We start from the raw sequence: 121,896 nt of genomic DNA on the forward strand, positions 1-121,896 counted from the left end.
TTTCACAAAATCTCAGATTTCTTTTTTTTTCTCATTGTGGCCCTGATGCTCCGTCGTACCATAGACCTACAACTATGATAAATAAAAATGAAACTAAAAACAGTTATTCATCCCCAGTTATTTTCCCAACTAGGCTAAGATTGAATTTACGAAGAGCTACAGTAATAGGCAGCGACCGGAGAAGATGGTTGTGTTCTGCAGCAAAGATACTGTAGCAGCCATTCTGCACTATAATAATTTGGGATTCAGTACGGATGGGCACTACTAAATATATATCCCTGGTCAGGTGCATACGCAGATGATCCATGACCGACGGTATCCACAGAAATGAGCACTTTTCATGGCTTGAGCAACTTTTCTGTTTGCATTTAAAGAAAATAATCACTAAGATCAAATAAAGGCTGTTGCCTCAGGGCACCAGCCACAACAGCACAAAGGAAAATACTGTACATTAGTTGAAGTAATAACACCTACGGCTTCACTGCATGTCAAATAGACCCAATAACAACAGTGCTGACTCTGTTAGAGACAGACATCTGCACTTCTCCACCTACATAACGGTATGTACAAGTTGCCTTAGAGAATTGTCTCTGTATAATCTTTAAATGCAGTATCGCAGCATACAGATGGAGTCACTGCAGATAATTCTCTGCTGCATGAAATGACTGGACTACTGCAGTGTTTCTGCTTCATCTCAGTTAGATACCATCAGGAAAATATCAGATTCACCAGAAGGTTCAGTGCAGCACACTGGATTTTGTGTTAAAATCAACTAACTTTGGCAATACTACTAGTCCCTGCTTGAAGGAATAAGTCTGTTAATGGTTACAACCCTATGCTGTACCATTTAGTTGGAATGAGGTCGACATACGAAATGTAGGAGATCTGTACATTGACGATTTGCCACTTAAGCACAACTGAAATTAAAAATATAACCTCTCAAATAACAGCTTTTTTCAGATATCTTCAAATAAGAGATTATGTACAAACCATTTCAAAACCTTTGAGACTGAAACAAGATCAGGTCAGATTTCTGTCTTAAAACAACGGCTACAACACATGTATCCAACCTGTATCTGTTGTTGCTACCAGATCATTCTCAGACTAGAAAGGGGAGAAGAACTGAGAGCCCCCATTCCTCATCACAAATATGAGGGTTTATGCTACGCAATACCACCTTTACTGCTAAAGCTACATCGTATCCTCATACAATGGTTCATATGATATGTTACAAAAAGTTATTCCCCATTTTTCGTGCCTTTTCCTACAAATGTCCAGCAACAAGTGATGCACATGTCAATTTACTATTGGTACATACATACAGTCTTTTCAAAATAAACTTCCATTTTCACAGGAAACAACTTGGTTAGGTTTAGGCAACAAAACTACTTAGTTAAGTTTAGGATCATGGTTTGGGTTAATACAACTCCGGAAGTGGTGTAACTTAAGTATGGAAGATACGTGATGGCAACAAAACTATTTAGTTGGCATTAGGAAAAGATCTGGTTTGGGTTTAAAATAACTCTGGAAGTAGCGTAACGTAAGTATGTAAATTACGTGATAGCAACAAAACTATTTCATTAGCATTAGGAAAAGATTGTGGTTTGGGTAAAAAATAACTCCCAGACGTGGCATAATGTAAGTATGGAAGTTATGTAACGGCATCAAAACTATTAAGTTAGCATTAGGAAAAGATTGTGGTTTGGATTAAAATAACTCTGGAATTAGCGTAACTTAAGTTCGGAAGTTAAGTGACAGCAACAAAACTATTTAGTTAGCATTAGGAAAAGATTGTGGTTTGGATTAAAATAACTCCCAGAAGTGGCGTAACGTAAATATGGAAGTTACGTGACGGCAACCAAACTATTTCATTAGCATTAGGAAAACATTGTGGTTTGGGTAAAAAAAACTCCTAGAAGTGGCGTAACGTAAGTACGGAAGTTACGTGCTGGCAACCAAACTATTTCATTAGCATTAGGAAAAGATCGTGGTTTGGGTTAAATAACTCCGGAATTAGTGTAACAAATAAATCAACGTTGACTTCTGGTACGAAGACCGGTCTCCTGGGCGAAAGTCCAGTGTTTTTTTGACCAATCATCCATCCCGACTTCCTCCCTATACATATATACATCAGGTTATGTATGTAGTTAGTTCAACTGTAGGTGGACACATTTTACTGAAATAGCGACCGTCCTTGCATCAACCCCAGGAACAGGTACAAAACATTCTACATGTTCTCTGCAATATTCTGGGAAAACACTGGCATGCAGAGGAGGGAGAGGGAGAAATGAATGAGAAGGACGCATGAAGAGATAGTGTGTGTGTGTGTGTGTGTGTGTGTGTGTGTGTGTGTGTGTGTGTGTGTGTGTGTGTGTGTGTGTGTGTGTGTGTGTGTGTGTGTGCATGTGCGTGTGTGTGTGTGAGATAGTAAGACAAAAACACATGATGGGGTATAATAGAAGAAAAGGAGTGTTGTGGGATACGTTGCAGAAAACAAGGGGCTATGATGAGATGATGGAGGGAGGAAGGTCCGGGGTGACATGGCGATAAGAGGAGAGGAAGGAAACACATGCAGATGGGAGAGGGAGGAGGGAGAGATGAAGGTCGTAGGGAGAGTGGTGTAATAAGAGGGTGAGGGAGCATTAGAGGGAGTGAGGGATGGATAAAAAGCGAGAGAAATCTGAGAAGTGGAAGAGATGAAGCAGTGAGAGACAGGAGACGGTAGATGGAAAAAAGGTGAACAATATAGAAACAAAGAGGGAATGATTGAAGAGAAAGGAAGACATAAGTGGAGTAAATGAGGGAGAGACGGACGAGGAGAGACACTGTGTTTGTGTGTGTTGCAGTGGAAAGAGAGAGGGAAGCAGAGAGCGTGAGGGGGGAAGCCCGGCAGATCTTGTCTGGAGGGGAAATTGCATTGCTAAGGATTTATTGCTTCAAGTGTAATTGGGTTCAACCAGCGCCAGGAGAGAAAATCCATTGAAGTCTCCTCTCCGGTGCAGTGGAGAACAGGTTGTTGATCTGCTCCCACATGTACTACTGCTGCTGCTGCAGAGCGAGGTATTACCACGCAATCATCTCCCCTGAAATGATCACACCTAAATAGCATAATAGCAGGGGGGGGAGGGGGCAGGCTAATAAAGGAGCTCCATAATTTTAGATACTTAGCAGCTCAGTTTGCCTTCTACTCATCATACTCAGCTTTGTCTCTGATGGAGGTTTGATTCCACTCATACTAATACTTTCTGGTATTATGGGCTGTAATATGAGCTCCATTGTTGAAGCATATTGTTTCAAAATTCGTATTCAATTTCTCAGTAGGGTTGTATGGAAGAAGACGAGCCGCCATAAATCCTCATTTGTAAAACTGCATGTGGTGCTTTTACCAAGAAATGTGTCCAGCAGACCAAGTAGAACTGGTTATATGTTGAAATATAGTTATCTACTATTACTCTCTTAATCTATAATTCAACAAAATTTTGTCTAGTTTGGAGGGATCAGACTGCATGAAAAAAAAAAAATGGAAATCTCTGTGACGTCATCCGTAGGTTTCTGAAGAGTCGTTGTGAAGCTCAAAGTGGGTGGCTTCGGCTGTTGCCATCTTGGCAGTGACGACACAGCCTAACAGTCCGGTACACACCAGGACCGTCAGCAGCGCGTGGCGGCTGCGTGACCTGTTGTTTTTATTTCGCCGTCCGTGTTAACAGGTTAGAGCAGCCACACTGCCCGCGTGAGACACGCGTCACACACGCGATGTCTATCTGTAGAATATGTTACGGAGCATAAAAAGTAAAGACCTATTTTTAAATAAACACTTCCTGCTTTCATTTCAAAACAAAAGCCCTCAAGTGTTTTTTCTGTGGACAGAATTCCTTCATTTGTTAACACAAGGCTTTTATTCTGAAATATGTGCCGAACAGTGCTCTAGAACATGCAGTGACCTGGAGAGCACCATGAATGAATATAGTACGGAGTTTTAATTGTTGATTATTACTATTATTTACAAATTACCAGCAGCTGCAGCAGCAGAAACACAGCTGAAATGCAGCTAGTGTGAATCATGCAGCCACCACGCCACACAGCCGCCACACGCTCCTGATGTTCCTGGTGTGTCGAAGGCTTTACTCCCAACTAATCCAAATATGGGAAAAGAGGTGGATCGTCGGTGGAGCTGAATTGGGCCGATGGACTGTATATAAGAAGTGGATGTAGTCACCGTGACCTCAGCTATTGGTTTGAAGCCTTGAGTTTGGCATCTTGGCCGTCGCCATCTTGGTTTGTGGCCGTTGCCATCTTGATTATTTGCAACCAGAAGTATCATGAGAGGGTGGAGTTATGAACAACTGAACGCTGAATAATGAACTGAGAACACAGTGTGAAAGGGTTAAAGTTCTAAGACGAAAACACGGACAACTCTCAGGTCCCAACGCCGTGGTAACAACCTGTCAATCACAAGGTAGCCCCGCCCTAAAGCATCCCCTGCTTTATGGTCTATCTGACTCTAAATGGGACCATAATTTACTAAATGAACATCATGCTGTATTGAAGAAGACTTGAAACTAGTGATTGAGACCCTAAACTCATGTTTACAATGTTTACTGAGGTAATAAATCAAGAGAGAAGTAGGCTCATTTTCTCATAGACTTCTATACAATCAGACTTCTTTTAGCAACCAGAGGAGTCGCCCCCTGCTGGCTGTTAGAAAGAATGCAAGTTTAAGGCACTTCAGCATTGCAGCGTCGGCGTTAGGGGCGGGCCATAGGGTTCCAGGCCCGTCCAAAAAGGTCACTGTGCCCCCTCAGACGTTTTGTCTGAACTTCTATCGGATACACGGTTCCTATTTTTTCCTGTCACTCATATTGAGAAGAACGGCTGATTAGTTTAGATAAAATGAGCCGAGAAAACCGGGTCAGTTGTCCTGGATGTAAATGATATTAACTTGATTACTGACACAGGCATTGACGCTCGCAGTTATATGCGTAGCGTTCACTAGTGAAACTTTATTACGATCTACCTGTCAAAAAATATAACAGCCACCTCACTAATGGTTCAAATAAAACACGAACACACAGCGCAAAGAGACAACTTTGGAAACTCTGGGAAATATGATCCGTCACTACAATATTTCAGTAAGAAGCCTCGTTTTGATCCGTTCCGTTTGCGTGTTTGCTTTTTGGGGGTTTTTTTTTTAATCTAGCTCAATAGAAAAAAATGAGAGAAAGTAGACCTACAAACCTGGTGCATTAAAGCACAATTAGGACCAAGAGAGTAAAAAGCATCCTGTGCTCCTCTCACATCTTATTTTTTTCTACCTGTTTGGATTATTCTGTTCAGTATCATGGAATAAAACAATGGACTAATGTTACACTACAGCAGGCTGAGCAGGGACAACCACTGGTGAGACAAACATCCACATTTAGTCTTTATTAACTTAAATTATAGTTATGAAGAAATCAGTCAGACTGTTAGATTAATGTGTTGTTTAACTCCCTGTTTACTGGATCTCAGCACCCGTGTGTGCACATTTTGACCCTGGCACTAGCAAGACGCAGGGCATGCCTGAGGAGTTATCTGTAGCCTACAGTACCTCCTCATTTCACTACAAAAAACAAAATAAGGTGGCAGCTGGCTGGAGAAGATCGCTAGATAACAACCTACTTGCTCTTGGCTATATCGTATGTTATTTCCAGTAAATATCACAAATAAAACGTGTGTTTTCTGATAAAAAAAAAAAGTACGAACGTAGAAAGATAACAAGTACTACTAACCCATCTTTTAAGTGGTTACGTCTTCAGCTCCAGTCTGATCTGGAGCTCACAGCTGATATGTTCCTGTTTTTTTTACATGATGTAACAGAAGTGCAGATTTAACGGATTCAGTGGACAGAGAGCGTCAGATGCGCGATGCAGCGCGATAGTCAGACGCTCGTATCCAGTTAGGACACGGTGTTAGTTTATAACCTGTTTTTGTGGACATAACAGCATGTGTATACGTGCATGCGCACCTGTGCGCATAAGTGGCAGTATGTATACACCTCTCTGTCAGTTTATTTCTTTCATGAAACATGATCATGTTAAAGATACACTTAATAAAGACTATATGAGGTGAAAAAAAATGCCCCCCCTGTCAAAGCTGATTGCCATTCCGCCCCTAACACTCTGGCGCCGACCCTGCAGCATTGGCTTCACTTTTCAGACACAGGAGTTGCCCACTGGGCGGGCTCAGGTGACGCAGCGGAGCAGACAGCTAGCAGCTTGGGCATTTTAACACAGGGTTCTATGGGGATTGGTTGCCGCTTGGTATGAGGACCCCAGGTCTGTATGAGCCAATGAGAAGGGAATCTAGTCCCCAGAAGTGAGAGTTAAAGTTAGCTTCTCCAACGTGCATCATCAGCCATTTTGTATGTTTTGGTAATTTAGCATAGTATTTCTTTCACACTTAACACACTACAGAGTGAATATTTAGCTAGTTTTCTCTACCTTACTGTAATGCTACTTACAGTCTTGAGCAGAGAAACAGAAGCTTTTTCAAGTCTGACTCAAGAATGGAGGGAAAAAAATTAGAGAGTTAATGGAAGTGGTGCGTCTCACTTCTAAGGGCCGTACAGGAAATGACGCACCTCATGCCTTCCCAGACAAGTCCACAGCTGGACCCTCTTGGTTCAGCCGCCAGATTCATTTATACTGCAATATATCAACAGCCCAAGCTATTCCAGCATGTACCTCTCCACATCACCCTAACAATAGCTTTCTCTACCAACCCGGTCTCACTCCCAACTCGTTAAAAACCGCCTATTGGACAGTGCCCCTCGTCATCGGAAACCGACGCACGGACGCACCCTTTAGCAACAGTATGTGATGAACCGGGCTTTCAACTAACTCCAATGTAAACCCACCCGCTGCGTTATTCAATGGTCGGGTGACGTATTATTAATAGCGTGAGAGGTAAGGTTGATGGGTCAAACAAACACAGGACTTTCAACAAGGAGACCGCTGTTCCTGTCAGGTGTGAAACTAAAAGTAACGTTGACTTACTTTGTCACGTCAGTTTTGACTGTTTTAGTCACGTGACGGTATCGTCAGTCCCGTGAGTCTCATGACTTGCTAGTCACAAGTCGTTAGTCAGTGAAGTTAACAGCAACCACGACCGTTTCCTAACCCTAACTAAGTGGTTGTGTTGCCTAAACCTAACTTCCTGTGAAAACTGAAGTTTGGTTTCAAATAACACTGTGACGAACGTATATTGACACGCTGTCCCATCCGTCCAAAAGTAACGCAAGAGGAGTACCTTGTGCGTCAGTCTCCGATGCCGAATGGCACTGTCCAAGTGGCCACATTTTTTTTTTTTTGCTTAAAGTCTTTTTATTGGTATTCTGTACAAAATCCAATAAATCACAAAAATAATTGTATAAACAAATTATATCCCCCCCCCATCCCTATAACAATATTACTGCACCGTTAAATAAGCAGAGTTAATTTCATAAACAATTACAATTATACATATAAATTAATTAAATCCGATAGCAACATAAATGAAACACATAAAAAAAGAAGGAAAAAGAAAAAAGGAAAGGACCAAAAAAACTAAAAGATAAGTAAATTAAAAATTATAATAATAAATTAAAAAAATTAAAAATAAAAACAAAAATAAGCATAAGTTGTGAAACTTCAATGTCAGTGGTATCCATTTTTTCTATATAAATTAAAAAAGGTCTCCATATAGCATACAATTTCTGAGCACACCCTCCTGTAGTATAGCGAATCTTCTCCAATACCAAATGATGTATGAGATCTTTAATCCACATCCTAAAGGCTGGAGGATACTTCTCCTTCTATTTAAGAAGTAGAAGTCGTCTAGCTAAGAGAGATGCAAAAGCTTTCATATTCTTTGCCTGGCGACTTAGATATATATCTTATGGTAGTACTCCAAATACTGCAGTAATAGCAGAAGGTTCTATGGGTACTTCCAAAACATCTGAAAAGGTTTTAAATATTGACTGCCAGAAACTATTTAGTTTTGGACAAAACCAGAACAGATGTGAAAGGGTGGCTGGAGCTCGCCTGCATCGGTCACACATTGGGTCGATACTGGGCGTGAACTAACTTCACTTTAGACCAGTGAAGGCGATGTAAAACCTTGAACTGAATAATTGTATGTCGTAAACAAATTGAAGAGGAGTGTATCCTATCTAAAGCTTTCGTCCAAACCTCATCAGAAAACTCTGTGGCGGTATTTGACAAGTTGGGATAGAGAATGTGTTGCCACTACATAGTATGCAGTTGAATGTGAAAGATTTCTCCTTCTCGTGACATTCTACACTACTGCATTGGAAAATAAACCGCATACTATAGCAGAAGATTTACCATCAAAATACAGTAATCGATACAAACAGAGGCTCCATTTCAGTATGGGCAGAAAGAGATATGCAGATCTCTCATTTGAATGACAACAGAAGCGTGACACAGTCAGTCCGAGAAGGGTTTCCTGGTGCAGCACAGGAGGGGTTTGATGTGTGTGTGTGTGCGTGTGTGTGTGTGCGTGTGTGGGTGTGTGTGGGTGTGTGTGTGCGCTCACCCCACCCGCCACTGCAGTGCGATTCCCCTCTCTCCCAGCAGCGTTCATAAACCCACACTGCAGAACAGAGCGGGCCTGGCTCTGCATACCAATCAAAGAGGGCGAGAGACAGACAGATAGAGGAACAGAGAGAGAGAGAGAGAGAGAGAGAGAGAGAGAGAGAGCTGCTACAACACTGAGAGACGAAGAGCAAGAGATGAAAGGGAAGAAGCACCTCTCCCCACTGCTCTCTCTCCGTCTCTCCTCGTTTTCACCTCCGCAGTCAGCTTGTCATCCCGCCTGGCCAAGCAGGTTACGGCTCTGAAGCTTCATACAAAGGGATTCTCCTTCCCAGGCTTTCCCCCTGCTGAGGGAGGAGGAGGAGGAGGAGGAGGAGGAGGAGGAGGGCAGGTGGAGGCAGGTAGCTGCAGACGCCTGGTCAGGTGGTGCAACACGGCTCAGCTTTGTCTTGATAACGATATTGATTGCTTCTAAAAATGGACGCATTGATTGGAGCTCAGGGAGAGTGTCTGGTGTAAAGGGGGGGGGGGACTGGGCCTCGGGCACAAAGCATATTCAGAGAGGCTCTGGAATAATGACTTGCTTAATTTGTTTTATTTGGCCATGTGAGAACAATGTTGTTTAAATCTGGGTGGTATCAGACACCTGAGAAATGCAGGTTTAAAGAGGACCTGTTGTGCTCATTTTCAGGTTCATACTGTATTTTGCGTTTCTACAAGAACATGTTTACAAGCTTTAATGTTTAAAAAACATATATTTTTCTCATACCGACTGTGCTGCGGCACCTCTTTTCACCCTCTGTCTGAAACGCTCTGTTTGAGCTCCTGCCCCGCCCCTCCCGAAAAGCCCAGCCTGCTCTGATTGGTCAGCTGGCCCACTCTGTTGTGATTGGTCGACCGAACCAAACTCTTCGGACTCTGCTCCAGCTCCACTCTAACTAGCTTTGTTTGAGGGCGTGTCAAACTAGTCGCTATAGGCAGGTATTATGCAAATATGTTACTTGGTGACATCACCACGATATGGAAGAAAAGGCGAGAGTTGAATCAAGGCGTTTCAGGCAGTTCAGGAGCAGTGTTTCTGTGGGGGAGAGGAACTCCCTTTGGTGTGGACTTTGTAACTTTACAGACCGTTTACATTCACAAAAAACGATATAACATACTAAAGAAAAGGGAGAAAGCACAAAAGCATAATAGGTCCCCTTTAATATTCTTTTACTAGAGCTGCAGTGAAAACGTAACGCGAACCAACACAAGGTTTTATGGGCAGAAGGAGATGGATGTTGACATTTGATAGCCGGCAGTTTTTCATGCTTGGGAAGCCTAGAACAATAATCAGTCAAGGGTAAACTTCAGTCTGGACTGCAGCAGACATTTCTTCATCTGTTTCTGGTATGAAAACCAGAGAAGGTGGATACACGTCCATCATGCTTGGCTGAAGGACTGTTTTGACCACTGCCGTCAAAATCTTTAACCTGACGGGTTCAAGTCCCACAGGGTTAGAAAAAAATTGTTTTCAATGAATTTGCAACTTGAGAGTTCATGTAACTTTAGTTTACAAGCCTCAGTCGGCTCGTGCTCTAAGCAAGCCAAGTACAAAAATTAGTGCCACAGTGTCCTCCCTCTACTGTGTCCATTGTTTTCTTATATTGGCGCACGTTGGAGTGCATTATTGCATTTATGACATAGAAGTGTTGTCCGAGTTTGTTTGTCGGTTTAAACTATTTTCATGCATCCTTAGCTGTGGCCGGAGGCATAAAAGTGAGAGCCGTGTTCGCGTGATTGCAATATCTCAGGAACACCTGGAAGGATATTTCTTCAAATTTGGCACCACTTGAACTCAAGGATGAATTGATTAGATTTTGGTGGTCAAGGCTCACTGTGACCTCACAAATGGTGTTTCCCAGACCAAATAGGCTCTGTGGAAACAGTTTCAAGAACCAAACTCTAACCAGTAGAACACAGCTTAAGTCAGACCAAAGTTGCTCAGTTATACCTGTGTTTGAACCAGGCTGCAACCTCCAGGTCTGAAAAGTGAAGCCAATACTGAAGTGCTTTAAACTTGCATTCTTTCTAACAGCCAGCAGGGGGCGACTCCTCTGGTTGCTAAAAGAAGTCTGATTGTATAGAAGTCTATGAGAAAATGAACCTACTTCTCACTTGATTTATTACCTCAGTAAACATTGTAAACATGAGTTTATGGTCTCAATCTCTAGTTTCAAATCTTCTTCAATACAGCATGATGTTCATTTAGTGAATTATGGTCCCATTTAGAGTCAGATAGACCATAAAGCAGGGGATGCTTTAGGGCTTGGCTACCCTGTGATTGACAGGTCATTACCACGCCGTTGTCTGGTCCGGGAGTTGTCCGTGTTTTTGTCTTAGAACTTGAATCCTTTCACAGTGTGTTTCAGTTCACGAAAGTTAATTGTAATATTTTGATCGCCTAAAAATTCCTTATTCATCGTTGGGTTGTACTTGGCTCCATCCTCTTGTGTCATTTCTGGTTCCAAAAAACAAAGATGGCGACGGCCAAAATGCCAAACTCGAGGCTTCAAAACGGCAGTCCACAAACCACTGGGTGATGTCACGGTGACTACGTCCACTTCTTATATATATATAATCTATGGTTTAGGCACTTTCTATAGGCCAAGACCTAGCTGCATGTCAGATTCACCAGCTTCCTTATAGTAGTACAGATGTAAATGAAGGAAATTGAGAGAAAGGTATTCGATACATACTTCGGGGAAGCTCCAAGGCACTGGTTCAGATACACAGGACAATTGGGTGCTAATCAAAGTCTCTGATTTTGATTCTTACCACGATAAATTGCTTTTATTTCCTGATTCTCACTTGACCTCAGACTCATCCCTATTCATGCTTTGGTGCTGCGCAGCCCAGCAAAGCCAGTCTTTCAGATTTAACCTTGAGAACCAGCACAGAGACATTTCCATGTGGAGACACTTCCCATTAAAACTTTATATCAGGCACCAAAGTATCTCATAAAGAGGCATGAAAAGGAGAGCGTTGCACTGTGCATTAGCATTGTGTCCAAATGCTCTGACACGTTTCAGCAAAGAGAGGAAAGAGAGTGCTTCTGTTGGGGTTTGGTGTCGAGAGGCATTAGCTGAAGGTGCTCTTTAGTTTGTGGGTTTCAGTTAATGAAATGGAGGGCTTGAGGGCATTCTCAAATTAAGAAGCTTTTATTTCAAAAGAAGGTCAAATTCATTCAAAAGAATATATATTATATTAGTTTTGGCATCAGACAAAAATTGTATGAAAACTTAAGATGAACAGCTCTCAAAAATTTAATCACTATTCCCTGACATAAAGATGTAATACAAATAGAAATGATACAATAAATTCATGACAATAAAAGGCACATCTGTATTGGAGTGTGTCATCCAACGTGAGGTGAGAACTTATAAAGATGTATCCTTGAACCTGCCTTCAAAACAAAAGTACAGTTTGCTCTCTACAGGATGCACTTTCGTCATCAGGTGAGATTGAGATGGCCGAATTGGGCAATCACACTTTACCCAGTCGGTGGGAGAAGTGAGTGGAGTTCAGCAGTAGAATGACCCGTCTCCTAAGTCGGACTTGAAAGGATGTGATTGTGACTGGTCGGTGCCAACCGGAGAGTCCACGTTACAACAACGATCATCTGATCAAGGTAGAAAAAGGTGAAAACGTTTTCTCCTCAGCACAGGAAGAATGCCATCCCAAAATAAGTGGCAGACATTTGCTTCACTGGCAAATACATTCACTCTTTTTTATTTTCTGATTAAACCTACAATATAAATTGCGAAACAGAGCAATAGCAAAAATGTTCAGCTATCTAAAATTTCAAAAGTAAACTAAAGAAAAACAACCCTGACTTAATCCCAACAGGTGAAAGTCCAAGACACTCCTGCTGTTTTAAATTACATTTCAACCCACAGCTGATTCAACTCATTATCACCCATTTTCTCTAGGTTGTTGAGAGGCATTTAGGGATATGCAGGAGATCATCGAATAAATGAAAAGTAGGCCATGATGGTTTAGAGAAAGGGGAACAACAACACAAAGATTTTGTCTCTATTTGCGTACTTCTGTACTTAAACTTGCTAGTTTGCTAGTGCGTTCACACCGACAAGTATGGAAAAATGCAGTGCAATATGAGTAGCCGAATGGTATTCAACGGCCGCCATCTTTGCTACGTAGTGGAAGGGGAGGTTCCAGCAGCGGTTGCGGTTGCAGTTACAGTTACAGTTCGCCGATGTTCGCACTATACAAATGTAAGTTAAGTACCACTATACTATTGTCGGATAGAAGCCATCGGTACTGTTTATTGGGTTAATTTAGTCAGTCTGAAATGATTTGGTACTGCAAACGATAACGTTGCTAGTTAGTTAGCTTGCTAACAGCGGCGATCATCATTTCACATCATCATTTCACGGCTGGTGCACACCAGCCGTGTTCAATTTGAGACAGCATTACCCTCTCTCAAAATTCATGAACTAACCAAGTACACATAATGTACACAGTGTACTACATGAAAATGTACTAACGTAAGTGTCTGAATTGAGACACACTTTCAAAGCCCTGACACACCAAGCTGACGGTCGGCCGTTGGACAGTTTGGGGCCGTCCCACACTCCGTCGGCTCTACTCTGCCCATGTCGGAGTTTTTTTGGCCGATTCAGCATGTTGAATAGGCCATAATAACGTATCATAACCACAGCTTACATATCCGCAATCCTCTGTCTTCTGGTTTCACTTTTTGAATGACGAATACAGACTACCGCTACCTGCTGTTGCGGAGAGTTATTTCATCTCATGCAGGCACAGAACATACATGCTAACTGGCCGTCGGTTGTAGTCTTTGCTGTGTGTTGAAGAACAACTTGTCGGCCAAGACAAAGGCACAACAGTCGGCCTTCTTCGCCGCTAGTTCTTTGATGTTGACTTGGTGTGTCTGGGCCATAAGGTGGCTCTGTGAGGCAGTGCTTTGAGCTAAATGATAACGTCATCATGCTAACATATTCACAATGACAATGCTAACATAGTGATGTTTAGCAGGTATAATGTTTACCATGTTCACTGTCTTAGTATGTTAGCATGCTAACATTTGCTAATTAGCACTGAACACAAAGTGCAGCTGATGGGAATATCATTAGTTTTGCAGATATTTGGTCATAAACCAAAGTATTTGACAAATTAATAATCTCGACAATTCATCCTGAAGAGGACATGAATGTCTGTACCAAATTTAATGGCTATCCAATAGTTGTTCCGATATTTTAGTGGTGGACCAACTGACATATCAACTTTGCGAAAAATCATATCTATGTACACAAGATGCTTGGCGTTCAAGTGGTTAAGTTGTGAGAGCACCACTGGTAAACAACGGCAATATTAATGTTAATGTAGGCGTCTAGAAGCCACAGATTTAGCAAGCTAGCAAACGGGAAACATAATGCAGGAAATGCAAAGGCATAATGACAGAAGAAAAAGATGAGGCCATTGAGAATATGAACATTTTTCTCAGACATATTAAATAATTATGAAGAAAAATATAATATGCGACTAAAATTACAATATATTAATTTATAATGTACCGAAAAATGAACTTCCAAGGCCTCCACCATTTCTGACAATGTCAACAAACACGTCACAGCTTGTGAACTCAGAGCTTTCATACATTTTCCACTTACTAGGTTGTGAATACCACAAGAGGGGTACATATGGACTCTTCTCGTGAACAAGGTAAACGCGACCCAATTTGAAGGCACCATTTGCCACTGTGGTTAAGATAATGTGACTGCCTATCTGAACACATACTCATCACTGACAGTCAATACAGACATGTTTTCTGCAGTGCTGCTGCTGCAGTCTCTCTCCACTCTCAGGAAGATTTCTTTGTAAAATGGCGGCCATGAATATTGGTTGCATGCCGAGTGGGGACACATCTGCCGTGGTTTCCATTGCATGTGCTGCAAACAGAAACAGGGGTGTAACTAAAGCATTATCTCCATGCTTGCGTGTCTCCTTTCCCTTGGAGATGGACACTGGGTGTGGCTCAGCACTAACCAACCATGGGTGTTGTATCATCCTTTGCCAATCAAGCGTCTGCCCTTGGAACAAGGCGATAAATCTGTGGGGATCCTCTCTGTTAGTAGATAACACTGTCATGTCAGACGGCGAAGGAGAAAATGAGGTGAGATAAAAACGCTGCTTTCCAATTCATTTGGCCTGTAGCAAAGCTACTCAAATTGTTGGGGGGGGCGAATGATTTAAACTCCCTCGGCACTGAGATCATTCTGTCGTTTTAGCTGTAGAAATGGTCATCCTCACTTGGCATCTAAGGGGTGAATCATTATCACAGCAAAGACTCGGGGGAAGCCACCGTCTGAGCAGATGAAATGGGTTCTGTTACTGCTATTAGTGCGTTTCAAACTGCCTTTGAGTTACTCGGGAGAAAAAGGTTAATTTATCCTATTGATTGACTCGCCAACAACAGTAATTCTAATCATTACTTGTGAGTGAGCTCCATCATCAATTATCCACGGCAATTCTGCAATCTACTGTGTGCGGTGAATTTTTATTAGGGCTGTCAATCGATTAAAATATTTAATCACGATTAATCGTATGATTGTACATAGTTAATCGGGATTAATCGCAAATTATTCGCACATTTTTTTAATCTATCCAAAATGTACCTTAAAGGGAGATTTGTCAAGTATTTAATACTCTTATCAACATGGGAGTGGGCAAATATGCTGCTTTGTGCAAATGTATGTATACGTATATTATTATATATTAGTATTAGGGCTGTCAAAGTTAACACTATAACAACGTGTTAGCGCAAATTCGTTTAAACGCCACTAATTTCTTTAAACGCATTAACGCAACTCTCAATTTTTAGCTTGAAGCGGGCTCAGTTTAAAGCTAGAGTGAAGATACTGGCAATATAATGAAACTAGAAAAACCTAAAGAATCATGGAATCATACTAGCTTGTCAGGAAGGAGGCTAAATAACGCTCCGAACTTACGCTCAATTTATGCGAGGAAAAGCTGTCATGGCCATTTAAAGGGGTCCATTGACCTCTGACCTCCAGATATCTGAATGTAAATGGGTTGTATGGGTACCCACAAGTCTCCCCTTATCAGACATTGAGCATATTGTTTTATGCTAAATGCAGTACCTGTGAGGGTTTCTGGACAATATCTGTCATTGTTTTGTGTTGATAATTGATTTCCAATAATAAATATATACATACATTTGCATAAAGCAGCATATTTGTCCACTCCCATGTTGATAAGAGTATTAAATACTTGACAAATCTTCCTTTAAGGTGCATTTTGAACAGATAAAAAATTTATTTGCGATTAACTATGGACAATCATGCAATTAATCGTGATTAAATATTTCAATTGATTGACAGCCCTAATTAGTATATATTATTAGAAATCAATTAACAACACAAAACAATGATAGATATTGTCCATAAACCCTCACAGGTACTGCATTTAGCATAAAACAATATGCTCCAATCATAACATGGCAAACTGCAGCCCAACAGGCAACAACAGCTGTCAGTGTGTCAGCGTGCTGACTTGACTATGACTTGCCCCAAACTGCATGTGATTATCATAAAGTGGGCATGTCTGTAAAGGGGAGACTCGTGGGTACCCATAGAACCCATTTACTTTCACTGATCTGGAGGTCAGAGGTCAAGGGACCCCTTTGAAAATGGCCATGCCAGATTTTCCTCACCAAAATGTAGCGTAAGTTTGGAACGTTATTTAACCTCCTTGGCGACAAGCTAGTCTGACGTGGTTGGTACCGATGGATTCATCAGGTTTTCATAGTTTCATATGATACCAGTATCTTCACTCTAGCTTTAAAACTGAGCCGCTGCAACCGAAAAATCACAAGTTGCTTTAATGCGTTAAAGAAATTAGTGGTGTTAAAACTATTATATTTGCTTTAACGTGTTATTATCATGTTAACAGCCCTAATTTTTACGTTTTGTTCTTTAATTTGAAATCAAAAAATGCAAAAAAACACTGCAAATATAGTAGCGTGATGGAAAAGCAGGTCTGATTTATCTTCCACTCCGTATATTCAGGATGCTGGAAGACGTCAATGCACAAGCGGCGAAATTACTCGGAAACAGAAAAATCAAAACATCTACTTCAATATGTCTTTGTGTTGATGCAAATGTGCCTCGACGTCCCATCAGCGCAGGCAGCAAACAGAATCCAACGCTTCCAACCGCTGATTGCATGTCAGTCCCCGTCAAGCAAAACTCAAGGCAATCAGCGGTGGCTGTCTCACTTTGCTGTGTGCATGAGTGCATGTGGGGGTGTGCAAAATAGAAAAGAACAGCGAACGGAGACAGAGAATTGCAATTATCTGTTTTTATATAATGTGGTAACAGCTGCTGCTGTTTAGAGCAGGGGAATGCCGTTTGTTTTAAGTAGAAATAATGATGATGCCCCAAGGTCTCTGACTTCCATCTTGAGTGTTACGCAACCCTGACTGAGATTGGACGTTTGATTCACGGAGCCCCGGATTACATAATTCAAATGCAGAATGGAAACTTTCATGTATATTTCATAAAATATCCATTATTTACTAAAGGAAGTTGGCTCTCTCTGTCTCTCATGCTGCTTTTTTGGAGTTAATGAGGGGAACATTGTCTCGGAGAAAGTGAGAAGAGTTTCCCGTAGCGTTACAGGAATCATACTCTCAGAACATTATTTGTCTTCAAAGACTATCGTGTGTGTAGACAAATAAGAGCTGTTGTCAGAGCTCCTGTCAGAAGATCATACTTTCTCCCTCTGCAAACAGCTAATCAACAGTGCATACACACTCCGATGAAAAAGACTGGCGAGGTCACCGCTACAAAGCAGCAGCATCCGCACATGCATACAAGAGAAATCCATTTTTGCGACTGCTTTCTTTTTTCTTTTTGCAGTTTCACGCTTGAGTTCAAACACACAGAGTGAGCGGCTGGGCTCCCGAGGGGCCGACACCACTGAATTAAATTCAGAGGCATGAAAGAGCGAAGGGGACAAGAGACTGCAAAACGTCTGTGAGGGAGGAAGTTGCTTACCACTTATGAGGCTAAAGTCAGAGATTACAGTGAGGAAACGCATCTGTGAACTGTAACAAACTGGTACGCGTAACACACTGCGTGTTGAGGTAATATCCAAGAAATATGTTCCAGGATGTAAAGACTTGTAGCTGTTTGTGTCGTCCTTTAAATGCAAATGTGACCCAGCGATAGAAGTCACAGAAACACACTTCACCTCCACAAAGGGATAATGCAAAGAAGGCAGGACTAGAAACAAGAACCATAGGAGAAGCATTGTGGAAATGTGTCTTTAAATCAGAGAGCCAATAGGTTCAATTCCAGATCCATAAAGTAGATTTCAAGAGAGTCTCAAGATGCACTAAAAAAAATTGTTTAAAGGAAATGACTCGTTCGTAGTGACTGAGGAATTTCGCCTCGGGCACCAAAAGTGCTAGAGCCGGCCCGGTCCGATCCCCTCACTCACCTCTTGCTGCCGCTGTCTCTAGTGTGTGTGGATGAATGGATGAGGAGAGTATTTGTTGAGATATAGTCTGAAAAAAGTCCCATTATCCCAAACAGAAGCACATGGCTAATTATTATGCAAAATGATGTCATCACGGTCGTAATTGTTTTTCCTACCATGGCTAAGGCATGACCCTGATATTCTAACCCTAAACCAACTGATCTTCAACCTCACCAACCAATCCAACCAAGGAAGGCATTCAAGGCAAGGAGAGAGGAAGGTCCGATGATGTCATGCTTCATAATTAGCCGTGTGCCGTTTCATAACAGATGGGCCGACAGAACAACGGGCAGTCCCCCTGGAGGTGTGCCTTTTCGTCGTTTCGTCCTTTCAGCTAATTGTTTTGGTTTTAAGGTCTGCAACTTTAGTCTTACCACTCCTGTACAACTTGTTTCTAGTCAAAGTGAGCAGATGTTAAAGCTCTAATAAACCCACTGTATTCTACCTGCCCAGCACCAAATGAGACAGGCAATGAACATAGTGGAGCATTTTAGCAGCTGAAAAGCCAAATATTCTTCTCAGGGGCTGGTGGATACCAAAACAGAGTTTGCAGAGTTTCTGAATACGGGCTGTGTGTATTTTCCTGTGGATTGAGCATTTCGATACTTTCACAGTATTTATATAGGACTTAAGCCAGCTTTATAATAAAAAAACATGAAATTTGATATGCTTTCTTCTTTCAAAAGTGTCATAGTCTTGCTTTAAAGGAGAGGGAACATTAGACTTAATTCACCTGGTTGGCAACAACACAATTGGCAACTGTTAGCCACATTATTGTGAGGGCTGTTGGTTAGGACCCAGATGCAGACACAGACACAGCTGGATGGTGGTTGAAAAGCAGGTGGATTTATTATAATAAAGGTGGTGAGGGCGCTGGAGAAGGCAGGGGACAGGCAGGCTGCTGAGCAGGGTGGAGTGGCTGGAGGAATGAGCTGAGGCGGCGTGAGGTTGGCTCGATGGGAGGCTGGCACTGGAATCCAGAACACAGGAGAACACAACGTTAATACTAGAAGCACAAGGAAACACAAGAATAACTCTGGTAATTATAATACAGAGCGGCCGAGAGAATACCAACTGGTAGGCAGAACAATCTGGCGAGGACTGGCAGGAAAGCTGGTGTTCTTGTACTGTGGGTTGATAAGGTGATTGTTGACAGGTGCAGAGTGCAGAGTGGAGAGTGAGACCAGGTGCCTGATGAGGAAGCCGCGCCCCTGCCACACCCACACAGACAGGCAGGGGAGGGGGAGACCCAGGGGAAGCAGAACACCGGAAAACTACTGGAGTCAAGGCCAGAGCCGTGACAATTACCTGATACCCGATACTGGTATCGGTATCAGTGCATCCCTAATAATAAAGATTGTGTCAATTGCATAACCCTGACTGTTAGCTACTGTAACATCATGATAGAAGCAGATCATTTTGTTGATGTTGTTGCAGAGTTTTCACAAAATGTAATTTACATATTATTTTTGAAGTCTTACATTGAGTATGTGGTAACTGCAGCCTCTCAAGGTTTCTCTTCTTTCACACATCCTGAGCCTCCCATCAGCCTCTCTCTCTCTCTCTCTCTCTCTCTCTCTCTCTCTCCCTCCGTCTCCATCTGCCTCCCTATTTAAGTTTTCTTACTTCATTTACCTCATCACTGGCTGTGTTTGAATCGCATTCTAATGTACTGCATACTACATAATCAGTGTGTACTGCATACTGCCTACTAGATTAATGATTAAGTATGTCATTACAGACTGTTCACACTGAAGTAAACTTCAATATGTCTTCTCTGCATCACATGACTGTATCGATCACAACGTTACCGGTCCAAGCTGCAGCTGAATGAAAATCATTGTTAATTACAAATGTAAATCAACATTACCTCTTCTAATCAATTTATTATTATTTTTCAGTATTATTTCAAGGCAAATTCAAATTATTAAATATTTTAATGTTAAATTATATGTTTTCTATACTATATTATATATATGTGAGCATAAGGGTTCATTATTTACAGTAAAGGGACTCAATCTAAGAATCAAAAATGGCTTGTTAACAGTGACTCCTGTGGCCGTTAAGTCAACAACAGTCAACAACAGTCAACGTCCTGTTGCTCGCGATGGATGGATGGATGGATGGATGGATGGATGGATGGATGGATGGATGGATGGATAGATAGATAGATAGATAGATAGATAGATAGATAGATAGATAGATAGACACTTGTGCTTCAGTGGAGTTAGTGTTGGAGTCTGAGTTGTGGTGGAGCTGGTCGTTTGTTGGGGTTAGCGGATTCCATTTCTAACTGAACGTTAGCTGTGGTTAAACAATGTTAGCCCCGTAGCGGAGCTGAAAATAAAGGCACCCGTTAGCAGGAAAAATGGGCCCGTATTCTTCACATTAAAAGCAGTCTACAGGCTGATAGAGGAAACCCAGAAAGTCGCGGAAGGTCAAATTTTTTAGGTTACGTTACAATCCGTTCCCCTTTGGCAATAAGAAATGATTAAAACACGTTTATATGTGTAAAAACGTACATACCCTTTAAAGCCTCGCACTCCACCATTAGACAGCCTGAAGTGCCCCAAAGCCTTTTGGGGCCGGTTGAGTATGTCCAGTAAGCTCAGGTCTCATACTCTTGCAATTCTTGGTTATCTGGTATACATTTGGGCATTTCACACACACACACAAAATCCACATACTATGCAGTCGGAACGCAGTATACATTCTCAATTTCACTTAGAAAGACCACGGCAATAACAGTATGGGTTTGGAATAGTTTATTAAGTATTGAAGATGGAGGGAAGCCATGATGTAGGAGGGGTGGATTAAAGGTCCAGAAGGAGGATGAGGGATGAAGGGATGATGAGAGGAATCAGCGCCGTGGACGGATGGATAGAGGAGAGCGATGTTGGACCGATGTCAGCTGGAGGCAGAAGGGAACCGGGGGAGTGGAGACTCTGAGAGGGGGAAGCCATCTCTTCGTGAGCTCTGGTTCTGACAGAGCCCCCCTCCCCACCCCCCGCGAAGATCCTGTATTCAATGAGAGAGACAGAGAGGGGAGAGAGAAAAGAAAAAGGGGTTTGGAGGGGAGGGATGTGAAAACTGAGTCAAAAGGGGGAGTGAGTGGATCAGGTGTGCTTAAATATGTTTATGCGGAAATGGGATGTTTTTAAGGCGTGGTCTTTGTTCCCAAAAGTATGCAGTTTTGGAACAGAGCCACTGAACAGACCCTCGGCTCTTCTCTGTTCTGTCTCTCCATCTCTCTCTATACTTTCAAAGCATACATAGGAGGCTATATATAGATTCACAGCATCATTACCAGCAGCAGCCAGTAAACCGAGCGGCACCACCACCGAGATGATAAAACGGGAGGAGCCCTATGGCGGCACGCGGTGGAGCTGTCTGTGATGGATGGCATTAAAGAAGAGGGTTATTAGCGTTAGCCATGCTAGTTCAGGGCTGCAGCACTGACGGAGCATTTTAGAACAAAAAAATAAACCAAGTTCAGTTCTTGCTTTGTTTTAAAGTGCAGACTTTTCTGTCCTCTTTACAGGTTTTTTGAATGTTAGTTCTTGATAAGGACTGCTAAAATTAGCATTAAACCCCCATACACATCAGGGGGGCTTCTGTAATCTGACAACTTCATTATAATCCCCAAAGCGGGGGCAGCAGTCGAGTGAGTAAGGAGGCTGCCAGGGTTCACCATCCTCTGATAATGAGCAGTGGAAAGAGAGAGTTTTAAGGCAGGGTGGTAAATTCATTTTAATGACACGTATAAACACCTGACTGGATATTTTATTGGACTGATGAATCTTTTGGAACTCCTTACGCTGCCAGACGAAGTGAGCAAAGTCCGTTTTTGTGGATATCATTCATCATTGGCTTCTTGAATACTGAGGTTTCTACAGGCACAATAGAACTGGAAAGGGCAAAATCTTCTGAAGAAAACTTATGTGTGCTTGATCCTGAAAATTTGGACTTGGATTAAGGCTGAAATACTGAAAGAAGTTGAAGTGGCAGTAAACACGGAAGGACTAAAATAAGTTGAAGTTTCAGTTTAAGTGGAAGCCCTGAATGAGGTTGAAGTGTCAATTTAAGCATACAGTAAGTCCTGAGTGATGTTGAAATGTTAAGTTGAAGTGTAAGTGATAAGCTGGAAATGTCAGTTGAAGTGTAAGTGATAAATTAAGATGGAAGTGTCAGTTGAAGTGGAGGTCCTGAAAGAAATTAGTGCCAGTTCAAGTGTATAAATGGAAAAGAAGATGTCAGTGTCAGCTGAAGTGTAAGCTGTAAAGCTGTAGTGGGAGTTGGATTTTTTTTTTTTTCGAAGGTAAGACCTGTGACCTGAAGCAATTTGAAGTGTCAGTTGAAGTATACGCATTGAGATGGGATAGTCAGTGTAATGACTGAAAGTAGATGAATTCTCAGTTAAAGGACAAGTGATGAAAGTAGTGGAACTGACAGCTCGTACGTATAAGCACTGAAAGCAGTAGAGAATAAGAGAGGTAAGCACATGGAATGTAAGTTGAAGAGAAAGACATGAACGCAGTTCAAAAATACTTGAAGAGTAAAAGATAAAACGAGTTGAAGTCTAAAGGAAGACGCTATTGGGTTGCATTATGGGAAATGTAGGATACAGCATTTCTGGAGCTTTGATCCATACTTGAGACTAAGAAGTCAAAAGTCAAACACAAACACAAAAGTCCATCACTGAGTGAGCGACTGAGTGAGCACTGAAGTTACACGAATGGTTGACTGAGTGTTGGAGTTTCCTCATTGGCCGTTGCTCTTTCAAAATGAAAAGGCGGGAACAGTCCTTTGTTTACTTTTTCAGGAGGGCGTGTCAGCGGTTCCAATCACCTGTGGAGTTCACCTCTATCGGCGCATTTCCACCAGATCAGGTGACGCAGGGCGTCTCAACGCTTTCCATTCATTTCCTACGGAAAGGAGGAGAAGCATTCGCCCAGTGCATGGTGGGAGTGTGGAGGGGAGTTGAAGGGGGTCTGTATTTGCATAAAATTGAAAAATCTCAACTTTATGCAAATGAGCCCGTCCAGCACGATGTGTCCGGCTCATGAAACTTGGACCAAGCTGTCAAACTAGGCGATGTAGTTCTAAAATGAAACCAGATTTAGCAGGCATGGCCTATTTCTCATTTAAAGGGACTGTTTGTAACTTCTTCCATGTATAAATCATTGTGGGTCGGTGTACCATGCGCGCTCGCGTGTGGCTACGCTGTTCAGATTCAGACTCCAACACAAACTACACGGAAGCACCAAAACCTCTTGGTTGTATCTAGTGAAGCCCGTTAAACAGTGTTGGCCGCGGTCGGAGGACGCGGGGGAGACCGTAGCTTTGGTCTCCAGGACCGGAGTCTCTACTGTACTCTGCTCCTCTGCCTGTCTTTACTCAAACACTGCGCTCGTTCTCGCTCTTTAGCTCCACTCTCACGTGAATGCTGCACACTCCACACTGCAGAAGAGTTAGTTTAGCTCTGAGAATATCTAGTGAATGTACAGTGGACGTTTGTGCAGAAATAACTGCTGCAGCTCCTCCAGACCAACAGAGGTTTCCCGTGTCTTGTGAAGTGACGGGGCTCCGCAGAGAGAAACGTTATCGTCTCTGACCAAAACTCCGGTGTCTCCCCTGTTCCCTCCAGCTGCGGTCGGGAGGCTGAGGCGGGAAAAGCCAACACTAGGATCAGCATTGATTCATGGAGGGACCTTCGTCTGGTCAGCTAACATTACTGCCAAGCAGCTGAAATATAGATTGATATTGTGCTTTTAGCTGACGTGTGTCTCCTTACTGTTTTGAGCGATGCTCCTTCATGTCTATATAGCGCAAGTACAAGCGCCAGCAACAGGACGCTGACTTTTGTTGACTTAACGGCCACAGGTGTCGCTGTTAACAAGACATTTCTGATTCTTACAAACAGTCCCTTTAAAATGTTTTCAGAAGTAGATTTTATTGGATTGTTTAGACGGAATAACAGAAAGTTTATGAGCAGGCCGCCATGTTGTTTCCTGTTTGAAACGGCGAGCACAAAACCAGGGACCAATCAGGTGCATTCAACGATAGGGTACATCACCTCTTGAACGGCCAGTTGAGTGGAGCACCGCGTCCCCTAGTGTCCTCGCCGGACCTGGTGGACATGTACCGCTGGATTTAACATTTTCTTTTGACCTCTGACTATTTATATAAAAATTCAGCCACAAATTCACAGACTGACTATACACAATCCAGCCATGTACTCTGTTTTGACCGAGTCGGAGAAGGTCTACCCATTTAAATACTGAGGTTTCTACTGGCTACAGAATGAAAATGCAAATGCAAATTGTTGATTATTAAAATTTCAAAATTTTGAACGATTTTGACCATGGACACTGGATGCACTGCATGCCAAAATGAGAAAAGCACCTCCCACTGACATTTCTTTCTTTCTTTCTTTCTTTCTTTCTTTCTCTCTTTCTCTCTTTCTCTCTTTCTTTCTTTCTTTCTTTCTCTCTTTCTTTCTTTCTTTCTTTCTTTCTCTCTTTCTTTTGGCTCCATGTATCTGTGTTGTTTCTATTGAATAGACTATAACTGCAGAACATCTAATAGTGCTGATATGCAGGACCAATTCACATAGGGGATACATGATATGGAGACATTTCTGCCTGCAGAATGAAAACTTGCAAAAGTGAGGATGTAATGCAATTCAATAGTGTATATTGAAGATTTATCTATTCTTACAACTACAATTTCCTCCTGCCCTCACATTTTTCATGGTCAAGTTTCATTAGCAAGTAGATACTGTAAGTCTGATTCAGACACTCTCATTATCTACAATTTGTCATTCACATAGATAGATGGGAGTAGAAAAAAACAGAGGGTCAGTTCTTTCTTTGGTGTAAATGTCACACAGAACTTCTGAATCATCAGAGCACCGCTCTGTTTGCATCTCTACAACGTTCTGTTGCTACTTGTGGGTTTATATCATAGACTGTATATAAGAAGTGGACGTAGTCTCCTTGACGTCACCCATTGGTTTGTGGACTGCCGTTCTGAAGCCTCGAGATCAGCATTTTGGCCGTCATCATCTTGGTGTTTTGACTGTCGCCATCTTGGTTTTTGGCCGTCTCCATCTTGGTTTTTGACTGTCACCAGCTTGGTTTTTGGCTGTCATCATCTAGGTTTTTTGCCGTCGCCATCTTGGTTTTTGGCTGCCACCATCTTGGTTTTTGGCTGCCACCATCTTGGTTTTTGGCTGTCGCTATATTGGTTTTTGACTGTCACCATCTTGGTGTTTGGACGTCGCCATCTTGGTTTTTGGCCTTCGCCATCTTGGTTTTTGGCCGTCGCCATCTTGGTTTTTGACTGTCGCCATCTTGGTTTTTGACTGTCACCAGCTTGGTTTTTGGCTGTCATCATCTTGGTTTTTTGCAGTCGCCATCTTGGTTTTTGGCTGCCACCATCTTGGTATTTGTCCGTCGCTATATTGGTTTTTGACTGTCACCATCTTGGTGTTTGGACGTTGCCATCTTGGTTTTTGGCTGTCATCATCTTAGTTTTTTGGCTGTCACCATCTTGTTTTTTTGCAACCAGAAGTGACACAAGAGGGTGGAGCTAAGTACTACCGAACTCTGAATAAGACATTTTTAAGCGACCACAAATGTTATAGTTAACTTTCATTAACTGAAAACACACTGTGAAAGGGTTAAAGAAAACACGGACAACTCCCAGACCAGACAACGCCGTGGTAGTGACCTGCCAATTACAAGGTAGCCCCGCCCTAAAGCAACCCTTGCTTTATGGTCTATCTGACTCTAAATGGGACCATCATTTACTAAATGAACATCATGCTGTATTGAAGAAGACTTGAAACTAGAGATTGAGACCATAAACTCATGTTTGCAATGTTTACTGAGGTAATAAATCAAGAGAGAAGTAGGCTCATTTTCTCATAGACTTCTATACAATCAGATTTCTTTTAGCAACCAGAGGAGTCGCCCCCTGCTGGCTGTTAGAAAGAATGCAAGTTTAAGGCACTTCAGCATTGGCTTCACTTTTCAGACCCCGGAGTTGCCCTCTGGTTTATATCCATTGTAACATGGTGTGTGGTGAGGAGATAAATTCCCCATTCAGATGAAGTTAAGGACCTGGGTTTTTACCATCATTACAGGCTTCTAATTACGGCATAAATCAAAGTGCACTGCGTTGCTGGACAGAGCGAGGAGGATGAAGGTGGGAGTGAGTGCCGCAGTGTGTTAGTCCCGACTCTGTGAGACGCTCTTGCCCTTCTGCAATGAGCTGTGCAGACAGCAGGCTCCCTCACTGGCTCTGTCTCGTCCCTCTGTTTCTGATATCATGGGTCCTTCTCTGTCATTTATCACATTTATTTGATTATTATGTGTTATATCTATATTCCCCATCTTATTCTTTGTCTTCCTCTCTGTCTCCTATCATTTTTTCATAATCTTCTTCTCTTCCTTCAACTCCTTGTCTTTGCTACCTCCGTCCATATACCCTCTCATCACTTGCCATCGACAGGAATCTTTCTGACTTGTTTACCATATCAACTGACGCCTCCCTCTCTATCTCTCCCTCCCAACATTCACAAGCAGCACTCAGCCACTCTGCTGGCACCCAGTAGTCCGTCGCTCGCCCCTCCTCAATAGTCACGCTTTGGTGCCTCAGCTGATTGCATAAGAACAGGGTGTCAAACGGACACTCAGCCATCGCCAGTGGAGAGGGGTGGGGGAAACACTGACACCACTGCCCACAACAAAACAGTGTGTTGGGTGGGGGTGGTTTCCAGTGCTGATTCAACTGTTGATACAGGTTCTGCAATGGTTTACATGTACAAATAAAGAACAATAAGGAATTATTATGAATGATTGTTTTCTGTGTGATAGTTACCTTCTGTTCAATAATCATCTTGAAAATAGGTCAAGTAAAACCTGTTCTAAGTTTGTTTTTTCATTAGAACTTAATACTTTTAAATCTGCATGAATTGATTTTTGGCCACTTGGGGGCAGCAAAACAAGCTGAAATCACAACACTGGCATATTATCGCTTGTTATTGGTAGAAAACCATAGACGGTAAATAAGAAGTGGACGTTGTCACCATGACGTCACCCATTGGTTTGAGGACTGACGTTTTGAGCTTCGAGTTCGGCATTTTGGCCATCGCCATCTTGGTTTTTGGCCATCACCATCTTGGTTTTTGGCCGTCACCATCTTGTTTTTTTGCTGTAGCCATCTTGGTTTTTGTCCGTCGCCATCTTGGTTTTTAGCCGTCACCATCTTGTTTTTTTTGCTGTAGCCATCTTGGTTTTTGGTCGTCACCACCTTGTTTTTTTGCAAAGAGAAGTGACACGAGAGGGTGGAGCTAAGTACAACCGAACGCTGAATAAGACATTTTTATGCAACTAAAAAGGTTATAATTAACATTAAAGGTCACATATTATACTCCATTTAAACTAGTTATTATAGGTCTCAGACACCTCCAAACCATGTCTCTGAAGTTTTTTTTTCAAAAAAACAATCAGATCATGCATTCCAGCATGTCTCTATAACCTCTGTTTCAGCCCATTTCCAAAAGTGCTGATTTCTGTGTCTGTAGCCTCTGTCTCCTCCCACTCTGCTCTGATTGGTCAGCGTTTTCTGTCAATCAAACGTCCTCAACAACAGCATCACCCTCCCCCTCCCTCCCGGAGAAGCGCTCTCTCCACTCGTCTCTCTAGAGAGAGAGACGAGTGGAGAGATAGCAGCTAGAATAAAGTTTATAAACCACTTTAAAGTTTATAAACCAGAAACTTCACCCAGCGCACGTTACCGGAGGAATCTGATCAGAAATCGGCGACACATGATGAACATCTGCGGTCCAGATTCCAGGTTTTCCTGACGGTTTCTCTCAGGTAAATAATGCTGTTTATATCTCTGTTAGTTAGCTCAGTGTTTACCTCATGCATCAACTCTGTAAACCGTAAACATACACTCTGTTTTACGTCTGTCTTTACAGATCCATCTGTGAGAAATGACCGACAGAATCATCCCAGAGGAGAGCAGACAGCTGAGAGCAGATGGCTCTGTTTACATGGAGATACAAAGCTAACCCGTTAGCATGTAGCTAACCCGTTAGCATGTAGCTACATGCTAACGGGTTAGCTACATGCTACCGCTATGACACGGTGTGTAAACACAGCGACCATCAGGGTGGAAAATAGAAGATGTGAAACAGTAGTCAGTTCATTATTTCTGCTAAAAGATGAATGTATGGAAGATCAGAGTAATGGTATATTATTTACAGTAGTAGCTGTCTCTGTGTTACCATGACTACAGACCACCGGAGCTTAGCTTACCATAGTTTACCAGAGCTGAAGACTTTCTCCTGTACCATGTTAACATAACTGCAGGTGAGATGATTACAAATGCTGTGAATAATTAATATTGTCATCTGTCTACTCAAATAAAGTTTGACTGTGAAACAGAAATGTGTTGTGTTGCTTACAAGTCACTATTTACTACCTGTAATCTGCTACATGCATGACATCAAATATATATAATATATAAATATCATCTGTTTAAACAGTGTAATTACATAAAGCCTTTGTGAAAGAACATGTTATATTTAGATGATGGGAGTACATGAAGCCTGTTCTGCTGGTTCTTGCAGACTAACTGTAGGAGCTACTTTGCTCAAGTTCGGTTGAGGAGGAGAGACAGTGACGCGCTGTGGGCCGGGGTCAGCTACTGAAGGTTCTCTCTGGTTCGACCAGGAAACCCTCACGTGACTTGCATTCTCTAATGACGTCAGAATACAAGGAAAAAAGCGAATTTTTTTTCTGCACCCATTTCCGGACAAACGGAGGAGGAGAAAAAGAGAGAGGATGGTCTTTTATGATACTATGGTGGCCTGTAGACACACTGGGGACAGATATTGATGTTTAAAAGACATGGAAAAGTGCATTTTGCATAATAGGTGACCTTTAACGTAAGTTTGGAGCGCTATTTAGCCTCCTTCATAACAAGCTAGTATGACATGCTTGGTACCAATCCTTAGTTTTCTAGTTTCATGTGATATCTTCACTTTAGCTACAACCTAAAAATTGCAATTTGCGTTAATGCGTTCAAGAAAAAAGTGGTGTTAAAACGAATTTGAATTAACACATTATTATTGTGTTAACTTGTGTTAACAGCCATAATTTGAACATGTGTATGTGTTAACCATGAGGGATTTGTCTAATCATTTCAGGCTTTAGTTGTTGTCTCCTGCTTATCTCTTTGTACTTTTCCTATTTCATTGCTTCTAAGTTCATTGATGCTGACTAAATGTGCCCCGTCTGAAGTGAGAAATGGGAAGTGATGGGGAAGAAATAGGCCACAATACCCCTCTGGTAAAAAGAAAACATCAGCATTTTAGAATTGGAGTTTACACCCAAACCTTATGGGATCCGACCGAGCCTAAAGGATTCAAGTTCATCCACGCAAAATTCCTCCTGTATTCTTTTGCATTCATTTTTGTAGTTTAAGATTAAAATCATTATATCATCAGAGAATTATGCATTATTTTTGTTGAAGCCAGAACATAAGCTGATCTTCATTGCAGGTGCACTCAGACAAGACTTGAATATTCAAGCACAGCGTTGAGCTCCAGGGCGAAACACAGACTCGTTTTCAATTTAAGAGCGAGCAACAAATGCTCGTCTACCTACACTGCCTGAGTGCACGCCGCCCCCGTTAATGTCTGACACTAATCTGATGACAAAGCCCGGCGGTGTCGGTGCACAATAGCATGAGAATGCTGTGGGTTTAGGTGTTTACTCTGCTATTCTCTTGTGAATGATTTCTATAATTCTTTCTGTCTCACAAATGCACTCACACACTAATCAGTCAGTGTCCCCATGGCTGCTGCTGCTGCTGCTGCTGCTGCTCTTTTCTGACATGTCTCCGCGCCAATAATTCCACTGTGGACCTCCGGCCATCGATCGTGACACAAAGGGAGACGTTGTTGTCATCAATAACCCTGGAATCCTTTGCAGGGAGCCACCCAGTGCTACTGACTGAGATGCAGTTCTCACAGGCAGAAAGGGTGGAGAAGAGAGGGAAAAAGAAGAAAGATGGACATGCACGATTAACGGCGAGCAGCATCCAACCGCCATCAATGCAGCCAAGGTCTGGAGGCAGCGGCTTTGATAATGATTGAGTGAGCTGCACAGAAACAGGCAGAAAGGAGGAGACAGAGAGACAGAGGAGAGAGTACGGGGGTTATGACCAAGTTAATTAGATCCAAATGCTCAGAAATATCCAACAAGTGCTCCAACGTCTGGCAGATCTGAGAAAGGCTGTTTACTGTTTGCTGTCAAGATGGGTTTGTGTGTGTGTGCGTGACTGCACAGCTCACTCGCAGAACAGAAGCCAATTAGCATGACAACACTGAGAGGCACATGGGTGCTGCAGAGCGGCGGGTGCACTTGGGCACCACATGCTTTCGAGGCCCTGAAACATGAAGCCGACGGTCGGCTGTTGGACAGTTTGGGGCAGTCGGTGAGAGTCGGTCGGCCTAGTTTTTGCGGTGTGTCCCGCATCTTTGGCTCTAGTCTGCTTGTGTCTCAGTTTTTTTAATCCGCAAGTAATTGGAGAAGCTTGTCGGTGAGAGAAGTCACTGATTCAGCTCAAGGGCCCAGACACACCAATCCAACATCAAAGAACTAGCAGCGACGAAGGCCACACGTCGCCTTTGTCTTGGTCAAAACGTTGCACTCAAACACACTGCAAAGACTACAGCGGATGGCCAACTACCACGTACGTTCTGAGCCTGTGTGAGATGAAATAACTCTCCACACCAGCAGGTAGCGGTATTTAAGCTGAACAGCCAATCAGAGTGATTTCTATCTCCGCCGCTGATTCAACATGCTGAATCGGCCGAAAAACCTCCAACACGGGTAGATGGTGCGGGACACACCGCAAAAACTAGACCGACAGACGCGCCTTTAAGCGAATCAGTGCACGAGAAGAGAAACAGAAGTAGGAAAACAAGCCAGCGAGTAAAGTCAAGATGAAAAACACAGAAGGCTCTCCTCACGTTTCATCTTCATCTCATCTGATCGTTCCAACTCCACGGATATTTTCACAACAACATGAACATCTGGAATGAAGCTAAGTGGTGAGTGAGAGCGGTGAGAAAATGGTCGATAAACGACGCTTTATTTCATGTACGCATCATAACAACAGCTTGTATATCCACAGCCCTCAGCCCTATTTTTCTTCTTACACAGGCGCAGAAAGTACGTGGTAACTGGCCGGCGGCTATAGTCTTTGCAGTTTGTTCAAATTAGGACTGTCAAGTGATAAAATATTGAATCGCGAGTGATCGCATGATTGTCCATAGTTAATTTTTATCTGTTCAAAATGGACACGGTTGGTACCGATGGATTCATTAGGATTTGTATTTCATATGATGCCAGTATTTTCACTCTGTGACTGACACTCAAACCTGAGTCCGCTACAACATCCAAAATATCGATTGCGTTAATGTATTAAAGAAATTAGTGGCGTTAAAACGTTTTTTGCGTTATCGCGTTATTACCGTGTTAAAGTTGACAGCCCTATTTCAAATGCAACTTGTTGCAAAGGTGACAAAGGCGACCTGAGGCGACGCAACAGTTGGCCTTCATCGCTGCTAATTCTTTGATGTCAGCTTGGTGTGTCTGGGCCTTAAAGGGACTGTTTGTAACTTCTTACACGTATAAATCGTTGCGGGTCGGTGTCCCATGCGCGCTTGCGTGTGGCTACGCTGTTCAGACTCAGACTCCAACACAAACTACAGTGAAGCACCAAAACCTCTTGGTTGTATCTAGTGAAGCCCGTCTGTTAAACAGTGTTGGCCGCGGTCGAAGGACGCGGGGAGACCGTAGCTTTGGTCTCCAGGACCGGAGTCTCTGCTGTACTCTGCTCCTCTGCCTGCCTTCACTCACACACCGCACTCGTTCTCGCAATTTAGCTCCACCTGTAACGTGCATGCTGCTCACTCCACACTGCAGAAGAGTTAGTTTAGCTCTGAGAATATCTAGTGAATGTTCAGTGGACGTTTGTGCAGAAATAACTGCTGCAGCTCCTCCAGACCAACAGAGGTTTCCCGTGTCTTGTGAAGTGACGGGGCTCCGCAGAGAGAAACGTTATCGTCTCCGACCAAAACTCCGGCGTCTCCCCTGTTCCCTCCGGCCACGGTCGGGAGGCTGAAGCAGGAAAAGCCAACACTAGGATCAGCATTGATTCATGGAGAGACCTTCGTCTGGTCAGCTAACATTGCTGCCAAGGAGCTGAAATATAGAGTGATATTGTGCATTTAGCTGACGTGTGTCGCCTCACTGTTTTGAGCGATGCTCGTTCATGTCTATGTAGAGCGAGCACAAGAGAGAGCGTGAGCAACAGAACGCTGACTTTCATTGACTTGGCGGCCACAGGTGTCGCTGTTAACGAGACATTTCTGATTCTTACAAACAGTCCCTTTAAGGGCAGGTGAGCATTTTCTTTCAAGGTCTCTCAAACAGCCGTGAGCTTGATGATACACTGTAAAGCTTATTTTTGGTGTTTTTCCTAAAACATTTAGGCAGACCGGCTGCAGACGGGGTCAGACCAGCAGCTGTGTGCAGCCTGGACCAAGCAAAGGGGCCTCCGGCAAGGCCTGCAGCTTCCCCTGGGCTCAGCTTCAGTGAGGCTTCACTTGCTTTTTAAGCTGAGACATCCCTCCCTGTGATAGGTTTTTTACAAATTGAAAGCACAAACAAGGGGGAGCAGTTTAGTCGAGTGTCACCAGACCAGAGAAAAATGGAAGAAAGGGACCTCCCTTTCTTCATTTTGTCCTCTCTGCTCAACCTGCAGCGCACCACGTAGAACCCGGTGTTTCCCAGATGCGGGGCTGACATTTGGACTCTTCGCGGCAAAAATAGGAAAGCGGCGATGACACTTCAAGGCACCTGTTCCACTGGGCAACAAAAAGCCTTGTCATCAAACAGCAGCGGTGACATTTAGAATCCGTGCGTGCCCACATCTGTTCTGGCAACATTTGTACTCTGACCCGCAAAAAATGTAAATGTTGACATATCACTTAACATTTTCTCTGCTTCTGTTTGAAACCAAAGCATTTGAAAGGATCTGAAATCAAACCAATTACCAAGCTTGAACACAGTATTTTAGTCTGAGAGCATCTATATATCAGAAATATTTTCTCATGTCCTTGTGTGTGTGTGTTGAACAGCCAGAATAACAAACAAGTCCGTGCAGCCGCTAGCAACAGAGCGCCGGCATCCGGCCAAGTATGGACATCGGGAGATGAAAGAGTGGAAACTGTTGTTCTGCTCTGCCCAACACCAAGGGCAAGCAGAGAAGGGAGCACTAACATGGCATTTGTGTTTGTGTTTGTTTCCACCTCCGGGGCCTGAATGTTAATATCGCTGCATGTATTATTTTGCTCTCAGTATGCGTCTGAAGTCACCTCTCAGAAGCAGCAGCCAATTGCGTTATGTCACCGTATTAAGCTCATTTTCAATCCCCTGTCCTGGGAGTAGATAAACAAGGTTTGGGCGTCCTTGCTCGGGGCCACCGCTAGCCCTCAACCGTGGCCACCGTTGGCCCCGACAATCCTTTAACCTCTAGACTTCCCTTCCTAGTTCTACCTACCAGTATCCCATGCATTACAGTCACAGGCATTCAAATCACTATAGTATAGTATTTTGCTGTATCATGTCCCAAACTGCCTCAAGAGACAGCATCAAAATCTACAATGACCTAGTTGTACATGCCCCCACCTCTCAGCGTCATTAACATGGTCTTCAGGGGATTATGGGATTGGTCATGTCACAATAAAGCAGACATCATACTGCTCAGGATAACATGTAACATGTATTTGCAGTCAGTGTCTTCCTGTGGCTTATGTGAAGGATAGATTCAGTGTTTTACTCTACAGCTAACATGAGGCGGCATAAAGCACCTGTAATCCTGTAACACAGGAGGTGACTCCACCCACAGGTGATGCGCTGTTCATAAATTCATCAAGCATAAAGTGGAATATAGAGAGAAGGTAGGACATGGATGAGAAAGTGAAACAGCTTTTAATGCAATAAAATAACACTTCTAAAGAATGCATAGATCATACTTCTAGACAGTTTGATAAACTGTTGTGGATTATCCACTAAAGTATAGATTATGCACATTGTAATAAATGCAGTTGATATACAGTAGGTGCAGATGCAACTAGAGCCAGCTGAGTCAGCAGTGTGGTGAGCTACTGCCACCCAGAGGATGATGGGTAATTCAGCAGCAAGGAGAGAACAGTTGATATTAATAAGCCATACTTGAAACCAGGTCATCACTGTGACATTTGCATGAATAAATGACCTTAAACATGACTTCTGTGTTTGAAGTCAATTCTCTTTGGTTACTTTGGTTTTGTTACTTAATTTGTTCTTTTTTTGTAGTTTTGTTGTGGCTCTAAGAGCAGTTCTCCTTCAATACCATTAACAACATGGGATTGTGGATTTAGATATTTTACTTAACAAAAACTTTATATAGCTTCAGTTAAGTGGTTGGAAAACAGATACAGAATATTGTATATACTATATATATGTAATGTTGCCAAATCATTTAACTTTAAAGGTCCCATTTCATGCTCATCTTCAGGTTCATACTTGTATTTTGTATTTCTAATAGAACATGTTTACATGCTGTAATGTTCAAAAAACACTTTATTTTCCTCGTACTGTCTGTCTGAATATACCTGTATTCACCCTCTGTCTGAAACGCTCCGTTTTAGTGCATTTCAATGGAATTGTAACAGAATTGCATTGCTAGGCAACAGTTTGGGTCCATGTTTACTTCCTGTCAGCTGATGTTATTTACATACACTGCAACAGGAAACAAAGTGGGACACATTTAGAATGTTTACGTTTAAAACCGTGTAATGGTCTAAATATTGTATATTTGTGACATCACAAATGGACAGAAATCCTGACGGCTTGTTTAAAACGCACAGTTTCTGAATACGGGCTGTGTGTGTTTCTCCGTATATTGAGCGTTTTGATAGTTTAACAGTATTTATATAGCGCTTAAACCTGCTTTATAATGTAAAAGACATGAAAATCTCACTTTTTACAATATGGGACCTTTAAAGAACCAATATGTAATATATGTACTGTAATAAATCATAATCATAAAAGATATGGTGGTCTTCCTTATAGATGGCTAATTAGACCCCTTCCAATTTGCTTACCAAACTGGCGAGGGTGTTGATGACATGGAGCTTCTTATTGTGGATCGAGTGTAGAAGCACCTGGAGAAACAAAAGTCCCATGCAAGGGTTTTATTTGCTGATTTCTCTTCTGCTTTTAATAAGATGCAGACTCACATTTTATAATTGACCTATTTTAAATGACCTGATCAGTTTTTAATGTTGCTTTTAGACTTTTTTACCAATAGAATCCAGCAGGTGTTGGTGAATGGACACATGTCCAGCACCAGGTTTTCAGGTACAGGCTCACCCCAGGGTGGTGTCCTGTCACCTTTACTCTTTATATTGTACAAAGACAGCTGCAGAATGTCACAGGAAGGCAGTTATATCGTAAAGTTCTCTAATGACAGTGCCCTCCTGAGCTTTCTTCAGGGCCAAGACTCAGACCTCGGTCAGGCCTTACCTGCTTTTGTAGAATGGTGCGATGATAATTTCTTGGATCTTAACGTATCAAAAACGAGGAGGTAATCATTGATTTTAGGCAGAATAATGACACACCAAAAGCAAGTATCATTCATAAAAGGAATGTTGAAATTGTTGACTCCTACAAATATCTTGGTACTCTGTTTGACTCACAGCTTAAATGTGATATAAACACCGAACTGATTGTCAAACAGGCTCAACAAAGGATTCATTTAATGCGGGGGCTTAATTCTTTTAATGTCTGTGATCAGTCTTTTACCGTTCTTTTATTGAAAGCCTTTTAACCTTTTCTTTTACCTGCTGGTTTAACGGGTTGTCTGTGAAGGACAAGAACAGTCTAAATATTATAGTCAAAGTGTGCTTTAAGATTAGTGGAGTTCAGCAGAAGGACTTGGGCACAATTTGGGAGAAACAGGTGGCTGAGAACGAACAAAAAGATCAGCCAACCAGATCACATTCTTTGGGCTGAATTCTCTCTGATGCCTTCAGGCCGACGTTATAATGTGCCCTTAAGGAGAACAAATCCTTACTCCAAGTCCTTTCTCCCTTCTGCTATTAAGCTGCTGAACACAGAACATACCCATTTAAAATGACTGCTTTTTAGAGGAATTTTGAAGATATGTTGTTCTTATTTATTGTTTTTATTTTGGGGCTTTTATTGTTATCATCTCACTCATCTTCAACCTCTTATCCGGGGTCGGGTCGTGGGGGCAACAGCTCCAGCAGGGGACACCAAACTTCCCTTTCCCGGGCCACATTAACCAGCTCTGACTGGGGGATCCCGAGGCGTTCCCAGGCCAGTGTGGAGATATAATCTCTCCACCTAGTTCTGGGTCTTCCCCGTGGCCTCCTCCCATCCTTACTAGATGCCCGAACCACCTCAGCTGGTTCCTTTCAACGCAAAGGAGCAGCGGCTCTACTAAGGAAATATGCTGAAATGAAATACTGGCTCCTCTGACAACAATGCTACAGCCAGTATGTTCTCCTTTGAAATTTCCATTCCGGTCCGGAACGTCAAACGTCTATTTCTGTTTTGAATCGGTGTGATTCAAAACTGCTCATTTCGACACCCCATCGCCACATATGAAACAAATCGGCATGCAAACACAGCCTTCTGCAGCCATGAAAGCAAGCTAACCAACCGGATCAACAGAGATAACAAAAAGCCTCGGCACATCTCTCTGTGGTCCGTGTGCAGCTGGTTATCAAGGCAGCGACTGTTTGAGACACACAGCCGCTGAAGGGATTCCAACTACTGCTGGTCAGAGGCTAACGCTGTGATGCTAACACACGCTAACTGCTATCAGTCCCACCGGAGGAGCGGTCCGGCCACAACTACAAAGTAGCATGTAGTAGCCATTTAAACGCCAGCTGTCAGTACTAGATATTGTGCCTTTAACTGTAACTTTAATACTTGGAATATGGCATATATACAGTATATATATATATATATATTGTGAACATATTTTATTGGCATTTAAGAATACCAGCTCCTTATCCTAGGTTGAGGAATCATGATGACAATAATAACAAAAACACATACTGTAAGCTGACAATAATGAGTAAGGCATACTAGTGTACAACAGACGGAAAATGAATGAATGAATAAATAAATAAATAAGATAAAAATAAAACTATATAAACAAAATAATAATAATAATAATAATATATATTTTTTAAATCTAAAAGAGAGGAAAGTGCCTATATATGTATGGGTCTTTGCAGTACACAACAAGCTGTTGGGAGGTTTACAATGTTCTGCCAAAATGTAAGATTCAGCTGCTACATCATAAATTAAATTGACTTTTTATGGTTTATTGAGGTATTATTTGTACTTCACTGCCTTTGACTTCACATTCAACTCATTCGTATTGCCTTATAGCTCCACAACTAATGTAACCAGATGTCCTGTGATGTTCCATCTTAACTGATTCAACTTGAAATGGGGCTTCAGTGAGGAGATTTGTCCCTGTGTCCTGTAGCACTCCAGCTCAACAGTTTTAGTGTTATTTTATACATCCTGTACTGCAAATGGGTCATTTAGTGAAATCTCTTCACAGTCTGAACAAAGTGAGAGGGTGAGTTTTAGATGGTAACAACAATCTTTCTTGTGATTTTATGATGAATACTTCAGTAATGCAACTGTTATGGAAACACTACAAACAATCGCCAGCAGGTGTCACTTTTGGACAATTTCATACAGTTGGACTGTATGGCTATTTAGACATAATGCGTGACAAACTAATAATTCCAAAAGGAAATATTAAATTTTTAGCTCTTTTCAGCATGGCAGCAGGCAGATCAGGAGGTTTTCCAAAGCGCTCACACAATCATAAACAAGTGGACCAAAACCTTCAGTAAAGTATATGCATTTAGGTGTCTTATGTCCTCGTAAGTTGACCTTTTGGATAGACTGGATAGGGAAAATGTCGGCTTTATCACATAACGTTCTGTCATTCAGCTTTTTAATTGCTGTCTTTATGTATATTTTCTATGGTATCATGGTTGACTCTGTAACTATCCCTCCCCCTTGGGAACTACAGTAGTGAAACACCAGTGACACTTTCAATGTTCACTTTCACTGACCTATTTCCAGCATTAGATCTAATGTGTCATTACTCACATGATACAACACATCAGTGGATAATTATAACGTGTAATGTAAACACTGAACAGTAATAAGCACACACACACTGACTGTCTTAAAACTGCGGAATATTTTTGGCATCATTGGGCAAAAATTCTATAATAACCTTTTAGCATATTGTAATTCAAGTGTTCTGAGAGAAAACATTGTTTAATGCTAAATGCCGTACCTGTGAGGGTTTCTGGACAATATCTGTCATTGTTTTGTGTTGTTAATTGATTTGCAATAATAAATATATACATATGTTTGCATAAAGCAGCATATTTGCCCACTCACATGTTGATTGGAGTATTAAATACTTGACAAATCTCCCTTTAAGGTACATTTTGAACAGATTAAAAAAATTGCTATTTTGTGGGCTCCCTTCTAGACACAACACATGGCGGCCAAACTTTCTCATTTTACAGCTAAACAGTACACCAAAATATGTAACTGACAATATTTGAGGTATATTGATTCATATTTGATCAGCGCTGCCTAGTTTGATCGTTTGATCGGAGTTCGCGAGTGATTGACAGCTGCTCACAGACAGCAAGGCTCCAGCTCAGCTCTGATTGGTTGTTTTCCTCCGGTCTGTGAAATCTTGCAGATGCCATTAGGAGAGCCGGAGGACGCCTGAGGACCGGAGGACTGGAGGACGCAGAGGCACATTTTTTTCAGATTACCTGTCTCATACACTACTGTCAGGATATAGTTATACCGTTTCATAAAGATAACGTTTTTTTAATCATATTTACTCCAATCTGCCTACTGCAGCTTTAATGCATGTGGGTGTGTGTAAAGTTACTGTAAAGGAAACCTAACTCCATGACAACCAGTGGTTGTGGTAGTGGAACACGTGGGCGTGCTCTGACCCCCATCATCTAACCTAGCTGGCCCTTATAGTCCTGTGGAGGTGTGTTTACCCTGTACATACCTCCGACCACACTGCTGACAACAACGAGCTCCGGACCTTTTCTCACAGTCACAGACCCGAGGCTTCGATGTGCGTCGTGGCAACCTGGTATGGCAACACACACAGAAATAGCATCAGCGAGCTCCATGAGGCCTTGCACTGAAGAGACTGTATGTTTTGATTGTAGAGCCTTGACATTTTTAAAGGCTGTGTGTGTGTTCCTGTTGCATTGCCTTGCAGCCCTCAGGGGCCTCGTATGAAAGCCCCCCATTCTATAGACCCACTAATGTTCAAACATGCCTTTGACTTGATCCATCAATCTTAATGCTGGCTGAGGCCGGCCGTTGCAAGCACAAAGTTCACTATGATGTGCTCGGATTTGCTATCTGAACCATGACCCGGTTCTGAGTGTTAGGAGGCCAAAAGAAAAGCATTTTGGTTGGATACCATAAACGTCTCAACTGCACAAGTTATGATAAGTTCTTCAACTCCTAATTCAAGGTTGCTTAGTTTGGGCTGCAACTAACAATTACTTTCTTTTTTAAAATCTTATTTTTATTGTCATTCATTCATTCATTATCTGTATCCTGTTCAGGGTCACGGGGGGGGGGGCTGTAGCCGATCCCAGCTGACATTGGGTGAAGGAGGGGTTCACCTTGGACAGGTCTCCACACTATCACAGGACTGACACATAGAGACAGACAACCATTCACTCTCACATTCACATCTACGGCCCTTTATTTTTATTTGGAAAAACAATATAACACCCTTTTCCAGTTTTCCTCATCCAGTGGGGAAAGAAGTATTCAGATGTTTTACTTGAGTAAGAGTAGCCGATCCCAGCTGACATTGGGTGAAGGAGGGGTTCAGCTTGGACAGGTCTCCACACTATCACAGGACTGACACATAGAGACAGACAACCATTCACTCTCACATTCACATCTACGGCCCTTTATTTTTATTTGGAAAAACAATATAACACCCTTTTCCAGTTTTCCTCATCCAGTGGGGAAAGAAGTATTCAGATGTTTTACTTGAGTAAGAGTAGCAATACAGTGTACAAATACAGTGTAAAAATACTGCATTCAAAATCTTACTTATGTAAAAGTACAAAAGTATTGGCATGAAAATATACTTGAAGTACCAAAAGTCAACTCATTATGCAGAATGGCCCATTTCAGAATAAAGTTATATAACTCAATTATAATTATTGATGTATTCATGTGTCCATCACTCTAATGTTGGAGCTGGTAAAGGTGGGGCTAATTGTAATAACCTAATATACTGCTGGGTAGCTTCATTTATAATAACCATCATTTATTAGTTGATTTATATTTCTGTTAATAATCTGAATCTGCAAAGTAGGGAGAGAGAGAGAGAGAGAGAGAGGGGGAAGGAGAGGGAGAGAGAGAGAGAGAGAGAGGGAGGGGGGGGGAGGAGAGAGAGAGAGAGGGGGGGTGGGAGAGAGAGAGAGAGAGAGGGAGAGGGGGGGGAGGAGAGAGAGAGAGAGAGGGAGGGGGGGGGAGGAGAGAGAGAGAGAGAGGGGGGGGGGGGAGGGGAGAGGGAGAGAGAGAGAGGGGGGGGGGAGAGAGGGGAGAGGGAGAGAGAGAGAGAGAGAGGGAGAGAGAGAGAGGGAGGGCTCTGTGCTCGTGTGCTGAGTTCAGTGTGTTGTCTCCGTGTGTTGTTGTGTGTCTCTGCAGGAGACAGAGAGAGCTACCAGGTTGGTGAAAGTTGTGCTGAGAGCAACATTACTTCTTCTAAAGTAGAACCTCTACACACATCCGGGTGAGTTTATGTCTTGAACTAACTTTTATTGGTGTTTAGCGGCGCTCAGTGTGGTTTACTTCAGCCGGTGTCGAGCCAAATAGTGTGTCCTCGTCAAATCAGAGCCTGTCAGAGAGTTGACGTTCTGTTAATACATCATGGTTCTCTCGTTCTCATGGGAGAGATGCCGGGAGGACGAAGCTAACCTGCTAGCTACCATTAGCCGCTGCTGAGCGCTGAACTTAGTTCCGTGGTGGCGGTAAACGTTGTGCTTTGATTCAGCACCGTGCCGTGCCGTGCCGTGCCTTATTTAGTCTCTCTGGCTATTTAGTAGAGGAAATAGCCTCTGCTGGACTTGCTTGACAACAGTGCCCCCCTGGCTAGCCGGCTAACAGGCTAACAGGCGGACTGGCTAGCACTAGCCTGCCAGTAGCAGCCTAGTCGGAGCCACATCACTTCATTGTAGTGTTCTGGTTGTTAGTGCACCCAATCATTCGGTTATTGCTTTATTTCGACCCAGAATCGCTTGAATGAATGAGTGAATGAGTGAGTGGGTGAAGTGAAATGCTTTGGGTCCGAGTTATAGCAAGTTTTAACAGTTGAACAACTCTTTCCATCTGCGATCACTGCGTTCAAACTACTGTGTAGAGTCTATGTGCTGCTGTAGGCTACATCTATGTGCTGGAGGCTACATCTATGTGCTGGAGGCTACACACTCTGGCAGGTGGTTGGAACAAAATCTGACATGTTTCCTTTCTGCTGTTCTACTGTGTGATCTTCTCAGCCCGTCTAACCGGTAGAAGAGCCCTATTCTCCTACTTTAATGAACTGGTTTATGGTCTCAGGCTATGGTTGTAAATACCCGACGACAGCAGCTGTTTCTTTCTCTCCTCCTGACATGAGCTGCCAATGACTGACTCGATTTCACCCCATGGGATGTTATTGGAGCACATACTTCATTACATCCAACAGCAGCAATACTGTACATCATTGTCCATGGTTGATTCAGTCCAGTATTATGAGTCATTGCAGTGTTGAGGTATAGGTGGTGGTACCCAGTCCCATCCAGTATATATGGTAGGGGGCTATACTTCCATGGTTGGTATTGATTGTTTAAGAAATTAGTTATGGCTAAGGATTTTCCAAGATTTGAGTCCACATTGGTTTGCTGTCTGCAACACAGTAACACTGAATTGTCTTGTCTGGTCTTAAAAAGTGTCAGGACTCCAAATGAGTTCTATATTTGTCGCCAGCTTTACATTAAAACCAGCCTGAGAGACCAAATCTTGGTGGTTCTGAGAGGAATGTGCTTTATGGTGGCTCTCAATGCACCGAAATGGCGCTCTTTTGTTGGAGAGGACATACAGCAACAGCTGCACTCCTCAACAACAGTGTGTGTGTATGTGTGTGCGTGCACGTGTGTGCATATGTGTTTTGAGTCGGTTGGTATGCCAGCCTGTAATTGCAGCATTTCTGGAATGCTGGTTGAATTCAGTGACTTAAACATTGTGGACAATGGCTGTTGTGGATGAACCTGATCTCTTCATGGTAGAAGTTGCTTTGCATGTTCTTTGCATGGCCTTGTCTAGCTGTGTGTGCCTCAGTATTCACTTTAACACCTTGGGGACGAGTTAGGGCACGCAGAGCTTCATATAGCCCCGAAAGGAAAAGATGCAAAGTCATTTCTATAATCAGCAAGATATAAAAAGAATCACATATGATGTGGCGATAAAACCAAGTGTAAACCAAGGCTGATATATGATGCCGATTTTTTTGCCAATTTGTTTGGCTGGTTTTCTTTTTTCCTCCATCTGATAAAATATAACCGCTTAATAATAACAAATGATACTCAAAATTTCTTAATTTAAGTAAACATTTATTGAACAACACTTATGGTCTGTCTCTCCAATCCGCATTTTGTGTCTGCACTTCAGTGCATCTCTATTTTATTTAGTGCATGATGGTTAATAGTAGTAATAGTACAGGGCTCAAAACCTTTTAAGCACCTTTCCAAAACTTTCCTAAAGCATGTTTTTTATTTGTTTGTTGACAGACACCGTTACAAGCTATATGGCCATAATCTAAGTGATCACAAAAAAATAATAATGACTTTGTTCACTCGTATTACACAGCCTGCTGCTCATATCTGCATGATTGAGCTGCACCCGCCACACATCACAGCATCACAGCAAAGCCGGCGTGGCGTGGCGCAAGCCATTGGAAATAATGTGTTTCAGAGTGCAGTGGTGCCGTTGTCACATTGTGTCTGAAAGGACCTTCAGTGAGTGAGAGAAGGAGAAGGACATGGAGGGTACTAAGAGAAAGAAATACTCAAGCAGGGCACAAATGAATGAATGAATGAAAACTGATGAGAATTTGCCTAGGTTATACCAGAGATTCACACAAGTTCATGCCAGAGGAGCAAATTATTCAATTTTCTTTCCTGAGAATTAAAAGTAAAATTAAAAGTAGACCTATTTAACATAAAATGCTGTTGCAGTGTACTAATTATTTTGTTATTTCCATTCTTTAAAAGTCACCAGAATGCAGGAAACAAAGTCTCTAAAACTAAATTTTTTTCTCCTTGCTTTGTAGGGATACACGTTCCGACTTTTTCAGTCATGATATCGATACTGATACTTGGACTTAGGGTATCGGCCGAGTACCGATCCGATATACCAGTGTTTGATTAATAAGCTGTATGTCTCACTGTGTGGAAGTGATTGGGATCATTATTTTATGTGTAAGACAACATCAGGCTTGACTTAAACATTGCTTTCTTAACTTTTAAAACAAAATGTAACAAATAAATAGATACATCTAGTACGGATGCCCCCCCGGGCGCCTCCCTAGGGAGGTGTTCCAGGCACGACCAGCTGGGAGGAGGCCACGGGGAAGACCCAGGACTAGGTGGAGAGATTATATCTCCACACTGGCCTGGGAATGCCTCGGGATCCCCCAGTCAGAGCTGGTTAATGTGGCTCGGGAAAGGGAAGTTTGGGGTCCCCTGCTGGAGCTGTTGCGGCCCGACCCCGGATAAGATGTTGAAGATGAGTGAGATGATAACAATAAAAGCCAATAAATAAGAACAACATATCTTAAAAAATCCTCTAAAAAGCAGTCATAAGACACACTGCACTGTTTTCGGTGATGATAGACTGTCGCTTAGGCCATATGTTATCATCATTATGTTATGCCCCCCCCCCTTCCCAGAATGTTTATATGGATGTTTAAAACTAAAGAATATTGCTTGAGTGACCAGTCGATGCATTTCTTTGGAACATCCCAGTGATGGGCCCTATGTCCCAGCAGACTGGGTTTAGCAATGCTATATATACTATACTCATCACCTGAGAATCTTCTCCTTTATTACAAGTGTAAGGCTCATGTAAACTGACTAACCAGTTCATGTTGGGTTTTGTGTGGTGCTTGTGAACCACGTAAAGGGTTCAGATGGTGCGCTGAAGCGATGTGGTGCAGCAAATGTTCAAACACTGAAAAGAGCAAAAAGACATGTCAGACTTTACAAATGTGTCTTGGCAGAGCCTGAATGCAGTGTGTGTGCGTGCGTGTGCATGTGTCTGCGCGTGCATGCATGTGTGTGTGTGTGCGCGTGCTCTGGCAGAGCAGTAACTGTCGGATTGCAGTTTAAAGTCTTGTAGTTTTGTTCTCTCACGGCTCAGTGTTTGCGTCTATGACAGAATAACAGGATATGGCATCTCACACCCTCTCAAACACTGCCATTTTCCACGTTGTGGTTTTTAACCTGTCGTTGCATTACAGTTTGCCTGAGGCGAGCACGGGGGAAAGCCTTTGTGTTGCATCGCGGTGTTTCTTTTGTACTTATTTAGCACTGCTAGACTGCCACAAAAAGAGCGTTCCCACAACTTCTGAAGAAAATACAATAAGAAAAGAATGCATAAATACAAGGGGTGGAAAAAAATCTATGTATTGCGATCCTTTTTTTTAATTATATATTTTTTAATGCCAGAATTGATAATATATTTGCTTAATTTGAGTCTATGTGGAGGTAGAAGGAAGTTATGCTTTTATTGTTGTAGTCTGAGTAACGTGACAGCATATCTGTTTCAATAACCCAAACAAAGTGGTAGTGAGCCAAAACCATGGATGTATTATTAGAACGAGAAAGTATAAAACGCTGGAGGGTCCGTGTGGATACGACCTGCACCCTCCCATGCTAAATCCAGCGTGGTAAACACCAAACATCCAGTTAAGGATGGAAACACTTTGGGTTTCACACATTGACAGGAAAAGCAGAGCTAGACATCATGGCTAAAGCTGCATGCTAACTCTTTCATGGACAGGAAACGTTGTCGTATGGCGGTAACGTGCTGTCCAGCTTGCCAGCACTCAAATCTCTGTGGTCAAATGGGCCGACGGTTCAACTGTAGAGCACCCATATACTGACTTTTATGTTAAATGCATTCAAACGGCCCCGATGGAGCTGACCATGGATGGATAAAGAGAACGGAGCTGACGGGAGAGCTAGAGATGGACTTGGCGGAGTTACCGGAAGTATACACGTGTGACTACATCTGGTTTTCAAAATAAGGTGTTAACTAAGGGAACTGTGTATACAACATACATATATGGAAACAAGATTGATTGAATTATATTCACCAGAAGTATAAAACATTACATGTCCCTTATAGATTAAAAAGAAAATACCTCTAATTTGAGGGAAATGTATTTATTCTTTGATTTTTGGGTTGCTTGAAAAAAATGTATTAACAATTCCTGGCAATAACTGATATATTTGACATCTCTCACTTCATACATGCTGAAAATCAAACATTTTTACCGTATTAATTTAGATACTGTATTTTCCAAAGTAAAAGCCTCTAGAAGTGTATGATTCAACTTTTCCCCATGGTCTAGTGTTAAAATAGTTAACAAAAATCGCAACAAATTGTAATATCGAATCGCAATGTAAAATATGCATTGATGTCAAAGCTAAAGCAAAACTACACAGCAGTGCATACAATCCATCACTTTTGGGTTGAATACGTGTTGACATGATCAAAGAAACACAGCTTCCACCTGAAACACGGTTAGAAAGCTGGCATTGCTGCCTTCTGATGTGTGAAATATGATGACTACAGCCATTACAGTCATATTACAGAGAGGCATCCAGCTGCTGAAATGTGCTGCTTTAAAGTCTCACCAGGCTGGATAATGGTAATGTGATATTTGCAGTTAAGCTGCTCTCAAACTCCAAATGCTTGCTGCAGCATTTTTTGTTTGTTAGAGTCCAACTATGAATCACAATTTGCTTTGTGACACTATATGATACATTCTGAAGGATTTCCTTCCAGCACTGTGCCAAGTCTAATATCTGATTTGAGGTTTTAGCTGAACAAGCAGTGTGAATCCTTCTTATATCATTATCGCACTTTTGATGCCAACTGAGGTTAGCCTGCAGCACTGCTAGACTGTCTCTGGTGATCACACATTTGTTTATGTGTGTCAAATTAGAGTTCCTCTTCCTCCTGTGTTCAACTGAAGAATGAGAACGTCACCGTTGCACCAAAAGGAAATAAATAGAAAGTAACAGCCGTTATTTTTAAGCTAAAGCAAATTTAGCAACTGTTTTCAGGTATGGCCTGGACAAAGTAATTGTTAGTTCATGGCTACATTGTGCACATCCTTTCAGGAGAAGCTGAACACTCTCAATACACTTATTGAAATCATTATTTAATTTGGACTGAACAAACTGGCTAAGAAGTCCCTCAGCTCCTCAGCTCCTGGCTCTTAGTGCTCAGCTCTTCTCCTGTTGTCAACGACTAATCATCCAGTTTACTGCGGACCACCAGCCACCGCTGACTCAGCCAATGCTGCCATCTGGGCTGGAACAGAAAACACAACAGACTTCTCACTGGCTCTCCAGCCTCAGATGCTCAGCTAACAGATTGGATGTGTGTGCGAGTGTGCGAGTGTGCGAGTGTGTGTGTGTGCGAGTGTGTGTGTGTGTGTGTGTGTGTGTGTGTGTGTGTGTGTGTGTGTGTGTGTGTGTGTGTGTGTGTGTGTGTGTGTGTGTGTGTGTGTGTGTGTGTGTGTGTGTGTGTGTGTGTGTGTGTGTGTGTGTGTGTGTGTGTGTGTGTGTGTGTGTGTGTGTGTGAGAGACACAGTAAATAGTGAAAGAGAAATAAACTGTATACAGTAACATGAAGATGGAGAGGAAAAAGTTTTAAAAATTAAAATAATAAAATGATATATCCTCCTTTTTAGTTTTCATAAGATATCATTGCAACAACCATATGAAGGCGTTTGATTTGACATCCAAACAGGCGTGTTCACTCATTCTGACTAGACATCTGTTCAGGTTAAAGTTGGTTGGATGTATTGTTATGACACGCTCTTTATTTTTTTATTGTGTATTTCTAATATGTACTAGCTCTGGGCGATATGGAGAAAATCAAATATCACAATATTTTTTACCAAATCAATATCGATATTGTAGAGTTGACCATTGCTGCTTTCACAAAATATTTACACAATGAGATTTTTTTATAAATAATCATCACTAATGTGGATATAATGACTATGTGGTTAAAGGCAAATAATAGAACACCTATAACAGACTGGTAAGTTCAGAATATCACATCACTTTATTGTAATGTAGCCTTTAAACCCAGGAAAAGCCAACACTTATTCCATATTACAATATTACGATATCCGGAATCTAAGACGATATCTAGTCTCATATCACATATCGATATAATATGGATATATTGCCCAGCCCTACTAGACGTCTGTTCAGGTTGAAGTTGGTTGAACATATGCTGGGGTGTACTAATAACAATGGATGTGCTTGTTATGACACACGCTCTATATTTTTTTTATTGTTTATTGCCAATACTGTATTTACCCAGGACTCTCTGGAAAGCAGTATTAATACTGAGTGGATTCTCCTGGTGAAAGTGATTGGGCTCGATGGAGGCAGTGTAGGTGTAGTTTAGTAAAGCGCTAAAGTAAAGTGCATATAAATGCAGCATCCCTACTCTGCTTGTTTCTGTGTCTTTACCACATGCATATGACATGTTGGTGTGTGACTGCAACTTCAGAAAATAAATGAAAACACCTGTGGGTGGACCAAGGGTGCATAGGGACTTTACGGGGCGGCTGTGGCTTAGAGGTAGAGCGGGTCGTCCACCAGTCGGAAGGTCAGCAGTTCGATCCCCAGCCCCTCCACATGACAAAGGTCGCGTCCCGAAGGCTGAGCCATCGGTGTGTGAATGAGTATTTAGATTAGATCCTGATGGGCAGGTTGGCTCCTTGCATGGCAGCCTCTGCCATCAGTGTATGAATGTGTGTGTGAATGGGTGAATGCTGACATGTAGTATAAAGCACTTTGAGCGGTCGGAAGACTAGAAAGGAGCTATATACTGTAAATTCTAGGCCATTTACCATTTATGATTAGTAATTACTATCAATAATAGGACAATTTAAAGACATTTTGACATGCCAAAGCAAGAAAATAAATGATGGCTGAATTCCATTTAGCTGTTTCAGTTTCAGGGTCCTGACATTTTGCATGCAGGGTCCTGCAGGTTCAGGGTCCTGACATTTTGCATGCAGGGTCCTGCAGGTTCAGGGTCCTGACATTTTGCATGCAGGGTCCTGCAGGTTCAGGGTCCTGACATTTTGCATGCAGGGTCCTGCAGGTTCAGGGTCCTGACATTTTGCATGCAGGGTCCTGCAAGTTCAGGATCCTGACATTTTGCATGCAGGGTCCTGCAGGTTCAGGGTCCTGACATTTTGCATGCAGGGTCCTGCAGGTTCAGGGTCCTGACATTTTGCATTTTGCATTGCCCCACTGCCGTGGCTCAAAGGTGCTCTATACGATATCCAGAGCATTAATACAGCAGCAGATAACTATTGTCTATGTAAAGTAGGAATGTTAATAATGAACCGTTTTATCGTTAACCCACATTAAGCATTTTAACCGATTAACGCTATCGGTTAAAACAGTTAAAAGAAAAGTTAATAATTAATTAAAATGATGAGCGGCTCAGAGGAGCGGCTGGTAGCCGGCAGCAATAGGCAATAGAAATACTCCTAATCTTGCATTTAGCACCTTTAATGGGACATTTGAATACAACAATGCCAGCATTAACAGTATTAGTAACCCCTGTGCTTTTTCTTACAATGACGAGTCAAAATGAAAAAGGCCTGTGACTACTCAGGGTTATCATTTTAGCCATAATTGTGTACCCATTTACACAAGGAGCCTTTTCAGTCCCACAATTTGGCAAAGCAGGATTAATGAATCTCAGCTGTTAGAACAGCTTATCTCTTAAAAGCTTAAAGTGTATTAAGCCACCAGCCTTCAATGTTCACCAGGAATAATGTCCTCCAGTCAAATTTCTCCAATATTTGTATTCATTGTTGGACGGCCTCGATCTCCTCCTGTTTTTTATTACTTTCAGTAAATTAGTTATTTATGTCTAGTCAACCATGGTCGGTGTCGCCATGCAAATCTGTCTGCTCCAAGTTCCTGTTTTACCCCAAACCACCCGTCTCTTTATCTGTCCGTCTGTGATAATAAGTGTGTGTTGAACTGCGCTGCTTTATGACCCCGCACACTTCCCGCTCACGTTTCACTTTTCATACTCACATCCTGTCAGCGGGACAACAGCTCTCTGTGAGTCTGTTTGCTGTGTGCAGTCTCAGTATGCTCTCGCTGGCTAATACTGTACTGTGCAGGGGCCGTGCTTGTAATTGTCAGTCCTGTTGAGTTTATTACCCCTCAAGTGCTCCAGTATTACTGTTGCTATGCTTTTCTTTTGGTTTGTCATAATGTTACTTTCTGATGAAACAACATAGACTCTCCACAGAAATCATTCAAGCTTGTTTTATAATAGGAAATGGATTTTTTTAGGGGGTTAACTAAGAGGGTTTCAAACCCTCCAGCTTCCAAAACACATAGCTCACATGTGCTAATGCACAGCAATGTTTAAGGATGTTCTTTTTTTCAAGATTTATTTGAACTCTCACCTGCTTTGATTCAATACTATCACAATACTTGGGTGCCGATATGTATTGCGATTTTTAAGTATTGCAATTCTACAAGTATTGCAATTCGATATTATGACTTTTTTAACACTAGACCATGGGAAAAAGTTGAGTCATACACTTCTAGGGACTTTTACTTTGAGAAATATCTAAATTGATACAGTAAAAATGTTAGATTTTCTGCATGTATGTAGTCAGAGATGTCCTGAAGACAAATATATCAGTCATTGTCAGGCATCAAAGAATAAAGACATTTCTCTCACAAATTAGCAGTATTTTCTCCATTGGGGCCGTTTGAATGCATTTAACATAAATGTCAGTATCTGGGTGCTGTACAGTTGAGCTGATTTGACCACGGAGATGAGAATGGCGGCTGGCTTGACTGCACGTTACTGCAATACGATAACGTTTCCTGTCCGTGACAGAGTTAGCATGCAGCTTTAGTCGTGATGTCGAGCTCTGCTTTTCCTGTCAATGTGTGAAACCCAAAGTGTTTCCATCCTTTACTGGATGTGTAGTGTTTACCACGTTGGATTTAAAATGTGAGGGTACAGGTCGTATCCACACTGACCCTCCGCCATTTTTTACTTTCTTGTTTCGGCTCGCTGTGGTTTGTTTTGGTTGACGGATACGGGACGGATATGATGTCACATTACTCAGACTACAACAATAAAAGCGGTAACTTCCTTCTACCTCTGCATAGACTTAAATGAAGCACTTACGGTATATTGATTCTGGCATTCAAAAATCTATTTCAAAATCGGAAAAAAAAAAAAAAAAAAATCGTGATACATAGATGAATTAAATTTTTTCCCCACCCCTATTATTTAGCTTTGTAAGGTGTCATGCTGCCTCTTTCAGATAAGTAACCTGTTGTTTTTTAAACAAACCTGAGTGGTGGTACGACTGGGTCATTTAAAATGCACACCATCTGTCCTATCGATTTTATATAAACTACTTTGAACCACCGGCTTCTTTGCTTTGCCAGTTTATTAATGCACAAATGCCCAAAGCATCTTGCTTTCTAGGCCATTGGAAAATTGGAAAGATTTGGAGAATATGATACAGAACAAATAGGTTGAAAGTTATGAAACTACAAGACAAAGAGTCTCATTCTTTGTCACCTGTCCTACTTGTGTCATGCTACACAGGTGCTATAAATCAGCAATTTTGATCACGCATCTCTTTACAGAGTTGATTGCCATTTAACAAACGGCAAACGTTGTCACACTTCTGCTCTGTGAATCCCGCTTTCTGGTTTATGAAGTGAAATTACCTGTAAGCCACTTCTCCTTTTGCTGTTTCAGTATGATGCTTCTGCCACATCTGTGAGTTTGAATGCATTTACAGTTGTTGAGTTTAAAAACAGTTTGTGATACAAATATGCATCACAGAGTGCACCACTAGCTGAATGTATAAAAAGTATAGTATTTAACCTTGACAGAGATTAGAGAGCTGACTGCGTGCTGCCAAGCCACCTGTTTTTTCTGCATTTCCACAGCTGGCAGAGTGATCTTGGCCTCCGCCTCTGACCGGCTTTTTGCAATTCAGCAGCACTCTCACTGATCTCAGCAGGTGCAGGAATCCAGAGATTTACAGCTGTTTATTGTTCATGACAAGCTAACAGTCTGAGAGAGCAGGAATATTAAGAGGACAGCCGTCACGCTTTAGTAAGGGTTAGGGTGTATCAGCGAGGAAAACCAGTGGAGTGAACAAAACAACAGCAGTTCGGTCAGGGCAGGGCACCGACTGTGTCAAAACTGATTTACTGTGTTTGTGTGTGGGTGCCCGTGTGTGTGCGTGTGTGTGTGTGTGTCCGTGTGTGCGTGAGCTGCAAAGTAATGGCTTGAACTCTGATCCTGAAGACTGTGTGTTGGGATTGTGATGATTAATGCTGGTTATTAGTCTTGATAATTTGATTACATCATTATTTGGAGGTCCAGAGGGTGTTGCAAGAAAAATGGATATTTTCTTTGTGTTGCATACAAGCTGCAGTCCTACCAAAACTTCAGTATACATACAGCTATGCATGGGTAATTGTGCAGTCTGTGTGTGTAAAAATATAGATATGTTCAGTTGAAATTAGTCTCAAAGGTTAACATGGCACTCTTATCACTTGCAGTAGTCAGAGTTCCTATTCTCTGACATCGTGCTTTGTACAGGCTCCTCTATTTGTAACTGAGTGTGTGTGTGTGTGTGTTGAGCTAGACTTTCACTTACCAGGCAGGGATACCAGATCTACAGCATGCAGACTCGGAGGTATCAAAGTGAAAGCAGCGTAAGGAGGAAACAAAAACAATTGACCTAGATATGTTGTATGACTAACTGAGCAAGTGCACCTGATCTTGGCCTCGGTCGAGCCAACAGACTTGTCTGATGACAGAAACCAAAGTCATGGTCTGTAAAGGTCAATTGTCGTCTGCTAGACCGATCTGAAGTGATTAGCACTGATCCTTCACAGTAGAGCCAGCGTCCATGGAAAGCCATGAAACAGGTTTGTTTTCTCAAGGAGCACCTCTGTGCCCCACTCCCTGCGTTGGTATAGCCTGTTTTTGCAGAAATTGCCTAGAGACTATTACTCTGAGCTGTGAACAATAATCTCAGCATCTTGTGTCCTCTAGCTCAGTGTTGAAGGATGAACAGTAAGTGGTTCAATATTAGCAAAATCAAATATCCCAATATTGGTAATATGAAGCTACCTTTATTTTAGGGTTGATTATTTGGGTTTTGTAAGATATTTAGATAAGAAAAAAATGAGAGGATCATTATCAATCATGCAGATAATGATAATGATAATGCAGGTATATTAATTTGTGATAATTAATCTTAACTTGAGTAGGCTATTAAAGGAATAGTTCAACATTTTGGCAAATGCTTCTTAGTTTTCTTGATTTCTTAGTTTGATAAACTGAGGTGTAAAAATGTCAATTGATGCTTTTACAGACTATCTCTTGGCCAGACACAGTGGTGCCAGTTTTGTGTGGATTAACAAGTATGAATTAAAGCTGCAGTAGTCAGTATATTTTTGGCATCATATGGCAAAAATTCCATAATAACCTTTCAGCATATTGTAATTCAAGTGTTCTGAGTGAAAAATTGACTTCTGCACCTCCTCATGGCTCTGTTTTCAGGCTTTAGATAATCTAGCCCGTGACGGGAGAGAGAGCGTTCCTATTGGCTGTTCACTCAACGGAGGCAGCTGTCAATCACTCGCAAACTCTGATCAAACGGTCAAACTAGGCAGCTCTGATCAAATACTAATCAATATTCTGTTACTGAAATGCCTATTTCTCACTTCAAATGTTTTCAGAGTCATCTTGTAGTGCACGGTTTAACTGTAAAATGAGAAAAGTTTGCTCCGGTTGGTGGGCGGTGGTTGGTATTTCCTCAACTGATCTTAACATGGCTGCCGGGTCACAAACTACAAGCTGCTAGCTTGACAGCTGTGAGTACCAACAATAGCCATGTTCGTTGTTTACGTTCATTATGATATGTTTATGTTCATAATGATAATTGTGGGGAAGAGGTTTTGGTGGGAGGCCTGAAGGGACAGACTAGATTTGGGGGCTTTTGGAGCTAGTGCTGCTAGCTGCTACTTTCATTGGAAAAAGAGTTGTTTAGTGAGTTTACTCTTGCTAGTTTCTTATCAACCCTACCTTTTAACCGTGTTAATTAGTGAGCTTCAGAGGGGCTGGTAGGTGGATTTTGTTACCTTCGGACAGGGCCAGACTCGCTGTTTCCAGTCTTTTTGCTAAGCTAAGCTAACCAGCTGCTAACTGCAGCTTCATATTTAACTGATTAATCCTCTCATCTAACTCTCTGCAATAAAGCCAATAAGCTAATCCCCAAATAATGACAAACTGTTCCTTAAGGTTCAGAACATCTTTTACTTACTGCTTAGAGGTACCAAAGATTACAAATGGACTCAATTTAAGTAGTAATAAGTAGTATAGTATAATAACATAAATCCTCGACATTATCCAGTCACAATATCACAATACGATAACTAGCAATAATGAGCAGCTCTAGTTCACTTCCCTCCGATGCAAAACATGTATCCACCTTCAGTATGGCAAGTTGTTTTGGATAAATACATTAGTTTTATTGTTTTTAGGTAATATCTATGGCAGCAGTAGCACATCTGTTTGAGTATATTGATTAGGATTACCTTGCTTCCGGGGTCAAGGTAGCTTCTGTTAGCCTAGCTCGGGTGCCTCCACCCAGCTAGTGGTGGAGATTGCTTGATGCTCTCACGTACACACTCGGTGACACTAGTTTCACACAAGACTCAGTCACACACAGACATGGTTCCCTTTGTATCTGCAGTGCTGTTGACATGCAGGGTTCGGCAGAACAGAAGTGGCATTGAGCAGAGACGTAGGAGGAATTTCTACGCCTGGAGTCCCACTCTACGCTGCAATGGCTGCTAGTAGCCAGACAGCCACTCTGCCTCCTCCTCCTCTCCAAATACCAAAACGCCCTCCTTAACTTTCCTACATGCATTTTGCCTTTTCTTTTCCCTCCTTGTATTGTTCTCTTCATGCACTCTTATGTGCTTAGGCAGTCTGTCTCTCTCTATCCCACTTTCTCTTTCTCAGCATTGACAGAAGCCTCTCTGAGTTGTTTACTACGTCCAATGACCCCCCCCCCCCTCTCTCCTCAGCTCTGTGAACAGAAAAAATGACCACTGTGAGTCTCTGTTGGCATTATCAGTGTCCCTCTCCCTCTCTCTCTACAGCACAGGCCAGATGTGGAGGAGGGATAGTGGTGAGTTTGTAATGAGCAAGTGTAAAATTAGGCAGCAGTCCCAGCTGAGTGAACCAGAGGGCACGCAGAGCCAGCACTGAACAGATCGGAGTACTGCTGCTGCATACAGTGCTTCAGTGTCACGGACTCAAGTGTGTGTGAACGTGTGGCTGTGTGATATGCTATGGTTTCTGAGTTGAGAGCATTTCAGAGAGCAACATGAGCTGTGCTTGACGTACGAGTCCTAACTGCTAAAGAGTTCTTCAGTGTGTGTAGAGTGTTTAGAGCACGGTTAGTAGACCAAAACAGTTGAATCCTGTGCTGCTATGTGAAGTAGACTGTAAGAGGGACGGATAAAGAGAGTCAATGATACAGCAGAGAGAAGCAACGCTGCCATTGTGGTGGTGACCCCCCCCCCCCCCCAGCCCGTGTCCATATTAGGGCAAAACTCAGCCAACCTCCCCTGGAGCTGGGCTCAACCCCCCAACACGCCCTGCTGTCACATTTGCTCCAGCAAAGGGAGCCTGAGGGAGACGCAGCTCCCCTAACCCAATTTGAAGGCCTGTTTTCCCGGCCAGTCACAACGGCACAAGGATTTTAAAAATGGAGGCAGAAGGCTAAGGCCAATCGTGTGTTGTTTTTTTAAGTAGCTGGCATGTTTTAATGTTTGTTTTTGAGGATGTGTAAGTAAAGGGAAACTTTGCAGATTTTAATCGGCTTTTTATCGTACACAGACAAGTTGGTAAAAAAAATCTTCAAAATTGACAGGAATTACAATTCAGGTGTAAAACTTTTTAATGCAGCAACAAATTGGTCAAAACCCAAACAGGAATTGAAATGCCAGTATATAATGTATATGGTATATAAACATAGAATTGAATTGAATATATCGGCCCAATTGTCACCGATACCCGATCCAGCTATTTGAGTCAGTATCGGCCCGATATCCGATCCAGTATCGATGCATCCCTAATTAATGTTATCAATTTTTATCACAGTTATGCTACTGACTAGGGCTGTCAACAAATATTCAAATTTTTTATATATATTTGAATGGTAAAAGAAACAGATATTTGAATAATGATGGCAGAGAACTCAGAGAGAGTGACACTGTGTCCTAACAGCAAGCTTTACGTTACGTCACGTAAACAAACCACGTACCCATCAGCTGTCACTCGAGATCAAACTTAAGACGTAACCACTTAAAAGGTGGGTGAGTAGCACTTGCTATCTTCTGACGTTTGTACTTTGTAATTGTAGAGAATAGATATACGCATATTTCCAACCTATGTGTTCTTTTAGAACGAATACTCAAACATCATTACTACCCAACTCTACTTAGTTCTTAGGTTGTATAATAGTTTGGCATACTTGTCACTTGGTACCTCTTTCAGGATTGTTTTAGGATACAAAACTTTGTAGAGTAGAACAGTAAGAACACTCAGCAGCAGGCAATGAGGTAACGAGTATGCTCAGATTATACCAGACCAAAGGTCAACGCCACATAAGTAGATCTACACTCATTTGTTTAGAGATTCATTGCCAATTCTATTAGGGTGTTTTAAGGTGTAAATGCTCACCAATTAGACCAAGTAATTTAGGAAAAACAGAAGCAGTCTGTACAGAGAGGTACTTTGGATAACACTGGCAGTGAGACACACACCAGTTAAACAATTGGTTTGTGCTTGCCAGTCATTTTCCAAGAGATTCCCAAACAGAAGTTATTTTGGGTCACTGGTGTTGATTTTGGTTTCCTTTGGTTTATACCAGGGGTGTCAAACTCAAATACACAGTGGGCCAAATTAAAAAAATTGGTACAAGTCGAGGGCCGAACTGGTTCAATGTTTATTGCAAAACTTATTGAAATTAACTTATTGCACCTGGAACTAACCTGGAACTAACAAAGCTTAAGTTATTGCCTATAAAAACAACATTAAACATTAAATAAATGAACAATCTGTTGCATTCATTTCTTATGGCTCTATCTGCAGCTTTTCCAGAGTAATTTCTAATGAAGACATTTTTCCACAGGCCAACAACAGCCAAAAAATAATTTCCTCCAAAGAAAAACCAAACATGCCCTCTGGAAATACTGAACCCCTTTAATCTATTTTTTTTTCTTAACATTTCTTGCCTAAAAAGATTCACATTTAAAAGATATTTAACCTAAAAATATTAGAATTCCCAGAAACAATACCCTACAATGTAAACCCACATTTTAAATATTTATTTTATGTGCAAGTTACTTTATGTTGAATATTTTTGTACAAGAAAAAAAGTGCAAAAAGGAAACATACATTAAAGCTCAGTTTGCTGCTCTGTGATGCACACTAGTCTAAGCCAGATACTTGGCATCTCATCTTGGATGCAAGTTCATCAATGTTTGGGGTCAGGCTCTGAGCTGAGGAAATCCTCAGGATTGAGTGACGGTGTTCATCAGTAAGACGACTCCTGTGTGATGTTTTGTTTATCTTCATCAAGGAGAACAGTTGTTCACACAGGTATGTGCTGCCAAACATGGAGAGCATTTGAGCAGCTTGGGTACGCAGCTGGGGCATTGTGTCTGGGATGAAACGTGGAAACTGTGCAGCACCCACAGAGTCATACTTTGTCTTGAGTGTGTCACTACATTGAAGTTCAATCAGCTCCATTTGGAGGTTGGTTGGTGCGCTTTCCACGTCAGCTGCAAATGGATTGCTGAGCAATTCAAACCTGCTTTTTTGGGCTTCAAAGTCGGCAAATCGCCGTGTGAAGTCGGCACCGAGTATGCTGAGTTTTTCAGCAAACTGTGCACTTGGGAACACGGCGGTAGAGACCTGCTCTTTCATAGTTTGGCAGCACGGAAAATGGCTCAAGTTTTCTTGCAGCATCTGCGTCTCCCACAGGCGCAGCTTGGTTTTAAAAGCTCTCACTGTAGCGTACATCTCTGATCACATGGCCGCGCCCCTGAAGCTGCAGGTTGAGCGCATTGAGATGGCTCGTGATGTCACACAGAAACGCCACTTCACACCGCAACTTTTTATCCCGGAGCTCTGTTGTGTCTCTCCCTTTGCTTTCCATGAACTGACAGATCTCCTCATGCAACTCGAAACATCTTTTCAGCACTTTTCCTTGGTTTAGCCATCGCACCTCTGTGTGATAGGGCAAGTCACCATATTCTGAACCCAACTCCTCCAGAAAAGACTTGAACTGGCGGTGATTTAAACCTCTGGCTCTTATGAAGTTAACTGCTCGTGTTATGGTGCTCATTACATGTTCCATTTTCAAGGCTTTGCCACACAACGATTCCTGGTGTATGATGCAGTGATAAGCTGTCAGCTCACCTGCGCCGTTTTCCTCCCGCATCTTCTCCCGGACCCTGCCCACCAATCCATTCTTTTGACCGCACATCGCGGGCGCTCCATCTGTCGTCAGTCCCACAAGTTTATCCCAAGGCAGCCCCATTTCATTTACACATCTGGATACCTCTTCAAAGAGATCTTTTCCCGTAGTTGTGCCATGCATTGATCTTAATCCCAGAAGTTCCTCTGTTACGCACAGACTTGAGTCCACTCCACGGATGAAAATTGACAGCTGGGCAGTATCAGAAGTGTCGCTGCTCTCATCCACAGCAAGGGAGTATGCGATGAAATCTTTTCCCTTTCCCACCAGCTGTTGTTGTAGATTGGTGGCAAGCTCACGTACACGATCAGCAACGGTGTTTCTGCTCAGGCTCACATTTGAAAATGCTTGCCTTTTATCTGGGCACACGACGTCGCAAACTTTCATCATGCAGTTTTTGACAAATTCTCCCTCAGTAAAGGGCCGGGCTGATTTAGCGACCTCTGTTGCCACAATAAAACTAGCCTTTACAGCAGCCTCACTTTGTGATTTGGCGTTTGTGAACATAGCCTGCTGTGACACCAGACTTCTTTTCAACTCTTCTACCTTCTGGAGCCTCTGTTTCATGTCCAGATGCTTGTACCTGTCGTGGTGTTTCGCTTCATAGTGTCTTCTTACGTTGTATTCTTTAATTACAGCCGCACCGTCTCCGCACACAAGACAAACAGCTTTGCCCTTTATATCCGCGAACATATACTCTGCCTCCCACCTGCCTTGAAAACCTCTGTTTTCAAAGTCCACCTTTCGTTTAGCCATTTTTTGGGGAGTGGGATAGTTGAAAGTTAGCCACAGTTGACTAGCTCCATAAAGCTGCTGATGAGCGAGTAGTGCAAGGGCTCGCGCTTGAAGGCTCGCGCTTGCAGGCCCTCACTAGGCAACGCACTGGCAGTGCATTGTGGGATTTGTAGTATTAGTGGTGCGTGCAATATACCGGCGGGCCAGCTCTAATAGTAATTAGATATTATCCTGCGGGCCAAAGATAATACCACTGCGGGCCGGGTTTGGCCCGCAGGCCTTGAGTTTGACATATGTGGTTTATACAAAGTCCCTCTCAGAGGAAATGGGGTGACAGACTTAAAGAGCTACTTGGTTAGTACGCAGACATATTAGACATAGGTCAGTTACACTTGTTTAATCTCACACGTGATCACATAAATTGACAGGTTTGGATGAGTACACACTGGCCAAAGAGCTTGTTGGGAGTGTTCAAACTGTGTATTGAAAAGTTCAGGCATCCATTATTTTTTGAATCGGACATCCAGTCAAGCAAAAATGTGAAAACAAAACATTTAGAGATTAATGGCGTATTAGTACTTAACGGTCATGGTTCAATACAGCACAGTTGGAAAAACGAAAGATAATATTTTTAAAACGTCAACTCTAAATGGAAGGTAATACGCCATGATTCCTGCTGTAAAAGTAAAGGCAGTAGGCACTCAAACATTGCATTACGGTCAATAGATAAATCGACTACATTGCACCGACGTACTGACTACATTGTCAGTACGTCATTGTAAGCGCACTGTGCTCTCTAAAGTATGGTTGTGCACCTGCAATAGTAGAAAACATTCATTATTGCTTTGACCTGACCTGAATTTGCACTACTGAATATGCTAGCCGTACAGGCAGGGCTAAACTGAGTGGCATGTTTTTAGATAATAGTCAACAACTGACACACTGCTAAAGGTCCTTGTGAGGACCAACCACTTAGCAGGGGGAATCACCAGAGGCCCCACAATACATTATATTATCACGATACTTTAGTTACCATCTTGTTGCAATTTGAAACATTTTGCAATATGCTGAGTATTGTGTGAGATACGTTGCGATTTATTACCTTTTTTCAACTGCAAATTATGCTTTCTGATTTATTTAATAAGATACAGTTCTCACTCTGTTCATTTTTGAGTTTTCATTCACATATCTTGAGGTCAGAGGTCAAGGGACCCCTTTGAAAATGGCCATGCCGGTTTTTCCTCACCAAATGTTTGTACAACTTTGGGGCGTTATTTAGCACTCTTCCCGACAGGCTACCATGACATGGTTGGTACCAATGGATTCCTTAGTTTCATATGATACCAGTATCTTCTCTCTAACATTAAGAATTTAAGAAGAGCCAACTACAACCTCTTACAGACAGAATAGCAGCCGGGCCCACCCGTCGGTAAGGCTGCACAATCAATCGAATATTAATCGCGATCACGATTACCTAATTATTTTAGAACGTAACCGCCGGGAAACAATCAGAAAATAACATTTTATTTCTCTGATTTGCTGCTTTGTTTTCACTGCGGTCGCTCTCTGTTCACTCTACAGCTCGTTTCGACCATCGCTGCTCTCTCCCTCCCTTGCTAGTAGAGCCAACGAGGAGTAGCTAACTTTGAATGCCTTGTGTTTCCAAACAGCAACCGACAACGGTTGCATATTATACGTTTAAGAACAACTAATTTAATCAGACTCTTTTTATATTGTAATTCATTCCCATGATGCTGCCCTGAGTAATCACAGTGACCGGCTCGTCTGTCAAACGGAGCTACACAGCTCTGTTGTGGTGCTTATGGTGCGTTCATATCAATGGTAGATTATAACGTTATCATGATGCGTTCATATGTAATCTTGTAAAATGTAGTTTTTGGCGAGAAACTTGAATAAATCCAGTTTGAAGAAGATGTTTTAACAGCAATATAAAATAGATATTAGAGAGGGAATTATGACCTGTTTAACTTCCTAACACTAGCTCTGAGCAGCTTAACATATATACAAATTACAAGATTAATAATTTATTTCCTAATCATTTGAATTGTGTGTTTTTATGCTAACGACTATGGATGACAATGACAAAGCATAAGGATAACATTTAGAATGTTTGATGGCTGGAATGTAGCACAACATTGAAATGAAAGCAGCGCTCTGTTTATTTAAATGTGAATTTGCAATAAAAATATTTTGGCCCTAAAATCTAGGAATAATAGTGATAAATAACCGTGGTCTCAATATTGTTCAAAATAATCGTGATTAGCATCTTGGCCATAATCGTGCATGCCTACCCGTCGGATTGTTAAAATAAAAGATGGATACTTGACGTCCGTGTATCAATACAATATTGCCACACAAAGTATCAATATACTACTTTCTTCTTTTTTTCCCCCACCCCTACAACCACTTCTGTATTCATGTTTTGCACGTCCCATGACGTAGACTCTAATTAGATTATATTAGGCTATTCATTTGTAATGACTTGGTTTAATAAGGCATACCACACAGGAAGTAGAGGAGTACGAAGAAAATGTTTGATTTAATACACAGAAAGTTCTGAGGCATGTTTGCTTGATTGACAGATGGCTTAGCATAACTTCTTTAGTGAACTGGATACTGTAGCTTCATTCCATAATTACTGTGATTTTTCACTAGATACTAAGCTACATTGTCATCACAAGATCCCCAGATCTGATTTCTTGCCAAAATGGCTGGTAGATAAACTCCCAGGCTCAGGCAGCATGTAGGAGCATTTGGCTGGTGGTCATATTCCTCCGTCTGGGATTTACTGTGTTCGACCAGATCTACAAGCCTTTTTAAAAATGAATTTGTTTTTGTATTGGCAGCTCTTTGTTCCTCAACATGTACAACACAGTGGGCTCCAACTCTGCCTGGGATTGTGCTTTTCAGAATCAAAACTGAGAAGACTGTCTTTTCTGTTTCATTATGTTCCAGGTTCAGTGTTTCATATGCATGGCTGTTTGAAATATGTTTACCAAGATACAGGAGAGGAACTTTGGTTCGCCTTATTACATTTGACCTTTCACGAGGCTTGTTTGACAGTGCTGTAGGTTGTAGATTCATTAACAGTCACCTGAGTGAGAGGAAGCAAACTGGAACCAGATTCCTTAAACTGCAGGTCCGGTTCAGCCGGCTTGGAGTAGAGCGGAAAAGCAACAGCCTTCCTGTTACATGTAATAATTATTTCTGTGTTTCTGTATCAGGTATATAGAGACAATTATTGTGTGTTTCTTACCCTAGGTTATGAGCGTATAGGAGATGAACAGTGGTGATTATGTTGCTAGATATTGGGTTTGTAATTATTAATCAGGATTGTTTTGATTTGAGGGGACAAAACACCTCAACTTTAATTATTTTATACCAACTTGACTTGACTACAGCAGACATTCTGGAAATATTTAGAGATGCACCAATTGAAACCGGATGGGTTTCAGTTGATCGGTTTCATATTTAATATTTTTTTTTTTTTGTCACATTTCCACTCATGTGCCGCATGATAGTTTTACGTTGCATACAAAGCGGCATAGACATTAATGTCACAGCCAAACACACACAACATTTCATCGGTGTGGAAGTTCTCCAGTGTGAGTGAAGAAGACATAAAGCCTGCAATTTGACCCAGATAAGCTGTGAAGGATCAACCTTAAAAACATGTGGAGACAACTCACTTTTCAGACGCTTACTATAACGGAGCTAACAGCTAACGTTAACGGAGGTTGCACTGGCATTATGATGCGTTCATCTAGGGCTGTAAGTCGATTAAAATATTGAATTGTGATTAATTGCATGATTGTCCATAGTTAATCATGATTAATTGCAAATTAATCAAATTTTTTGACTATGACTTGCCCCAAACTGCATGTGATTATCATAAAGTGGGCATGTCTGTAAAGTTGAGACTCGTGGGTACCCATAGAACCCATTTTCATTCACACATCTGGAGGTCAGAGGTCAATGGGCCCTTTGAAAATGGCCATGACAGTTTTTCCTTGCCAAAATTTTAGCGTAAGTTGGGGGCGTGATTTAGCGCTCTTCCCAACAAGCTAACATGACATGGTTGGTACCAATGGATTCCTTAGGTTTTTCTAGTTTCATATGATGCCAGTATCTTCACTTCAGAACTGAGCCTGCTACAAGCTAAACATGACGTTAATGCGTTAAAGAAATTAGTGTTGTTAAAACAAATTTGTGCTAACATGATATTTTTTGTATTATTGCGTTAACTTTGACAGCCCTGATTTAAATGAAAATACAATACAATGTGTGTTTTTAGGCAAATAACCACTATAGATGACAACAACAAAGTAAAAGGATTTAGAATTATTGATGGTTCACACTGACTTTGGGACAGTTGAAATAATTTTTCGGGATAGTGGTGAAATAAGTTAGTCTGCAGCCTTGCTGTCAATCATAGTTCTTAGGAAGAAAAACAGCAAAAATCTGAGTTTGGCAAAGAAAATTGCAATCGCTACATCTCTAGAAATATTTGGTGAAGAGCAACTGTAATTTTTACAAGCACAGTAATACTGTAGTCCTGTTGCACACATGAAGCTCTGCAGCTCTAACTACATGAGAAAAAAAACAACTTAACACAGTCCTCACACTTTTCAGCACCTGTTTAACCTGCCTGGGTTTCTTTTTCTTTTTTTGGTGTACAGCGGTTAAGTAGACCGACACATTTCCTGTTCAACTGAGTATCAGTTGATGAATGAGGTTTTACTCGCTGTAGTGTGAACTCTTAACATTTTCCTGTTTTCCATTTGTAGTATTGAAGGCTTGAGTGCTCTGCAAACAAACACATTCGATGTTATAAAATGAATACAAAGTGAATGTCGGCACTTGCTCTCATACAACACTGTCAAAAGAATGAACCTTAATGGTTAGTGATGTCCCCGTTTCCCCTTCACCCCCCCCTAAAATCCCCACCCAGAGCTCACTGGGCTGTTATGAATCCATCATCCATTCATCAGCTGTTGCCATGCAGAATGGAAGAAAGATGCTCCAGAGTTGACACACACACACACACACACACACACACACACACACACACACACACACACACACACATTAATTTACTCATGGGAGGGTTGCAGTCTTCCAGCCCAGTGAGCCTCCATTGAGGGTTAACCCTTGTTTGAACCCTTAGAGGGCATCTGCAGAAGGCAGATAGTCCTGAGCCAGATGTGTCACCCCCTTCCTCAGTCACTCCCTGACTCCATCCTTTTCACACTGCAGTAGGGGACAGACTTTGCCATCCAAGACACGTGCAGTCACCACAATGAAACACACACATATACACATATACCCACAGACACACTTTTATCTGCTTTATTTAGGCCTTAAAATGAGAGCTAAAGGTGGTCCCACCTGGGAATTCTGCTTACTCTTTACTCACTCACAAATTTGCACACCAACTCCCCTCGCGTGACCTTGAGCCATGTTGGAAATCTGCATTTTCCAGTGGTGGAGATAATGCTCATCCATGTAAATAATTGATTTACAGGTTCAATCCTGGATGTCTGTGAGCATCAACAGCTGTCACGCTATCCAGGGTTTGTGCCGAGGTCTCCCGTCGCCAGTTTTATGGAGTATGTAATGGAGCAGTAACGGCTGATTTGACTCAGAATGGTCATAAAGAGTCATTTTACACAAACCACACGAAATAACAATTTCCCAAAATGTGTGAAAATGTATGTGTTTCTTTGGCTTATAATACAAGTTACTTGAGTGATTTAAATGCCCTCAAACTAGGGATGTTAATAATTAACCGTTTAACCGAAAACCGACGAGGTCAAGGTCACTGTGACCTCACGTCCGTCCCATTCTCGCTTTAGATTTTGGATATCATAATATGGCATAAGTGTGGTTTTAAAGGTTGCATTACAGTAAAGTGATGTAATTTTCTGAACTCACCAGACTGTTGTAGCTGTTCTATTATTTGTTTTTACCCACTTTGTCAGTATATCCACATTACTGATGATTATTTATTCAAAATTTCACTGTGTAAATATTTTGTAAAAGCACCAATAATCAACCCTACAATATCATTGCAATATCGATTGTGAGGTATTTGGAAAAAAAAGATTATATTTGACAATTTCACACAAATGTCTAACAGGATAAAATGATGAAGTGATGATATTTTGGACAGACATGGATGTAAAGTGCAACTTGACTGGTTGGTGGAGGCATACAACCACAAGGTGGTAATTCTAGTTTCTCTCTAACCCTCTGCACTAAATGATGCTTATCATATTTGTATCCCAGGCTAAATTGGAGTCATGGCTAATTTGGAATGCGGAAACTTAAATGCAGCATTAAGAAAACAATGGGTCTTGATCCAAAGTGGGTCACGGCTTGTTCCTCCCCTCAGGGCAAGAACATGTTTTGACTGACTGCAAACGAGACACTACAGTTCAGCAGTATGCATCTCTCTGTAAAGTCAAGAACCATTGTTGTTTAGTTTGGTTGATTTTTCAAGGAAGCGTAGTATGTCCAATCTGGTGTGACGGCCTCGACTGGAGTCTTTTCTTGGAGCTAGTTTTCTGAGTAGAGTCGTGTGGACAAAGTCACTTCTGCTGTCGACCTTGACAAATGCTCTCTGACTGACTTTGTCTCTTTGTATCTCCGTGCTCATCACTCTCTCATCACTGCAAGTAAAAATACACTGGATGTTACTTCACTGAATCAGCCCTTTTACATGCCTGATTATAACTGTAGTGAAAATATGAAAGAGTACCATACAATTCAATAGCCCTGCAGTAAAATCACAAATGTTGTAGTGTTGTCACGATACTGGAATTTCCAACTTTGATAGAATACCTTGAAAAATATGGATATACAATGCCACTTTCAATACCTCTGGGAGAAATTGACACAACATTGAGGGCATACCATTTTAGATTTTTGTTATAATAATTTATAATTAATTTAATTTATTATAAGATAAATAGCTGTGTGTGCGTGCGCATGCGTGTGTGTCAACGGCTGTTGAAGAGAAGAGAGAGTCTGTGTATTGATACTTTGATAAATAAGTATTGAAACTGTATCAAATATTCAATATTGATAGGCGTTGATATTTCAATATTTTTGTCCACACTAATTTGTTGAAGTCTGTTTTTGTTTTGTTGAGGTCATTTCCAAGGCCAGTATGTAGTTTTAAGCACATATCCTGTTAGGTGTTTTCACTCAGTGTTAGTACGGCCTAGTAGTAATCACTTTCTCATGTTTCTGCACCCAGTTTCCTGTGCTGGGTGTCCAACGGCATGACTTTTGAGACTTTTCCGGTTATGACATTGCTTTGTGTTTATGAGTCATTCACCAGTAATTCCGGTTGCTACTGTAAATCACAGCTACAAAGGCATCTACATGGGTGAGTCATTTCAGGTTGAATGGCAATAATCATTAAATGTGCCTGGCAGTCAGCATATTTCTGAGTAACATTTTCAAGGTAGCGTCAGCAGCTTACAGGATACACATCAGAAGAACTCTCCAAACATAACGAAAGCATATAGTATGTTGTGTTTACACACAAGGGATGTTAATAATTAATCACTGATCAACGAATTGGTCGTTGCATCTGAAATTTAATCGATCTGTCAAATAAAGATCTGAAATACAAACAACATGTAGTTACATTCTAGATATCAGTAGAATGGAGTATTTTCAAAGCATGTTTCAATGACTCGCATTCGCATCCAGAGAGCAGAGGAAGAGGTGGTGGAGGTGGCCACGCCGAACCCACATGCTGAAGGTGATGCGCCCGACAGAGACGCTCAGTCAGCAGCAGTCATACATCAGGCCTTTGCCATGGCTCTAGCTGGCAGCGTGGACAAGGAGATTAAGACATTTTTACGGGACATTCCCCATCCCTGGATACAAACCTGACAGACTGGTGGAAAGTCAGTGCGGGGGATTCACCTGACCGGCAAAGCTGTCACGCCAGTACATGTGCATACCTGCAAGATCTCCATCCGAGCAGGAGTTTTCAATAGTTTTTTCAAGAGTTTTCCTCTTCGATTCAGCAAGTTGAATCGACGGCGGCTGTCGGTGAGTGAAAACACTCCGATTGGCTGTTCAGCTTAAACGAATCAGTGCACGAGAAGAGAAACGGAAGTGAGGAAAACAAAACAACGAGTAAAATCATGAGGAAAAACACAGAAGGCTCGGCAAACGCTGCTTTGTTTCATTGAAGTATCATAACAACGGCTTGTATATCTGCTGTCCTCGGTCTTCCGGTTTCCCTTTTTGAATGACCAATACAGACTACCGCCACCTGCTGGTGTGGAGAGTTATTTCCTCTCACGCAGGCGCAGAACGTACGTGCTAACTGGTCGTCAGCTCTAGTCTTTGCGGTGTGTTCGAGCGCAGCTTTTTGGCCGAGACAAAGCCAACGTGAAGCGACGCAAAAGGTGGACTTCGTCGCGGCTAGTTCTTTGATGTCGGGTTGGTGTGTTCCGGGCCCTTAGGTTCTATTTTCTTGTTGCAGCGTTACATTAAGTTGCTTTTGAGTTTCTTTCTTATAAAACTAGGCAGAGATGTATAGCGGAGGTTATTTTTATGAGCGCGCTCCACATGTAATCTGATATTCATTTATATTCAATGTGTTTAATATATCTAGGCCTCTATCTTCATATGTTTCATTGGCTAGGCAATGCTGCCAGAGAATAAGCAATATGTTGCTGTGGAAATAAAGCTTTGATTGAGGGAAATAAAACTCATTTGGTATTGTTTGGTATACGCACAATTTGTATGTTTTTTTTAAGCGATTAATTGATCGTGTTACCAATGATCGATTAAGGAAAGTGCTTACAATTTGCATCCCTATTACATACCATAGTGTTGGTTTTATTACAAAACCACACTTCAAACTGTGTTGGGCAAATTTGCATTAGATTGTGATGTGTTCTTACTGATATGTTGAGTACTCAGTGGTTTGAGGCTAATGTTGGGCATGCAAACACTGAAAGCCCAGCTGATATGAGAGGCAGATAAAAGGCACTGGTGAATGTTCACTATAATGGTCCATTGAACTCAGTCAGTGGTGGGATATGGAGTCTTTGGTCCGCTTGTGTAAACTCTGGCTACAGACCATTGGAGTAGGACATTCACTGGGCACTGTCACAGTCAGGCAGTGTGTGTCTTCCCAGGTTACACACATGTATACACCTCAAATAGATCTACAACTGAAAAGCTTTTCATTCACAGAGGTGGAAGTAAGACGTTGTTTCCTGTTCTGAAAACACTGCTCATGCCTTAAAGTCTTTTTGAGTGCTGTTTAGTTTTGCTCTACTTTAGTCGTTCTACTTTTTTTAGTCACAGCTCGTTCCCTTAAGCAACTTTAGATTTTTAGATTATGTTTGGATGCACACTCCTTTTCTCATGGATTTTATTTTTTCCCCTGCGATTTCCCTCAGGATCATTTGTGGCATTCTCTCCTCGTCTTCATCACACGTCTGCAGTCTGTCACTCTCCCTACCCAGTTAGGTTTGGCGTCCTCACTGCCAGGCGTTCAACCAGAAGTGACAGCAGCTTTCATCACACACACCTTCCCTTTTTCTAAATGGTAAACCGCTGCAGAACAAAGTGTGTATGTGTGCGTCCCCTGCAGGTTTCCACCCTGTCATATTCATGTGCTTCCCTTGTTTTTATGGACGTCTCTGCTGTCACCATGGAAACGTATAACTTTAGGCACAGCCCTGCAGGCGGATCGTGTGGTTGGGCATGAAATAGGCTGTTAATATTTTCATGCATCAAGCCCCAGGTTAAGTCAGGTCATCGGCCAAGGTGCTAAAAGACTGATTGCTGTTGCTAGAAAATAAATGTGATTTTATTTTTGAGTGCAAGGTCAAGATCAGGTTGTCAATACTTTTAAGATTAGGTAAACCCTTCAGACCCTGGCTGCCAAATGGATGAATAGACTGAAATGTAATAGAAATGAAACCTTCGCACACAGAAATCATTCTCAATTACAGCAACAGCTAAATATCTAAAGGAGTCATGTAATGAAAACACTGATGCTTTTTTTTATCCACATTTTCCTAGAGGGCAAAGAATGATTCAGGCTGAGAGTAGGTGAGAACAGACTTGATATGTGAGGTGATGAAAGCTTCCCTACTTTCGTCAGAACAAATGAAGAGTTTGATTCCAACATGATATCATCCACTGAGAGGAAAAAGTGGCACAAGCTGCCTGAGATACATCTATTATTCTTTTTAAGTTTTAGCTAATAGATAACTAGGTTTAAGTCTGGCTGGCAAAACAGACAAAGAGATGCGCCCTCTCGGGTTAGGGTTAGGGTTAGTAGTGCTATGATGCTGTATGTTACAGGGATTGTGATGAATGCAAATACAGAGCCCAAGTTACTCAGATGTTATGCATATGGTGGTGTGTTCTACGACGGTTTTCCTAAAATTAGATTTAAAAAATGGCAATATATCACCTTGCTTAGAGTGTCACAATATATCGCAATATATTGAATGGTAACTCCTGTATCATGATACGTATCGTATCACCAGATTCTTGCCAATACAGAGCCCTAATAAATACGCCTATCAAAGTTAACGCAAATTCATTTTGACACTCTCTTTAACACATTAATGCAACTTGCTATTTTTAGGTTGTAGCAGGCTCAGTTGTAAAGCTAGAGTGAATATACTGGTATCCATCGGTACCAACCATGTCATACTAGCTTGTCGTGAAGGAGGCTAAATAACGCTCCAAACTTGCACCAAATTTTTGGCGAGGAAAAACTGGCATGTCCATTTTCAAAGGGGTCCCTTGACCTCTGACCTCCAGATCAGTGAATGTAAATGGGTTCTATGGGTACCCACGAGTCTCCCGTTTACAGACATGCCTACTTTATGATAATCACATGCAGTTTGGGGCAAGTCATAGTCAAGTCAGCACACTGACACACTGACAGCTGTTGTTGCCTGTTGGGCTGCAGTTTGCCATGTTATGATTTGAGCATATTGTTTTATGCTAAATGCAGTACCTGTGAGGGTTTCTGGATCAATATCTGTCATTGTTTTGTGTTGATAATTGATTTACAATAAGAAATACAGTATATACATACATTTGCATAAAGAAAGCATATTTGTCCACTCCCATGTTGATAAGAGTATTAAATACTTGACAAATGTCTCTTTAAGTTACATTTTGAACAGATAAAAAATGTTTGATTAATCTCGATTAACTATTTTAATTGATTGACAGCCTTAATTATAAACCTTTTTTTCCCCAAGAATGGTGAAATGAACTCTACCAATAGATTGTTAGAGAAAAATCAACCTTACTCCAATCCTATTGTTTAATAACTCACAATGGGACATATTGGGCCTGTGTTATCATGTGTGTTATTTCTGTGGGGTCACTGGAACATTCCACTCAGGCTCTCCATCGATGTTTCCTGAAAAACATGTTTATTTTGTAGGAGTCTGCAGGCATCTCCCTACTCTCTGTCTGGCTCCACCACCTGCTGGGATTAGTGACACATTTACTGACTACTAAACTGCCTGGCCAAATGTGTGGCTAGTTTACTGAAAGGCTGGCTCACTGGGATAACTAGCTGACTAGATGAAGGGCTGGATGGATGACTGTCTGTCTGTCCGGCTAGCTAGCTAGCTAGCTGATGGCTATTTCTTTCATCTTTAATCTGGAAATTCCGTGTAATTGAGTTGACTTCCTGGTGGTGGTGACACCTGTTCTTTCTTGCTGTCAGAGGAGATCCAGCTATGTGTCTCTGAAAGAGGAAGCAGAGAAATGAAATGGAGAAAGAAGGGAAGAATGAGGAAGGAGGGAAAGGTAGTATGTGGATAAAGAAGTTGACGTGCAGAGAAAGAGAGAAGTTGCATGTATAACGAGTGAAGTGGGTGTGATGGTGACGTGTCTGCTCTCATCAGCGCTCAGTCTGTGCCGTCCACATGGTGTTTTGGCAAGTGTGTGGTCCAGAAGGGACACATGAAGTGTGCTGTGTGTGTCTGTAGACCTAGCATAATGTTGAGGTGAAGTCCTCTCATGTGTCAGACCACGGGGAGTCACCACACACTACCATTCCCTTATAAGGACAGTGTCTAGTGTCCCTACGGGGCCTTCATCCCTCCATCCATCCATCCACAGCATCCCACCTCCTTTTCCCTCGTTCTGTTGCTGTGCAGGTTCTCCGGAGGAGGGATGGGGGGGTCAACACAGACGGGTGAGGACTATTTACTGTGACAGATGGGACTGTCTCAGTCTTCAGGCTCTCACGTGATAGTTTGTACTTCTGTATTTTTGCATCTGAAGATGGAAGAATACACAGTATTAGTTAGTTAGTTAGTATTTCTTTGCACTGTTTGTGGAGAATGTACTCACAGTGAGATGTATGAATAATGCTTCCTGTTGCCTGGTATGGTCAGTACTTGTATTTCTGTGTGTGAGCTTCTGTAAGTGTGCCCGTATGCTATCAGTGGTGTAGTGGTCGTTGATAAGGTGTACTAGATAGAGATGGGTAGGTTACCGAGGAGGAAGTGAGTATACCCTCCTATATACAGTATGTATTCCAATAGCTTTTTGGTTGATAGGTGTGTATACTGTAAACCGCCAGAAAAGGTGAGCATACCTGCGTATCCCCTCCACTATACCATTGTGCTAGGCTTTATGGACTGCATGAGAATACACTGGAGAAGCTGAATCACCCATTGCATATCAATGTTTGTATTTTCAAGCATTAAAAGCTGTTAAAACAACATGCTGCGCCTGCATGAAGTAGTATCGATGCATGCATATCAGCTCCAGCTAGGAGTTCAGATTTCCAACCAGAAATCAACTGGTCAGACCAAAATGAACCAAAGCATTTTACATCTCAAGCCACAAGACAACATGTAGTAAAATGTCGTAACAATACACAACACTAAAGGCCTTTGCACACAAAGTCAGTATTTTTCGTCCGACGTTTTTTTGCACATTTAAAAATGCATACAACCTCACGTTGTGTCGGTCACGTTTACACAATGTCTCCGAAGCTTTAGCCCGCCATTAAACATTTTCGGAACGGGTTTGATTTTCTTTTTTCACATCCGTCAAAAGGCAAAAGTGGGTTATTTGACCACTCAAAGCCGCTGTCCGTGCAAACGTCATCATCCAAAATGGCGTCTGATAAACATTCACTTCGTCTCCCAGCACAAAGCACTTTATGATAAAGAAATAACATAATACACAGATGCAGAATTTAAAGATTGTGGAAGGTGATTGCAGAATCAGGGATGGTTGCAAAACTAGGCAGCTGAATGATAGCTTTTTGCTAATGTCATTGATTCATTACCCCCATGTGGGACTAGAGCTATCCGTTGTACCCATGTAATAAATTTAGTTTTTATCTCGTAATTCAAATTTTCGCAACAAATAGAATAATAAAACACATCCGATTCTTGGTGTCATGATTCAGTTCAGAATTGATTCTTGATTCAAAACTGATTCTCGATTGAATAAATAGAAAAGGGGTCACTTTGATCAGGCTCTTACTCCACTGGAATGCAATATGAAACATAGCTAGTCTTGATGGAGGTCTGTCTGACTGAACAAGAAAATGAAAAAGAAAAGCGTGTGCGAGCACACAGTTTATTTAAAGAATAAAGAAAGGTTAACTGCATTAACTTGGAAGCATACAACAGTATTTTTTGATGTATAAATATAGAAAAATTAAAGTCTAATTTACTGACCAACATCACTGGTGAAATGCTTTTAGTTGGTGTGTGATCTGGGGGGGAGGGGAGAGTGCTTTTATTAACGTTATGTCTCCAGCAGTGAAGGCCAGTAAAGATTTGTGTTGTTTGCTAGGGGTGGAGTTCTGTGTTTGGCTTTGCTAACAGTAGTCTGGGTGATGGGGTACAAGATATCCACAAAATACTTGTATTTTATACCCATGTCTTGCTAATTATTGAATTATTGAATCCAAAATGTGTCCAAACACATGCCCTTTTTGAAGATGAACTACAAGATAACCCTAGCATGTGTGCACTGTGAGTTCTGCCTTTTTTGTTCCATATGAAACATAACCACATAACTTTATTAACCATGTATAGAAATCATTTGTAAATCGATTAGGAATTGTAGTGGGTGAAAATCGTGATTCTACTGTGCATTTCTTGTTTTCCCCCATCCTACACAACACAGTACGACAACTGAGCCTCGTTGCTGCTACTTATTTCCTTCCAGTCAGGCCTCTCCATAATTTAACACTACTTTGTTTTTAAGGCCAATGTATTACTACGCACTGCAGCACAGAGAATGCATTTCTAGACTACAGCACCATGCTGGAGTGCTTAATGATAGACTGCCATGCTAATGATCTCCTCTATTGTTCAACGGGATAACATCTTCTTGACCTGCAGGTTTTGTGGGCCAGTACTGGGTTGATTTTTGCCAGCTGATAACAAGTTGATGCCAGTGGGCAACCTCCAGGTCTGAGACATGAAGCAAATGCTGAAGTGCCTTACAGCACGGACACACCAGGAACGTCAGGAGCGCGTGGCGGCTGCGTGGCGTGGTGGCTGCGTGATTCACGCAACAGGCGTTCACACCAGCCGCATTTCAGCTGTATTTCAGCTGCGTCTCTGCTGCTGTCAGCCCTTTCTTCATTCATATACATATTCTTTCATAGTTTGCCTTTTCATGGCCATTTCATTTAATTTCATTTCATATAATTTCTTTTATATTTATTTTAAACAGAGAAAGGTTAAGAAACATGTGGTAATTTGTAAATAATAGTAATAATCCATGATTAAAACTCCGTACTATATTCATTCATGGAGCTCTCCAAGTCACTGCATATTCTAGAACACTGTCCAGCACATATTTAAAGCCTCGTGTTAACAAATGAAGGAATTCTGTCCACAGAAAAAACACTTGAGGGCTTTTATTTTGAAATGAAAGCAGGAAGTGTTGATTTAAAAATAAGTCTTTACTTTTTTTTCATCTCCGTAACATATTCTACAGATAGACATCGAAACTGTGGTAATGTTGCTGGTATGATTTTAATAAACAGTCAATAGATCACCTTCACTGTCTGTTGCTGCTGTGAGACGCGTGCGGCACGCGTCAAAAATAGGCAAGACCTCTATTCTCTAGAAGAGACGCAACTGAGACGCGCGTCCCACGCGGGCAGTGTGGCTGCTCTAACCTGTTAACACTGATGCCGAAATAAAAAACAACAGGTAACGCAGCCGCCACGCGCTCCTGACATTCCTGGTGTGTCCGGGCGCTTAAACTTGCATTCTTTCTAACAGCCAGCAGGGGGCGACTCCTCTGGTTGCAGAAAGAAGTCTGATTGTATAGAAGTCTATGAGAAGATGAGTCTACTTCTCTCTTGATTTATTACCTCAGTAAACATTGTAAACATGAGTTTATGGTCTCGATGGCTAGTTTCAAGTCTTCTTCAATACAGCATGATGTTCATTTAGTAAATGATGGTCCCATTTAGAGTCAGATAGACCATAAAGCAGGGGATGCTTTAGGGCGGGGCTACCTCGTGATTGACACTGTGTGTTTTCACTTCATGAAAGTTAATCATAACTTTTTTGGTCGCCTGAAAATATCTTATTCAGCGTTATTCATTTGTTCTTAACTCCACCCTCTCGTGTCACTTCGGGTTGCAAATAACCAAGATGGCGACGGCCAAAATGCCGAACTCGAGGATTCAAAACAGCAGCCCACAAACCAATAGCTGATGTCACGGTGACTACGTCCACTTCTTATATATAGTCTGTGGTTGATGCCAGAAATTGTTCAACATTCGGTCCAGAAAGTTGCTACCACAACAATCATTTCACTTACGTGCTGTTCCAGGTGCAAATCAATTGTTTGCAAAATATTTTTAAATCCCTGCTTCATATTTTTTGTCGATAAAATGTTGTAACTTTTACTCAACTATATAGTTAAAGGTTGTCTGAATGTTGAGCTTCAGATAATCCTTCCTCAGATGGGCTTTAAATGTCACGTTGGATGTGGACTACCCTCCTTTTTGACAGAATGTGACAGTGCCATATATTTCTTTATTTGCTGCTCTCCCCCTGGAGGGACTTACAGTACAGTGTATCCTAGTGACCATTAGCAGCCGCAGCTTGTCACAGGACATTTAATACTCCAGTGAACATGCAGCAGACGAGCCCTTAATCAGCTTTATTTTGGACATAACAGACCCGGGTGTAGATTTCACTGTTGAATAATTCAGAGTGTGTTTTGTGGTGGTGGTGGTGGTGGGGGGGGGATTTGTTGTGTGTTGAGTTGTGTTCTGTTGTTGAGTGTTTGTATGTGTCAGGAGAAAAGGGGACGTTGTGGACAGTTGATACTGTACCTGTCCGATGTGCACACGTACACATGTTTTTAACACACTGTTTGTCTCTCCAGTGTCCTTTATTTAACACTAATTATTTCTTTTCTCTTGTTTCAGATACAAAGAGAAAGCGAATGATATAGACAGCAACCCGACTTCCTCCACCAGAGAAGGTGATATGACTCGCACACACACACACACACACACACACACACACACACACACACACACACACATACATACTTAAAAAGAAGAGTTTTTGAGCTACTGTAGTCATGTTTGAGTAAGACCAGACTCTAAGCTGCCACTGAGGCACATCAGCCCAGTAACAATGCTGTGGTTTAGACGGTTACAACGGGGATTAGCCTGCACTTGTTGTATTAAGCCCAAAACTTTCTCCGTCGAAGGCTGTTGAACTGCGTGGTGTTCAAGAGAAATACTGAACCTTCAGTCGATCTTTCTCAGATATGGGCAGGGGGGAAGTGTTCCCAAATGTTTTACATCACATGCCCTGAAGATATCCACATCACACTCTGAAAGTTTGATACAAGTTTGCACTAACAAACCTGAAAAGACTGTCAGATTGCCTGTATAATACGTGGAAAGAGCAAAGGTCTGAATGGTCATTACATTCTTTAAATTTCTCAATGTGTAGTGAGTAAAATGACAACATTCAAGCAATTTTCATAATCCGTATTTAATAACAACTACTTCTGCTACCAACCCATGGACACATTTTAGAGGATTAATTATGACTCGCAAGTTTTTCTTGAGGACATGAATCTGACTGGGGATAAAGAATTTTTATATAACTGAAAAGGGCTGTGAACTACAAGTGCCATGTAGTATTGGCAGATTCAAATGATTGTAACATGAGCATAATAAATAAAACATAAATGAGCAAAGTTGTCCAGGTGGGTTGTAAAAAAATGATTGCATGGTTAGATCCACCCCTCTGCACTTAAGTTTGATGAAATTAAAATGTGCTTTTAAGAGAACAGCTGCAGGTATTTTCTGTTGGAAAGGACAATTTTAGCCCGTGGTATGTCTTTTGCAAAACAAAAAAAGTTCATTAAAGGTGCCCTGTGGAGTTTTCTTGTAGACAAAGAAAAATTGCATTCACATCCAGTGTGGTTGTTTGTATGCTTGAGGGCCGACAGACATGTGGAGTGCTGAAATAATCATTTAAATGGAAGAGTTGTTTACACCATGTTTGCTAATTTGCAGTCTTTTTCTTTACCGCCTTTGTTTGCGCGTTGCTGCTTTATTCACGTTACCCAGGGCTCCAATTAACTTTTTTCTTCAGTGTCCCACAACTTTCTCAAATTCTACTTTCAAATGTGCCAGATTTAACAACCAATGTCCCAAATTTAACTTCTTTTTTTTTTTCGTTTTACATAATACATTTTTATTATAAACTATTTATTCAAAACTGTGCACTTATCAGTTAACAGTTACTGTTTCTTGTTTATTTCTAGCTGTTTGATCAATAAATGATGGGCAAATTTTGCATCCACCATAGGGATGCTCATTTTGAAAAAAATTCTTAACCGATAACCGACCCTGGTTAACCGATTATTAACCGTTAACCGATAAGATTTGTGCCTCACATGCAGCGGTGTACCAGCTGCAGGAACACAACAGATATTGGTTGACGGGAGTCTCCAGTTCACCGTCCGGGAGCCTTAACTTAGCAGCTACGATGCTGCGTGTAGTGTAGCGGACATGCAGCCACTTTCCCAGTAAAAGTCTGCCCGGCGTAACTTTAGCGAGTGTCCAGTGTGTGTGTTTGGGCTACGTTAGCAGCTCTAGCATTGCCAGAGGCTCGCCGCCGCCGCACGTAGTCTGTGTAACTTTAGTGAGTTTCCAACAGACCGTGTGTGTGTGTTGATGGTGAGTGTGAGGTTGTTGGTGGCGTTCTAGTTGTGAACGTAGGTGTAGCAGTGTGTGGACAGTTTATTTGTCGGTGAATAAATGCTACGGAACTACAACTCCGCTTAAGCGAGCTGGAGCTGTTCTTTTAATACATCCGTGGAGAGACCGGAGCCGACTTCCTGTATTCTGTAACTCCGGCTTACTCTCCGGCAGCTTTTACAACTTGCTCGTCTCACTAGCCTGTGGCTTCACTCTACGGGTTTACATCCCGCTCCTCTACCTTTCTGATAGGACTGACGAGTTGGTAACAACCATGACACATAAACACAATCATTTCATTCGTCATGATAAGTTTCTCTACTGTCCCAGAATTGTCCCAGACACTGAAATCAATGCCAGGATGTGAATTGTGCTACCTGCATGCTCGGTGTGCTTCCTTTTTACAAATGATGACCCATTCATAAAACAACACTGCTCTAGGGATGCTTCAGTACCTGGTCAGATATTGGGCTGACTCTAATAGCTGGATCGGGTATCTGTGACAATGGATCCGATCTATTCAATTCAGTTCTATGTGTATATACTATATACATTATATACTGGAATTTTAATTATTTTCTTTGAGTTTTAACCTATTTGTTGCTGCATTTAAAAGGTTTACACTTGAATGTTAATTTTGCTGATTTTTTACCGAGTTGCTGGTGCATGATTTATAATTTGAATAATAAATAACAATTCAGTAAATGTATATCTATGTATTTATTTGTTACATTTTGTTTTACAAAGTAAAGCAATGTTTAAGTCAAGCCTGATGTTGCCTTAAACATAAAAGAATGATCTCAGTCACAGGCATACAGCTTATTAATTGTATAAAAGACCTGTATGGGATCGGTACTCGATATCAGCCGATACCCAAAGCCTGGGTATAAGACTGAAAAAGTCGAATCTCTGCATCCCAACGCTGCTGCATAGCGATGCTAGCAGTTAGAAACTCCACAGGGTACCTTTAATCAAGGACTGGCATGAAAAAATGGATCTCAGTGATTGAAATATTTTCTGTTTTTTGATCATTTGGATTCATCTCTGTCTGTTGTTGGCTGTAGGCTAATAGTGCAGACACTCTGATATTAGATGTGAAAGTGCTATTGACATCTGATAATTGTACCTCAGGCTTTGTCTCCTCTTTCCATATAAAATCCACATATTCAACCCTGTAGTAATACAAAATATATAATGACATTCACCACTCTATAAATCATTTGGTTTGTGTTTGCTCAGGGCATGATTTCTCTTTAAACAGAGGTTGTTTCAGACAGCAGGGGAGGCAATTTAAACGTGGCACTGATGTTGGTGCTTTAATTATAAAGCACACATAGCCTTGAGACTGCTGCACGGCTTCAAAAGCACATTATTTGATACAAGGGGAATGTTTAAATTGAGGTTAAAGGAGGACAGTGTACCCCCACTGGTAGGGGAGTTTCTGTCAGTTTAGTGTCACTGAGAACAACTTGTGGCACTATGCAACAGTAATGGAAAGGCAGGTCATTGATCAAGACGGACAAGTTGACTGGCAGAGTAATATAAAGTTCCCCAGTCACACAGATCTGACTTTTGCTTCAACACCATTTGGACGTCCGGAGGGATTTGAAACTTTACTTTATTTTAAAAAATAGATTTTTGTTCAGGGACCTTCTTGTAAACGACAACATAAAGGGAACTATCTTTTGTCTATCCCTTTATATGGTGTGCTATATGTGCTATTCCCCTTTAACTCACGTCAGCTGATGGTAAATACTATGGGAAAGAGGAAAGTCAAAGTTTCCACACTTTCAGTCCAGGCCTTATAGATAAGTGGTTGTGAAAGAGGAACCAAGCAGACGAGAAAATTCCACTGAAGCATAGAGACGGGAAAGTCTCAAGTAACAGAGAGCAGTTTATAGTTCTCTGACGCTCAGGAGAGAGAAACGGTGGATTTCTAGTTGGCCAATACAGAAAATGCTTTTGCTTTCATTGTACTGCTAATCAGCGTGGGTCAAAGTGTTTTATGATATGGAGTACCTCACCCTTTGCATGTACGATTATGCAGGTTTACTGAACATGGTTAATACCTTGCACTGTAGATCCCATTTCAACTGTCGTCCCATACACATCACTGCTAAACCATTGAATTACACCGAATTACGTTACATAAGTACCAGATGAAGTTACCTTTCAGGACTCTGTGCACACTCTCATGCTTGGTCACTCCTGCACTCTCTGGTCTCTCTTGTTCTCTCGCTCTTTTTTCGTCAAGTCAGTATTTGAAAGTTGTTAATAGGATTAAATTAAACCCATCCCATCTCCTGACCTGTGTTCAACCCAGGTCAAGCGGAGGGTTTTTGAAGCTGGGTCAGTAGTGATGTCACAGTGAGGACATTTTCCCACTGGTTAATATACCTGTAACATGACTCATCAGACCGGGCCACCTGCTTCCATTGCTCCGTGGTCCAGTTCTGATGCTCACATGCCCGTTGTAGGCGCTTTTGGCGGTGGACAGCGGTCACCACAGGCACCCTGACCGGTCTGCGGCTACGCAGCCCCATACACAACAAACTGCTCCTCACTGTGTGTTCTGACTCCTTTCTATCAGAACCAGCATTAACTTGTTCAGCAGTTTGAGCTCCAGTAGCTCTTCTATTGGATCAGACAACACGGGCCAGCCTTCACTCCCTACGTGCATCAATGAGCCTCGGGTCTGACCCTGTCGCCGGTTCACCGGTTTTCCTTCCTTGGACCACTTCTGGTAGGTCCTGACCACTGCAGACTGGGAACATCTCACAAGAGCTGTAGTTCTGGAGATGCTCTGACCCAGTCGTCTAGCCAGCACTATTGGCTAGACGACCTTGTTGCCAAAGTCACTCACATCCTTACGCTGGCCCATTTTTTATGCTTCCAACACAAAGTTCAAAGTTCAAAATGTTCACTAGCTGTCTAATCGACCCCACCCCCCACACCCCAATGCCAGGTACCATGGTAACCAGATAATCAATGTTATTCACCTCACCTATCAGTGGTCTGAATGTTACGGCTGATCGGTGTATATCAATTTATTTTTTTTAATTTAATCTTCGGAATACTGTCAAAGTATAAAGAACACGTGTCATTCAACGTGTACAAATGGATGCATAAATGTGTGTATATCATTTAACATGTAAACCTATAACATTTTCATGTGGAATTAAAATTTGTATTTACAGAGTAAGTTATACGTATTTGCAAATCGCCCTGTATTTTTGTGGCTGTGACTTTACACAACACAAATACAAAAATACATGTCGGTGGATAGTGAAATATTTGGAAATTATGGTACACATTGTGGATTGTCTTCTGTGGATTACAACTAATAAAGTCCAATAAAAACTTCCATATATTTTATGCATTTATCAACCTTTCTGAAAGGTTAAAGGGGAACTACGCCCATTTTCAAAATTCATGCCTGTTATTCTTATTCCTATTCTAAGACAGTCCAAAAAATAGTAGTAAACATGAACAACTGTCTCCCAAATCCAAAAACTAGAGGGCTAAAATTCAAACATGTGATGTCATAGGGTATAAAGTGTGGATCTGCTCCGTAGTCAATGAATTGGAAGAGATGTTCTAGATGGTACTAAGAGCACCCTGGGTGATGTTCTGAGAGTTGTTCATATGAATGACATGAATGCATTTTGAAAATGGGCGTAGTTCCCCTTTAAGACCTTGTCTGTCACACTGTAAAAAATGATCTTGTCTCAGAAGCATTATCAAGGCTAAGGTCAATGCAAAAAATCCGTCCTCAGTATTTTGCTCAAACTAGACTTTATCGTTATAATGGCATACAAACCATATACTGTATGTCACATTGCCTCAACAGTAAATAAACAGGAGACCATCCAATTACCATAAAAACGTTGGCAGGGATTAACTTCATTCAGACCAAATAAGTTTCATGATGTCACTATCCACGCTTCCTTTTTGTCTTCTTTTACTGTACATGTCTCTGAGTATACGTCATATGTTCAGCTTGTCTGGAGCTGCTGTTTGTCTCACTTCTGCTTTGGCTTCTTGAGAAACAAGAAATAATAGAGAAAGCTGCTGGAGCTGATTTGTTTACCTCAGGGGGTAATAAAGCACACACTTAACTACTGGTTAAGTGTCACAGGAGCTTGAATGTGCATACACATTGGCATGTTTTACTTGCTTAGCAGTGCAGAAACCTGATTTACAAAGAGCCTGTGTTCTTTTTGTCTATGGTTTGCACTTTCAGACGTCTCCTTGTTATATCCTTCTGTCCTTAGTTGATACATGTCAGAATATTACCTTGTTACGTCCTACATTTTATCAGTGGGAAATTTGGAAATCAAATGTTTGTAATGCCTGCTCTGTATTAGATTTGGAGACACAGATCTGTTTAGGACAAGTCAAAGTGTTGCCCTGAATCATTGCTTTCTCCATGAACGGTAGCTTTAGCGTACCAGAATGCAATGCAGCTACATTTCGAGTGACATCACCGCAATCACAGACACTCCCCAGTGTTCACAGTCTAATTGGCTCGCTAGCTATGTTAACACACATACCTATGAGTCAAAGCCATAAATGTGTTCTCTGGAAGTTGTTAAAAGTGATTGTGGTTTGTAGGAAATGACAAATGAAGGATATCTGACAGTGTAACAGGAAGTGAGAGATCTTCCTTTAGGTTCTCTATACAATATCAACGAGCATCAATAGAACAGCAAACAACTATTTGTTATCTAAAGATATAGAGGAGTAATGTCTACCTGAGCAGAGAATGAAGTCTCTCTCCCTCTGTGTGTTTTAATCCAAGCTTCTCCTCGCTTTGTTTACATAGGCTTTTAGTGCATGTTGGTGCATATGAGCGTGCCCCACTGGCTAGCTCACGGCAACCGCTGTGCACTGCTCTCATGCGGTGGTTACAGCTGATAGCTGCGGAACCCTAGCTCCCACCCTGTGGTTCCCCCTCAGGTAAACACTTTTGGCTCTGTCAGCACTTTCGCCATTGTTTGCACTGTTATGTTGCATTCACACCAAAAGCAAAGTAAATTTTCACCTTGCTTTACTCACGCAAGTTGGACCACCAGTATCATTTGTGTTCTAGACACGCTGGAGAGGAAGAGCTTGTCTCCATAGATACCAACAACTTTTTTTCCCGCCATTTCCGCTATCAACCATGGAAGAAATAACCACTGTTGCTGCTTTGTACATGTTGTGTAAGTCCCAGATATGTCAGAAAACCAAACGCCATTGAGTCTTGTTTCATAACATTGCGAATATCACGTCATTCAACTCTTAGCTTTGACTTTGTATGTAATCTCGCCGTGCGAAAAGTTTGTTTCGCTCTTGGTGTGAATGCCATTAGGCCCCGATCACATTGAGACGCGTTGCTAGAAACGGGTCCCCCGCAAAACCATTGTTATCCTATGGAATGGCGCTCCGGGCGTGCGCTCTTTTCTTGAGCCACGTTTTTCTAGCGTTTTTTAGACGAGCATCAAATTTAAAATATTCTCAACTTTTCAGCTCCAGGCGCGGAGTCACACTGCTTGTCAGTGTCACGCAGCCAATCAAATCAAGCAAGAGGCGGGCTTTACTACTTTACTACTTCTTTCCTCTTGTTTCGATGCCGGTAGATGTGGCTAGCTAGCCAGCTAGTTAGCTGTTGGACTGTGAGAGAGCTGCGAAGTATGTGAGAGGGAAGGGGTAATGCATATCTCATGTCGTGATAGTTTCACTACTGTCTTTGAGAGAGAGAAAGAGCACATTTCCATTAATCACATTCGCCCAGTTAAGCACGCAGCCCCACTCCACAGGTACATCAGCTGTTTTTCCCCGACGCCTTTTGCCAAGGGGCGTTTTTGAAGCGGCTGCGCCTCTATGGCGCATCTCTGTCTGATCGGGGCCTTAGCACAGCACAGTCAGCTGCGAGCCGCCACCATGTTGAGAGCCATTGAGAGGCAATAGAAATGTTCCCAATCTCGTATTTAGTACCTTTAAAGGCTTGAAAATGATGAAGTGTTTTCCCCTTGCACACGTTCTACAATGGATGAAATGAAAAGGCCTGGGAAACCAAGAATTGCATTAGTTTTCACTGGACCTTTTATTGTCACATGGTCTGAAGAAACATTCCCTTTAGATGTTACTGAGAAGTCTTTGGACCGTTGTCCCTGATAGAACTGACAGTTTTAGAGGTTAACTGGTACCTGAGGGTAACATAACTAGAGTTTGGCTGCAGATAAAGGCAAGTGAGTCTGCTGAGGAACTTGTCGTAGCCGCAGGTCAGAGTTGGTCTAGATAATTATGGCTGTAGACTACTGCAGCACATGTACCAACATGACATCATTCCAGTGTAAACCAGCACTGCCCCCTTCTGGTACAACCTTGTATTTAAACACCAGATTGAATCATGACTGCATGAAATTCATTATCAGACCCATTATAAAATTAATAATTTCTCCAGAATCAAAGCTGTTACCGTAGGAACCGTATTGAGGCTGTCCCTTGTATGCATGAATTTATGAGGAGTGCAAGATTGAGGAATGAATACCATGATTGAAAATAGTCGACAGCTTGCTGGAGACTGTGCAGAGAAATGCAGTGTGATTATCATGTGCACACTGCAGCACAGTGCCTCTTTTGTTGTCATTTCACACTATTACTTGTGAAGTCCAAGAGAGGTTGGATCTCAGTGTGAGAAGATAAGACTGAGTCCTTATGGCCTCTTTATACAGTATGAATCTGCAACTTCATGTCCTTAATAGACTGACTCTGAACAACAGATGTTTGTAAAGACTTGAGTCCGTTTTCATCTGCATGTTCTTTTTTTCCAAGTTCAGATAACTTTTGTTTCCCACCCAGCATGAATGTAATATCTGGTTAAATCCAGTGGACAACCTCCGGGTCTGAGAAGTGAAGCCGATGCGGAAGTGCCTTAAGTGGCGGCATTCTTTCTAACAGCCAGCAGGGGGCGACTCCTCTGGTTGCTAAAAGAAGTCTGATTGTATAGAAGTCTATGAGAAAATGAGCCTACTTCTCTCTTGATTTATTACCTCAGTAAACATTGTAAACATGAGTTTATGGTCTCAATCTCTAGTTTCAAGTCTTCAATACAGCATGATGTTCATTTAGTACATTATGGTCCCATTTAGAGTCAAATAGACCATAAAGCAGGACATGCTTTAGGGCGGGGCTACCTTGTGATTGACAGGTCGCTACCACGGCGTTGTCCGGTCTGGGAGTTGTCTGTATATTCGTCGTAGAATTTTAATTATTTCACAGTGTGTTTACAGTTCATGAAAGTTAATGATAACCCTTTTGGTTGCCTAAAAATGTCTTATTCAGCGTGCGGTTGCACTTAGCTCCACCTGTCACTTCTGGTTGCAAAAAAACAAGATGGCGACAGCCCAAATGCCAAACTCAAGGCTTCAAAACGGCAGTCCACAAATCAATGGGTGACGTCACGGTGACTACGTCCACTTCTTATACAGTCTATGGTTAAATCCTTTGAACCCAGCAAGGTAACACTATTCACATTAGCATCCCCATGATGTGCTGTGATGTTTTACTGCAGTCATGGCCTCATGTTATGCTGCTGTAAGTTTAAGGCCTGCTGTGATTACAGAGATTGTGACTCCTCTCCATGGCTGAGGAGGTGGACTTTTCCCTGGAAATTACTACCTACCTACTGCCTTTTGCGTCCAATAAAACCTTTACAGAGTGTAACTGCCATTTAGGACTACATCCAGTGTTTGGCCACGTTTAGAAAGGCCTGAATCCAAACGAGCAGAGACACTGGTTCAGAACCTCGGGAGTTTCGTCCAACGAAGGTGGGAGGAATTTTTGCTTTCTCAGACACGTTACTTACCAGGAGACACACACAGGTGTACAATGTGAAGGCAAAGTAGTCTTTGACTCAATTCTAGCAGTGTGTTTGCGTCTATGCTTATAAATACACACAAAATGTTCACCATTAGAAATACTTTGTTTCCCTTTCGGTTTCATTTCTGTAAAGTGAGAGATTACTTTAAAACGTGATGTCATTGATTTGAAGACAATCGAAGAGCTCAAACAATTAGTCGAATAAATTAGTGGTTCCCAAAGTGGGGTCCGGGGACCCCCAGGGGTCCTTGAAGGGGTTCCAGGGGATCCCCAGCAAAACGGGGCAGCATTTATTTTCGCTACACTTCTATCCATAAGTAACACAATGACAGAATGTGTGACTATTTTGGTCATGGGCCTCATAGACTTTCTGTAATAACACATATAAAAGCAAAAGACGGGGGACCTTGTGACAAAATGGGGTCAGTGGCCTGTTTCATCTAAAAAACACGCTGGAAAATAAACGTCACTGTGATTTACCGCTTCATATATTTACTGATGCATGTTGGATGTAATGAATGAAATGCAGTGGAGGAAAATGAAACTAAGAGCATCTGTCTCCACAGCAAATCATCTGTTGAGTGTTTGAGAGTTATTCATTTGTGCTTTACAACGTTAACGCTGTGAAACATCTCTTTCTTTCTCTCGCTTGTTTTTCACTCGCTTTTTTAAAATGAGTCGGGAAGCCGATAGCAGAGCCGAACTTTACTTTTAATGTTATCAAACAAAGAAAAATGCCTAAATTGATACTAGAGTACTTCCTTGTTTTATGAATGAAGCGGTACAGTTGAAGCAGCAGCACTGTGTGTGTTTGACCAATCAGAGACAGTCATCCCTGCAAACTCCACCCGGAAAGTTCCTATGCTTTCAGAAAGTACTACCCCCTGACTTTTTGGGGGGTAAAAAGGCCCCATAAAATGTCCCAGGAACTTCAATTAGACCCTGGTCCCTGCAGTCGAAACACAATGAGTTTCTCAAAAGGTTCTTAGTTCCGGGGGGGGGGAAGTTACTGCGGTGAAAACAAGGCTATTGACACTTACATAAAATTCCCCCCAAAAACACTTTTTACTGCAGCAGCTTTGTGGCTGAAATGAGAACTGTGTCGTATTTTTCTTCCTCAGTGTTGTCTTACATTGCCAAGCAAAGATCTTCAGACTTCACACTTAATAAACATCCACATTAGTTCCACTAAACTGGGCTGGAACTGGAACCATTCAACTTGAAAATCATCTGTCAGAGCAAATAGAAACAACCTCTGTTGGATATGAATGTCTCTGTTTTATCAAGTACACAGTTTAACTACACATTTAATGTATCTTGTAACAAAAAGAATGTATGTATTCATGTTTTTTATATGTCTGTTTTTCACTGCTGTATTCTGACCATCAGGTTTGCTGGGATGGGTAACCTGCTAAAAGTCCTAACAAGGGATATAGAGAACTATCCACACTTTTTCCTGGACTTTGAAAGTAAGTCTGGCAGCGAAGTGGAACAAAGGGAGAAAAGATGGATGGAGAAAGAGATGTGGGGAGGGGTGGGGGTGGGGGGGGGGGGAGGGGTAACCAGCTCAGCTGTTTCCTTTCTGTCAGCAGGTCTCTGTTCCCGATGATGAAGACACGAAGGAGTCTGCTTACGCTCCTCTCTTTTTCTCCTTGGCTTCTCCTTTCACTCGGTCATGACCTCCTGCTCTCTCTGCTCTGATCTTCCATTTCTCCCGTCTTCGTTCAAATAACTTATTGAAGACTTTTTAACATCACACATACTTTTCTTCCTTTCTCTTCCTTTTGCTTTTCTCTCTCTTGCAGATGGGGAATCTGTTAAAAGTGCTCACTTGCACAGAGCTTGAACAGGGGCCAAACTTTTTCCTTGACTTTGAAAGTGAGCACAGCTTCTACCTGTCCTTCTGCTAGGCCAACCCCCTGTCCTTCTTAACTCCTAATTCATTTCTCCTTTAACCTCTCTGACTGGTCAGGGGTCAGCCTATTCAGCTGTTGAATTGCCAACCGTCTCCTTTTACATTTATTATAATTCCTGATTGATTTCAGTATGAAACCCATTCATTCCATGTCAAGTTGAAGAAGAATGGAGCTGACCCTTGACCTTTGCCGTCTGCTTTTACTAACTTATCTGCATGCATGCCCCTGTATGTACACTTCTAATAAGACACATTTTATACATGCATATGTGGCATAATGTAATTACTAACACATTAGTATTAGGTCTATTATATGGTGTATTAAACAGTGTGTTTAGCCCTGTTTGTCTTACTGCATAATCCTGTTATCATTTCATTATATAATCAGTGTTCAATATATGAATGCTTTTAAGATTGAAAACATTCATCCACAGTACATCACTGCAGTCAAATATTAAATCAACTGCACAACTACGTAGACAAATTAGTTCATTTTTAACCCGGATAATAAATCTGCTCTGGCCTTTTTCTAAAAAAACTCCTACAGAAAAAGAAACACAACAGTGGAGGCCCACAGTGGCATTTCAGCCTCTATCACAATGTAGCCAACCTCAGGCTTTGTTTATTCAGCACAGAGGAAATGATGGGAGTGGAGGGCTTTTAAAATGCAAAACAGACCCCAGACAGAGTTTTAATGTCACTGATGCTCTATATTTAGAGCTGTTCTTCTGTCTGTGGCCATGATAGGAAAAGCTTGTTAACTAAGAGTCTGTAGATTCCTGCAGAAATCTTCAGATTATTTGATTGTATTTTAGACCTTACAGCGACTCCCGCAATATTACAATATGTCCTGAACACTGAAACAAGCCAAGCTAACGGGAGAGAGATGGCTTCTGCGGAACAGTGCAAGTAATTGATGTCCTTATCGAGACATATTCAATGTGTTCTTGTTGTAACCATACAGGAAATATGGAACAACAACAGTCGGCTTGTCTGTAGGTTGCAGGCATGGCAGAGTGCAGTAGTTTATATACAGAATATGAACAGAATATGAATATTTTAGGGCTGTCAATCAATTCATATTAATATTGACTTGACTATGACTTGCCCCAAACTGCATGTGATTATCATAAAGTGGGCATGTCTGTAAAGGGGAGACTCGTGGGTACCCATAGAACCCATTTACATTCACATATCTGGAGGTCAGAGGTCAAGGGACCCCTTTGAAATTGGCCATGCCAGTTTTTCCTCGCCAAAATTTAGCCCAAGTTTGGAGCATTATTTAGCCTCCTTCACGACAAGCTAGTACCGATGGATTGGTACCGATGGATTTTCTAGTTTCATAGGACACCTTGTCTTCACTCTAGCTTTAAAACTGACTAAAAATTGCAGGTTGTGTTAATGTGTTAAAGAAGTTAGTGGCGCTAAAACAAATTTGTGTTAACGCTTTTATGTTGCGTTAACTTTGACAGCCCCAGTCGAAATAAACCCTTATTTCACTGAGTTAGATGTGAAAGTATACACAGTAGACAGTATATATAACTATTCATTCAATGCAGTAAAATGCAGTATTGTGATCCAGACTTTTAAACCATCATTAACAGGTTCTGCTGTAGCTCCAAGTCTTTCCAAGAGCTTGCTCAAGCATGCTTTGATTAGACTGAAAACTGTTTCACTGTAGCAGAACAGTTTTCCAGCACATTGTATATCTCCATGCCAGTTCTTCTATAGTCAACCTCCAAATAGTGCTGCCTTGAAATGCACTCCGAATTCAGACTTCTTTTTATTGTTTTATTTTCGTTTACAGGGAAACTGTTGGCCACTGAGCAGCTCCACTGAGAAGCTCCACTGAGCAGCTCCACTGGAGCGGTTGGGCTTTGCTCAAGCTTTTTTAGTTTCCCCACCCAGATTTATATACGGGGGATTGAACTGACGACCTTTCGGTCACAAGTCTGCTTCTTTAGCCTTTAGACTACCACTGCCCCGTACTGCTTTAGATACATTATGGATAGTTGATTATGAAACATGTGGAGCCATTCAGTCTACAGTTCAGTTCAGTTCATTCTTTAATCGACAACTCCGGTCTCATCAGTGTAGTTGACACGTAACGTTTGGAGTTTGTATGTAAGGGATAATGTACAGCGAGCTGGTCATTGTTGTGAAAGAATCCCCAACATACCAACGCAAAGTGGAGGGGTCTCTCATCGCCCTGAAGGGGATTCTTTCACAACAATGACCCGCTAGCTGGATATTATCCCGCTTATTACACAGCTACTTACTGAAGAAATTAATAATTTGACACAAAAACGATCCGCAAGAGTCCGACATCAGAGCTGCGCCCATAGCAACGATCTGCTATACATAGCAACGGTCTGCTATACATAGCAACGGTCTGTTATACATAGCAACGGTCTGTTATATATAGTAACGGTCTGCTATACATAGCAACGGTCTGTTATACATAGCAACGGTCTGCTATACATAGCAACGGTCTGCTACATAGGTCTGTACGTACAGCAACGGTCTGCTATAAAAAAATAACAGACCGCAGAACGCCATGATTAACCAATCAGAATGGAGTATTCGACAACGCCGTGTTCAAATTAAAGGCATCACTCTGGCTGCACATTTTGGTGACTGACTGCAGATGGACTGGATATGCTGTACGTGCTAAAAGCTGAAACTGTAACCCAGTTCATTCTGCTGAATGTTTTTGTACTCATCAATCATCATCACAATGAACAAACTCTGATGAGTTCCTTTTTAGAGACAAAAACACTCAGCACACATGCCCCCATGTTCCCCCAGTGAGTGCTCCATCATGATTAAAATACTGTTATTACTTATTTAATCAAAGCCTTTTCACATCGTTACAGTGTCACATTTACACTAGAAAATCAAAGATTTATAAATCTGCTAATATTACAAACTGACTGATGTGAAAAGGCAAGAATGATCAGATCTGAGATGTGTTTGTATTCTCATTTAACTGTTGTCCTTGTGTGTGTATGTGTGTGTTAGATGCGCAGCCGACAGAAGGAGAGCGTGAGGTGTGGAACCAGGTGAACTCTGTCCTCCAGGACTCAGAGAACATCCTGACTGGCCTGCAGTCATACAAAGGAGCCGGCCAGGAGATCAGAGATGTAAAGAACACACACACACACACACACACACACACACACACACACACACACACACACACACACACACACACACACACAATAGAGATTTTCTGTTCTTTCCCTTCAACAGCATACAATAATTAAGAAGCATACAATACATTCATCTCTACATGTAAAATTTGAACCATTTGCCGTACTGTAGAGGAAATAACAGCTGAATTGACGTCAAGTTTCACTGAAACGCAGAACAAACGAGTTAAATCTTCTCCACAGCATACAATATTCCCGGTGCATGATGTTGATGATCACTATAACATTAATCATGGAAGTTTTCTGATGTGTCCTGCTGGTTTTTTTGTGTTCTTTCCAGGCAATTCAAAACCCCAGCGACTTCATGCTACAGGAGCGAGCCTGGAACTCAGTCTGCCCGCTGGTCATCAAACTCAAGAAGTTCTACAGTTTTTCTATCAGACTAGGTACGGTCACAGTGTAGAACAACACCGTCTGATCTGAATTATATTTACAGTGGCAAGAATATTTGATTTCATCTTTTTTTGAATGGGTCATAATCAAAGCTTTTTCATCTTAATGAGTTGCTTTCTTGGTTAAATAAAGGTAGGGTAGCATTCCTTATCTTATTTTGAGGTTATTGACTTCCATCACTTTAAATATTTTACAAGAACATGTACCTCACATGCCGAAGTCAAGCGAATGATGAAACTTCAGGTACATAGTGTACCTGCAGTTTTAATGATAACTTTGGTATTTTTCAACCTGGACTCTCTTTCCCTTGTTTTTGTGTCTACGTGACTAACGGAGACGACACTTTTTAAAATTGGTCCAGTATTGACGTAAAACACTGCAGCCGCTAGCCGCTAAACAAGCTGTAATGTAATCATTTGGGCCAACCTGGCAACGTCAGTTTACGTCCACTAAAAGTGCTTGTTGTCTTTGTGTCTCTCTCTCTCTCTCTCTCTCTCTCTCTCTCTCTCTCTCTCTCTCTCTCTCTCTCTCTCTCTCTCTCTCTCTCTCTCTCTCTCTCTCTCTCTCTCTCTCTCTCTCTCTCTGTGTGTGTGTGTGTGTGTGTGTGTGTGTGTGTGTGTGTGTGTGTGTGTGTGTAGAGAGGGCCCTGCAGAGTTTGCTGGAGTGCCTCACATGTGCGCCCTTCACGCCCACTCAGCACCTGGAGAGGGAGCAGGCGCTGGCCAAACAATTTGCAGAGATCCTCCACTTCACTCTGCGCTTCGATGAGCTCAAGGTCCGCCGTTCAGCTCAGTTGCTCTCCCTCCATCACTTCACTCAGTGCCACGTACAGTCCACTTGTAATGAAATGGATATGTTGGTGCTTAATGTGTTTTTGTCAAATCTCTGACTGTTTTACTTCTTTTGCTTTAGATGAGAATTCCTGCCATCCAGAATGACTTCAGCTACTACAGAAGAACCATCAGTCGAAACCGGATAAACAACATGAATGTGAGTTGTCCAGATGTTATGTTAGTGTAGATTAGGGATGTCACAGTACCAGAAATCTAATAGTCCATACCAATACCAGTGAAATTCCACGATTCTCGATACCAACTCAATACCACGGTAAAAAAAAAAAAACAATAAATCCCATGTACTTCAACACACCCTCCTTTATTACTGTTTGCATACTGTTTTTTGTTAGAAAGTTCAACAGGTCATAATCCCCTCTCTAGTATCTATCTTATATTGCTGTTAAAACATCTCCTTCAAACAACTGGATTTATTCAAGTTTCTCACCAAAAACTGCATTTTACAAGATTACATTACATCATGATAACGTTAGGATTTACCTTCGCCCAATACTGAATAGAGCCTGAATGCACCATAATGTAAATCAATGTCGAAATCGAATTATCACGGGAGTAAAGTAAAAAACAAAACAGAAATAGTTAAAAAACATAGTTTTAAAATGTTGTTCCGTATGTTTGTTCATGTATGAAAAGAGCCCAAATGAACCCTGTAGGTGGACTACTGGATTACTATCAGCAGATTATTTAAACAGCGTTTGTAGAGGAATGATTCCCAAGAGAAGAGGGTTCAGTAGACCACAGACCATGTATGTAGAAGAGGGTCCAATAGACCACAGACCATGGATGTAGAGGAGGGTCCAGTAGATCACAGACCATGGATGTTGAAGAGGGTCCAACAGACCACAGACCATGGATGTAGAAGAGGGTCCAGTAGACCACAGACCATGAATGTTGAAGAGGGTCCAGTAGACTAAAGACCATGGATGTAGAAGATGGTCCAATAGACCACAGACCATGGATGTAGAAGAGGATCCAATAGACCACAGACCATGGATGTTGAAGAGGGTCCAGTAGACCAGACCATGGATGTAGAAGAGGGTCCAATAGACCACAGACCATGGATGTAGAAGAGGGTCCAATATACCACAGACCATGGATGTAGAAGAGGGTCCAGTAGACCACAGACCATGGATGTTGAAGAGGGTCCAGTAGACCACAGACCATGAATGTAGAAGAGGGTCCAGTAGACCACAGACCATGGATGTTGAAGAGGGTCCAGTAGACCACAGACCATGGATGTAGAAGAGGGTCCAATAGGCCACAGACCATGGATGTAGAAGAGGGTCCAATAGACCACAGACCATGGATGTAGAAGAGGGTCCAGTAGACCACAGACCATGGATGTAGAAGAGGGTCCAATAGACCACAGACCATGGATGTAGAAGAGGGTCCAGTAGACCACAGACCATGAATGTAGAAGAGGGTCCAATAGACCACAGACCATGGATGTAGAAGATGGTCCAATAGACCACAGACCATGGATGTAGAAGAGGGTCCAATAGACCACAGACCATGGATGTAGAAGAGGGTCTAATAGACCATAGACCATGGATGTAGAAGAGGGTCCAATAGACCACAGACCATGGATGTAGAAGAGGTTGTGTCCTGGTCTTTCACCCTGCGTGTTAGTGAATAGCCTATAACTCCATTAAACTCTGTTGATGTCATGCTACTAGCACTACTAGCTACTAGCACTACTAGCTACTGGCCGATAGCCGGTTGTTTGGGAACAGAGACGTTAATACATCCACCACGGTACAGGCTTACAGCATACAGCCCATGGGTGTATTAGAAGATAATAAAAGTGATGAATTACAGCCAGTATCTCCATTATTACAGCCACATACAGCTAGCAGGAAGCTGGCAGAACCAGATATGTCATATGAGCGTGCAGGGCGGTGCAGGGCGGTGCAGGGCGGTGCAGGGCGGTGCAGGGCGGTGCAGGGCGGTGCAGTCCCGTGGGTCTGATGACCGTTCATTATGGTGAGGAAAATAACTCTGGATTCAGCTATTAGTTCATTTTACTACTTTTAGGACATAACGATTTAAATGAGGGATATTTAAGTGTTCGTACTGGGAAGTTGATTTACCTCAAAAAAATGATCCTCTGTTTTACAGACGTCTCTTTATACATCCATGGTCACGGACTCATTGGCGTTTTCAGTCCAAAATGGCGGCAGCGCTACCGCAGCACCATCGAGCAGCTCTTGTCAAAAAAGCAGCCGAGTTTCTACTCTGTTCTTCTATACTCTTTGCTATAGCATATACTATACCATAGATTCTATAGTATTGGAATAAGTGTGACAAATGTATAACTCTATACTCTGTGCAATAAATATGAGGGAGATGCTGGTGCTTTTGGAAATAGAAAAACAAGTGTGGAGAAAATGACGCTGACACCTCGTGTTTATCTGTGTTGTCTGTTTGTGCACCCACAGTTGGACATCGAGAGTGAAGTCAACAACGAGATGGCCAACAGGATGTCTCTGTTCTATGCCGAAGCTACGCCGATGCTGAAAACACTCAGCACCGCAACCACAAGCTTTGTGACAGAGGTGAGAGCGCTGACTCTGCAATCACGGTTACAACTGTGAATGCAACAAACTACCCACATAGTCATACAGTCATGCTTTATAATGTAAGGGAAGCTAACATCTGTTGCATCCATTGTCGTCATTGCCCTCTCAGCTGTATGGCACTCTGTATATTTGGATGAGAAAATACAGTAATACAAATATTCAACACCTGATCTGATTTTTAAAAAATGATTTACAAGGTTTGTTTTCGTTGTTTTTTTTCGTATTTCCTTTTTTTGTGTCAGAAACCATATCATCATGTTGTAACAAGTCATGTTGTTTTTTTAACAATTTAAATAATGATCATAGGAATCAATGAACTGTAATTGTTGTATGTGTTTTGTTTGCGTCGTGTGTAGAACAAGACTCTTCCACTGGAGAACACAACGGACTGTCTCAGCACCATGGCCAGCGTCTGTAAAGTCATGCTGGAGACGCCGTGAGTCATCACGCTGCTTTTCTACACACACACACGCATACGCACACACATACACACACACACACAAACATTAGGGTTCTCACAGGTCCTTAGTAGTTAATAGTAAACAATAAGTGAGACATATTTTGACCTAAAGCATTGCAAGTTGTGGCCTTGAATTTCAAGACAACACCTAGAGACTTGATTTGTAATTTTGTGAAAAAAATCTCCAAATGGTATTCAGATTTGCAAGTGTATTGAGATTTGTAAATGTGTAGACAAATCTGTAAATGCTTACTTAAATCTGTAAATCGTACTTAAACCTGTAAATGCGTACTTAAATCTGTAAATGTGTACATAGGTATGGGTACGCATTTACAGATTTGTCTACAGTTACAAATCTCAATGCACTTGAAAATCTGAATACATTTTGAGATTTTTTTCACACATTTATAAATCTAATTACGCCCCCACGGATTCTGAATACACATTTGCAGATTCCTGTACACATTCACAAATCTCAGGACGCATTTAGAGATTCTTTCACACATTTAGAAATTGAATTACTCACACATGGATTGAGATACAGTTACACAACCTTCCACAGTTGCAAATACTTTTGCTAACATTATGGCCTCGTAGGTCACAGTCATTCACACACTCACATGGCGCAGGTGTGTTCGTCCAACTGCACGCCAACACATAATGTACCGACAGTGTCAGTATTGATTATTTAAAAAAAAAAAGAAAATCAATGGCGCTCAGTTAAGGCAGTTTCTTAGTAATGACTTAGAAAGAGTCTTTCTCATTCTATAACTCTGTCCGGTTTCTCCTCCTCCTCCTCCTTCCTCTCTTTCTGTGTATTCAGGGAATATTCGAGTCGTTTCAGCAGCGAGGAGACGCTCTTGTTTTGCATGAGGGTCATGGTCGGAGTCATCATTCTTTATGACCACGTCCACCCCAACGGCGCCTTCAACAAGTCCTCCAAGATAGATGTATGACGCACACACACACACACACACACACACATACTGTGTATTTCTGTACACCATTTAAGCTATGTAACAGCCTCACTGTGGACCGTGGATGTGTTCATATCTTCTCAGATGAAAGGCTGCATAAAGGTCCTGAAGGACCAGCCGGCAGACAACGTAGAAGGCCTCCTGAACGCCCTCAAGTAGGTTCTCTCGAGTATTTCTGCGTTGGTTTGACACTGTTAGACTTTCATTAATTATCAGATACTGGCCGGCAATCTCATCCTCTAGTCTGAAAAAACACATTTCATTGATCCGTTCTGCTCAGGAAGTTATGGAAAGTTATGTATTTTAGTCAATGTTGTATTTTCTAATGTATTCCACTTCCTTACAGGAAAGCCTCTTTGTTTTTAACCGACAAGATAATTCTGAGGAAAACATTGACATGCATCATTTAAAAAAAACATTTCAATGAAATATTGTCACCCTCTTTTGGCCACTAAGAGCTTCCATAGAACTACAAAAGCCTAGTTCCCCTTCCCCCGTGTTAGTGGGACTTTGAACAGTCCAACTCCCATACACTGATATGTAGGGATGGCTACTACTGGTACTACTACTCTTACCGATACTGCTTATTGATCCGGTACTTTAACGGTTCTCTTAACGCTTCTTTTGTTTTTAAGAGAAAAAAATGAAACAAATTAATAATAGAATTAACATTGCTTTATTTTGTCATAACTTCTGTATATAAAATAATATTTAAGTAGCAACTGCAACAGCATTGTTTTGAACAAATTACTGATAATGTGATAATTAAAATGTAAAATCAATAAATGAACAATCATTTCTAGTGTAAGAAACGGTCCGGTTTTGAACAAACCACTATTATAAACTATAATGTGATGGTGGAAATGTAAAACTCATGAAATAATCATATATTTACTACAAAAGAAATCCAGGTGGAATTTATGAACGCACCCATATTGATGTTCTAGCTAAACAATCAGCTGGCTAATGGTTCATTTGAATCATGAACTCATGTTTGTATGATTTCATTACCTCCGTGTGGGCTCCAGGCTGCTAGCATACAGAACCTGCCTGAGGTGGATGGGGCAGCGAGGGATGAACTACGAGCTAGTCTGTTCTCCACCGGTATCTCATGCTTTCTCACTACATCTTTTGACTAGGGATGAGTTATGATTTTACATTTTTCGAATAGTCGCTATTTATAAAAAAAAATGGAATAGTCTATTCGTCCCGTTTATTTTCGAATAGTATTTTTCCTTGGAAAGCACATCCCTAGTTTTGACAGATCACTCATGTTTTTGCAGAAGACTTGTTGTACTTTTGGCAGCGAGCATTGTCTGAAATAGAACCCCACTGTGGACTGTTCTCGTACCGGGTTTTGGTACCCATCCCCACTGACATGTTTGTTCCTCCTCAGATTCACCACTAAACACCTGAACGACGAGTCCACTCCGAAGAACATCCGGACGATGCTTCAGTAATGTCTGTTCTCTTTTTTATATATATATAAACCGATATGAAGAGGATCAATGCTCTGACCTCAAATAAGATGTATATGTTTACATTATTTAAAAAAGACTCGATGTTAATACTTGTGTGTATTTGCATAGTCATTCCCTCCAAGCTATTGAAACCTGCAGAGCACGTACCTTCTACTTGTACATGAACGCATCACATGAATTGCCTCTACTGTTAACAGCTGTCAAAGCACACACCCATCAGCCTTATAACTGAGCTTCGCGAGCAGCACTTGGAAAAAATAGTTCTTTAAGGAATCTTCTCAATCTTTTATTTGACAATGGGATTAGTTTAGTTTAGTGTCCGGCTTTTAGACAAATTCAACCTGAAGCAAAATCAATCTTTTTTTTTTAATATTTAAAATTGTGACAAAGGTTCTCGTTTCTATCATAATGACATGTCAACATGTATTAAAACAAGTGAAGTTGTTTCTGTTTTTTTCCATTCGATCTACAGAGAATGTGTTTTAAAGACAGAATATGAAATCAATCAATATTAAGATGTGAGTTTGGTGTTGCAGTGAAGGGCTTGATGTTGAGAGCAGAAAGGGGATTGGTTGGTTTAATGTACGTAATGATAAAAGCATTTAGCTGTTTTCTGGTTTTATAGTCTGCTTTTTTTTCCCAGACTCCGATCTGGTGCAACTGTTGAAGTGAATCCACTGTGAACATAAAACTTCCTTTGCACATCCAGTCAGATCCAGTATGTCGAGGTTTGCTTTAACGAAGAGGTGTGAACAGGCTGTGATAACGAAATACAAACTCCAATCAACCCACCAAATGTTTTATTTAATGGTTGCGTGTCAATGCTCTGAATGATGGTCTGCCATGTTTTAAGTGACTTTAAGCTTTTGTATTAAACAGAAAATGCATTTCTCTAAAAGAAAGGCCAAAAAAACTCAAATTCTGAATAAATGATGTGTGCTTCATAACTGAACCCCATTCAAAAAGAAAATTGATGTTTTTTTTTTAATCTATTTCCTTAAATTCTGTTTAACCCTCTGGCTCTATTCTGAGAGGGATTAAAGGAATAATTCACCTCGTCTCCGCTGCTGAGACCAATGTGACCACGTCATTGTTTTAAAATATGAACTTGATATTTCTTTGACATGTTTAAAACCAAATTTGAGTTTGTTAATACATCAAACTGCACCCAGGATCATTTGACAGTTGATTGACAGTTTGAAATAATGTACACTCCAAAATCTGCCTTAAAAGTTCATGACTTTCAAAAATGTAGTCTGTTTGCTGTCACATTGTGTGATTCTGATCATTGTCACTGATCATAGCCATTATGGGAATCTATTGTGTATTACTGATATCCTGGCTCATTCTACTAATGTCACAACATGTATATACAGTATATATATATATATATATGCATATATATATATATATATTTAGTAGGGCTGTCAATTGATTGAAATAGTTAATCGTGATTATTCGCACATTTTTTTATCTCTTCAAAATGTACCTTAAAGGGAGATTTGTCAAGAATTTAATCCTCTTAACATGGGAGTGGATAAATATATTTGCTTTATGCAAATGTATGTATATATTTATTATTTGAAATCAATTAACTGGAGGTCAAAGGTCAAGAGACCCATTTGAAAATGGCCATGCCGGTTTTTGCTCACCAAAATGTAGTGCAAGTTTGGGGTGTTATTTAACCTCCTTCTTCACTCTAACTTTAAAACTGAGCCCGCTACAACCTAAAAATCCCAAGTTGTGTTAATGTATTAAAGAAATTAGTGGCGTTAAAATGAATTTGTGTAAACGCGTTATCGTGTTAACTTTGACAGCCCTAATATATATATATATATATATATATATATATAATATTCCTGTGTGCAGCTGAGCAGCAGCTTCTAACGTACTCAAACTAAACCGCTCACGAGGTCGGACAATCTCATCATCTGTGACTGTCGTACGTTGCTTTAAGTTACATTTCTACTGTAATCTCTGAAGACTGATGAAGTGTGCATGAAAGGATCCTACTAATAAATTCATGGATCAGTTGTAGAGAAGCATTTTATTTGAACTAGTAAAACCTAATTACACTTTTTCCAGAGAGCAGATTTCAATTTGACCTCCTAACATACTTTAATAATGACGTTATGACTTCATCACCCCGGTGATCTGAGGACATGGACATCTCTGTGGTTTATCACGGAGCACAACGTCCCCCTAAAGACAATGACAAAAACAAGGACCTGTGAAGACAATAATTGTAAATGCTTCATCTACAACACAGAACTACTTCCATACAGATATTGATCCATACACCCCCCCGCCCCTCCATTAACACATTAACATCCAGTTCATTAACATGAAATGAACATGTCGGGTATCTAGCGTTCATTGAGGTCTGTTGTTTATTTCCTGATCCTCTTGTATTTAGTAATATATAAGTATGTGTGTGTGAGCCATACTTTGAATGTTTTATATGCAATGAGTGCAAACTGCATGGGCGAGACTCGGAGCGATGTGCACGTATGATACTGATATTTCATATCTGACTGAAGCGGTTTAAAAGAAATCATCATGATTGATGTCCACAGAGCTCCCCTCTCGGCCCACGTGTTGCTACTGTGTGTTGAATGCCAGGTGTTGTTTTGAATACCGACACAAAATCACTTTTGTTTGTCTTAAACTGACAGTTATTGTTTAATATTTTTGGAGTTCAGACTCACTGTTTATATAAATTGCTTTGGCTTTGTACTGCGTACTGAATGGGATGTGTGGATTGGATAATAAAGGTGGTACATTTCTTATACCGACTAAGTTTCCTTTGGTTTTCTTCTTTGCAGTATGTGAGATTGACATTGGGTGGAGGCGAGGTAGATAAGTAGATAGATAGATAGATAGATAGATAGATAGATAGATAGATAAGTAGATAGATAGGTAGATAGATAGATAGATAGATCGATAGATAGATAGATAGATAGTCACTTTATTGATCCTGAGGGAAATTCAAGTTTCCAGCATCACAGTTCCATAGTGCAAAAACATGTTAGTAAAAAGGCACAAGTTAGTAGTACAAGTACAAAAAATATTACGTATATAAAAATACCAGGAGATGAAGAAAAACTGTAAACAATGAATATAGTGCAGAGTAACAGCTGTGATACGGGACTATTAAAAATGTCAATATAGTGCTGAATAATAAATATATAGGAGATATAGATATTAAGAAATGTCAAATATGGAATATAATGCGCGATAAGAACTGAGGTAGAGAGGATTTTGTTTTTTTTAAATAGACTAATAGAAGTGCAGAATAAAGCTGTTCATTGTTTGTAGAATACAGTAAAACCAGTCTGTTGGTGGTCTGCAGAATTAAAAAGTCTATTAAAGTGCACTGTGTGCATTAACTGTCCTGCAGACCGTCCTCCTTTGTTTACATTTGGGTTGTCACTGGATATTTTTATCTGTTCCAAATGAACCTTAAAGGGAGATTTGTCAAGTATGTAATCCTCTTATCAACATGGGAGAGGGCAAATATGCTGCTTTATGCAAATGTATGTATATATTTATTATTGGAAATCAATTAACAACACAAAACAATGACAGGTATTGTCCAGAAACCCTCACAGGTACTGCATTTAGCATAAAACAATATGCTCCAATCATAACATGGCAAACTGCAGCCCAACAGGCAACAACAGCTGTCAGTGTGTCAGTGTGCTGACTTGACTATGACTTGCCCCAAACTGCATGTGATTATCATAAAGTGGGCATGTCTGTAAAGGGGAGACTCGTGGGTACCCATAGAACCCATTTATATTCACTGATCTGGAGGTCAGAAGTCAAGGGACCCCTTTGAAAATGGTCATGACGGTTTTTCCTCGCCAAAATTTTGTGTAAGTTTGGAGCGTTATTTAACCTCCTTCACGACAAGCTATTCTGACATGGTTGATACCGATGGATTCATCAGGTTTTCTAGGTCTAGATGATGCTAGTGTCGTCACTCTAGTTATGCTGAATAACGCTCCAAACAGTACCTGTGAGGGTTTCTGGACAATATCTGTCATTGTTTTGTGTTATTAATTGATTTCCAATAATAAATAAACTGGGGAAAAAAAGTTTGGAAACTTGTGTTTGGTGGATTATTTCTCTGTTGTTTCAATGCTAATGGTCATTGTATTTTACATCATTGGAAAGCCTGTTTATTTACCTTCACAATGATGTCCAACTTGTAAGGATCATGCATTTGTGGGATGAGCAGCACAGCTGATTATGTGGGGAGCGCCCAAGAAAAATTTGCCAAAATGCTCTGCCAATGGTAAACAGTGTATTCTCATAAGGCTACCAGGAAGCCTGAAATGACTGCCCTTCACCGTCAGGCCTGTTTGCGCTGGTGTCGACAACACAGACAATGGAACCTGAACATGTGGGGGAATGTCATGTTCAGTGATGAGTCCAGGTTCTGTCTGCCAAAGTTGGATGGCAGGGTCAAAGTATGGAGACGACGCGGAGAACGCTATGCTGATTGTTGAACCGATGGAGTAACAGCTTTTGGTGGGGGCAGTGTCATGGTGTGGGGGGGGCATCTCCCTCACTGGCAAAACAAGGCTTGTCATCATTGAAGGCCATCTCAATGCAGTGAGATATCGGGATGAGATTCTGCAGCCAGTGGCGATCCCATATCTCCACAATCTGGGACCTAACTTCATCCTCCAAGAAACAACGCTCACCCCCACAGAGCCAGGGTTATCACAGACTACCTCCACAATGTGGGAGTAGAGAGAATGGAACGGCCTGCCAAGAGTCCAGACCTCAACCCAACTCAACACTTGTGGGATCAGGTTGGGCGTGCTGTACGTGTCAGAGTGACCAACACAACCAGGCTGGCTGACCTGCAACCAATCCTGTTTGAGGAATGGAACGCCATCCCACAGCAACGTGTGACCAGGTTGGTGACCAGCATGAGGAGGAGGTGCCAGGCTGTTGTGGCTGCGTATGGATCTTCCACCGCTACTGAGGCTCCTGACGGTGTATTAAAGGAATAAAGTGTAAAATTGCCAATATGTCTTGTTTGTTCCTTGTTACTGATAGAGAGTTCAATCATCCAATCCACCAAACAACTCAAAACAAGAGTCAATACCAACAGGAGAATACACTGTTTACCATTGACGGAGCATTTTGGCAAATTTTTCTTGGGCGCTCCCCACATAATCAGCTGTGCTGCTCATCCCACAAATGCATGATCCTTACAAGTTGGACATCATTGCGAAGGTAAAAAATAAACAGGCTTTCCAACCATGTAAAATACAATGACCATTAGCATTGTAACAACAGAGAAATAATCCACCAAACTTTTTTTTCCCAGTTTATATACATATGTTTACATAAATCAGCATATTTGCCCACTCCCATGTATTAAATACTTGACAAATCTTCCTTTAATGTACATTTTGAACAGATACAAAATGTGTGATTAATCATGGACGATCATGTAGATCGATTGACAGCCCTGCTTTTTAGCATAGTAAGGATTTGAGCAGAACAGATGGCCCTGATGAGAAGGAAATTAATCCAGGCTGACGGACTCAGTGATGTCCTCTTAATGATGGTGTGGGAGGTGTTGGGGAAACTAGGACTGTGTTTTCTGTTTTTCCACTCAGGCCCAGATAAGCACTTCTTTGGCTGAGGCGTCACCACACGGCTTCTCTCTGAAACTGACACCTGCCATCTGCTCGCTTCTCTTTCTTTCTCCCTTTCTCCGCTCGCTCTCCCTCTTTGTCACTTCATATTTCCACTGCTAGGTGCTCTTAATGACTGTCACAGTAACAGCAGTAACAACAGCCCAACAGCTCCTACACTCAGATAACCTCGGCTGTCTGTGTGTGTGTGAGACTCGTCCTTCTGCAGATCCATCTTCGACCGTGCGCACAGCAGACATTGTAGTAAAGTACAGCGACCTCGTCTACATGTAAGCCTACGAGCCTGGTGACACAGCGCCGTGAGTGACTGTCCACTGTCTCTAATGAGGACACACCTCACCTGTCAGCAGTGTGAAGACACACTGAGCCCCTGCTGTTCTTAACCCTCATCTTCCTCCCTCAATGTTTCAGCAGTGAGGTGGGAGAAGCTGTTTTACTGTGTCATTCTCAACACATCCTCGTGTCCAACTTGCTGAATGAAGATTTAGTTCTAGAAACAGAAGGCGTTTTTAAAGGTCCCATATCGTGCTAATTTTCAGATTCATACTTGTATTTTGTGTTTCTACTAGAACATGTTTACATGCTGTAATGTTAAAAAAAAAAAACTTTATTTTCCTCATACCATCTGTCTGAATATACCTGTATTCACCCTCTGTCTGAAACACTCCGTTTTAGCACATTTCAACGGAACTGCAACGGAATTGCGTTGCTAGGCAACAGTTTGGGTCCAGCTGATGTTATTCACATCCACTGCAATCGAAAATAAACTGGGACTCATTTAGAATATTTACATTTAAAACTGAAAGGGTCTAAATATTGTATATTTGTGACATCACAAATGGACCGAAATCCTACGGCTTGTTTCAGCGGCACAGTTTCTGAATACAGGCTGTGTGTATTTCTCTGTGGATTGAATGTTTCGATACTTTCACAGTATTTATATAGCACTTAAACCTGCTTTATAATAGAAAAGACATGAATATCGCACTTTTTACAATATGGGACCTTTAAGGTCATGATAATCAGGTAACACTTTTTTTAACCAGCATTCATAAATAAATTGATAGTTAATTAAACTTAGTTAATAGTTATTTTACTGTTAACAAACAATGAAATGAAACTTAATAATGTTATTTTAACAGTTTATTGTTGCACACATTATAACATTTTATATACTATATATATAAGTATTTGTTAATGATTAAGATATTATTTGTAAACCTTAAAGAAATGGTTTGTAAAACATCTATAAACATTTTATTGATAGATATTTCTAACACTTTGTTAATGGTTAATAAATGGTTTGTAAACCGTGTATAAACATTATTTGGATGCTTATAAAGTTGCAACTGATGATTATAATAATTTGTTAAATGGTTAATAAATACTTTCTAAAGAATCTATAAACATTATTTAGATAGATAGTTAATAGTTTGTCAATGGTTAACACATATCAAATGTGTAAAAGTGTTACCAATAATCATTAATTAACAAAATAGTGACAAAATCACTTCAAAGCTATTTTACATGTTGCATTAAATGTGATTTTGCCAAGAAAAAAGAGACAAACTCAACACTGCTCCGGCAACACGGAGCGGCACTCTGAATAAACATTTAGAACTAGAGAGCCTCTCGCGTTGGGCATTTTGAAAACATAAAGAACACAATGAACCTGTTAAAATGCCGGAGATGTACTAGAGATTAGTGCTGACAAAGTTAACCGCGATAATAACACGTTAACGGCACTTGCGATTTTTAGGTTTATAGCAACCGTGTCATAGTAGCTCGTCATGAAGGAGACTAAATAATGCTCTAATCTCACGCTAAATGTTGGTGAGGAAAAGCCCATTTTCAAAGGGGTCCCTTGACCTCTGACCTCCAGATATGTGAATGTAAATGGGTTCTATGGGTACCCACGAGTCTCCCCTTTACAGACATGCCCACTTTATGATAATCACATGCAGTTTGGGGCAAGTCATAGTCAAGTCAGCACACTGACACACTGACAGCTGTTGTTGCCTGTTGGGCTGCAGTTTGACATGTTATGATCTGAGCATATTGTTTTATGTTAAATTCAGTACCTGTGAGGGTTTCTGGACAATATCTGTCATTGTTTTGTGTTGTTAATTGATTTACAATAATAAATATTAATAATAAATACATTGTTTATTGTTTATTTATTTTGTACAATTTTAGACTACACAACATAACAAAAAAAAAATGAATAATATTCAGTGCACCTAGAGGCAAAAAACCCACTGAGCTTATCTGAAGCCTCCACCTAGAGACAAGATTAATATAGAGAAATAATATGACTACATAATAGTGATAACAAACAATTAGATGAAGATATATATAATAACAACAATAACAATAAATATATCAAAAAAGACAAGTGTGTGTGTGTGTGTGTGTGTGTGTGTGTGTGTGTGTGTGTGTGTGTGTGTGTGTGTGTGTGTGTGTGTGTGTGTGTGTGTGTGTGCGTGGAAGTGTATGGTTACTCTTTGTGAGGATGATATTGATTTAAATATCTATAATGATTTCTGGGTAATCGTAACCAAACAACATTGTGAGTGGGAAAAAATAAAAAAGATAAAAACAGATACATTGACAACACGGAGAAAAGCAATTACAAAACAGCAATTAAATGACCCTTTAAGCGACTTTTGAAACATTTGACAGATGAACAGTTTTTTGATAGATGTGAAAGGCTACTCCATAATGTGGTTCCCCTAAATCTTATCACAAATTGACCTCTACTAGTGAGGAATTTAGGAGGATGAAGATCTAGAGATTTACATAGAGCAGCATATTTGCCCACTCCCATGTTGATAAGAGTATTAAATAAATACATTAAATAAATATTGTGCGATTAATTTCTGATTAACCACGATTAATTATGGACAATCTTGCGATTAAATATTTTAATCGATTGACATCCCTATTAGAAATATATATATATATATATACGAGCAGTACTTCAGACAGTCTGGATGTAAATCTTCTGAAGAACTCTGTGGACTTCACCTCAAAAAGTTGTGTTAAACTGAAAGTCTTTTCAAAGTGAAAAACAAGAATAATATATACAGTTAAATCCAAGTTATTATTATTATTATTATTATTATTATTATTACAATCTCAGCGGATATTAACCAGAAAAGTGAATGAACATCTCACAGGTAGTGTCATGTTTTAACCACTAGGTGGCAGTATAATATAGATGTTTACGGTCCTGTGCCTTTTTCCACTGAAATCACATTTGTACTAATTATTGTAAAAGCTAATTAGCATCTATACTATATATGAGTAATAATAACAATAAATAAATAATAATTAGCATATACTGTATACTATATATAAACTTTAGATTTGATTGTATGAGTTTATATTTAGAGCATAAGTACAGGTAATATACTGTATGTTATTACATACAGTCCACTCTGTAATCTTGCATTGTACTGTATACAGCTTATCATCCTTTTAGTGCATGTGTGTTTAATGTATTCTCCTGTGTGCTCATCAAACATCTGCCACAACATCAGCGTCTCTTCTTGATTCATAATGTTGCAGCACCTGTAATCATTACTTGATGTGTAGTTTCTGGACGGCTCTCAGAAGACATGCATCTGGGCTGCATCTCTGTTTCTCTTGTTAAATGGTCGCCCCTGACAACTGCAAAAAATACCATTTCTAAACAGCTCAGGCCTTGACAGAATGGGACAATACCACAAACAGCTCAAACTGCAGTTTCCTGCTGTTATAGCTTGGATTAAGGAGCTGTTCTAATAGTCATGGCGGCCCTGTGTTGAGCATTCTGCTGCCTTCACACTTTGAAAGAAGAGTGAGCCGAGTGGTAACAGACATATATCATTATAGAAATCATTGGATGGAAGTGGAAATAAAATGTAAAAAACACATATTTACAGGTAATTACTAGGACTGTCAATTAATTAAAATATTTAATCACGATTAATCTCATGATTGTCCATAGTTAATTGCGTTTAATCGCAAATTATTTATCTGTTCAAAATGCACCTTAAAGGGAGATTTGTCAAGTATTTAATATTCTTATCAACATGGGAGTGGGCAAATATGCTGCTTTATGCAAATGTATGTATATATTTATTATTGGAAATCAATTAACAACACAAAACAATGACAAATATTGTCCAGAAACCCTCACAGGTACTGCATTTAGCATAAAACAATATGCTCCAATCATAACATGGCAAACTGCAGCCCAACAGGCAACAACAGCTGTCAGTGTGTCAGTGTGCTGACTTGACTATGACTTGCCCCAAACTGCATGTGATTATCATAAAGTGGGCATGTCTGTAAAGGGGAGACTTGTGGGTACCCATAGAACCCATTTACATTCACTGATCTGGAGGTCAGAGGTCAAGGGACCCCTTTGAAAATGGACATGCCAGTTTTTCCTCGCCAAAATTTAGCGCAAGTTTGGAGCGTTATTTATCCTCCTTCACGACAAGCTAGTATGACATGGTTGGTACTGATGGATTCATCAGGTTTTATAGTTTTATATGATACCAGTATCCTCACTCTAGCTTCAGCTCTAGGCGTTAAAACTAATTTGTGTTAACACGTTATTATCGCTTTAACTTTGACAGCCCTAGTGTCAGAGCACTTGATTTAGTAATTGCTGTCAAAAAAAAAATCTTAAATCTTTAGCAACCCTACCTTTAATTAGATGCAGCCTAAATTTATTTTAATGCTTTGCCTTAAAAAAAGAGTTCAGAATCAATAATTTAGCTCCACTGGTAACGAGACATAAAGCATTTCTAACAGGGTCACAATCTGCACACAGTCTGCGACTTTCTTGCAGAATCAGTCATAATTTGTCCTGAATACGCTTCTTGCTGCGTGGTTACATCATACTGAGCCCAGAGGAGTGGAGGAGCTGTGGTTGCCTTACTGGGAGCGCTCCGGTGTGAGCGCTGGGACGCCCTGAGCGCCTCCACGCTCAGCCGGGGCACCGCCGACCTCACCGGCCCAGGACGGATCCCAGCGTTCCACTGGGTCAGGCGCAGCATGCTCTGGGCGGTCTCCCTGGTGACGGGGTGGTCCTGACTGTGAGCCGCCCAAGAGGGTCGAGATTGGGTCTCACGATGATGAGGAAGAGGAAGAGGAGGAGGTGGATGTTGGGTTCTGCAGTTGGAGCTTAGGAACATCTGAAGGAGGAGAAAGACATAAGTTCTCAGAGAACTGGGGTTACCTTAAAGGTGGAGGTTGGCAGGTTGGAGCAAATATGATTTAAAAAAGTTATTTTTATAAAACGGTCACTATATCCTGACACAAGTGCATGAGACAGGTAATCTGAAAAAATATCATGTGCCTCTGTGTCCTAACAATGGCATCTGCAAGATTTCACAGAAAACAACCAATCAGAGCCGAGCTGGAGCCTTGCCGTCTCTGAGCAGCTGTCAATCACTCGCAAACTCTGATCAAACGGTCAAACTAGGCAGCGCTGATCAAATATGAATCAATATTCTGTTACTGTAATGCCTATTTCTCTCCTCACATGTTTTCAGAAACATCTTGCAGTGCACGGTTTAGCTGTAAATTTAGAGAGTGTGCTCCAGCTGGTGGGCGGTGCTTGGTATTTCCTCAACTGATCTCAACATGGCTGCCGGGTCACAAACTCTCTCATAGCTAAACAGTACACTACAAGATGATTCTGAGAACATTTGAGGCGAGAAATAGGCATTACAATAACAGAATATTGACTCATGTTTGAGATTGACAGCCAATAGGAACGCTCTCTCTCTGAAATGACCTGTGATTGGTCAAAGTCTCCCGTCACAGGCTAGATTTTGAAAACAGAGCCATGAGGAGGAGCAGAAGTCTAGCTTTCTCTCAGAACACTTGAATTACAATATGCTGAAAGGTTATTATGGAATTCTTGCCCAATGATGCCAAAAATATACTGCCTACTGCAGGTTTAATAACCAAAGTGTATTATGTTATATTCCCCATTGGTTCCTGTATCCAGGCAAAATTAATTATGTATGATGATTTCACCAAAGCCTGAATATTAAATGACACAGTGTCCTCTATCTAACCCTCCCTCAAACACCATCATCAGCATAATGTACCCCCCACCCCCCACCCCCACCCCCATCCCTCCCCCCCATCACCTCCCTCTCTGAGCAGCTCATCATTAACACGCTTTTTCGGTGTAAACGCTGCTCCATAATGTATGATGCCTGCTGGTTGGGCCGTCTCCAGAGAATCCTCCCCGTTTATCGCCCCCCCTTTGATTCAGACAATGAGGTCACAGACACAGTGGGGTTATAGCGGCGGTGATGAATGGAGTGTGGTTTACCAGCGATTTGGCTTTGCGTAGTTTGTAATGCGCCTCAGACAGTGTTTTCTGGCTGCCGCCGCCTGGCTTCCATGTGTCGCCGCGGCAGGTGGAGGCTCTGCTTTTCACCTGCCTGCAGAGAGACATCGTTCAGTCAATCTGCAGTGCTTTGCAAAAGAATTCAGACATTTCCATCAGTTATATTATGTGTACACGAGGAGGGTCAAAGAGCAAAATGTGGCCGATGCACTGCAAAAATATCCAAGTATCGATACATATCCATACTGAATATTTGAGACGGTTTCAATACTTCTTTTCCGTGGTATCGATACACGAGTACCAGCTGCTCTTTCTGCTCTCTCTTCTGTCCAATAGCAAGTCGATACACATACTGTTATTTATCTTTAAAATAAAAATCTAAAATGTTATGCTCTCAATGTTGTGTCAATTTTTCCCTTTGGTATTGAATATCTATATTTTTCAAGGTATTGTATCAAAGTTAGAGATTCCAGTATCGTGACAACACTATTTGTTGTACTATCAAAGTTCCTGTAAATATCCACCAATTTCACCAACCTTTTTGATCCCTTTTTGATCCCTTTTTCTGTTTTTGGAATACATGACACAAATAACACCAAAACGATGTGTCCACTAAGGATGGGAATCACCAGAGGCCCCACGATGCGATATTATCACGATACTTCACAAAATCACGATACCATCTCATTGTGATTTAAACACCTTGCGATACGTTGAGTATTGCGAAGATATATCACCATTTATTGCCTTTTTTCAACTGCAAATTATGCAGCTTGTAAACATATGTTCTATCTAATAAGATACAGTTTTCACTCTGCTCATCTCAGAGTTTTCATTCACATATCTTGAGGTCAAAGGTCAAGGGACCCCTTTGAAAATGGTCATGCCAGTTTTTTCTCGCTAAAATTTAACGTAACTTTGTAGCATTATTCAGCGCTCATCTCAACAAGCTAACATGACATGGATGGTACCAATCGATTTTCTAGTTTCATATGATACCATGATATCTTCACTCTAGCTTTAAAACTGAGCCCGCTACAACCTCTGAAAGACAGAATAGCAACCGTTGATTGTTAAAGGGACTATTTGTAAGAATCAGAAATGTCTTGTTAACAGCTACACCTGTGTCCGTTAAGTCAACTAAAGTCAGCGTCCTGTTGTTCGCGCCTGTGCTCGCTCTACATAGACATGAAGGAGCATCGCTCAAAACAGTGAGGAGACACACGTCAGCTAAAAGCACAACATCACTCTATATTTCAGCTGCTTGGCAGTAATGTTAGCTGACCAGACGAAGATCTCTCCATGAATCAATGCTGATCCTAGTGTTGGCTTTTCCTGCTTCAGCCTCCCGACCGCGGCCGGAGGGAACAGGGGAGACACCAGAGTTTTGGTCGGAGACGATAACGTTTCTCTCTGCTGAGACACAGACACAGGAAACCTCTGTTGGTCTGGAGGAGCTGCAGCAGTTATTTCTGCACAAACGTCCACTGAACATTCACTAGATATTCTCAGAGCTAAACTAACTCTTCTGCAGTGTGGAGTGTGCGCGCATGCACGTGAGAGTGGAGCGAAAGAGTGTGAACAAGTGCGGTGTGTGAGTGAAGACAGGCAGAGGAGCAGAGTACAGCAGAGACTCCGGTCCTGGAGACCAAAGCTACGGTCTCCCCCGCGTCCTCCGACCGCGGCCAATACTGTTTAACAGACGGGCTTCACTAGATACAACCAAGAGGTTTTGGTGTTTCGTGTAGTTTGTGTTGGAGTCTGAGTCTGAACAGCGTAGCCACACGCGAGCGCGCATGAGACACCGACCCACAATGATTTATACGTGTAAGAAGTAACCTCTAAGAGGTTAATAGTTTATATAATAAAAGGTTGATACTTGACGTTCATGTATCGATACAATATTGCCACGCAAAATATCAAAATACTATGCTGTATCGTTTTTTTTCCCACCCTAGTGTCCACATTTCTTACATATTAGATGTAGGCTGTAGACTGAACTGTGCCTCTGAATAACTAAACTTGGGTTGGGATATATAGTGTAATACACAAGGTCACAAACTGACCAATCTCTCTTGTTTTCTGGAGAAGAAATGGACTGCCAAACTCTACAGAAACTTCTCTCTGGTTAAAGGAAGCATTTATAATATTCAATTCTCTGAGTGCTAGTGTAATGTCCATAAATTAATAATCTACTTAAAGAGGACATATCATGCTCATTTTCAGGTTCATACTGGTATTATGGGTTTTTACTAGAACATTTTTTGCTATCAAGTTTTAAAAAGTTTTAGTTTAATTTGACCAATTCAAATGGCCTGTTTGAAAACTGCAGTCTTACGCTGTGAGAGCTTGCTCAGTGGGGTCCAGGTTGTCCAAGTAGTTGAAGCGTAGTGTGTCTTTAGGCTGTCTGTCAGAGTCTCTCCATGGTGGTGGTGCAGCCGGCTTACTCTCTTTTCTGAACCCCGTCCTGGAAATGTTTCCTGGTGGCTGGCTGGTGAAGGCTGAACGTTCCTCGCTGATGAAGGCCAGTTCTGACGGATCTTCATGTTTATTGCTGATGGCTGATACGTGTGTAACCACAAACTGCTGCTGGGATGAGACGGCCTGGAGATGGACAATAGACTTTTTATAAACGTTACAACACTGCATTTTTATGTAAACTGGGAAAGATAAGTTTGGAAACTTGTGTTTGGTGGATTATTTCTCTGTTGTTTCAATGCTAATGGTCATTGTATTTTACATCGTTGGAAAGCCTGTTTATTTACCTTCACAATGATGTCCAACTTGTAAGGATCATGCATTTGTGGGATGAGCAGCACAGCTGATTATGTGGGTAGCGCCCAAGAAAAATGTTCCAAAATGCTCTGCCAATGGTAAACAGTGTAATCTCATAAGGCTACCAGGAAGCCTGCGATGACTGCCCTTCACCGTCAGGCCTGTTTGCGCTGGTGTCGACAATACAGACAATGGAACCTGAACATGTGGGGGAATGTCATGTTCAGTGATGAGTCCAGGTTCTGTCTGCCAAAGTTGGACGGCAGGGTCAAAGTATGGAGACGACGTGGAGAACGCTATGCTGATTGTTGCACCGATGGAGTAACAGCTTTTGGTGGGGGCAGTGTCATGGGGTGGGGGGAGGGGGGGGAATCTCCCTCACTGGCAAAACAAGGCTTGTCATCATTGAAGGCCATCTCAATGCAGGGAGATATCAGGATGAGATTCTGCAGCCAGTGGCAATCCCATATCTCCACAATCTGGGACCTAACTTCATCCTCCAAGAAACAACGCTCACCCCCACAGAGCCAGGGTTATCACAGACTACCTCCACAATGTGGGAGTAGAGAGAATGGAACGGCCTGCCAAGAGTCCAGACCTCAACCCAATTCAACACTTGTGGGATCAGCTTGTACGTGTTAGAGTGACCAACACAACCATGCTGGCTGACCTGCAACGAATCCTGGTTGAGGAATGGAACGCCATCCCACAGCAACGTGTGACCAGGTTGGTGACCAGCATGAGGAGGAGGTGCCAGGCTGTTGTGGCTGCGTATGGATCTTCCACCGCTACTGAGGCTCCTGACGGTGTATTAAATGAATAAAGTGTAAAATTGCCAATATGTCTTGTTTGTTGCTTGTTACTGATAGAGAGTTCAATCATCTAATCCACCAAACAACTCAAAACAAGAGTCAACACCAACAGGAGAATACCCTGTTTACCACTGGCAGAGCATTTGGAACATTTTTCTTGGGCACTACCCACATAATCAGCTGTGCTGCTCATCCCATAAATGCAAGATCCTTACAAGTTGGACATCATTGTGAAGGTAAATAAACAGGCTTTCCAACCATGTAAAATACAATGACCATTAGCATTGGAACAACAGAGAAATAATCCACCAAACACAAGTTTCAGAACTTTTTTTCCCAGTTTAGTTACCCTGTAACATCAGTTTGTTAGTGCAGGATGTTTGACAACTGTATCCTGTTTGACCATTGAGCTAACTCTGGATGTGATCTCCCGAACCTGCAGCGAGGTGAGTCGCAGCGAGGTGAGTCGCAGCGAGGTGAGTCGCAGCTCCAGCACAGTCTGGATGTAGTGTCTCTTCCAGACGCCCTGCTCCAGTGGGCTGGGGGAGAAGTTGATGCACCAGCCCAGCCTCACACACTTTGGCATCCACAGCTGGTCCAGTTCCACTATGCTCCTCCAGTGCCAGCTCACCTGCCGGCAGAAGATCAAAACGTCCAGAGTGATTTACGAGCCACAATTCTCAGCTGGCTTAGTAATAATTGAGTAATACATGTTAAACCTGCAGTAGACAGTATATTTTTGGCATCATTGGGCAAAACTCCCATAGTAACCTTTCAGCATATTGTAATTCAAGTGTTCTGAGAGATAACTAGACTTCTGCTCCTCCTCATGGCTCTGTTTTCAGGCTTTAGAACATCTACTGACGGGAGACTTTGGCCAATCACAGGTCATTTCAGAGAGAGAGCGTTCCTATTGGCTGTTCATTCGACGGAGGCAGCTGTCAATCACTCGCTAACTCCGATCAAATGGTCAAACTAGGCAGCGCTGAACAAATATGAATCAATATTGTGTTACTGTAATGCCTATTTCCCCTGTAAAATGTTTTCAGAATCATCTTGTAGTGTACTGTTCAGCTGTAAAATGAGAAAGTTTGCTCCGGCTGGTGGGCGGTGCTTGGTATTTCCTCAACTGATCTCAACATGGCGGCCGGGTCACAAACTTTCTCATTTTACAGCTAAACAGTACACTGAATCTTGATTCTTACTTGTTCAGCGCTGCCTAGTTTGACCATTTGATCAGAGTTTGCGAGTGATTGACAGCTGCCTCCATCGAATGAACAACCAATAGGAACGCTCTCTCTCTGAAATGACCTGTGATTGGCCAAAGTCTCCCGGCCCGGGCTAAATGTTCTAAAGCCTGAAAACAGAGCCATGAGGAGGAGCAGAAGTCTAGTTTTCTCTGAGAGCACTTGAATTACAATATGCTGAAAGGTTATTATGGAATTTTTGCCCAATGACACCAAAGAGACAGCAAGGCTCCAGCCCGTCTCTGATTGGTTGTTTTCCTCCGGTCCGTGAAATGTTGCAGCTGCCATTAGGAGCACTGGAGGACACAGAGGGACTTGATTTTTTACAGATTACCTGTCTCATGCACTACTGTCAGGATGTAGTGACTGTTTAATAAAAATAACTTTTTTTAATCATATTTGCTCCAATGTTACCTACTGCTGCTTTAACATCCCTACATATGGTCCAGTGTGTGTACCTGGGCGCACCGACAGAGGCTGCGTGGGTCCAGGAAGGAGAAGAGGTAGAGGCAGAGGGCTCTGGGCAGCAGGCAGGTGAAGTCTGCAGCCTGCAGGGGGAGTCGTCTGCTCACACTGAGGCTCAGGAAGGTCAGCTGCTCCACAGAACAGTTCAGCACAAAGTCCTGCAGCACCGCCTTCCTCTGGCTGTCGGACCACCTGTCAAACTGACAAAGACGTGAAAGAACGGAACAGAATTCCTCCACATGGGACGGTTTCAGCTGAATGGAGCTGGATAGGAAATGGACTCCACAGAGCACAAAGTGCAGTTTCTAAACCAGAGATTTATTTGTGCCAGACGGAGCTCACACTGAGCTCACTGCACAGTCAAGAACCATCAGTGCATTTAGTGCATCTCTCTGTTCATCATCATCATTTCAACGTACCCACTTTGCCAGAAGGTTTCGCCTCTCTTCAAACACCTGAGGAAGAAGAGAAGAGTGAAAGATGTTAGTAATCACATCAAACTGCATTGTCAGGAATAGCAATGACTAATCGTGTGTATCAAGGGAGATATTTTAAAGAGGACCTATCGTGCCTTCTCCCTTTCCTTTAGTGGGTTATATCGTTTTTGGTGCATGTAAAAGGTCTGCAAAGTTACAAAGCCTGAAGTCCACCCTAAAGGGAGTTCTTTTCCCCTACAGAAACACTGCTCCTGAACTGCCTGAAACGCCTAGCTTGAAGTCTCGCCTTTTCTTCCGTAACGTGGTGATGTCACCAAGTAACACATCTGCATAATACCTGCCTAGCCGCTAGTTTGGCACACCTTCAAACAAAGCTAGTTAGAGCGGAGCTGGAGCGGAGTCCGAAGAGTTTGGTTCGGTTGACCAATCACAACAGAGGAGGAGCTCAAACAGCAGGAGCTCAAACAGAGCGTTTCAGACAGAGGGTGAAAAGAGGAGTTGCAGCACAGCCGGTATGTGGAAGGTGATGTGTTTTTTGAACATTAAAGCTTGTTAACATGTTCTAGAAGAAACCCAAAATACAAGTATGAACCTGAAAATAAGCATAAATGATAAACAAAGATAACTAAATGACTCAGAGTCCTGTGTCATCAAATATGGACCAAATCTCTGGGTTCTGCTTATGATTTACAGCTGTTTAAGACCCAACTTTATAAAAGCAGCAGGACCTCCCTGTTGATGGTTGTGTCTAGGCCTACGTGTTTATTCGCTGAACAGTTTCAAACTTACTGACTTTTTTCTACTAGAATTGAAACTGTGATGATTTCTTAAAGTGTAACTGGGCTTGGTCTGCATTACTTTAACATTTAGCATTCAGACTTACCCCCCCACTTTATGGCCCTATCCCACTTTCTTTTTAAGGTTGTGAATCACTGTATCTCCGCCCGTATAATGCAACACGGTAAATCATGAATTTCCGTCTACCCCGTGCATGTCCAGACTGGAGGGTGTCAGAAGTGTTTTTACTCTCTCATTTTAATCTGTCCAGCAGCTGTCTGCGCGGCTCCGTCTCAACTGTGTCTCACGTAAACGCAACCTGAACTGAAGCTTTTATTTACACTTCAAGTCTATTTTTTTTTCAACAAGACGTAATGCAAAGTTGATGCCCAATATGGGGCGGCAGTAGCTCAGTCCATAGGGACTTGGCTTGGTAACCGGTTCAAGTCCCTGCATGGACCAAGTACTGAGTGTGAAACGGTCGCTGGAGAGATGCTAGTTTGCCTTTTGGGCACTGCCGAGGTGCCCTTGAGCAAGGCACCAAACCCCCAATTGCTCGGGGCACCTGTCAAGGGCAATCCCCTCGCTCTGACATCGCTCCATTAATGCATGTAGGTCCTGTTTGTACATGTGTGTGTATTTCGGGCTCGTGTGTACCATGTACTGTGTAAATAAAACAGAGTGAAAAAAAATTGAATTTCCCCTCTGGGATTAATAAAGTGCCTTTCTTCTTTTTCTTGTTCTTCTTCTTCTTCTTCAATAAAAAAGCCCTGAATAATATATTTATCCACATTTTGCAGCTGGTGGAGCAGAGTGTGCTGTGGATCTTTATCTAATCATAATCAACCATTGTGTAGCCGAATTCAACTGAGATCACAGTGATCTGACATCCAGCCCGCTACAGTTTCATCATGAACCCAAAATATTTGTACACTTCTCAGCTGGTGGGCTGGCCCTCACCGGGCGCATTGTCCGAGGTCTGCTTGGAAAGGCCCGACCGTGAGTTTTACAGCACCCCTCGTACGGACCTAGCCGCTGCCCGGGGGCCGTTGAGTTCTCTCTGCGCAGTACCCCCTCTCTCCCTGTGGGGAGGGACGGGATTCCCGCCGCAACTCTCAACCGGGGCGGACTGTCCTCAGTGCGAGGGGTCTGTGGCGGTGTCGGCACCCTGTCTCCTTTACCATGCTTAACTGCTGTGGGACTTTTTGCCATCAACATTCATAACCAGACAACCTTTATGATTACATGTTTACTAGAGCACCAAGTTCTTCAGAGATCTAGCATCGTCATTTTGCTCTCAAGGAGCTCCAGATTGATGCATTTAATTTGTTTAATATGTTCAAAATTTTCTTCCCGGGGGAGCACCACACCACACTTCAAAACTCATTCCAGCACTGCTGCCTCTCACCACAGTTCGAGCGTCGAGAGATGCTTTATAGGACTTTTTAAAGGTTTTATAGGAGGCGGCAGGGAGTAGTGGAGCGTATAACATCCATTTTTCAATCAAATCGTGCAAATAGCGATACAAGCACCAAATTTGGCATGATGATTCCTGAGGGGTAACTAAGCAAATATAAACGATCGGCCACTTGAAAATCCAAGATGGCCGCCAAATTGTCCTGCCGTTAATGGTTTCTCTCATAGAAATTCATCTAATTGGTCGATTTGAGTGATCTTGGTGTCAAATTATATATTTTCTAGCATGCTGGATCTGATGTTGATAGTTTTAATAATTTTGAACTGCAATATGGCGGTCATTTTTCAAGATGGCTGTCAAATTTACTCGTGGAGAATGTTTTTCTTAAATAAATGCATGTACTTGGTCAACTTGAATGATTGTGATGTAGAATTATATGTTTTCTGGTATGCTATCTAATTATTACAGCTTTAACATCCTCCAATATGTTTTTTTCTTACTTTTTGGCTGTCCGGTGAGTCTTTGCTTTGTGGTGTTTGCATGGCTCAATTGGCTTGTAGGCCTACTGTTGTAGATATCAATAGCTGCTGTTGTCATAGGTGTAGGGGCTTAGTGGTAGAGGTACTACCTTTGTTTCAGAAGTCAGCCACATCCTCCAGGATGGACTACTGGCACTGGTTCTCACTACTTGCCCAACTCTCACCTATGGCTCCAAGAAGTTGCTAGTGCACGGCAACAGCTGTGTTGGCTCACGGGCTGAACTAGGTGAGGGTAGCACACAGAGAGTCTCTGTGTGATGGAGTATGTCTAGCTCCAAATTTCAAAGTGCATAGAGTCAATGAACCAGCCATCTTTGGAGGATGTTAAAGCTGTAATAATTAGATAGCATACCAGAAAACATATAATTCTACATTACAATCATTAAAATTGACCAAGTACATGCATTTATTTAAGAAAAACATTCTCCGCGAGTAAATTTGACAGCCATCTTGAAAAATGGCCACCATTTTGAAGTTAAAAATTATTAAAACTATCAAAATTAGATCCAGCATGCTAGAAAACACATCATTTGACACCAAGATCACTCAAATCGACCAAGTAGATGAATTTCTATGAGAGAAACCAGTAACGGCAGGTCAATTTGGCGGCCATCTTGAAACATGGCCGCCATCTTGGATTTTCAAGTGGCCGATCATTTATATTTGCCAAGTGTCCCCTCGGGAATCATCATTCCAAATTTGGTGCTTGTATCACTATTTGCATGATTTTTCCACCATCCGCTCCACTAGAGGGGGTTTGGTTGGTGACGAAAGCTACCTCCAGATCAGCTAATAGCAAATTCAATAACAATAGCTGGGTTTCAACCAGTAGAGGACAGTCGCAATGCATATTTACTGTAAAGTACAGCAAAATGCATGCTTACACATTGATGCATCAGAATAATGTCATATATAATAATATAACAGTCATGGGCCATTTTACTGCAGAATGGGTACTTTTACTTTGATAATTTACACATTTAGTTGATAAAAGTTCTGTACCTTTACATACAGTTTTGATTGATTAACATTATTCGGAAAAAAAAGTTTGGAAATTTGTGTTTGGTTGATTATTTCTCTGTTGTTACAATGCTAATGGTCATTGTATTTTACATCGTTGGAAAGCCTGTTTATTTACCTTCACAATGATGTCCAACTTGTAAGGATCATGCATTTGTGGGATAAGCAGCACAGCTGATTATGTGGGTAGCGCCTAAGTGAAATATGCCAAAACTCTCTGCCAATGCTAAACAATGCTGTTGGTATAGACTCTTGTTTTGAGCTCCAGGTGCTACCAATCAGGTGCCTGATGTGCATGGGGCCTGCTGGGTGCTGCGCCCTACTAAAGTGATCATTTGGTGTCTGCTCCAAGCATCGGCATGCCACGTTCAATCGGGATAAGGCCGATAGGGCAAGTTGAAGCTGGTGTTCCGCAAAACCAAGTTGCATCCTGGTTGAGGAATGGAACGCCATCCCAGAGCAACGTGTGACCAGGTTGGTGACCAGCATGAGGAGGAGGTGCCAGGCTGTTGTGGCTGCGTATGGATCTTCCACCGCTACTGAGGCTCCTGACGGTGTATTAAGTGAATAAAGTGTAAAATAGCCAATATGTCTTGTTTGTTTCTTGTTACTGATAGAGAGTTCAATCATCCAATCCACCAAACAACTCAAAACAAGAGTCAATACCAACAGGGCGACTTGGGCGCTACCCACATAATCAGCTGTGCTGCTCAGCCCACAAATGCATGATCCTTACAAGTTGGACATCATTGTGAAGGTAAATAAACAGGCTTTCCAACCATGTAAAATACAATGACCATTAGCATTGGAACAACAGAGAAATAATCCACCAAACACAAGTTTCAGAACTTTTTTTTCCGAGTTTAAATAAAGGATCAGAGTACTTTTTCAACCACTCACAAAATAAAAACGGACTGTTAATAACTTGTTTTTGTCTGTTTCATAGTGGATGAGTTGATCTGACCTTGCTGTTGGACGGTGGGTGGTTCAGAGGAGTCCAGGCGCTAAGTTTGGTCTGCATCTTAGCACAGCTTGCAGATGACCTTGGTGGCAAGGTAAGTGGCATCTTTGAGTAACAGCTGGGAGGTGATGTATTGAAAACAAAAACTTTATTAACATGTTTGTTACTATTTTTTTCACATTTTTTGTGCATATGTACAGCATGCACCATCTGAATAGGTTTATGTTTAGCCTCTTAATGTACCAGCTTTTATCTTACTTAAAATGGATGAAGTCTTATAAATAATGTCAAATCATAATCTTAGCACTGTGTCAGACATTTCATTCTCTAAATTCTCCATTTGTGTTGTTTTGTTACTGTCCACCATTGCCTGATAAACAAATAATGTCCATCTTTCATTCTGTATCTTGTGAAAACAAGAGTTAGGAAAAACATATAATTGCTCCAAAGTCAAAATGACAAAAATCCAACCTGGAACACACTTAAACCCCGCAGTGTTCTAAGAGAAGTGTACAACACACTCCTCTGGTATTTTACTCACCATCAGAAGGAGATAAATCCTAAACACACTCTCTCTCTATGTGCATACTTCTGACGACCTTTGTGTCCGTATACCAACTCTTCTTCTTCTCTTCCCACTTCCCTGTGCACAGTTTACTTGTTTCCATAGTAACAGTGAGTGCACTCTCCTTACATGGACTGGCTGTCACAGCCTGTCACACACAGTGGTGGGTGCTGCAAAGCAAACCACAGTGGAGTGTGTGGAGTGTGCAGGCAACACTGGCTCTAATGATGACAAATAGTAGTAGTGCAGAAGGCCTGACTCTGCAACTACTATGGAGACCATCTGCCTCTAATACACTGATGCTGCAAAAAAAATACATTTCACAGCTTGTATACTTCACAATATGGTTTGACGACCTACTCCAAACTTTCAGCACTGTCCATTCATGTGCTCTGTACACGTAGGCTGGATTAGACGTGCATTTTGACACTGGAAATACCTACATTTCTAATGCACTGTTGATTACTTGTATAAACACTATGCTAAACTGCCTGGACATTTGAAATGAATGTCATCTCCTTTCACCAGGGCCGGCTCTAGCCCTTTTGGTGCCCCAGGGTTAGGGTTATGGTTGAACCCCCAAGAATCCTAACCCTAGCCCCGTAAACTGCAACACACAGCAGACATCATAATGGTGTTAAGATAAAAATTCAGATTTTTATTTTCATAAATAACTGTATTTATTATAATATAAATAAACACTTGGTCCCTGATATTGCTGGCTTTAAAGTGTTAAGTAAGTTTCACTACAACGAGAGTTACAGGGGTGAAAAGCATATTTTCTTTTCTTTATTTTTTACATTTGTTTCCACAATGTCAAAAATGAGGTAGGGTGCCCACCGCCATTTTTTTTAATTATTATTATTTTAAAGAGGGCGACCAGCACCCCCCAAAATGTGGTACCCTAGGCGACCGCCTGTATGGCCTATATGCCTTAAAGCAGGGGTGCCCAATACGTCGATCGCGATCTACCGGTCGATCGCAAAGGTAGTGTGGGTAGATCGCATGGCATTAAAAAAAAAAAAAAAAAAAAAAATTGTTTTTTTTTTTTTTTTAAATAGAAGTCAGCCAACAAATTGCAACACTGTTTCACCTGAACTCATCTGGAGTGGAGGATGAGATTTTGACACTACAAGCTGACATTCAGCTTAAGTCCAGGGCTCATGGACAGTTCTGGAACTTACTACATGAGGAAATGTGCTACCTCCTTGACTGCATTATTCGGCTCCACTTATTTATGCGAGTCAGCCTTTTCCCACATGAAGATTATTAAGTCCAAATACCGTTCCACCTTGACTGATGATCATTTGGAAGTGTGCTTGAGGCTGGCTATCAGCAGCTACTGTCCGGACTATGCATCCCTGGCTGATTCCATTCAGTGCAAGTCATCAGAGTAAGGTAATGACAAAAAATGTACAGAGTTATATTGTACAATATGGGTTCATGCAGTTATGCAAGGTACACCAACATATATTGTACATATAAAGAATACTCAATATATTTATAAATAAATATATGTTTTGCATTTTTATAGTAGGTAGATCATTTTGACTTGGTCATTTTATAAGTAGCTCGCATGCTGAAAAAGTGTGTGCACCCCTGCCTTAAAGGGACTGTTTGTAAGAATCAGAAATGTCTTGTTAACAGCAACACCTGTGGCCGTTAAGTCAACGAAAGTCAGCGTCCTGTTGCTCGCGCTTGTGCTCGCTCTACATAGACATGAAGGAGCATCGCTTAACACAGTGAGGAGACACACGTCAGCTAAAAGCACAATATCACTCTATATTTCAGC

At 41.6% G+C, this 121,896-nt stretch overlaps 2 protein-coding genes across 4 annotated transcripts; one reads left to right on the forward strand and one right to left on the reverse strand.

Moving 5' to 3' along the window:
* Nucleotides 1-40,991: 40,991 nt before the first annotated feature.
* On the forward strand, nt 40,992-99,842 carry fam49a (family with sequence similarity 49 member A). 3 transcript variants are annotated; one of them, XM_074615487.1, is made up of 13 exons: nt 40,992-41,165; nt 75,514-75,569; nt 86,566-86,645; nt 86,982-87,054; nt 90,113-90,234; nt 90,584-90,689; nt 91,335-91,471; nt 91,609-91,686; nt 93,989-94,105; nt 94,486-94,565; nt 95,413-95,539; nt 95,651-95,721; nt 96,963-99,842. In XM_074615487.1, exons 4-13 carry the CDS (start codon nt 86,982-86,984, stop codon nt 97,024-97,026), a joined length of 975 nt encoding a protein of 324 aa, XP_074471588.1. In that variant the 5' UTR covers nt 40,992-41,165; nt 75,514-75,569; nt 86,566-86,645; the 3' UTR covers nt 97,027-99,842. The 3 variants fall into 3 exon arrangements, with proteins under 3 accessions (XP_074471588.1, XP_074471587.1, XP_074471589.1); XM_074615486.1 differs by lacking the exon at nt 86,566-86,645; XM_074615488.1 differs by lacking the exon at nt 86,982-87,054 and having other exon boundaries at nt 40,993-41,165.
* A 5,347-nt stretch (nt 99,843-105,189) lies between these two features.
* Nucleotides 105,190-120,204, reverse strand: fbxo16 (F-box protein 16). Its single transcript, XM_074615492.1, has 8 exons — nt 120,081-120,204; nt 119,543-119,657; nt 114,808-114,843; nt 114,382-114,588; nt 113,150-113,307; nt 111,428-111,700; nt 109,072-109,183; nt 105,190-107,917 (listed from the first exon to the last, which is right to left on the reverse strand). Exons 2-8 carry the CDS (start codon nt 119,642-119,644, stop codon nt 107,537-107,539), a joined length of 1,269 nt encoding a protein of 422 aa, XP_074471593.1. The 5' UTR covers nt 119,645-119,657; nt 120,081-120,204; the 3' UTR covers nt 105,190-107,536.
* Between the last annotated feature and the right edge of the window lie 1,692 nt (nt 120,205-121,896).

Source organism: Sebastes fasciatus, chromosome 18 (genome assembly GCF_043250625.1).
Source record: "Sebastes fasciatus isolate fSebFas1 chromosome 18, fSebFas1.pri, whole genome shotgun sequence".
Taxonomy (NCBI): domain Eukaryota; kingdom Metazoa; phylum Chordata; class Actinopteri; order Perciformes; family Sebastidae; genus Sebastes; species Sebastes fasciatus.

What these genes read in the sequence shown, in the direction of transcription:
- fam49a (XM_074615487.1), top strand. Translation starts at nt 86,982, where the DNA reads ATGGGGAATCTGTTAAAAGTGCTCACTTGCACAGAGCTTGAACAGGGG. An exon ending in CTTTTTCCTTGACTTTGAAA is followed by an intron (nt 87,055 to 90,112) that starts GTGAGCACAGCT and finishes TGTGTGTGTTAG; the next exon opens with ATGCGCAGCCGACAGAAGGA. An exon ending in AAAGTCATGCTGGAGACGCC is followed by an intron (nt 94,566 to 95,412) that starts GTGAGTCATCAC and finishes CTGTGTATTCAG; the next exon opens with GGAATATTCGAGTCGTTTCA.
- fbxo16 (XM_074615492.1), bottom strand. Translation starts at nt 119,644, where the DNA reads ATGCCACTTACCTTGCCACCAAGGTCATCTGCAAGCTGTGCTAAGATG. An exon ending in ACCCACCGTCCAACAGCAAG is followed by an intron (nt 114,844 to 119,542) that starts GTCAGATCAACT and finishes CTTCTTCCTCAG; the next exon opens with GTGTTTGAAGAGAGGCGAAA. An exon ending in ACTGAGCAAGCTCTCACAGC is followed by an intron (nt 109,184 to 111,427) that starts GTAAGACTGCAG and finishes GTCTCTCTGCAG; the next exon opens with GCAGGTGAAAAGCAGAGCCT.